This window comes from Bos mutus, chromosome 25 (genome assembly GCF_027580195.1).
Source record: "Bos mutus isolate GX-2022 chromosome 25, NWIPB_WYAK_1.1, whole genome shotgun sequence".
NCBI lineage: Eukaryota > Metazoa > Chordata > Mammalia > Artiodactyla > Bovidae > Bos > Bos mutus.
The window spans coordinates 40,352,001-40,460,916 of record NC_091641.1 but is presented as its reverse complement, the minus strand read 5'-3'; the positions used below and the strand labels follow the sequence as shown (position 1 = coordinate 40,460,916).

At 62.4% G+C, this 108,916-nt stretch overlaps 5 protein-coding genes across 18 annotated transcripts; 3 read left to right on the top strand and 2 right to left on the bottom strand.

Moving 5' to 3' along the window:
- The first annotated feature begins 3,501 nt into the window (after positions 1 to 3,501).
- Positions 3,502 to 9,174, top strand: NPW (neuropeptide W). The gene is made up of 3 exons (XM_070362589.1): positions 3,502 to 3,569; positions 8,120 to 8,767; positions 8,991 to 9,174. The coding sequence occupies exons 1-3, from the start codon at positions 3,502 to 3,504 to the stop codon at positions 9,073 to 9,075; spliced, it is 801 nt and encodes a 266-aa protein (XP_070218690.1). The 3' UTR covers positions 9,076 to 9,174.
- Positions 9,175 to 14,544: 5,370 nt separating this feature from the next.
- On the top strand, positions 14,545 to 26,760 carry NHERF2 (NHERF family PDZ scaffold protein 2). Of its 3 annotated transcripts, XM_070362616.1 has the most exons (7): positions 14,548 to 14,917; positions 17,208 to 17,408; positions 22,219 to 22,398; positions 24,863 to 25,016; positions 25,094 to 25,137; positions 25,492 to 25,554; positions 25,788 to 26,760. In XM_070362616.1, the coding sequence occupies exons 1-7, from the start codon at positions 14,705 to 14,707 to the stop codon at positions 25,944 to 25,946; spliced, it is 1,014 nt and encodes a 337-aa protein (XP_070218717.1). In that variant the 5' UTR covers positions 14,548 to 14,704; the 3' UTR covers positions 25,947 to 26,760. The 3 variants fall into 3 exon arrangements, with proteins under 3 accessions (XP_070218718.1, XP_070218717.1, XP_005886846.2); XM_070362617.1 differs by lacking the exon at positions 25,492 to 25,554 and having other exon boundaries at positions 14,545 to 14,917; XM_005886784.3 differs by lacking the exons at positions 14,548 to 14,917; positions 17,208 to 17,408 and adding an exon at positions 19,717 to 19,919.
- Positions 26,761 to 27,374: 614 nt separating this feature from the next.
- NTHL1 (nth like DNA glycosylase 1) lies at positions 27,375 to 33,105 on the bottom strand. Of its 2 annotated transcripts, XM_070362614.1 has the most exons (7): positions 32,947 to 33,105; positions 31,700 to 31,938; positions 31,015 to 31,185; positions 30,024 to 30,183; positions 28,118 to 28,266; positions 27,704 to 27,809; positions 27,375 to 27,616 (listed from the first exon to the last, which is right to left on the bottom strand). In XM_070362614.1, the coding sequence occupies exons 1-7, from the start codon at positions 33,062 to 33,064 to the stop codon at positions 27,390 to 27,392; spliced, it is 1,170 nt and encodes a 389-aa protein (XP_070218715.1). In that variant the 5' UTR covers positions 33,065 to 33,105; the 3' UTR covers positions 27,375 to 27,389. The 2 variants fall into 2 exon arrangements, with proteins under 2 accessions (XP_070218715.1, XP_070218716.1); XM_070362615.1 differs by lacking the exon at positions 28,118 to 28,266 and having other exon boundaries at positions 27,391 to 27,616.
- Positions 33,106 to 33,170: 65 nt separating this feature from the next.
- Positions 33,171 to 65,010, top strand: TSC2 (TSC complex subunit 2). Of its 10 annotated transcripts, none has more exons than XM_070362611.1 (42): positions 33,171 to 33,307; positions 33,839 to 34,005; positions 35,323 to 35,409; positions 37,187 to 37,297; positions 37,943 to 38,087; positions 38,775 to 38,892; positions 39,263 to 39,311; positions 39,731 to 39,856; positions 40,179 to 40,252; positions 41,257 to 41,383; positions 42,118 to 42,261; positions 43,045 to 43,182; positions 43,706 to 43,809; positions 44,185 to 44,266; positions 45,295 to 45,450; positions 45,903 to 46,019; positions 49,305 to 49,427; positions 50,076 to 50,182; positions 50,365 to 50,515; positions 51,273 to 51,395; positions 51,853 to 51,987; positions 53,194 to 53,383; positions 54,154 to 54,247; positions 54,449 to 54,551; positions 54,756 to 54,850; positions 55,933 to 56,061; positions 57,451 to 57,615; positions 57,758 to 57,910; positions 58,031 to 58,143; positions 58,578 to 58,793; positions 59,250 to 59,453; positions 60,045 to 60,113; positions 61,307 to 61,437; positions 61,836 to 62,335; positions 62,501 to 62,576; positions 62,785 to 62,871; positions 63,584 to 63,770; positions 63,850 to 63,989; positions 64,104 to 64,182; positions 64,256 to 64,347; positions 64,433 to 64,531; positions 64,645 to 65,010. In XM_070362611.1, exons 2-42 carry the CDS (start codon positions 33,868 to 33,870, stop codon positions 64,813 to 64,815), a joined length of 5,448 nt encoding a protein of 1,815 aa, XP_070218712.1. In that variant the 5' UTR covers positions 33,171 to 33,307; positions 33,839 to 33,867; the 3' UTR covers positions 64,816 to 65,010. The 10 variants fall into 10 exon arrangements, with proteins under 10 accessions (XP_070218712.1, XP_070218713.1, XP_070218705.1 ...); XM_070362604.1 differs by having other exon boundaries at positions 33,195 to 33,307; positions 57,454 to 57,615; XM_070362609.1 differs by lacking the exon at positions 55,933 to 56,061 and having other exon boundaries at positions 33,195 to 33,307; positions 57,454 to 57,615.
- A 7-nt stretch (positions 65,011 to 65,017) lies between these two features.
- On the bottom strand, positions 65,018 to 104,498 carry PKD1 (polycystin 1, transient receptor potential channel interacting). 2 transcript variants are annotated; one of them, XM_070362602.1, is made up of 46 exons: positions 104,063 to 104,495; positions 91,048 to 91,119; positions 90,861 to 90,932; positions 90,607 to 90,776; positions 89,764 to 90,435; positions 89,496 to 89,679; positions 88,360 to 88,580; positions 87,991 to 88,106; positions 87,285 to 87,411; positions 86,722 to 86,969; positions 85,560 to 86,315; positions 84,579 to 84,710; positions 84,149 to 84,324; positions 83,834 to 83,964; positions 79,688 to 83,301; positions 79,343 to 79,492; positions 78,315 to 78,458; positions 77,953 to 78,232; positions 77,673 to 77,886; positions 77,417 to 77,588; positions 77,160 to 77,312; positions 76,390 to 76,534; positions 75,671 to 76,291; positions 75,268 to 75,424; positions 74,915 to 75,167; positions 74,639 to 74,834; positions 72,911 to 73,081; positions 72,586 to 72,729; positions 72,295 to 72,505; positions 72,083 to 72,209; positions 71,262 to 71,378; positions 71,131 to 71,180; positions 70,578 to 70,762; positions 70,413 to 70,506; positions 70,047 to 70,165; positions 69,772 to 69,974; positions 69,503 to 69,697; positions 68,985 to 69,124; positions 68,494 to 68,606; positions 68,120 to 68,267; positions 67,900 to 68,025; positions 67,576 to 67,750; positions 67,166 to 67,456; positions 66,959 to 67,093; positions 66,579 to 66,884; positions 65,018 to 66,485 (listed from the first exon to the last, which is right to left on the bottom strand). In XM_070362602.1, the coding sequence occupies exons 1-46, from the start codon at positions 104,275 to 104,277 to the stop codon at positions 66,015 to 66,017; spliced, it is 12,912 nt and encodes a 4,303-aa protein (XP_070218703.1). In that variant the 5' UTR covers positions 104,278 to 104,495; the 3' UTR covers positions 65,018 to 66,014. The 2 variants fall into 2 exon arrangements, with proteins under 2 accessions (XP_070218703.1, XP_070218704.1); XM_070362603.1 differs by lacking the exons at positions 65,018 to 66,485; positions 66,579 to 66,884; positions 66,959 to 67,093; positions 67,166 to 67,456; positions 68,120 to 68,267 and having other exon boundaries at positions 67,582 to 67,750; positions 104,063 to 104,498.
- Between the last annotated feature and the right edge of the window lie 4,418 nt (positions 104,499 to 108,916).

Sequence of the window (108,916 nt, the reverse complement as noted above, 5' to 3'; positions counted from 1 at the left end):
AAGGACAATGCAGATAGTGAAGTGCAGTTTATTACACCGGAAGGCCCAAGGCAGAGTCTCCTCTTAGCCAAGGACCCGGACCAGCATTTGTGAAAATCTTTATATCCCATATGTTCTTGTCTGAACCCACCACTCCAAATTCCTTGAGACTTATATAAACAAAGGAAGGGTAAATATAATCCCAATAACCCCATCATTCACGTGTTATGTGCTCAAGCAGTTAAACAATTGGCCAATAATCAATAAGCCCAAGGTTACACTCCAATAGCTAAGGAAAAATTTATGGCCTGTCCAGAGGGGGTCTTATCCTTCTGTTGTCGTTTCCACAGGCACTAAACACAGAGTTCAGAGTCCATTGGAGAGGTGGCCGAGCATGATCAGCATGAACAGGCCTAAGATGGAGTCCAGGCCCTATGAATTCTCTCTTCAATACTTAATACTAAAATGCTATTCATGGTTCCTCTGAAATTCAAGTTTAACCGACAGCCCTATATTTTTCTTTGCTAAATACTGTGACCTTACTAGGAACCCAAATCTCTCTCCAACCCAGATCTTATGTTGTATTTGGGACAAACAGGGGCCTGGTCATCGGGCACACGTGTGCGCACACACAAACACAATCCCTATCGGAAAAGACAACATATGGTGACATCTGTCTCTGAGCCAGGGGTGGACATCCCCAGTCCCACTAGAAAAGGCAGGTAGAGAACGTGACCTCTTCATGGGCAAGTTGACCTCACCCAGCTGAGCCTGGGGGCTTGAGGCAGAGAAATAGCAGGACGGGTTTGCTGATTGAGGGTAGTGAATCCAGGGGCTTTGGGACTCTGCAGTATGTTTTGGGCCTCCTCAGGCACACTCGGGACCTCTCTTCTGCTGTTAAGGGAGGTTGGTTCAGATCTGAACCCTTCCAGAAAAGAGGCAGTGTGTTGTGGGAGGATGAGCTTGGACTGTAGAAGCAGAAATGGGCTGGAAACTCCAACTAAGTATTTGCTGGTGACCTTGGTCAACTTGTTGAGCCTTTAGCTTCCTTGTTTGCAAAACAAGGATCATCATACCAATTAAACCTGGTGGATTGGCCATGGGCAGGTGTCATCTCACCCTCAAAAAATCCCACTAAAAGGACAGCAAAGGAATAAAAGACTTTCCATGAGCACAAAGAAGAAGAAGGGACCAGCAATGAGTGAAAGACGCAAGCAAATTGTGAAATGACAGAGAGCAGGTGGAGGGTGACTGCTTTTCATTTTACAAAGCATCCTTAAGACCTTTGGGGGAACTCCACAGAGCAGTTCACTGCAGGTGGGGTTGAAAAAGGAGTGCATGGAAGTTGGTGCATTGACTGGGCACCTGGGGTCTTCCCTGTATCCATCCAGTCCTCCTCCCACTCACTGTTGGTGGGAAACTGGAGGATTGTTCACTGAGGAAATGCACCACCTCAGAAAGAAGATCTTTATACCCCATTAGAGACTGAAAGGCTCCTGGTGCCCAGCTGCCCTGCAATGAAGCTCACCTCTCAGCAAGCCACGCCCCTTTGAAAGGAGCCAGCTTGTCAGGATCTGACTGGCAGCCAGCGATCTGCAGACTCAGGAGGAAAGCCTGCGGTGTGAGATACAGGGACAAAAACAAGCAAACCCAGAAAGCAGAAGGAAACTTTGTGGGGAGGAATATGTATATATATATATATATATATATATATATAAACATTTAGAGTCCTTTGAACAGCAAGGAGATCAAACTAGTCAATTCTAAAGGAAATCAAACCTGAATGCTCATTGGAAAGATTAATGCTGAAGCTGAAGCACCAGTACTTTGGCCACCTGAAGCGTGGCCAATTTGAAAGTGTCAGTTCTTTGGTGCTCAGCCTTTTTTTTTTTTTTGGTTTCCTATTGCTGTTGTAAAAAATTACCACAAACATAGTGACTTCAAACAATGCATATTTATTATATTACAGTTCTGGAATTCAGGAATTCAAAATGAATCTCATTGGGATAAAACCAAGGTGCAGGCGGGCTGCATTCCTGTTTCCTTGACTGTTCCAGCATCCGGTGGGCTGCCTGCTTTCCATGCTCCTGGCCCTTCCTCCTTCCACAAATAGCATCATTCCAGCCTGTTTTCATTGTCACCTCTCCTTCTCTGACTGCCTCTCTCCTCCACACTGAGGAACCCTTGAGATTACATTGGACTCACCTGTATAATTCAGGATGCTTTGCTTCTATTGGGTTGGTCAAAAAGTTCGTTCAAGTTTTTCTGTAACATCTTATGGGGAAAACCCACAGAAACTTTTTTGCCAACCCAATATGAAGTTCAGTTGACTAGCATCCTCAATTTTATCTGCAACTTGAATTCTGCTTTACCATGTAAATAGTCACAGCCTCCAGGCATTAGGGCACAGACATCTTTGGGGAAGGGCTCTTTTGCTGCCTACACAGTCACAGATGCTGCTCCCCATCCTTCGGGGCCCAGGACAGCCTCACAAATGCCAACTATGCTGAGGTTGAGAAAATGCTGATGAATTCCGCTGGGGACTTCTGTCTAGGAGTAAAGGGAGCCCCCTGGTGGTGGTGGTTTAGTCACTCAGTTGTGGACTGTAGTCCCCATGGACTGTAGTCCACCAGGCTCCTTTGCCCGTGGGATTTCCCAGGCAAGAATACTAGTGTGGGTTGCCATCTCCTTCTCCAGGGGATCTTCCTGACCCAGGGATTGAACCCGGGTGTACTGCATTGCAGGCGAATTCTTTACCAACTGATTCATTAGGGAAGCCTGAAAGGAGCGCCCTAGGGCACTAAAATCCTTTCTACCTTGATCTGGTCTCTGGGCACATAGATGTAGGCATATGTAACAAATGCAGTTAAGATGTGCATACTTTACTCAAAGCATCAGATCAGATCAGTCGCTCAGTCGTGTCCGACTCTGCGACCCCATGAATTGCAGCATGCCAGGCCTCCCTGTCCAACACCAACTCCCGGAGTTCACTGAGACTCACATCCATCGAGTCAGTGATGCCATCCAGCCATCTCATCCTCTGTCGTGCCCTTCTCCTCCTGCCCCCAATCCCTCCCAGCATCAGAGTCTTTTCCAATGAGTCAGCTCTTCGCATGAGGTGGCCAAAGTACTGGAGTTTCAGCTTTAGCATCATTCCTTCCAAAGAAATCCCAGGGCTGATCTCCTTCAGAATGGACTGGTTGGATCTCCTTGCAGTCCAAGGGACTCTCAAGAGTCTTCTCCAACACCACAGTTCAAAAGCATCAATTCTTCGGCACTCAGCCTTCTTCACAGTCCAACTCTCACATCCATACATGACCACAGGAAAAACCATAGCCTTGACTAGACGGACCTTTGTTGGCAAAGTACCGTCTCTGCTTTTGAATATGCTACCTCCTTAAAAAGACCACCCTTTGGTCCGGAGTTAAGAATCTGCCTGCCAATGCAGGGTGTGGGGGACACAGCTTCGACCTTTGGCCTAGGAAGATTCCACATGCCCCGGGGCAACTAAGCCCAGATGCCATGACTACGAAGCCCATGCACCTAGAGCCTGTGCTCCACAACCAGAAGCCGGTGCACTGCAATGAAGAGTAGCCCCTAACTGCTGCAAGTGGAGAAAGCCATGAAGACCCAGCACAGCCAGAACAGAAAAGACCACCCAGGGACTGCCCTGGTGGTTCAGTGGTTAAGACTCCATGCTTCCACTGCATGGGATGTGGGTTCAATTCCTGGTGGGGGAACTAAGCTCCCATATGATATGTGGCATGGCCAAAAAAAAAGACCACTTGTTTTTAGAATAGCAATTGTTCGTGATTTCAAAATATGGAGGCAAATACTAGGAGAAATAGCTGAAAGAGTTGGAAGTCATTGCCCCTGGAGGGCAGGATGCTGATGTGACGGGGTGGAAGAGAGGCCACTTACTGTGCCCCTTATACTAGCATTTGACTTAAAATGTATGGTGGTGCTAGTGCTAAAGCGCCTGCCAATGCAGGTAGATGTAAGAGACCCGAGTTCAATCCCTGAGTGTGGAAGATCCCTTGGAGAAGGAAATGGCAACCCACTCGAGTATTCTTGCCTGGAGAAACCCATGGACAGAGAGGCCTGGCAGGCTGCAGTCCATAAGGTTGCACAGAGTCAGACACGACTGAAGAGACTTAGCACGCGTGCCCATGTACAATCTTAATAAAACATGCCTTTTCCTTCTCCAAGGGATCTTCCCGACCCAGGGATGGAACCCAGGTCTCCTGCATTACAAGCAGATGCTTTACCCTCTGAGCCACCAGGGAAGACTTAATAAAACATAATCATTTTAAATGATGAAATGGAGAGGTTTTCTTATTTGCTGTGTCATTTGGATGGGGTTCCTGTTGGGGGAGGAGGAAGGTGCTGTGCCTGGAAGGGGGAGTATGAAGCAGACATGATCCCAGCCCCCTGGAGGGCTTGGTCCAATGTCAGGGGAGGTGATGTGCAAATAGCATCCATGGTCATCCAGCTTCTAGAAGGGTCTGTGTGTGGATGGAAGGTGCAGTGAGCCCCAGAAAGACCAGGCAGCTCTCATGGATCATTAGGGCCACTACCTCCTCTGGCAACACACTTTTGGCTCCAGACTTCTGGGGGCTGGGGGTCTGGCGGAGCCCTTTGTCCCTGGGCCCCTGGGCTCAGTGCTGGGCAGGGCACAGAGACCTTCATCCTGAGCACCCCAAACTGGGAGCCCCCAGGGACCATGAAGCTATTCGGTGCTCTTCTTCCTCCCCCGCCCTGGGCTCCATCCCTGCCTGCCTTTCGCACACCTCCACCTGACAGGCAGCCACCGACTCTATCCCAACTGGCCCTCCACCTCTCACCTGCACGTGGACATTTTTCCTTCCCTCTAGTTCACAGTCATAAGCCAGCCGGAAGGATCGCTGGTATTTAAACTTCAGACACTGAACATTCCGTTGTGCACGGGTTTTTTTTTTTTTTGGTCAGGTCAATATGGCATTTTCAGATTTATCCACTCTGCTAACTGTAGCTGTCTTAAATTTTCTAACTGCGCAGAAACCTCCATTACCGCATCGACCACGATTGATCAGCTTTCACATCGATGACGTTCTGCCTGCAGACGCTTCCTGCCCACTGCCCGCAGTCCCCTGCCTCCTCTCAGCAGGGAGTGGGCGGCAGTGCCAGGGGACCCTTGCGTCGTGCTGCGCTGCCCGCCAACCGCACACTCCAGGCAGCTCTTGAGGCCAAGGGGCCCCAGGAGAGAGAGGCAGTGGTGGGTGGAAGGGGCAGCTTTCCACTCGGCCCACCAGTCCCTGTGCTCCTCCAGGCCCCTCCAGGCACGCAGGCGGCTCCCTCTGTACCCCCGCCCTGCCTGGTCCCTGCGCCATCACCCCTCCGTCAAAGCATCTTCTCTGACAGGTTCGGGGACTAGGCAGCTGCTGGCACAGCAACAGTAACAGATGTTAGCCTCACCATTTACCTTCCCTGGTGACTCAGACGGTAAAGTGTCTGCCTGCAATACAGGAGACCTGGGTTCGATCCCTGGGTCAGGAAGATCCCCTGGAGAGGAAAATGGCAACCCACTCCAGTACTCTTGCCTGGAAAATCCCATGGATGGAAGAGCCTGATAGGCTACAGTCCGTGGGGTCGCAAAGAGTCGGACACAACTGAGCGACTTTAGTGGTTACTGCATGCCAGATACCGTGTCGAGACCCAGCCTGGATTTTTAAAAAAAATTTTGGCCATGCCACATGGCATTCAGGATCTTACTTCGCAGACCAGGGATCAAACCCATGCCCCCTGCAGAGTCTCAATCACTGGACGGCCAGGGAAGTCCCATTGGCCTGGATGTTTAGTGCTCACAGCAAGCTGGTCAGGAGGCTACCATTACTGTTTACCAATGAGGAAACTGAGGCAGGAGTGCCTCCCCCCACACCCACCAGCGTCCAGCTTGGGGCACTGAGCTCCAGGGAACGTTTCTCAGCTGCTCCACAGGGCCTTTTTGGGGCGAGCCGACGGCTTCCAGATCCCAGGGGATCACCAGACCTTTCTGCCCCTCCTGCCTCAAAACCAGGGGCCTTCCTTGGCACCTCTGAGCCCCTCTGGGCCTCTCCCAACGTGCAGGTCTGAGAGGAAGGACAGATCCAGACTGTGCCCCCCTCCTGCCCCGGATTCGCCCCTCCTTCTTGCTGAAGAGACAGGCAGAGGGAGAGGGGAGGCTTCCATTAAGCACTGTAGCTGGGGTCCTCAAACTGGAACTCTCAGGCTGGGGGTCTAGGTTGGACCCCACTCTGTCCCCAGTGCTTACCCAGGTGACTGGAGCAAGTTAATTTCCCCCAGGCCTTAGTTTCCTCTTTGGTAGATGGAATCAATAATTGTCCCACCTTGTGGCATTGTTTGGGAATCTCCCAGGTGGTGTCAGTGGTAAAGAACCCTCCTGCCAATGCAGGAGATGTAAGAGATGCAGGTTCAATCCCTGGGTCAGGAAGATCCCCTGGAGGAGGGCACGGCAACCCACTCCAGTATTCTTTTCTGGAGAATCCCATGGACAGAGGAGCCTGGCAGGCTATAGTCCATAGGGTGGCAAAGAGTTGGACACGACTGAAGCAACTTACCACGCATACACGTGGCATTGTTTGGAGATCAGAATATGATAATTCAGGATCCCTGGTGTCTGGAACTTAGAAGGTACCCCGTGAGTGGTGTGGTTGCTGGTGGGGTGTGGGGGGATGAGGTCTGATTATTTTGACGGCTGAATCCTCCCTGGCTTAGGGCTCAGGCAAGAATGGGTCAGGCCCTGACATCTTGAAAGAGGCTATTAACCCCAGGCAGGCAGAGAGGGATACTCCAGTAGAGTATTCAGATAGGGACTATTTAAGCAGGATCCTGAAAGATGAGTAGGAGTTTGGTCATAGATTGAAAAGGCCAGGGTGTCCGTCCCAGGCACAGAAGCACAGAAATGGGCCAACTCGTGGGTTGTTGGGTAAAGCAAAAGAATTGAGACTGGTCTGGCCAGAAAACATGATTTTAGGGGATCACAGACAAAGAGGAGGGCTTCCCTAATAGCTCAGTTGGTAAAGAATTCACCTGCAATGCAAGAGACCCAGGTTCGATTTCTGGGTTGGGAAGATCCACTGGAGAAGGGATAGGCTACCCACTCCAGTATTGTCGGGCTTCCCTTGTGGCTGAGCTGGTAAAGAATTCGCCTGCAATATGGGAGACTTGGGTTGGATCCCTGGGTTGGGAAGATCCCCTGGAGAAGGAAAAGGCTACCCAGTCCAGTATTCTGGTCTGGAGAATTCCATGGACTATATAGTCCATGGGCTTGCAAAGAGTCAGACAGACTGAGTGACTCTCACGTTCAGTCAAAGAGGAGGCTGGAGGTCTGCAGAGCCTTATCTTGCCCAGGGCAGGGGCTGGGGGTAAGAGGGACTGACTCTTTATTCTGGGAGCCTAATCCTAACCACTGTCTCCTAACTAAACTTGTGGCTGCAAGCATCCACCACCTAGCAGCAGCTGGGAAGTAGGTTGGTGGGGAGAAGCTAGGGGTTAGGGAGCAGAGAAGAGGGTGTGGGCACAGACTTGAACTGTGTTAGGTGAGGGCTTCCTAGGTGGCTCTGGTAGTAAAAAGCCTGCCTGCCAATGCAGGAGACATAAGGGACACAGTTTCGATCCTTGGGTCAGGAAGTTCCCCTGGAAGACAGCATGGCAATCCACTCCAGTATTCTCGCCTGGAGAATCCCCATGGATGGAGGAGCCTGGTGGGCTATGGTGCATGGGGTCTCAAAGAGTTGCACACACCTGAGCACACACAGGTGAGGATAAGGAACAGCTGTCAGGGGAGGAGGCAGGCAGAGGGGTCTTGGTGGCGCAGAGGGCCCCCACCAGTCAGCTCTCCTGCTTTGCCCCCTGGGGCGCTGCTGGCCCCCCAGTCTGATCTGCGTGTGCCCCACCTTCCTGTCCCCATCCCTGCGCCTGGCAGCTCCTCTCCTTGGGGACAGAGGAAAAGGGGCGCGAGACAGGGGAGGAGGGGAGCCCCCAGACCGGGGAGGAGATGAATTCCAGGAAAAAACCCACTCAGCCAGGGTGCTTCAGGAGCCCACGTCCTGCGGCGCGGCCTGGGCTCCTCTTCTCCCTTCATCCCGCCCCCTCCCTTTAGGGAGCCAGGCAGGTACCGCGGGGGTGAGCAGGGGCGGGGCCGCCGAGCAGTTATAGCCAGACCCGCGGGGCCCAACTCCCCGCCTGCAGCTCCCGCACTCCGGCTTCTCCACGCGGCGCACGCAGACCCGACGGAGCCAGTGCCTGGTCCGCGCCTCCGGGCGGACGTCGACGTGAGCACCCTGGCGCGGGGCACAGGGGTGCGGGGCCCGGGGCGGGGGGCCACCGCCAGCCGCCGGCTGCTCGCCCTGCTGTGGCTGCTGCTGCTACCGCCGTCCGCCGGCGCCTGGTACAAGCACGTGGCGAGCCCCCGCTACCACACGGTGGGCCGCGCGGCCGGCCTGCTCATGGGGCTGCGCCGCTCGCCCTACATGTGGCGCCGCGCGGCCGGGCCCCTCACCTGGGACACCTTGGGCCTGGGCGCGCTGCCCCAGGGGCCCTCTGCCAGAAGCACCCTCTCTCCGGGGCCCGCGGCCCTCGATGCTCTGCTGCTTCCCTCCGGAGCTCAGAGACCGTGGGAGGCGCGACGCAGAAGCTCCGGGGCCGGGCTCCGGGTCAGTGCGCCTCGCAACCTGCGCGCCCCGGAGTCCGCGCGCCAACCCGAGTGGCGGCCGGGCGCCTACTCCTGGATCTTGGCGGAGCAGGCCAGGTACGCGGGGAGAGGAAGGGGACAGGACGCCAGCAGACGGGGGGGTCTCAGGAGATCTGAGCCGTGCTGTCTGCCTGCCCGTAGGGCACCCAACGACCTTTCTATCCCCGACTCCGGGGAAGGCTCTCCTGGAGCAGTGTCTACGCTTCCAGCCCGGGGAGTCGGGGGAGCGGTAGTGGAGAGCGCACGGCCCTCTCCCCACGGGCCTCTCTGTTCTTTCTAGAGCCTTCGGAGAGTCTCCGGCTCAGCCACGGTCTGCGCAGGGAACCGCCTTCGCCAGCCCCCGCCTCGCCCCTAAGCAGTCCTGATAGCCGCCCCTGCTAGCGCCCCCCGCGCCTGACCCAGACCGAGTGTCTTCGGCCAACAGGCCGGCGGTCTGTTCAATAAAACTCGCCTAGTTGCCGCGCCCCCGCGTGTGACCCCTTTCCTCCGAGTTGTGTACTTTGTCATCTGGCTCCGAGGCGCAAACTGCCGCGCCCACGCCCTGGCAAATGTCAGAGCCCTCCCGCCCGCCGGCCTGCCGGGGGACGCGTTCCCACCACCCCCCGACCCCGCGCCTCCTCCCGCCCCACCCCTGCTCCGCCCTCTCTGCTCCAATCCAGCCGAGATCTGCTTGTCCTTGCGGGGCAGAAGCGGGGCACAGAGGCAGAGACACTGCTGGGGGCTGGGTCCCCTTCTCCCTTTTCTGCCATTGCTGCCCCTCCTTGTAGGGGGTGGGGTCATCAAACCAGGGTCCCCAGGGAGGGGAGGGGTATCTCACGGTGGGGGTGGGGGTGTCCGGCTGCCACATCAACGTGTGCAGGAGAAGGAGAGCAGCAGCCCCCACCTCAGCCTCCCAGGAGCCCCACAGGGAGTCTCCTCACTGTGCCCGCTGGCCAGCCTGGGGAGAACGTCTTCCCCAAGGGAGCAGTACCTTAAGACCTGGCAGCCCATCCTCCACCTCCCAGCGTTCATTTGAAACCTGGATCTCTTTGGAACCCCTCCCTCCCCTCAGCCAAAGGCTGCCAGAGAGGAAGTGGGGACCCCTTGGCCCCCTTGCCACGGCCATGCTCTCTTCCTAGGAAGGAAGGACCTCCACCTGACACCCCCTTGCATCCTCAGAGGCCCCTCAACTGCTGACCCCCTTCTGCATTTCCAGTTATTGTCCCCAGTCCCCCGTATAAATGTGTTCTGCCATCTTGCAAGGGCCTCCCTCCATCTGGGTCCCTTGCCAGTGGTCCCCTCACTCCACCCTTCTGCTCCCCCTTCAACCCTCTTCAATATGAGCCTGGAGTCCCACAACTGTCCTCGACCTTGGAGTGCTTGGTCACTGTGCCAATGCTGTCTGGCTGCCCTTGGAATCCTTGCTTGGCTGTGTGGCAAGGCAGACCTTGGGGCACCCAGCAAGGACAGGAGGAAGGGTGGCCTCTGGTCTGTCTAGCTCTTGGCTTTGGAAGGCCCACGTGGAGCCAGCCCCCATGCTACCCCCTCTACCCTGGCCTTAGGAAGCACCTTCTGGGGTATCTCCCCAACTGGCAAAAGCCTCTCATCTCCTGGGTGCACCTTTCTCCCACATGGCCTGCTAGTGTAGTACTCTGTTTGATTCCACCCTTCCAATTCTTATGGCTCCCTGAGTCCGCTCAGTTTCTTTTTTTCCATCTAGGATCTGCACTGGGGGAAGTCGCAGACCACTCAGGTCAACCTACTCCCCCACCCCCCCAAAGTTCTTGTCCCTGCTCCTCACTGAACATGGGTGTCCTGAGCTTGTTACCTCCAGCGCAGTACACCTTAAGGGCTCCCACCACTCATGAAACGGAATTCCTACTCTGAGGCCGGGCCCTGTTCTCCTCTCATTCCTCTCCCCCCCACCCCCCCACACAGTCTGCAGGAACTCCTGGAAGATTTCAGAGCAGCCCTGTGGCCCCCTCTGCCTGAGCACTCCAGGGCCCCAGGCCAGGTTATATGCCTCTCCTGGGGGCTGCCCCAGCCCTGCACGTCCCCTCGCTAAGGTACACAAATCTGCTTCCCTGGGTCTCAGCGATGCCTCCCTGGTGCTCACCAGGGCCTGACGCCAAGTGGCCTGTGAATGTTTGGGTCACTCAGTGAGGGGCTAGATTTCATGTTGCCTGGAGAAGACGCCCAAGCAGAGCCCATGGGGAGCTCGGCAGAGGCCCGCCTTCTCTGTCTACCAGGGCGGCCATATGCTCCAGCAGTGCTCACAGAGCTAGGGCGCGGGCCTCACCCGAATCTCCCATCCGGCAAGGCTGGAGCCGTCAGAGCCAGAAGGGTGGGACCTTGGGCAGCTCCCTGGACGCTGCAATCCTACACAGGGCCGGCAGGAGGCGCTGTGCGGCTGCTCTCCTGGGCTGCAGGCGCGGTCCGAGCCTCCGGCGATGGGCGGGGCTGGGGCGGGGGATGGGCGGGGCTGGGGCGGATGGTGGGCGGGAAGAGAACCGGGTAGGCGAGGCAGGCCTCCGGGGCGTCCCCGCCGAGGGTTTTGGACGCCTCGGACCTCATCGGTCCTCCGACCTCTCGGTTCTCTCCTTCTCCGCCCCGGACCTCCTGTTCTCATCTCTTCCCGTTGCGCTGGTCCCTCCGGCTCCCCTCTGGGGCTCTGAAAAGAGGCCTGGCGAAGGCTGAAGGAAGGGGTTGTGAGCGAGGCCTGGTCATCCCGCGAGGCCCTTAATGCCCATTAGGGAGGCCGCGCCGGCCCGAGAAGCGCAGGCCCATTAGCCGGGCGTCAGACTAATGACGGCCCCCACCCCCCACATACCCCCAGCCCTCCCCTCTGGCAGTGACAAGGCCTCTGCCCACAGGCACGCCCCAGAGTCTCTGCCCCATCTCCGCAGGGAGGTAGGTTCAGAGGTCAGAGGGAACCCCTTCCCCCGAAACAGGAGCACAGGACAGTCCCAGCCCAGGTCGATCAGGGAGAGAGGGACTGGAAGGTCTGACGTACCTCCTGTCCCTCTGTCGCACCCCAGCGTGCCTAGATGGCACAAGTGGGTGAGTGCACCAGCGTGAGGGGGTGGGCATGACCCAGACCTCTGCTCAGCTGCACCTGACTGCCTGCCCGCCCCTCCGGCTCAGCACCCCAGCCCCAGCCCCAGCCCGGCCCCAGCGACACAGCTTCCAGCCCAAACACCTCAGGGCACGCTTCCAGGCCACCTCCCAGGCTTCTCCCTTTCCCTGGCGGCCTGGCCTCTCTCGTCTCACACTCCCGCAGAGAGAGGCTAAAGGAAGAGGCCTGGGAGAGTTCCAGAGAGCTGCTCAGAACCATTTTCACCTTCCCTGTCCCTCTCACTCCTTCCTGCTCCCCCTTCTGAGTTGGTCCCTGCAGGTAGTGTGTGTGTGTGTGTGTGTACGTACACACACACACACACACGCGCGTGCATGCTCAGTCATGTCCAGCTTTTGGCGAAACCAAGGAATGTAGCCTGTCAGGCTCTTCTGTCCATGGGATTTCCCAAGGAAGAATACTGGAGTGGGTTGCCATTTCCTTCCCCAGGGAATCTTCCCAACCCAGGGATCCAACATAAGTCTCTTGTGTCTCCTGCATTGGCAGGCGGATCCTTTACCACTAGAGCCACCCGGGAAGCCCCTGCAGGTAGTAGCTGCTGCATTTATTCTGAAGCTGCTACCCACTCACTTTGCTGCCAGTTCTGATGTCGGCTTTGTTACTCTGTTAACCTTTCTTGGTACTTCCTTGGCTTTTCTTTAGCTTTGGGGCCGGCTTTGTGATTCTGGGAGGCAGTGTTCCTGGCCCCTGGCTGTGAGCACATCCCCTGCTTATTCCACCCTCCAGGGGTGCTCTGTCCCCATCCATCTTCACTCACAGGCTGAGTCCTAGGCTGCAGGTTGATCAGAGAGCGTCTGCTCTATAGAAGAGGAAGAGGTCTCCAAGCATCCTGACCCAAGGGACCAGGAAGTCCTACCTTCCCTACCCCTTGGTCTGGGGGGTCTCCAATCCAGCCACCTCCCTCGACTATGGTATGGCCTCAGAGCATACCTGGCAGGTCCTGGGTTGCTATAGGGTGGGGTGGTATATCGTGGACCCCCACTGTCCATACTCATCCTCACAGACTCCAGGCACCGTGGTACCTACCAGGTTGGGTCCAGGGAGGCCAGTCAAAGGCCAGACAGGCAGACTGTGGACAAACAGATGGACAGATGGAGGTGGCTAGTCAGGCAGGAGCTTACAGCAGCATAAGCGAGGAACTCAGAGGTGGGGGTGGGGGAGCAGCCTTGCTGTTGCAGCCTAAGTGGCTTTTAGGGGCAGCAGCTCGGGTGTGGACACCCAAGGGGCTGTGGCCCAGGAGGCTGCCTAGCGGCGGGCCGTGCTTAGCCAAGGCGAGGAGCCCAGGCTGAAGGCACTGGTGAGGGAAGAAGGAGCGGCAAGGACTGGGCCTGAGCGAGCCTGCTTGTGCCCTCATGGGGAACTGTCTGGGTTGGTTGTGCCTGACACCTGGGGACCAGGTAGGTTCAGGGGGCCGAGCAGGGCTGGAAGGGGCAGGTTGAGGGTGAGCCTGCAGCTCAGCTGGCTTCCTGTATGGGTGACTGAGAAAACTGAAGACTGTGGGCTTGGAATTGCACCCCCCATCCCCGAACCCTGCATGGGTCTCTTCCTTCTCCAGACCTGTTTCCTGTAAAATGGCCTGAGCCCTCGAGGGTTGTTCCGGGTAGCATGTACTCAGAGAGACACATGAAGAATAAGCAGTTGTCCATAGGTTGGGAGAAGGGGGCATTCATTCTGGGGGAGGTGGAGGGAGGGGAGGGGAGGACGGGCTCGGGGACAGGAGGGTCTAGCTGGCACCCAAGCCATCAGCGCATTTCATCCCAGGTCTAGAGGAAGGGGGCAAAGACCCTTTCCTTCCAGCCAGACAAGTGCATGTCATTCCTTCACCCTTTGCAGTCACCCACCGGGCCTGGGGTGGGCAGGGACAGGAGTGAGGGTCCTGGTAGAGGGAGGGGCTGGTAGGGGGAATGTTTACTGGTCCAGCACAGCACAGATGGGCACGAACACTCCTGGGGAGGGCCAGGAAGTCACTCAGCCTGGCCTCCAGGATATAGGGAGGGGCCGCTGCCTGGTCAGTTTCAATCCCCTCTTTTTGCCTCCAGGACCATCCTGGCACTTGGTGATGGGTACGGGAGGGATCCTGATAGAGGAACGGGGCATGGGAGAAGGGAGGGGGCTTCCCGAGGAGGGTGGGCAGAGCCATGGCCCTTGTTCTTACCCTGTGGCCCCTGGGTGGGGGTCCTTCAGCCTAAGGACCGTTTATCTGGCCCTTCTCCCACCTCCAGGGCCTGCCTCCATTCTTGTGCTGTTCATTTAGTAGGTGCGTGGTACTAGTGGTAAAGAACCCACCCGCCAATGCAGCAGACATGAGATACGGGTTCGATCCCTGGGTCGGGAAGATCCCCTGGAGAAGGAAATGGCAATTCACTCCAGTATTCTTGCCTGGGGAATCCCATGGACAGAGAAGCCTGGAGGACTACAGTCCACGGGGTCGCAAAGAGTTGGACACGACTGAAGCAACTCAGCATTCGCCCAGTGTTACTGGCATAGGAAGCAAAGGCACTGGTGCTAAGGAGGCTGCCCAGAATGGGGGCTAGACATAGGGGTCGTGGTGATTCGGGGGGTGCCCTGGCCCTGCAGTCTCCCTCCCGGACTCCCTGGGCTGGCGGGGCCCGAGGCAGGGGAATGGCCAGGGTAGCTTGGACCCGGGGCGGGGGCGGCAGGGCGGAGGGGGCGGAGAAGGGGCGGGCGCGGGGGCGGTGCCGCAGCCAGAGCCCGAGCCCGAACCGGAGGCGACGGGAGCCGAGCCGAGCTGGAGCCTCCGAGGCCGCCACCGGGTCCTCAGCGACGCCGCCGCCTCTGCGCCGCCCCCGCGCCCCTGCCCGCCCTGCGACGGGCGTGAGCGCCGTGGCCAGCCCTTGGCCGGCCGGTGGGCAGCGGGCGCCATGGCCGCACCGGAGCCGCTGCGGCCGCGCTTGTGCCGCCTGGTGCGCGGCGAGCACGGCTACGGCTTCCACCTGCACGGGGAGAAGGGCCGCCGCGGGCAGTTCATCCGGCGCGTGGAGCCCGGTTCCCCGGCCGAGGCGGCCGCGCTGCGCGCCGGAGACCGGCTGGTCGAGGTCAACGGCGTCAACGTGGAGGGCGAGACGCACCACCAGGTGGGTGTCTGCGCTCCGCCACCGGCCCGCCGGCCCGCAGACCCGCCGCGCGCCCCCAACCCCGCAGCCCCAGCGCGCGTCCCTGCCCCGCGCGCCGGTGACCACCCGGCTCGGCGCTGCCTGCGCCCAGGCCTCCGTCCCTTCTTCGAGGCAGGAGGGGATCACACAAGGGCCTCTGTGGGCTCCCGTGGAGACGTGGGGGACATGGCCCCCGAGGCCGCGGCAGCCGGCGTCCTTCCGCGCCTCCTCCACCCGGGTCGGTCCTGCACCGAGGGGTGTGGATCCTGGCAAGGGAGGGGCCCGCACTGCGGCTCCTCCGGGTCTCAGCCCTCGCTCTTAGCTCTTGGTCTTGTTCCGGCGCAGGGCAGTGTGTGGAGGAGCTGGCACCTCGGGGGTCTCCGTGAGCCTGGGGACCCCGGTGCTTTTCTACCAGCGTGTATATATGTGCGTGTGTGAATGTGCAGGGCCCTCGAGTGCACCTGCCGTGGATTTCACCTCGAGGGCACACCTGTGTGTGTGTGCATCAGTTGAGTGAGTGTGTGTGCTGGACTGTGTACATGTGAGTATATAGGTTTGCACCCCTAGATGTGTGTGTGTGTGTGTGTACAGGTCTGCCTACCTGGAGGTGTGTGAACTGGGTTGTGTGTGTGGCCGCGTGTATGTGTGTCCCGGCTGTGTGTCTGCTGGCCGGGTTGTGTGTATCCTTCTGTGCGTGTCTGCAGCCTGGTGTACTAGTGTGTGTCCTGGCCCAGGGTGTCTGGATCCTGGTGGGAGTTGCCGCTGTGGGAGCTGTGGTAACACATTCCTGTCCTCAGAGGCTGCTGGGCGGCCTGGCTGGGATCACAGGTCGCAGCCCCCTGCCTCTTGCAGCGGAAGATAAAGGCCAGAAGGAGGTTCTCTGTAGGTTCTAACCCCCAGGGGGTGTCCATCTCCCACTGACCAGGGACTCACATGGCTCGAGACCAGTCTTCTACTGCTTCTACTTAGGGTCTTCTGTGTCCCTCACCCCACCTTTTGCAGGACCAGCCCTGGGCCTTGAGAGTCATAAACTGGCTCTTGGTTGGGCTGGGGGCTGCCCTTTGCTTATATCCTTGGAGGTTTTGTGTTTCCCCCTGTCAGCTGTCCTTCTGTGGTTTACTCAGAGTGTCAGCTGGATGGACTGTTTGCTCAAGGAGGGTGAGGGTCAGAGCCGAGAGCTTAGACGGACAGGCCATGGGGAGGGCCTGGCCTCTGTTTAATCGTTGTCGCCACCTTTGCCCCAAGAGCGTGTCCCAGGCCTCCCGGGGTGCTCGTCTCTAGGAGCCTCACACACTGGACCCTGTGAGACCTTCCTACTGTCTTGGCAGGGGGAAGGTACAGTTCTGGTTCCCATTTTACAGATGAGAAAACTGATGCTTGGAGATACTGGGTGACTTGTCTGTGTCCCACAGTCAGGAAACATCAGGGTCCAGGGTTCCTGTGACTCGGGGTGATGGGGAGAGAGGTGTAAAGGAGGGCTGGGGCAAAGACAGGCCCTGTTCAGACCCTCCTCTTTTGAGAGCATCTACTGGGCCCCACCGGTCCTTCCCAAGGCCTTGGGGAGGGGTTGGGTGTTGCCCTCCCTACACCAATGCCCAGTGGGCACTGCCCTCCTGCAGGCACACACTGGCAGGTATGGCCTTGTACATGCTCTAGACACGTCACAGACACCGTGTAACCACACCTACCCCTGCTCACATCTGCCTACAGCCTCTGAATCCCGCTTTCTGGGTTGTGGGTGTGCACCTGAGTAGGCGCCTTGCCACAGGACCCCAGGTGGTCTCCCTGCAGGTCTAGCAGGAACAGGTTCAAGGTCGGGGTCTGGAAGAGAACAGAAGGCCTAGAGGCGGAAGTTTAGACCGTGTTCCACTCCTGGGAAGACAGAGATAGGCAGAGACCCCGAGCCTGGGACCCAGGGAGTCACGTCTCCCCTTCAAACCCAGACCTAGAGACACCTAGAAGGCTGCAGGCCGCAGGCCATACACATGCACACACCCGTAGACTGAAAACCTGAGGCCCAGCTGAACACGGTCGTTGTCACTTCCCGGGCCCTTGCAGCCTGGGCCCTGGTGCCTGCAGCCCTGGGAGAAGAGGGAGGCAACTGCTGGAGCTGGGGGTGGGGGGTGGGGCCGGCGGGTCTCTCGGTCCAGCCGCCCACCGCTGCCTGGGCTCGTGGCCTGCCTGCCGCCCTGGGCCAGCCCGGGGTGGGGCCGCTGCCCTTGTGCTGCCTGCAGTGCCGGCCGTGACCCGGTCCCACACCCGCCTACCCCAGGTGGTGCAGAGGATCAAGGCCGTGGAGGGGCAGACGCGCCTGCTGGTGGTGGACAAGGAGACGGACGAGGAGCTCCGCCGGCGGCAGCTGACCTGCACCGAGGAGATGGCCCGGCGAGGGCTGCCACCGGCCCACGACCCCTGGGAGCCGAAGCCAGACTGGGCGCGAGCGGGCAGCCTCAGCTCCGAGGCCGCCCAGGAGGTACGGCGGGCTCTGCTCACAGCGACCACCCTGGCTGCATCCACACCACGATCTCGTCCTCCGCTGCCCTCTGGGCCCCTTCTCCGCCCCTGCTCACGACCCACTTGGCTACTTGGAGCCACCCTTTCTGCCCTCAGCCCGTGCTCTCAGCCGTTGCGGTCCCCGCCCCCGTTCAGGCCCTCTCCCCTGGGCTGCTCATCAGAGCTGCTGTCCCAAGAAGGACAGGTCACTTTGACGAGCCTCCCCGTCCCTGGCCTGGGGGCTGAGGGACCTGGGGACGGGCTGCTAGGGTGTCCCAGGACTGACCATGCTCAGCTCTGTGCCTGTGTTAGGTGTCTGTCTCTCTGTCCGTCCATATGAGGAGTCTGCTTGTGCTATGACGGCTGTGGAGGGGGCTGGCCCTCCTCTGTAGGGCTGAGAAGACTCTCCAGGCGGGGTCCTCAGCTCAGTGGTGGTCTGTGGGGGCTGGGCCACCTGCCCCTGCTCGCTGCCCCCTTCGAATTGGAAAAGTCAGCTGGGAAGGAGCTGGGGGGGAGGTGTGGGGGCAGCCCAGTTCTGCCTCTCGCTGGGTAGCCAGGCCTGGCGGGGGTGGCCCTGTTGGGGCAGCACATAGAGCTCTCCTTCATGTCCTGCTACCTCCTTTTGTTTTTAAAAGAAAAAAAAAAAAACTCTTAAAGGAGGATTTAAGCCAAAGGGTTCCCCAGACCCCACTTTGAGAACCACTGGCCTAGGGCAGTTTCTGGGTGTCCAGGGGGCCCTGACACCTGCCGTTGCCTGGCTGTCTCCCTGGCAAGCTTCTGGGCCTGTGACCTGGGTGCTGGGGGGCTTCGGGCTTCCCCTGGGGGGAAGGGCATTCCCAGTGAGGGGAAGGGGGGAGCCTGGGCACAGTCGTGGGCATGAGCCCCTGCCACCCTTTTTGTTCTCTGTGGCTCGAGGGCAGGCTGGGGGTTGGTTAGGGCCACAGTGCCAAGTCCTGGAATCTGGACTTTGCCCCGGAGCCACTGAAGGCCGCAGTAGGGGTTTAAGGGTTAGGTTTGTGGTTTCAGGGGAGCCCTGGGACAGCGTGCTGGCTGAGCTCCCCACCACCGGAGAGCTGGAGCCTCCCTCCTTCCCAGGGCACCTCACCCCCAGGAGGAAGCGCCCTGGGCGTTTGTCCATTGACTTAGACACAAATGGCTGAGTTCACCTTCCTGTGGAAAAAGCTGCCCTCGGGCCTTATCTGGAGGATGGGGAGGCACCTTGTCCTTGGGTGGGACCTTCCCCCTCCACTATTTCAGGCTCTGGGGGCTGCAGGAAGCCCTAGGAGGGGTCTTCCGCTGGGTGTATTTTTAGAGGAACAAAGTGGGGCCCGTCTGGTAGGTCCCTCCGTGGTGGGGGCTGGCCTGGGGATGGGGCTCCAGATCACGGGAGTCCCTGAGGACAGGGTCTCTCGGTTTCCACCCCCGCAACCAGCAAGCGGTGATGTAATTGGCTGAGTTCAGAGCACGGGAAGGAGGGGCGGGGGCTCTTCCACCTCCACAAACCAGGCTTAGCTTCTGCCCCCGTGGGCCGTCAGGGGGCCTGCCTGGATGATGCTCGTATACAGGGCTGTCCTGGTGGGGCCCCAATGGCAGTGGGATCGGAGAACTGGGGAGAGATGGATGGCGCGGCTTGCAGGACCAAGATGGTGGTTTGCCCTGTGGGAGGGAGGGAGGGCCCCTCTGGCTCTCGCAGCCTCAGTTTCCTCCCGTTCTGGGCAGGGGTGCAGGAGGTTTGGGAGGGGGGCGCTGGTGTGGCGGGCCCTCCCTGCGAGGGGCTGTCGGGGCTGTCAGTGGTGACTCAGCCCTGCTTCGGGCTGTGCTGGGGTGGCTGCAGCTGCAGTGCAGCTGATCCTGATGGCGGTGATGGGGGCCCACCACCATCAGAGATGGGGCAGCGGGCGGTGCCAGCCGTGGGGGTGTGACAGGCCCCAGGCGCACCTCCCCTCACACCCAGTTCTGGAAGCCTTTGGGGGAGTGAAGGGACAGGGTCCTGCAGCGCATGCAGGGCTTACAGGCAGGCTTTGGGGGGCCTCTGATTCCTGTTCCCTGCCCCCCACCCCAAGCTGCAGCAGGACTGCCTCTTGTTTGGCGGCCAGGGTACCCTCCTTGGCCTCCTGGCCTCCCCAACCCTGGGTCCTGGGAGCAGGGCAGGGCCTCCCAGCAGTTTCCTTCCTTCCTTTCTTGGGACGGAAACCTGGCTGGTAGGGGGCGCCGGGCTGGAGCCTGAGCAAGGGAGGGGGAGTCAGTCACCACCCTGTTCCCCAAAGTGACTCAGCCCCGTGTCCCCACCCGTCCCTGGGGAGCCTGGGCCACAGTGGGAGGTGGATAAATGGGGTGGCAGGCTGCGCTGGCCCGAGAGCTCAGGCCACTCCAGCTGGACGCCCTGCCCGACGCTTCTGTCCCGACTCCCATGGCCCGCTCTGGGAATGCCGTGCCATCCGCCCCGGCCCCAGGAGCCCCTCCACAGAGCCCATCTCGGGGGCTTGTGCAGGTCAGGCGGCTTGGGGGTGGGGTGGGCAGTGAGGTCACCAGCACCCAGCTTAAGTCTCTGGCACCCAGGCTTGGCAGAGGGGACCCTGGGCACCCTGGTGTGAGCAGGCTGGACCCTGAGCAACAATGGGGGCCTTTCTCTGCCTGGGCTGGTGAGTCACCATATGGGGGGGTGTAGAGCCTGGCTCCAAGAGTTACCCCCATGCCAGTCCTTGGACTGGTCACAGGCAGGGCTGGGAGTCGAGCGCTTGTCCAGCTCAGGGGCAGTCTGTTTGGGACTGGGACTTGGAAGCCCCTGGAAGCCCAAGGGCCCAGCTGGGAGGCGGCAGGAAGAGCTCTGAGCCAGGCTGGAGCGAGGAATGCGAGCAATGCGCTGGGCCAGCCTGCACCCCCTCCCAGCCTGCTGCGCTGGGCCTCCCTCGGGGCCTCCCTCTGGGTCCCCAGGCCACCGGCCTCATTCTTCGGCCACTGCAGCCCCCAGCCTGAGGGTCCAGTGCCGAGTCCTGATCCTAATGCGAGGGATGTGGGCCAGATATTAGTGGTGGGAGATGGCTGCCCTGGGTCTAGGCAGGGAGATGGCCGGTGTGGTCTCAAACCGGAAGTGACTGCATTCAGTCTGGTCTCATGGCCCCGGATGCCCCCTAGTCCTGCTTCCTGTTTGGGGGCCTTGAGAGACCTCGGCCTGGAACCAGTGTGGAGGGCGTGGGAAGAGCCCCCGGGGAGGGCTGTCTCTCACACCACGGGTCACCACAGGGGTCTGTGGAGCCTGTTTGCGCGCCTGTGTTTGGATGTCTGGTCTCTGTGACCGTGTGAGGTGCCTCAGCCATTTGGGCCCACGTCCACCTACCAGGTGTGGTCATGTTACACGTCCAGGGTCCCCGACAGCCCTGGCCAGCCTCGGAACCTGTGGTCTGACAGCCCTAACCTGAGAGTCGCCTCAGAGCCACACACCTGTGCTTGCAGCTGTGTTTGGAGAGGGCCCAGTCTGTGGGGTCCTGGAGAACCCGGGTGTCTGCCCGGCCGATCCCCTGGAGGACAGAGGAGCAGCAGCCCCAGCCCCTGGAATTTCTGGGGCAGATGGTGGCCTGCAGCAGGGGTTCCCGGGGGGCTTTGGGGATCAGGGACGCTTTGGGGATCAGGGATGGGCTCCTGGAGAAGGGGCCCAGGCTGGACCAGAAGGTGTTCCCCACCGGTAGGAAGGCCCAGATGCTGGGGCAAGGTACCATCCTGTAAGGAAGGGCACTCTTGGTTCCACAGCAGGGTGGCCACAGTCAGATTTGGGGGGTTTGAGGTGAGCTTGGAGGCCTGGAGGCTAGCTCTCCCAGGTATGGCCCCCCACCTGGCCTAGTGTCCCTGGCCACACACAGGGAGGTGGAAGGCCAGGCCCCGGTGAGCACCCCCGCCCCGCAGAGTCTCACCTGCATGCACACTTGAGCCCCAAGTGCTGGGGAAACCTGAGCTGCTGGCCGCCCGCTCCCTCCGGCCACCGCCATGTTAGACTGAGCGTCGCGGCCGCTGGCCACTCAGTGCTGGTCACTGCCTCAGGCCCCGGCGGGGTGGGGGTCTTGGGGTCTGGCCCCTGCCTGCACGGCCCCCTGCACCCCCTGGCCCAGAGCCCTACTGCAGGATGCCAGAGGTAAATGGAGGCAGGGCCCTGGGGTGTGGGTGGGCACCCTCGGCACCAGGAGCCCCCGGGGCCGGAGGGGCAGGTGGGAGGCAGGCCCCTCTGCTCGCCCACTGGGCTCCAGCCTGTTGGGGTGGGGGGCTGCTCCAGCTGCTCTGGTATGTGAAGGCAAACACAGCTGCAGCCGCCACCAGCCCCAGGGAGACCTGTGGGAGTGTAAACAAAGCTGGAGCCCTACACCAGCAGACCCACACTTGGGGTGCGGGTGTAAACAACAGGCGGGGCTGCCCTCCTGGAACAGAGACGTGGGGCAGCTCACCTCGCCTGCTCCCTACTTGGCTCAGGTCTGCGCCCAGCCCTAGCCTCGACCCAGTGAATTCTCCTAACCCCGCCGTAAGGCCTTTGATCCCATCACAGGTCGACTGGGGGTTTGGAAACTAAGCCTTTGTTCAGGATCCCAAAGTTGGATCATCGTAGGTGGCCTAAGCCCCACTCACGCCCCAGAACGGGTCTCTGAGATGCGGGGCTGTGGTCAGGTGGGGGTATGAGGCCGAGTGCTGCCTTGGCACCCAGTGGGGCATGGTGTGGGTGTGGGCTGGAGGCCTCGGGGGTCAGCATCTCTCAGGTGGGAGGAGGTCAGAGCTGGAACCTCACCAGGTGTTCCTGACGCCTGCAGGATACCAACGGGCCCCTGAGGGAGCTGCGCCCAAGGCTCTGCCACCTACGGAAGGGCCCCCAGGGCTACGGGTTTAACCTGCACAGCGACAAGTCCCGGCCCGGACAGTACATCCGCTCGGTGGACCCCGGCTCCCCTGCCGCCCACTCAGGCCTCCGTGCCCAGGACCGACTCATAGAGGTACCCACCACTGGGGCTGCGGGGAGCCGGCTGCCCCGTGTGTACACATCTGCAGCTGTGTCCTGCTGTGCGTGCCTCTGTGTGTCTGTGCCTGTGTACTTCTGTGTGTGTGTGTGTGTACGCCTACGTGTCTGTGTATCCGTGTCCGTGTGGGTATGTGTCTGTGCCTGCGTGCTGTGTGTCCATGTGTATCTATCTCTGTGTGTGTCTGCGCCTGCATGCCTGTAGGTGTGTCCGTGTCTGTGCGTGTGCGCCTGTATGTGTCCCTGTGTATCTGTCTGCAACTGCGTGCCTGTATGTGTGTCCGTGTGTATCTGTGTCTGCACCTGTGTGCCTGTAGGTGTGTCCATGTGTGTGCACGCACGCCTGTGTCCATGTGTATCTCTGTGTCTGCACCTCTGTGCCTGTAGGTGTGTCCGTGTGTATCTGTGTCTGTACCTGTGTGCCTGTAGGCGTGTCTGTGTGTATCTGTGTGTCTGCACCTGCGTGCCTGTAGGTGTGTCCGTGTCTGTGTGTGTGTGTGTGCGCACGTCTGTGCACCTGTATGAGTCCGTGTGTATCTGTCTGCAACTGCGTGCCTCTGTGTCCGTGTGTATCTGTGTCTGCACCTGTGTGCCTGTAGGTGTGTCCGTGTGTGTGCACACACGTCTGTGTCCATGTGTATCTGTGTGTCTGCACCTGCGTGCCTGTAGGTGTGTCTGTGTGTATCTGTGTGTGTGTCTGCACCTGTGTGCCTGTAGGTGTGTCCTTGTGTATCTATTTGTGTGTGTGCGCCTGCAGGCCTGTGTGTCCATGTGAACGTATCTGTGTGTGTGTCTGCACCTGCATGCCTGTAGGTGTGTCTGTGTCTGTGCGTGTGCGCCTGTATGTGTCCCTGTGTATCTGTCTGCAACTGCATGCCTGTATGTGTGTCCGTGTGTATCTGTGTCTGCACCTGTGTGCCTGTAGGCGTGTCCGTGTGTGTGCACGCACGCCTGTGTCCATGTGTATCTGTGTGTCTGCACCTGCGTGCCTGTAGGTGTGTCTGTGTGTATCTGTGTCTGCACCTGTGTGCCTGTAGGCGTGTCCGTGTGTGCACACACGCCTGTGTCCACGTGTATCTGTGTGTCTGCACCTGCGTGCCTGTAGGCGTGTCTGTGTGTATCTGTGTGTGTGTCTGCACCTGTGTGCCTGTAGGTGTGTCCTTGTGTATCTATTTGTGTGTGTGCACCTGCAGGCCTGTGTGTCCATGTGAATGTATCTGTGTGTCTGCACCTGCATGCCTGTAGGTGTGTCTGTGTCTGTGCGTGTGCGCCTGTATGTGTCCCTGTGTATCTGTCTGCAACTGCGTGCCTGTATGTGTGTCCATGTGTATCTGTGTCTGCACCTGTGTGCCTGTAGGTGTGTCCGTGTGTGTGCACGCACGCCTGTGTCCATGTGTATCTGTGTGTCTGCACCTGTGTGCCTGTAGGTGTGTCCGTGTGTATCTGTGTCTGCACCTGTGTGCCTGTAGGCATGTCTGTGTGTGCACACACGCCTGTGTCCATGTGTATCTGTGTGTCTGCACCTGCATGCCTGTAGGCGTGTCTGTGTGTATCTGTGTGTGTGTCTGCACCTGCGTGCCTTTAGGTGTGTCTGTGTGTATCTGTGTCTGCACCTGCGTGCCTGTAGGTGTGTCCGTGTCTGTGTGTGTGTGTGCACGTCTGTGCACCTGTATGTGTCCCTGTGTATCTGTCTGCAACTGTGTGCCTGTGTGTCCGTGTGTATCTGTGTCTGCACCTGTGTGCCTGTAGGCGTGTCTGTGTGTGCACACACGCCTGTGTCCATGTGTATCTGTGTGTCTGCACCTGTGTGCCTGTAGGCGTGTCTGTATCTGTGTGTGTGTCTGCACCTGCGTGCCTGTAGGTGTGTCCGTGTGTATCTGTGTCTGCACCTGCGTGCCTGTAGGTGTGTCCGTGTGTATCTGTGTGTGCGCGCCTGCAGGCCTGTGTGTCCATGTGTACGTATCTGTGTGTCTGCACCTGCATGCCTGTAGGTGTGTCCGTGTCTGTGCGTGTGCGCCTGTATGTGTCCACGTGTATCTGTGTCTGCACCTGCGTGCCTGTAGGTGTCTGTCTTCTCTGTGTGCATGCTCCTGTGTGCCTGTATGTGTCCATGTGTATCTGTGTGTGTCTGCACTTGCATGCCTGTAGGTGTGTCTGTATGTGTGTGCACGCGCCTGTGCGCCTGTATGTGTCCGCGTGTATCTATCTGTGTGTCTGCACCTGTGTGCCTGTAGGTGTGTCCATGTGTATCTATCCACGTCTGTGTGTCTGGGCACCAGGTCCTCTGCAGGAGGGAGATTCCGGGAACCTGAGCTGGTGCTCCTCTTGCTGCTGCGGCTGGTGATGACACTGATGAATATTTGATGCCACACCTGGCTGGGTGGCTTGGGGGGCTGGTGGGGACCTTCCCCCAGGCAGCACTGACTCTGTGCTGGCGGCAGGTGAACGGGCAGAATGTGGAGGGGTTGCGCCATGCGGAGGTGGTTGCCAGCATCAAGGCGCGGGAAGATGAGGCCCAGCTGCTGGTGGTGGACCCCGAGACGGATGAACACTTCAAGCGACTGCGGGTCACACCCACCGAGGAGCATGTGGAAGGTGGGCGGCTGCCCTGGGGCCCAGGGCTGGGGTGAAGCATCGGGGCTTGAGTGGTCAGTTACACACTGTCCCCACAGGTCCACTGCCATCGCCGGTCACCAACGGGACCAGCTCGGCCCAGGTGAGAGGGTGGGAGCAGACAGGGTGGGCTCGGGGACCACAGGGGCACCTCTGGGAGCCCCTCCTGAGACCTCGGTCCTGGTGTCACGTAGTTGTGACACTGAGCCCGGCCCTGTCACTCCCAGCTTTAAGGCCCCTTGGGTCCGGTCCGAGCCCAGCCGCACCCCACCCCACAGGGCACTTGGGCACTTCCAGGTTGCAGTAGAGGCTCAGTGCCATTGCCAGATGCAGGAGTAAATGCAGCTCTGGTGTGTGCACGTATGTGCGCACACGTGTGTGTCCATGTGTGCACGTATGTGTGCACAGAGTCTCCTGGGCGGGCCCCTGAAGCCACACCTTACCCTTGGTTTCCCAGCTCAATGGTGGCTCCGTGTGCTCATCCCGAAGTGACCTGCCCGGCTTAGACAAGGACACTGAGGTAGTGGGTGCCCCTCCACCTCCAGTACTGCTGCTCACATGCTGGGGGGCTTGAGGCCTTGGGGGCGGGCATCTGTGGAGCTGTCAGCCTGAGCCGTGAGGCCGCCACCTCTAGGAAGCCCTCCTGGACCTGCTGCCAGGTGGCCTCTGGCGCGAGCTCCCTGGGAAGGGCCACCTGCCTGGGGGCTGGGGTCCAGGGCTCACTGGCCACCCGCCCACCATGTCCACCCCTAGGATGGCAGCACGTGGAAGCGAGATCCTTTTCAGGAGAGCGGCCTTCACCTGAGCCCCACGGCAGCTGAGGCCAAGGAGAAGGCGAGAGCCACCAGGGTCAACAAGCGGGCACCACAGATGGACTGGAACCGGAAGCGCGAGATCTTCAGCAACTTCTGAGCCCCCTGCCTGCTCCCCGCTGGCTCCTCCCCACGGGCCTGGGCCTTGCCCTTCGGACTGCCCAGAGCTCCCCATGCCCCGGTGGACTGGAGGGGGCATCCTTCCCCCCTAAGCTGGGGTGGTCCCACCACCACCCATGGGGTGTTAGGGGAGTGTGGCCACAAGATGGGCAGAGGGAGCCCCTGAGATGTGAGAGACCCAGAGAGACAGTGAGGGGCAGGGGGAGAAAGAGGGGGAGGGCGAGGGCCAGGGGGGAGGGGCGGTGGTGACCCGCGGGCTGGCCGCCGTGCTGACTGCCTGGGCCTGCTGACTTACAGGAATTTGTTTTTGCTTTTTTCCAGAAAGATCTCTAGCTCCACATATGTTTCCACTTAATAGCAGAGCCCCGCCCCCACCCCCTCAGGACGTGCTCTCTAAATACTTGCAATAAAACAAACCTTTCTCTGCACACCATTTCCCCCCACCCCCTCAGCAGCAGCCATCCCAAGTGGGAGTCCCAGGGACAAGGCTGGGGGCTCGCAGGCTTCAGGGCAGGGGCCGTGGGAGCTGCCCTCTGCCCTTTCCTGGGGTGGGCGGTCTGAGGATGGAGGCCCCGTGCACCTGAGGAGGGCACCTCTGGACAGGCCCCTAGTGCCTGCAGGGCAGCCCCCAGGAAGGATCTCAGGCTCCGGGCTCGGCCCCTGCCAGGAGCCTCCCTGGAGGAAGCCCATTCTGCCTTCCCTCTGCCCAGATCCCGACCCACCGACTGACATCGCTGTCTGCCCTTCAAGCCATAGCGCATGCGCGCCCTCAGAATAAACAGGCCTTTCTTGGACTCTGTCTGTCTGTCCTTCCTGAGCCTGCGTGTCAGAGGCTGGGGGGGCCATGTTCCAGGTAGGGAGGCGGCAGCCCACAGTGTCCCAAGACCCAGCTGAGGCACACAGCCCCCTCCCTAAGCCTCCGCTCCCCAGATCCATCTGCCTGGCCCCTCCCAGCGCACTGGGGACCCTCGGAGCCCTACCCTCCTGTCCCCAGACTGGGCCCCGGCCCCCTGCAGGAGCATGCAGGTCAGGCCTCTGCCCTGTGTTGGCCTGCCTGGACCTGCTGGCATCCCAGGATGAGGCCAGGTGGCTGTGTAAATACTGGGGGCAGGGCCTTGAGGCGGGGGCCAGGCTCTTGGGGGGCACAAGTTCAGGAGGGGGCGTGTTCCCAGGTCCCCAGCCAGCTGCTGAGGGAGGCAGCCGGCGTCCCCTGCGGGCTTCCAGACAGCTGGCTGCAGCTGGCTCCCACGACCCTGGCCCCCGCCCCCGCCCCCGCACGCAGCCCAGATTGTCACGTCCCCATCCCAGCCTCCCAGGCCGCCCTGTTCCAGACACATGTAAGCATGGGTGTGCACACAGCTCACGCGTGTGCTTTCCAGCCTGCCCCTTGCCCCCGCCCCAGTACAACTCAGCCAGACCCTAACTACAAACAACCCCCAAGCTTTATTATAAACAGGCTACGGCTCCCCAGCAAAGGCACAGACAGACAGTGGCCAGAGTGGCGCCGGGCAGAGGGCCCCAGGCCCTCAGAGTCCCCGTGCAGCTGGGCACAGGGCCCGGTTGAGGCAGGCCTGGCAGCGTGGGCGGATGGGCAGGCAAGTCTGCTGGCCGAAGCCCACCAGCAGGCCGTTGATTTCGCTCCACAGTTCCCTGTGGGGGTGGGAGTCATCAGTGTGGAGGGAGGGAGGGAGCCCACCTGAGGGAGCCCACCCCAGCCCACCATGGGGGTGGGCACACCTGGGCAGCCACTCCTCCAGAGCCCTTCGGGTTTCCTCTGGGGACTTAGTTGCCTTCTTGGTCCACCTGAGTCGGTTGGCGATTCTGTGCACATGTGTGTCCACTGCTGCTTGGAAACGGGGCAGGGTGAGCACTCGGCAGGCTTACTGGGCCAGACTGCCTATCCCTGCCCCTGGCTCCCAATGTGGGTGGGTGGGGGGTCCCCGTGGCCCTTCCCCTGACCCCCCCAGCTTCTGAGGAGAGCCCAGAACTGCACAGGCCTGACAGAGGGTTGCCTGGGCCTGTGGCTGGGCAGGGGCTGGAGCCAGACCCAGAGGTCTTGGCCTTCTACACAGGGTGCAGGCAGCAGTGCCTCCTGGCACTGGCCGTGGGTGCCAGGCTGGATGGCAGCAACTCAGCCCGCAGAGACATCACCTGCCACTGCACCGTCAGGGATGGAGCGGCAAGCGCGGCCAGGACAGCTGCAGCTGTCGTCCACCTGGCCGCAGCCCCTGCTCCCCTGATCGGCCACCGGGGGCTGGGCCGGAACACCTGCTCGGTGAGGCCTCCTCCCCGTGTCGTGTCTGCCCAAGAGAAAGCAAGAAAGTGTGTTCCTGCAACAGCTCACATTTCTGCTGCTGCTGCTGCTAAGTCGCTTCAGTCGTGTCCAACTCTGTGTGACCCCAGAGACGGCAGCCCCCCAGGCTCCCCCGTCCCTGGGATTCTCCAGGCAAGAACACTGGAGTGGGTTGCCATTTCCTTCTCCAATGCATGAAAGTGAAAAGTGAAAGTGAAGTCGCTCAGTTGTGTCCGACTCCTAGGGACCCCATGGACTGCAGTCTACCAGGCTCCTCCATCCATGGGATTTGCCAGGCAAGAGTACTCTCTGCTGATAGCTGCCTGGAAAAAGGCTCAGCCCTCCCCCAACAGCTGTGACAGGCATCCCGGGGACTCAGGGAGAGCAGGTAAATGGAGAAGTTACACCCTGGGGTCACCAAGGCTCAGCTTCTTTCTCTGTAACATGGAGGTAACCACTCCCTTAAGTTACCCAGGGCTGCACCACACTGTGAGCCCCTGGGGGGGCTGGTCTGCACCTTTGGGCCGCTAACGGGAGCAAATGATTCCCCCGCTTTGTGGCCCAGTTCAGAGAGGCCAAGTGCCTCGCCCAGGGTCACCTGGCTAGGAGGGTGCACTGCCCCCGCCAGGGTCACCCTGCAGCTGGCCGGGTCCACAGACAACCGCGAAGCACACAGTTCTCACACTCTGCCGGTCCAGCTGAGGGCGGGCCCTCCCCCACAGACCCGCCCGCCCGCTCCTGGACACGGGCAGCCGAGGACAGCCGCCAGGAGAAGCTCGAGTGTCTGCTGAGTGGCTGCCAGCCGCGGGAGCCCAGTGGGGGTGGGGGGCTCTGCCCTGGCTGGGCTCCTGTACTCAGGGCTTCTGAGCTCCTGCCTGGGGCGGGGGTGGGGGGGTGGGGGTGGGCGTAGCCCTCTTCCTCCCATGGGCAGTGCAAGGAAGGGGTCCCCAGCCCAGGGGTGGGCTGCACCAGCCACAGGAGCCCTGGGGCATTCCTGATCACCTCCCTTGGCTCCTCTGCACAAGCCCGAGAAGCGCCAGGGTGGAGGCACACAACGGGTCATGGGTCAAGGCCTGGTTCCCAGGCTGACTAGGCCTGTGCCGTGAGGCCTCGGAAGCCCCAACCCACTGGGCAAAGATCTGAAGCGGCCAGCCCACCCCAACGCCGGGGTCTGTCTCCACTTGGAGCTCCTCCAGGGCCAGGATGCACCACAAGGACCCAGGAGAGGATTCCAGGAAGGGCCACCCCCACCCGCTGGGGTCCCATCTCCTGTCTGTCCATGTGCATCCCAGAGCCTCATGCTCTGGCCTCTCCCTGCCCCATGGCTCTGCAGACGCTGTTCCTTCTGCCCGGAGCGCACTTCCTCGTCTTGGCCTGGCCAGCCCACCTCACCACTCAGCTCTTGGGTGATTTATCACCTCCTTAGGAAGTCCTCCAGACGCCCCAGACCAGGCTGGCTCCAGAGGTGCCCTGCATGCCCCGTCAGCATTTCTACCCTCGAGTGAGGAGCTGTCTGATGTTTCTCTCACTCACACGGCACAGTCCCGAGTCGGCCACGGGCCTCTCCCGGGGCTCAGCCCACCACACGTGCTGGGCAAACAGGAGCTCCTCCAGTCAGTACCCGTCTCTGGGTGGGGCTGCCTCGCTCCTGACCCTTTGGGCTGAGTTGTGAACGAGGAGACCTGAGCTGGGGACTTGGGGAACCTCGACAGCAGCCAGCAAGCCTGGAACCGGCCACTCCCGCCTTGCGTGCGCTCCACTCACCAATGCCTGACACGGTGCCCCAAGCTACCGCCATGGCCAAGTGCGCCATCTTGGGCCCGACACCGGGCAGCGCCACCAGCTCTGCCACGGAGGCTGGGATGTCCCCATCGTAACGCTGCTGCAGGATTGCACTGGTCTGCTTGATGTACTTTACCTTGCTCTGAAAGATTGCAGGGGGTGAGCCCTGGAGATCAGGGGTATCTCCTGACTGGGGAGGACGAAGCACAGAGAAGACCCCCAGGTGCCCAGAGCTACCCATCACCGGTCCTGGACACACTCAGAGGCACTTGCTTGTCAAGGGCAGCAGGAAGGCCAAGGGAGGCCCAGTGCAGGCCTACCTCCCACCTGCCTGGGCCCCAGGACAAGTGTGTGGGGTCTGGTTTGAGTCCCCCTGCCCCATTACTCTCCACGGGAGACCAAGCAGGCTAAGAAAGGCCGGCCATGTCAGCAGCTGGGCTCCACAGCACCTGGGCCTTCAGGAAGGAAGGCTGGAGACTGGGACTCCCTCGCCTGCCTCCAGGCCAGCAGGGCAGTTCCCATCCTGGGTCTGAGTGGACAGGGCTATTTAAAACCCATCTGACAAACTGCAGCCCAAGCCAGTGCCAAGGGGAAACAGCCCCGCCCACCCGCCACCCTGCACTCCCTGCCACTGCTCCCGAGGGGAGGGGCCGTGCACTCCAGGGAGGCTCCAAGTCAACAAAGGGCTAAGTGGGTGGGCAGCCTTAGCGAGGAAGGGAAGGGCCAGGAGGCTGGGCAGGGAGGGGGAGGAAGGAAGGGGTGGGCTGCAAACAGGAAAGGCCAAGGAGCTCTGGGGTCTGGACTGAGGCCCGACTGCCCAGCCCCCTGTGGGCTGGTCAGAGAGGCAAGGGCAGGATGGGGCTCCAGGGGAAACTCACAGCCAGGGATGCCCGCCCCCCGCAGCTGCTCAGCCTCCTTGACATCTTTGCAAGCCAGTGGCGCCCCCAGGCCTGCTGGCCACGGGCTGGCTCACCCTCCAGAAGCCCACGGGATAGATGAGCGCGCCCAGCGTGCTGTCGTCCGTCTGCAGGATGCTGTCCACCGTCAGGCCCCGGGCCCGTAGGCGCTGCATGGCACCCGCTGTCACCTGGTCCTTGGTCTGGCTGGAGAGCATCAGGGACAGCAGCACCTGGTACCTCCGCACCTGCTTGCACAGGGACAGGCACCAGGGTGGTGGCGGGTCCTGGGTGCTCACCGTGGGCCAGGCCCCAGGGAAGCCCTTTACTCATCTCCACATGTCACCCCGGGCCTGGCCAAGGGGGCGTGTGTGGTGTCTGGCTTAGGTCTGTTTTTCCACTTAGAAAGAAACTAGCTGCACATGCTTTGTAAGATCACTGTGAGGCTTACAGAACTGCACCTGGCGCGACGCCAGTGCTCAACACTGCTCGGTTACGCTTGTTATTGTGATCGCTTCGCAAAGGATGCTGCGGTTCACTCCACAGACAAGCAAACTGAGGCCCTAGTCACCAGGCAGCAGACTTGGGACTGGAATCAGGTTGGTCTTAGGACCAGGCTCTGGGCCAGTGAAGTATAAGGAACTCCCTCTCTGAGCCAATGTTACCCAACACCCCTGCTGTGCCAGCTGTCCCTGCTAGAAGCCTGAGAGGAAGCGAGTGTCTTGTTCAGAAGAGGTCACCGGCAGATGGGTCCCTGCCTACCTTAGGGGATGCGCTGGGGTCAAAGCAGTGCTCAGCCCCCAGCTGGTCCACGGGTGCGTCCTTCCCACTCCTCATGGTCCGGATGTTGTCCAGCTGCTGCCGCCAGTCCTGAGGCTGCCAGGATGGTGCCTGGAGATGCTCGGCCCCCTCGCCTCCCTCACCTTCTGAGGCCTCGTAGGCCACGCTCAGCCTTTGTGCCTTCCGCCGACGCTTCACGGGGCTGTAGCTTTTCCTCTCTTCTGCAAAAAGTGCCACTAGGTGCCACTACCTGCCATCTCATCCCATGTCGTTTGTTCAACAATCACCCAACAAACACCTGTTATAGCTGGGGGTGCACTGGCCTCTATGGCACATGTTCCGGGCCAGGTCAGCCTTCCTTATGGCGCTGGCCCTCTGGCTACGCCCACTGCCGCACACGAGGACGCTAGTGACAGCCTCCACCATGGCAGCCCCCGCTCTACTCTCAACGCTGTCAGAGAGAGCTTTCTAAAAATCTGGATTAAGTCGTGTGACTTCCTGTTGGAAATCTTTCATTGGTTTTTCTCTTTGCTCGTGAAGAACTCCAAACTGCCCTGGCATCAAAGCTCCTGCCCACTGTGCCTGTGCCCCCGCCATGCTTCTTGCCCAGTGTCATCCTGTCCGTCTGGGCTTACCCCTGGGGGCTTTGGGTGTCTGTGAGAATCCTCCTCTGGCCAATCCTGCAGACATCCAGGCAGGACAAGGGGCAGGGGCCCTGCCATCCTCACTTACCACTGAGTCCCAAAGTAAGCCCTCAATTAGAAAACATGTAGGTCTCTAATACACATGTAAATGATAAGGAAAGTCAAACCGTTTCCCATTTTCTCTCAGAGGAACCCTCTAGCAGGGGCAGAAAACATCAGGCTGGGACCTCTGAGCTGGAAGCAGTTCTCAGGACAGGGCCAGTGCGCCTCGCAGTCAGCCTGGCACAAGTGGCGTACCCTAGGGCATGCTAGTGGGGCTGGGAGGACTTTCTTGAACAGGATGTAGGCGGAGGAGGTGGGAATGTACGAACTCAGCCCCTGTCTGCTGGGAACCGAGCTCAAGGCGGGAACTCACGGCCCGCCCCGCTGTCCCCCGACGTGCAGCCCAGGAGCTTGCTCGAGGCTGCTGGGTACCAGCCCTCGCGGCGCGGAGCCCTCACGTGCGACCGGGACCCCAGCCTCCAGTCCCTTGCAGGTTCCCTTCCCCGCCTCTCCTCCTGTGCCCCACCTCGGGCGCGGCGCTACCTGCAGCCGCCTCTCCGCTCCGGAGCGGCGCGGCCTTCTCCCCACGCCGCCTCAGGCTGGCCCCAGTCCCCCGGCTCCGGGCGCGGGTCACCACCATCCTCACTCCCGCCGCGTTCATGGCGGATTCCTGCGGACTACACCTCCCGGCTGCCTCTGTGCCCTTCCCACGTGACCAGACCCTCCCCCGGCCTTCCGGCCAGAGAGCGACCCAGGACTACGTCTCCCAGCAAGCGCTGCGGCGGCCCTCGGCGCCCTCCCACGGCCGGAAGTTCGGGTCGCGCTTCCGGCGGTGGCCTGGGGCCGGGGGTGTGCTGGGTTTTCCGCCCCGGGACAGCCCTACGCGCGGCGGGCGGGGCGAGTGGTGAGTGGCTCGCGGCGTCCGGGCCGCTGGCGCCGGCTCGGCCCGCAGGGTGGCCAGCCCCGACTGGGCTGCGGGGGACGCTTGCCCCTCCTGGCCTGCTCCGCGCTGAGGCGGCGGGGGCGGACCCCGCGGTGTCGCGCCCGGCCGTCGGGCGCGCCCACCTCAGGCTGACCCTGGAGCCCCAAGCATTCCTTGGCTTTAAGTCCAAGGCGGGTGCGGGGGGGTGGTTCCTGCTCCTGGCGTCCCCCCGACAGTCCTCCCCGACACGGGGCGAAGAGAGACGGCAGACGTCGGGGCTCCCTGGACCGCGCGGCGGCCGCCCCCGGGGCCCCTCCCTCACCGCACGCACTGAGTCAGGAGGCGCGGGTGGACGGCCGGGCCCTTCACGGGTTTATTTCTGGCCGGGACCGCCTGGCTGTGGTTGAGGTCTCCCCGGGGCTGTGGGAGGAAGAAAGGTCGTGCCCACCGGGAACCTAGGGTTCGCGGGCGGGCAGAGCCGTCCCTGAGGTCTCTGCCTGATTCTCGGCACAGAGGAGTCCTCTGGTGCGTCCTTGCCCAGCATGGCTAAGCCAGCAAGCAAAGATTCAGGCTTGAAGGAGAAGTTCAAGATTCTTTTGGGACTGGGGACTCCACGGCCAAATCCCAGGTCTGCAGAGGGCAAACAGACTGAGTTTATCATCACCGCGGAAATCCTGAGAGTGAGTGAGCTGCCTGGGTCTTCTCTACTGAATGGGAGGTGCAGGGAAGGCTGAGTTTGACCTGTCACCCCGTTCTGTGGGGCTGCTGTCCCCAGCACCATGGTGGTGATGGTTTTCCTCAGGAGATTCAGGAAGTCAGGATCTTGGGGACTTGGTCCAGCACACTGGAGTTAGTATTCAGATGTTGATGTTAAGAAAATCTATTTCACTAGATGTGACCAGAACACCACGGTCTCCTCAGGTGGTTAGGATTATGCCCAGGTGTAACTGATAATTTGAGAGTTCTTGGGAGAAGTAAGTCTTCACCCTTTTGCGTGTGTTGGAATCTCCCAGCACATGCCTACTCAGTGCTTTGCCCATAAATAATGTTGAATTTTTGTGCTTTTAAAGTTTCCTGTCCAGAAACATGGAGAAGGCAATGAATGGCACCCCCACCCGACTCCAGTACTCTTGCCTAGAAAATCCCATGGACGGAGGAGCCTGGTGGGCTGCGGTCCATGGGGTCGCTAAGAGTCAGACATGACTGAGCGACTTCACTTTCACTTTTCACTTTCATGCATTGCAGAAGGAAATGGCAACCCACTCCAGTGTTCTTGCCTGGAGAATCCCAGGGACGGGGGAGCTTGGTGGGCTGCCATCTATGGGGTCGCACAGAGTCGGACACGACTGAAGCAACTTAGCAGCAGTCCAGAAACAACCACATGCTTATCAGTTGGTGAAGGTGTCAGCAAAATATGATGGATACATCCATAAGATGGAGAGACTGTTATTTGCCAAAAAAAAAAAAAAAGGAATGAAGCACTGATAACATGCAAAAGCATGGATGAACTTTGAAAACATTCTAAGCGAAAGAAGCCAATCACAAAGGCTCACATTAATATATGATTCCGTATATATGAAGTGTCTAGAATAAGCAAACCCATAGAGACAGAGTAGATTAGCCTTTGCCAGGGCTTGGGGTGGGTGAGGAGGGGTTGGGGAGTGAAGCTTCCTTTTGAAGTAATGAAAATGTTCTGGAATTAGTGGACCTGATTGCACGTTCTGAATATACTAAAAGCTGAATTATACACTTTAAAGTCATTACAATGGTGAGTCTCATATGTGAGTTTTTTTAAGTGAAAAAAAGTGTAGCTATGAAAAAAAAAGTTTTCGCTCCCTTAAGGTAGGAGTGGTCAACTGGTGATTCCTGGTTTCAAGAGGTCTGCTGTAGGTTTCCAGTGTTGGTAAGACAGGGCAGTTCTTAGAGTGCCCTGTGATTCACAGGTAAGGAGACCTGGTGCCTGAGCCAGGACCCCCTTTCCTTCATTCTCTTTCCAGGAGCTGAGTGTTGAATGTGGCCTCAATAATCGCATCCGGGTGATAGGGCAGATCTGTGAGGTTGCCAGAACGAAGAAATTCGAAGAGGTAGGTGTGTCTCGGGTGGGTGACTGGACAGATTCATGTGAGCTGTTCTAGAGCCTGATTTGGCTTTTTCTAGGAGCAGGGCTGACAGCTGACGTCGCTAAGGAACTGTCGCACACCGTTTGAGAAATTTAGTCTTGTCTTAGTGATGGGGAGAGCTTCCCTGGTGGCTCAGCTGGTAAAAAATCCTCCTGCCATGCAGGACACCTGGGTTCAATCTCTGGGTTGGGAAGATCTGCTGGAGAAGGGAAAGGCTACCCACTCCAGTATTCTGGCCTGGAGAATTCCATGGACTGTATAGTCCATGGGGTCGCAAAGAGTTGGACACGACTGAGAGACTTCTTTCACTTAGTGATAGGGAAGCTTCTGGAAGTGTCCTGAGCACAACGTTGAGAGGCCAGTTACGTGTGGAGATGCGGAGCAAGAGGTGAGGCTCTTTTAGCAGATCCAGGAGAGGTTTTGAGGTGGCTTACAGAAATGCACACTCACTGTCCTCTCAAATTACAAACTTGCAGGAAAGGACAATAGAGGAATGTCTGTTTTGTTCAGTAGAGAGTATACCTTGATGTAGAACAAGTCCAGGCATGCCAGTCTCTGTCTTTTGGAGAGAGACGTTTGGGTGGTATTAGGCAGCCTCGCAGATGTAGGCATGTTTATTTCTGATAGACACTTCCAGGCTCTTTCCCGCGTCCTGTGGACAGAGGGGGGTGCTGCCGTTAGAGTTCCTCAAGGGCTGTGCCCTCACCTTGCCACCCCGCTTTTGCGCAAATGACATAGGACTAGATGTGGGTCTCATACCTGATGGGTTCAGATCTGCCTGGGGGAGAGTGACCCCTTTGTCCTCTGCAGATCATCTGAAACGTGCAGGCTGCACTTCACCAGGGATAAATGTGAGGACAGGCATCAGGGTTCTCAGAGCTGTTGGTGTGAGTGCAGAAAGGGGAGCCATGGCCAGGGTGCCATCTAGTGAATGCGCGGCTTGGCCTCAGAGGCCTGGGTAGTCTGGGGGCTCAGGTTGCATCGGGAGGAGTACAGGGAATGGGAGAGAGGAGGGGAGGTTCTGGGGTGTCTGGAGTCGGTTAGAGTGTTGGTCAGACTGCATCTAAAAGACATTTTAGCCCCCCACTTAAGACGAGTGAGCGCAGGAAAGGGTGAGTGGTCTGGGAACCTTGGCTGAAGTGGGGAAAGGAAAGTGATGTGAGAGGCTGATTCGAAGAGCTCTGGGGAAAGGGCTCAGTTCCCTCGTGGGCTGGGTGGACTTAGAAGGCAGATTCCAGAACCTGCACAGAGCACTTGGCAGAAGCAGAGTTGGGGTAGGGTGCTAAGTAGCCCGAAGCTGGCTTGTTCACACAAGGGGGAGCCAGAGCGCAGGGCTCCTGGGTCAGTCCACAGGCCTGGGGATCGCTCTGCCACTGCTGGTTCTGAGCATCTTCTGGTGACTGCCCAGAGACGCTGAGCAAGCTCTGGGAACTCCCTGCTGATCTCCGGGGGCCGCCAGGACAGCCCCCCTGGCCCACCTGCCCTCCTCCCTGACCTCAGCCTATGGCCTGGTGAGGGTTAAAGGACCAGCTAGGGTTTGAAGGAGCTTGGGAGCCGTTCCCCTGGTCAGGCTCATGCTCGCTGTGGGCTGTGACGTATAGATGAGGGCTTTAGAGAAGCGAATTTAAGTCAGAAGAGCACGTTGTTCTGCTCTGTCTTTTGCCCATGAGACTGTCCCCTGAGACTGACCCCTGAGCTGAGGGGCCAGCACGCCGATCGCCATCCCCTCTCTGCTGGGCAGCATGCGGTGGAAGCACTCTGGAAGGCCGTCTCGGACCTGCTGCAGCCAGAGCGGCCACCCGAGGCCCGGCATGCGGTGCTGGCTCTGCTGAAGGCCATCGTGCAGGGGCAGGTAAGGGTGGCCCGGTGGCACCCCGCACAGGTTGGCCGGTGCCCAGGGCCCTGGAGCTGCACCGCTCGTGTGGACACATGGTGTCACCCTCTCCTATCTCTGTGACCCGCACACGCCACCGCCACCTCTCCTGTCCGTTGAGGGTGCTTGTCCCTCCTTTTTCTGGGGTGTAGTGCCATGAGTGCGCCGTTGCTGTCTTGGTCCCACTGACCTCCCCACCCTTCTTACCCGGGTCCAGCCCTGCTGGAACACCCAGGCCATTCCTGCCTGGGAGGTTCCCTCTCCTCGTGGCTGGTTTCCTCCACACCTTCACAGCCCCCTGCTCTGAGAAGCCCCCACCTCAGCTTGGCTAGGCCGTTGCTGTCATTCCGTGAGCACCTCTTGAGGGTGGGGCTGAATCGACCCCTGCTGAGAGCCCGCCCCTGTGTCCAGACCTGGGTGCCTAGTAGGTGCTCCACACACAGGTCAGCTGATGGCCAGTGCGCCTGATCGCCTCCCCAGCTGGTCCCTCACAGCCGCTTCCTAGGGGAGGGAGACAGAGCCCCAGGGCTGGGAGTCTTGGGGCTGCAGCACTTCTAGGACTTATCACAGCTGCCCGGGAAAGCCAGGGGATCCTGACTGTTGACCCCATGGTTTTATCTTCAGGGGGACCGCCTGGGCGTTCTCAGGGCCCTCTTCTTCAAGGTCATCAAGGATTACCCCTCTAATGAAGACCTCCACGAGAGACTGGAAGTTTTCAAGGCCCTCACAGACAATGGGAGACACATCACCTACTTGGAAGAAGAGCTGGGTGGGTGCCAGGTTGGGTGTGAGGTTTCTCTGGCCTTGGTGATCAGATTTAATCTGGGATACCCAAGGCCTCGGGGTCCAGAGGGAGAGCTGCAGTTCACGAGGGTGGCCTGAAGAGGGCGCTGAAGCACCCAGTTCTGCTTACCTGTGTGCAGCCTTCTTCAGCTTCCCAGAGCTCCTGGGGAGCTTGTTAAAAATGCAGAGTTCTGGGCTTCGCTCCAGACCTGCTGGCTCTGAACCCCTGGGGACTAGGGCCTGGACATGTCTTTTGGGCGGGCAGGAGGTGGTCTGAGTTTTGTTGTTGGAGAGCATGCTGTCAACCCAGGCTTCAGGCTGGGTCTTGCCAAGAGTGGCTAGAAACTGAGTATTGCTTGTGTCTCTTGTGGGGGGAGGCCTTCCTAGACTCTTACCCCCCGTTTGCACCCCAAGCATCAGGGGTCAGGGCTGTGAGCATCAGATGCACAAAGGCTGTCCCTTCCCCAGCCCAGACCCTGCATGCACCTGGGTGCTGGTGAGCTCCTGTGACTTGCTGGCCTGCCGGGGCTCCAGCTCAGCCTCCATCAGCACCCTGGTGGCCTGCCTGTCATTCCATGGGGACCATTGATGTGGTTTCCAGCAGTGAATGGGAGGGGGACACAATTTCCCGGGAAGGGAGTGAGTTGTATGGACGTTGCTCTCTTCTCCGCAGCGGACTTTGTCCTGCAGTGGATGGACGTTGGCCTGTCCTCCGAATTCCTCCTGGTGCTCGTGAACTTAGTCAAATTCAACAGCTGTTACCTTGATGAGTACATCGCATCCATGGTCCAGTAAGAAAGCCTTTCAGTCACATTGGCCTGATCGCAGTCTCACTGTCTCATGTCCGCAGTTCAGCTCTGCAGGGTGAATAAAGCTGTTGAAACCATTAAATGAGATATTGGGAATGGCCAGAGCCATTTTCCGCATGCTGTTTGTGACGTGTGTGATGTCTGGTGACTGGTTCACCGTTACTTGCTGTGTTGAGAACACTGCAGCCTGCAGGCGGAGGCATGGTGCTGCACACCTGCTCCCGAGCAGTGGTTGGGTGGTGGGAGCCCTGAGGGAGGGCAAGCACCTTTTTAACTGACTTTGTTGAGGAAGTAGTGGAGCCACCCAGCTTCAGGGCAGTGTCCTTTCAGCTGTCTTGTGCTTCTTCCCCAGCATGGTCTGCCTGCTGTGTGTCCAGACCGTGTCCTCCGTGGACATAGAGGTCAGTAACCCCCCTAAGGCCCCCTCCCCCCAGGGACAGTCCCTTCCACCCTCCTGGGCAGGCCAGGTGGTGTTGCAACTGAGACCCTGGGCCCTGGGGTCAAGCCCTGTGCCGCCGCTCACCAGCTGGGTGGCCTCAGGCATGCTGCTTGGCCTCTATGAGCCTCAGGATTCTCCTCTAAGGAAGGGCGGTTGGGTGATATCTGTTCTGGGGTCATGATTTATGACGGAATGACCCGCTGTGACCAGGATGGAGCAGGGCCTCCCAGACGCACACTGACTCTGAGGGTCCCAGGAGGGCCACTATGGCAGAGGGAGGGCAATCATCACTGATCAAAGCGGCATCAGTGGGAACCGGTGGAGGTGTCCCATTCCTGCAGGCAGGAGGCAGGCCGGCCTGACCCTCTCTCCGCCCCCCAGGTGTCTCTGCAGGTGCTGGATGCTGTGGTCTGCTACAACTGTCTGCCAGCCGAGAGCCTCCCCCTATTCATCGTCACTCTCTGCCGCACCATCAACGTCAAGGAGCTCTGTGAACCTTGCTGGAAGGTAGGGTCTCCCCTGCCGTCCCACAGGGGCTTCCCAGGGGAGGTGATGAGTCAGCCTGAGGACAGGACAAGGACCCTCTGGTGTGCAGTGAATGGCCTCTGACTCCTGGAGCGCCCAGACAGTGGTGTGCTGAGGGAAGGCAGTGCACTTTCCCAGTGGCTGAGTGGAGGCCAGGGTTTGGTGGCATTTTGAGGGCAAACTTGGGTACCCATGTCTGGGAGGAGATGGTGGAGAGCAGCTGGGCGTGGAGGGCTGCAGGGCGTGGCCGTGTGAGGCCTGGGGCTCGTGTCTGCCTGTCCGACGGCAGCGTGTTCCTTCCCAGCTGATGCGCAACCTCCTGGGCACCCACCTGGGCCACAGCGCCATCTACCACATGTGCCGCATCATGGAAGACAGGCGAGTGCGGGCCGCCCGGGCCCTGTGGGCGAGGGTGCGGGCAGCTCGGCGGCCATGGGGCCCCAGGGGAGGCTCCCCGTGTGGGCTCTGGCCCAGCACAGGCTGACGGGAGCCTCCTGGGCTGGTGGGAGGGCTGCTCCATAAGGGGGCCCTGAGCAGGGGCACACATCTTCTGCTCCTGTCTTCCTCCTGCTGGTGAAGTCAGGACATTCAGCCTGAGCTTCCGACCTCCCTCCACATGCGGACCTCCTCCAGCGGGGCCGCGTCCCCAGGCCTTCCTCACCTCCCGCAGCTGGACCATTGCAGGGCCCGTCACTTCTGCCCCAAGCTGGCTCATCGGTCCACTCCCTGGCCCCCACCCCCCCCTACCCGCCCAGCTCTCACCCGCTCACTGCTTTCCTGCATCCACTCTTGGCCTCCCAAGTCCAGTCCTCCACACGCAGCCACACAGATCTGACAGTGTCCTTCTCTGCCCGAAGCCACAGTGGCTCCTAGTGCGCTCAGCCTGTGAGCCTCTCGTTCCTCCACCTTGCCTTTCTGCTCCCACCCTGGGCCTTGCGCTGCTGTTCGCCTTGCTGGAATGTCCTTCTGCCTGGGTTGAGTTTCTCTGAGTGTCCTCGACATCTCAGTGTTGTGCCTGGTTTCCCTGATGGCCCGAGCAGTCTGCTCTCCTGTCCCGCGGCTTCTCTTCAGCTGTAACCTGAGGGGGTCCCCAGCGTTAGTTTACGCGATGATTTGGTTCACACCTGTGTCTCCGAGGCTGTCAGCACCACGAGGGCCTTTGTGTCCTGGCAGCTCGCGTGGCTCCTCAGCCAGTCAGCGTGATGACTGTTGAGCACACGTGAGAACAGACCACGTGGTTGTGCTGCCCCGGGCCCCTTCACAGCCCCTTGCCGTGCTCGGCTGCCACCTCAGAAGCGTAGGGACCTCTGGAGAAGCTGCTGGAGCCTGGCAGACGCCGGGCTGCCCTCTGTTCACATCCTGTTTTCCCGGGATGCTTTCAGAGCCTACATGGAGGACGCACCACTGCTGAGAGGAGCCGTGTTCTTTGTTGGCATGGCTCTCTGGGGTGCCCACCGGCTCTATTCTCTCAAGAACTCCCCAACATCTGTGTTGCCATCGTTTTATGAGGTAACTTAGTTTCTGCACCATGGTAAGCTGGCGAGCGTGGCGGGGCTCCCCTTAGCTGGGCTGGGCCCATCAGACTGGAGTCTGCTGCAGGGACGGGGCTTTGCATGTAGGGATGAGATGTGGGACCTTTGAAGGGTTCATTCGCAAGCAGATGTTACAATTTATGAATTTCATCTTCTGCCAATTAGCATCAGGACTGCTCAAGATTCCCTTGGGGATAGCTGCATGCTTGCTTTTGACAGTTCCCTCGGTCCAGTGGCAGCTTCTCTCTCGTTCTAGAATGAGGCCAGAGATGGTAGCTCGTGTCTCCACAGTGCCTGGTGGAACCTGCAGCACTTCGTGTTTTCACATAGTTGTCACAGCATCCTGGTGGGCTGGGGTGATCGCACTCTTCTCAGCTTACCAGACGAATGGAGGCACTGGGTCTTGTCCAGGCTTGCACCGTGTCCTGATCAGGGTCGTCCTGGGTGGGGAGGGCATGCTCTCTGTGCAGGGTTTGCGTTTCATGAGGCCAGTGAGTTGGGGCCCAGAATTTGAAGTGAACGGCCTGGCTCCATCAGGCCCTTTGGAGCCAGCGTAGAACACATACTTCCGGGCTCCTGAGATGCTGTTTCTGTGGCCCGTGATACGTGTGGAAGCAAGGGTCTCAGGCTAGGTTCCGAGGGAGGGCTGCGTGCCCGGGCTTCCTTTGCGAGAGCTAGCAGGAGCTGACTGCCACGTGCCCTGTATTCCAGGCCATGACCTGTCCGAATGAGGTGGTGTCCTACGAGATTGTCCTCTCCATAACCAGACTCATCAAGAAGTACAGGAGGGAGCTCCAGGCCGTGACCTGGGACATCCTGCTGAACATCATCGAGCGCCTGCTCCAGCAGCTCCAGGTGAGGTGGGCAGGAAGGCTGGCACGGAGAGGACCAGGACTGTAGACTGGTTGGCCGGGAGGGCCCTCCCTCAGAGTGCGCTGTGCCGTGTCCCCTGATGGTTTTCAGGGCTGTCGGCTTGTGGTCCACTGAAGATGGCTGTTTTTCCCAAACTTGCTCCGTCAGGTGGAGCAGGACTGTGTTGTAGGTGAGCAGGGGGTGGGGGGCCATGTCAGTCAGGATGGACAGAGTAACCTGCCAGGTCACCTCCATGGCCGCAAGTGGACCGTGAAGACAGTTCCTGCCTGCCACTTTGGTGGAAGTTTGGAGTAAGGCATTGCCTGTAGCAGGAAGGAGGATGTGCTCGAGCAGGGGCTGTGAGGAGAGGCGGCCACACGCAGCGCAGGCTCGGGCCTGGACCACTGGGCAGGCAGCCAGACCCATGGGAGGAAGGACAGAACTCAGCAGGGCCCGGGCTCCCATCCCTCAGGGATGGGTACTGACTGTTCAGACAGTGCTTAATCTTGGAGAGATGGGCTGGAAGACCACACCATGGGGCCCCCAGAAGGTGCGAGAGCCTGGGGGCAGCCCACTGTGCAGGCAGCGCCAGCGCTCCGTGGCACCTGCCGTTCCCAGTTGGCAGGAGCGTCACAGGGCCTGGCACATCCAGCATGGGGCAGTCATGCCCCCCGCCCGGCTGGAGGGCTGGAGTCTGGACCCAGCTGCCTTGACCTGAGGACTCCAATACTGAGTCCTGGCAGGGAGCTGGGCTCCTTCCTGAGTGCCAGGGTCCTCGTGTTGCAGAGCCTGGACAGCCCAGAGCTGAGCGCCATCGTGCACGACCTGCTGAGCACAGTGGAGGAGCTGTGTGACCAGAACGAGTTTCACGGCTCCCAGGAGAGATACTTTGAACTCGTGGAGAGGTGTGCGGACCAGAGGCCTGTAAGACCACCTCTTTCCTCACCACGCTGGGGCTGGGGTTTAGGTCAGGTGGTTGGCGGGGGATCTGTGTGGGTCTGGGGGAGGTTCTCCATGAGTTTGAAGTAAAGGCCCGGGCAGGCTCCTGTTCCCTGGGGTTTGTGCCCCAGCAGTGATGTCTGTAGTAGGCTGGAGGCCTGCGGATGTCTCCAGTAGGCTGGAGGCGTGCGGGCTGGGCGCTCCGCACAGCCCGACTCCATCTCTGCTCACCTGCGCGGAGGGAGATGCCTGGCAGTTCTGCGCTTGGTGTGTCTGCTCCCCAAGCCGTAGGCCATCCTGGCACCAGAGAGGCTAGCCGGATGCAAGACTTTCATGTGGGTTTTCAGTGAGTCCTCACTGAGGCCAGCAGAGCCTCTATCGTATATGCTCCCTCCCTGTGTCCTGGAGTGGCCGTTCTCCCGGGCCAGCAGCATGGGGTTGGGTTTATGAGAAAATCTCGGGGAGGGCCGAGCGGCTCCTTAACCCCAGGTCTGTCTTCTCTCAACAGGAGTCATCCCTTTTAAACTTAATAACCTACAGGGCTCAGTCCATCCATCCAGCGAAGGACGGCTGGATCCACAACCTGCAGCTGCTGATGGAGAGGTTTTTCAGGTGGGCGCACAACCGGGACAGTTAGCGCCTTCCTCTCCGGATCTTGACTGTGACGGTTCTCACTGCGAGGGAGAGGATTTGTCTTCCAGTAGGACAGACAGACAGGCCCCTGAGGCTGCTGTGCTTGCTCTTCCCGCTGGGTGGTTGTCTGGAAAGAGGCTGTCTCTGAGGGCCAGGTGCTCTGCCTTTCGCCCATTCTGGGTCTGCATGTTGCTGCTCTGGGTCCATGTCGCAAGAATCTGGCCTCAGTCTTGCCTGCCGCGGAGGCGGGTGGGTGTGGGGTGCCCAGAGGGAAACCCTCGGACTTGAGGCTGGTGCAGGGGGAGGCGGCGGCTGGTGCAGCTGCCCAGCCCCAGCAGTGTGCCCCGCCCCCAGGAACGAGTCACGCAGCGCCGTGCGCATCAAGGTGCTGGACGTCCTGTCCTTCGTGCTGCTCATCAACAGGCAGTTCTATGAGGTGCGTGTCGGGGCCGCCGCGGGAGCCCTGGGGCGGCAGGGGCGGGGTGACCTCCGCGGGCCGTGCAGGGCACTGCTGGCCTCAGAAGCAGCCTGTGGCCCTTGCTGGGGCCCCTCAGTGGCAGGCTTTGTTTCCTCGTTGACCTCTCCCTCCCTTCGTCACTCCCAGGCCTGTGGCTAAGAGGCCAGGAGGGCACAGCCCCTGCCTTCAGGAAAACGGACTTGTGTGGGGACGTTTTCTTTTCATTTTGTGATCATGCTCGCCCTCTGGACTCTGGGTGGGTCACCAGCTGCCAGGGTGGGGCCAGGCCCTGTCTGCCTCTCTGCTGGTTCTCTCTGTTGCTTCCCTTCCTGTCTATCCTCTAGGTTTGGGGTCAGAACCTGCCCTTTTTTCCAGAACAGCCACAGCCCCGCCCGCCGGGCTGCCTTCTCCAGGAGAGGTGCTCAGGCGCTGGGTGTGTCCCTTCTTCCAGCACCTTCCGCACGGTGGCCTCGCTGCAGCGCATGCTGCTCCTGGGACCTGTCGGCCCCGCCTGCCCTCTCAGCCTCCCCTTTCTCTGCATCTCTGCTGGAATTCACTCTGCAGAGTCTGGCTTAGCACTGCCTCTTTCAGGAAGCCCTCTGGGCTCCCGGGTCCCTTGTGTTGGGGTCGCCTTGTCTTATTCTGCGCTCCTGTAGTGCCTTGTACCTGCTTCTAGCGCCTCCTATAGCCCCATGACAGTGGGCTCTGTGATATCAGTGCACACGCAGAGGGCCCTCCGCGTGGGGGCCTTCTGAATCGTGACACTGAGGGAGCGGAGACGTGGTCACTGCCGTGTTCACGTCTGAGCCTGCACCCGAGGGCTCTGCCCACGCTGGGCCACTGTGTACCTGCCATTGTCCTGAGCTGAGGGGCTGTGCTGAGCGCCCTGGTAGGGGCCCTCCGGCTCTTGCACACCGTTGCCATGGGTTGTCCCGAGTTTGGATGACGTGTTGGTGTGTCTTGGCCATGGCCAGAGGATCACCCGGCTGCTCCTGTGCTTGCTGCAGGAGGAGCTTATCAACTCAGTGGTCATCTCGCAGCTCTCCCACATCCCTGAGGATAGAGACCACCAGGTCCGGAAGCTGGCCACTCAGCTGCTGGTAGATCTGGCCGAAGGCTGCCACACCCACCACTTCAACAGCCTGCTGGACATTGTTGAGAAGGTGAGAGCCGTGCGAACCTGGGGGGCTCAGGCAGCCACTGGGACACTGCTCAGTGGTGGAGCCCAGCAGGCAGCAGCGTTCCCTAGACCCGCTGTCTGTTCTTTGCAGAGTGACTGCCTGAGTCTCCCCGAGACCGGTTCCCTCCTGGGGTTGGGAGGCCTGGCTGCGCTTGCTGCTGCCCTGCTGCCTGGGGTCCCGGGACGTGTCTCTGTGGCTTTAGGAAGGGCTGGCTGGGGCGGGCTTGGGTCCATTGCTCTTCTGCACAACCAGCACCGTTTTGTTTTAGTTTTAAAATGCATTGCAGATTCTGATCTGTGCCTTGGCGGGGTGGATGGCGCCTTTCTTTCTGAGAAATAGAGGAGAAAGTAGTCGCTGGTTGAGAACTTCGGAGGTGATGGTTGCTGCCTGAGGGAGCCCAGAGCTGGGGTTTAGCGGAGGTCTTCTCTCTGCAGGTGATCGCCCGTTCCCTCTCTCCGCCCCCCGAGCTGGAGGAGAGGGATGTGGCCGCGTACTCGGCCTCCTTGGAGGATGTGAAGACTGCGGTCCTGGGGCTCCTGGTCATCCTTCAGGTGGGCTCTGCCTCGAGGGTGCTGCTCTCTGGGGACCTGTGCACTCCCGGGGGTGGTCCTGCCTCCTCGGTGCCGTGGGGCCAGGTCAGAGTCCTCACGGCGGGGTGGACGAGACCCCGAGTCAGTGCAGAACTGCCTCAGCTGTCCCCGCGGCCAGGGAGACGGGGAGGGCTGCCGTCTGTCTGGCCCCGCGGTTGTGTGGCTTTCTTTAAAGGAGCTTTATCAAGAGGTAATGCATGTACCGTACAGCTCATCCATTAGAGTGTGTGGTTCAGTGGTTTTTGTTATGTTCATAGAGTTGTGCAGCTGTCGTTACAGTCACCCCAAAACAGCTCCACACCCATCAGCGGTCCCTCCTCATTCTCCCCTCAGCACCCCAGCCCTTAGCGGTCCCTGACACGCTTTCTTTCTCCGTGAATTTGCTTACTCTGGGCATCGCGTAGACACAGAATCACACAACATGCGACCTGTTCTGTCTGGCGTGTTTCACTGAGCATAATGTCTCTCACGTTTCTCCCGTGTCAGGGCGTGTGTCAGTACTTTGTCCTTTGTCTTGCTGAGTAACGGTCGTTGTGTGGGTATCTGTTCATCAGTTGGTGGTCGCTTGGGTCGTTTCCACTTTTGGCTACAGTGAACACTCATATGAGTTTTTGCGTGGATGCATGTTTCATTTCTCCTAGGAGTGGACTTGCTGAGTCAGCCAGTAACTCTGGGCAGGCAGTTGTCTGAGAAGCTGCCAGGCTGTTTTCTTTAGGGTCGGCTCCCATTTACGTTCAGAGCAGCAGTGGATGAGGGCTCCGTCTTTGCCACACCCTCACGCACACTCCTGATTTTCTGTTTGTTTTTGATTGTCACCGTTCTCATGGGTAGGAAGTGAAGTCTCATTGTGGTTTTGAGGTGCATTTTCTTAGTGACTAATGACACTGAGCACCTTTCCACATGCTGGTTGGTTGTGTGTGTGTCTTCTTTGGGGAAACGTCTGTTCAGGCCCTTTGCCCATTGTTAAGCTGGGTGGTCTTTCTTGAGTTGTCAAGGTCTTCACGTTCTCTGGGTACAGGTCCCCCGTCCATTAGCCCACTTGCGCACGTCCTCAGCCCTCAGCGGCTCTTGCCCGCTCTCCAGGGTAGTGGCTGTCCTCGTGTGTTGCAGGCATCCCTGGGGTAGCTGGTACCGTGGCCGTCCCTTCACACCCCAGCAGGGTAGTGATAGACGCTTCTGCTGGCCGCCACCCGTGCATCGCTGACCGGCAAAGCAGTGTGGTGCTACTTAAGGTCACTTGCCAGGATCTGTATTGTGTAAAATGAAATGTTTGAGTCAGTTGGTTCATCAACTACTTTGTAAAACGTTGATGGTAGAACAGTTCCTGTAAAGTTTACACGTGGTGGAATTTTATTATCTGGCGTGGAAGTTTAAAATTAAAATATATTTGATATAAATACTGAACGGCACTTCCAGGGCGTCTTGTCGGCAGGAGCCTCGTGCTCCCTGTGTCCTGACTTGAGGGGTCGTGGAGAGCCCTGTGGTCTGGATGGACCAGAACCCTACTGCGGGGAAGGAGGGAGAGACGGTCTTGCTCTCATTTGGAAAACCAGCCTGGAGACCTGGGGCTGTCAAGCGTGTGTGTGTGCGTGTGTGTGTGTGTGTGTGTGTGTGGAAGGAGGAGAGACGGAGGGAAATCCAGCCTGAGACCTGGGGCTGTCAAGCGTGTGTGTGTGTGTGTGTGTGTGTGTGTGTGTGTCTTGAGACGGTCTTGCTCTCATTTGGAAATCCAGCCTGGAGACCTGGGGCTGTCAAGTGTGTGTGTGTGTGTGTGTGTGTGTGTGTGTGTGTGTGTGGAAGGAGGGAGAGACGGTCTTGCTCTCATTTGAAATCCAGCCTGAGACCTGGGGCTCATTTAAGGAGGGGAAATCATTTGGAAATCCAGCCTGGAGACCTGGGGCTGTCAAGCGTGTGTGTGTGTGTGTGTGTGTGTGTGTGTGTGTGTGGAAGGAGGGAGAGACGGTCTTGCTCTCATTTGGAAATCCAGCCTGGAGACCTGGGGCTGTCAAGCGTGTGTGTGTGTGTGTGTGTGTGTGTGTGTGTGGAAGGAGGGAGAGACGGTCTTGCTCTCATTTGGAAATCCAGCCTGGAGACCTGGGGGCTGTCAGCGTGTGTGTGTGTGTGTGTGTGTGTGTGTGTGTGTCTTGCTCTCATTTGAAATCCAGCCTGGAGACCTGGGGCTGTGTGTGTGTGTGTGTGTGGAAGGAGGAGAGACGGTCTCAGCCTGGAGACCTGGGGCTGTCATTTGTGAAATCCAGAAGGAGACCTCATTTGGAAATCCAGCCTGGAGACCTGGGGCTGTCAAGCGTGTGTGTGTGTGTGTGTGTGTGTGTGTGTGTGTGTGTAAGGAGGGAGAGATGGTCTTGCTCTCATTTGGAAATCCAGCCTGGAGACCTGGGGCTGTCAAGCGTGTGTGTGTGTGTGTGTGTGTGTGTGTGTGTGTGTGTGTGTGGAAGGAGGGAGAGACGGTCTTGCTCTCATTTGGAAATCCAGCCTGGAGACCTGGGGCTGTCAAGCGTGTGTGTGTGTGTGTGTGTGTGTGTGTGTGTGTGTGTGTACAGTGATACATGTTTTAAGTCTCCTCCAAGGCTGTGTGTGTGTGTGTGTCTGTACAGTGATACATGTTTTAAGTCTCCTCCAAGGCTTAGAGTACCACAGAGGGGACTGCAGCCCCGCCCCGTAACCCCTGACCTCTTCCCCCAAACCAGGCTGCTGGCAGCCCTGAGCGCCATCTGCCTGCCCACCCCCCCAGGCCTCACCTTTCAGGGAGATTTCCTTGACCTTGTGGAGGGGGCGGGGATGACTGCCCCACCGCGAGGGGACAGCCCCCTTCATGGGCTCGCACGGGGCACACATACCTCCTGCCGTGTGGGGTGACCCCCCACCCCCAGTTTCTCCCGCTTTGCCTCATGGTGTTGAGAAGGTGCTGTCAGTGCATGTGGGTCCTCCCGCACGTGGCTGTGCCGTCAGGCAGTTTCGCCGATTTCTTATGTGATTCCCTCTGACAACACAGACACGTGACTGTCTGGTGTTTTGCCTTCACCAAGTGGGGCATGAGAGGCAGTACCTGTGGAAGGAAATCCCGGAGGGGCATTGGTGGCTCGCAGGGTTTGTCCGTTTTAAAGGGCGGTAGATGTGGCCAGTTACCTCAGTGCCTGCTGGGCTACTCCCCCGGACACCACGGTGCTGGCTCCCCGGTTGCATCTCAGCCTCCTGCCCTCGCCGTGACCGGCATTCTCTCTGCAGACCAAGCTGTATGCCCTGCCTGCCAGCCATGCCACACGCGTGTACGAGACGCTGGTCAGCCACATTCAGCTCCACTACAAGCACAGCTACACCCTGCCCATTGCCAGCAGCATCCGTCTGCAGGTGTGTGCCCTGGGGCGCCCAGCAGCTGCAGCCGGCTCGGCGAACACAGTGACCACTGGCTGGAGGGGTGGCGGGGCCCCGGGGGGTCTGCAGCAGACGGTCCCTCCTCTGCACCAGCCGAGGCTGCTGCTTCCTTGCCCTGTGGTCTGTGTGCCTCTCAGTCACATGGGGTTCTGAGATGGGGGTGGAGAGCGGGAATTGCCCTGACTTCCAGGGGGTCCTGGTGCCCCAGAGCCTGGCGGTGGAGGGCAGGGCGGGGCACCCTGGCTTGAGCTTCCGCCTAGGGAGCTGGCGGCAGCGTGAGCAGAGGTCGTTGGGATGGAAGCCCTGTCCCTCATGGAGCGTCTGCCTGAGGGGATGTCTCTCTGTGTTTGGGGGCGAGGGTGTCCTGAGCAGAGCTCTGCTGTCAGTACCCCAGGCCATGTGTTGTTGCCTGGCCAGGTGCCAGGCATCTGCTCCCTGCCCCACTGCCCCGGGTGAGAGACCGATGTTGCCCAGCTCTTGTGGGGATCACCAGCACCGTGGGGAGGCCACGGGTGCTGTGACATTGGGGCGGATTTGCCGTTGGGGTGGCCACCCCTGCTGAGAGCCTGCGTGGCTGGGCGGCCGTGTCCTGCTCTGTCGGACCGCGCCGCCCGCTCTCTGCAGGCCTTCGACTTCCTGCTGCAGCTGCGGGCCGACTCACTGCACCGCCTGGGCCTGCCCAGCAAAGACGGGCTTGTGAGGTTCAGCCCCTACTGCGTCTGTGACTGCCTGTACGTCCAGGGCCCGGGGTGGGGTGGCGGCTGGCTGCTCTCACCCTGGGGCGGCCCTGGGGCAGGGGACAGCTCCATAGGGCTCGGTGGGCAGCCCCGGTTGCAGCTCGGGGCCTGTGTCCATCCTTAGCCTGCTGGAGAGGGAGCTCTGGCCTCAGCGCATCTCCTGCTCGCTCCCACAGGGAGACAGAGAGGAGCTCCGAGAAGAAGGCCGGGGGCCCCCTGTCCCCGCCCGCCGGGCCCCCTGGCCCTGCGCCTGCGGGCCCTGCTGTGCGCCTCGGGTCCCTGCCCTACTCCCTGCTCTTCCGTGTTCTGCTGCAGTGTCTGAAGCAGGTGAGGGGCTGGGCTCCCAGCGGCACTGGGTCAGACCGAGCTTTCTGGGTGCCCCGGGCACTCAGCCCCTTCCCTGTGGTGACTGTGGGGGGTGCTCACGTCTGAGGGCCCTCAGTGGTTCCATAGTGGGGTGCTGAGCGCCTGCCATGGGCAGTGAGTGGAAGCTGGAAGCTGGTGTGGAGCCCAGGAGACCTTCTGCCTCTGGGAGTGGTGGTGGTACAAGAGTGAAGGGTGTGGACAAGCAGCTGGATTGTGGGGTGGGGCGTGCCTCCAGGGGGGCCCTGACTAGTGGGGCGTGCCTCCAGGGGGGCCCTGACTAGTGGGGCGTGCCTCCAGGGGGGCCCTGACTAGTGGGGCGTGCCTCCAGGGGGGCTCTGACTAGTGGGGCGTGCCTCCAGGGGGGCTCTGACTAGTGGGGTGTGCCTCCAGGGGGGCTCTGACTAGCCGGCGGTGCTGAGGGCTGGGGGCATTTTGTGTCGTGGGGTGTGAGGGGGCGGGTGAGGGCAGTCTTGGAAGGCGGGAGATTGCAGCAGCAGGAGGGAGCCGGCCTGGTGGTGGGGTGGGTAAGTTGCCTGCCCTGGAGGTGTAGCTGGGCCTCCCGCCCACCTGGCGTCTGGAGGCAGTGGCCACGGTCCAGGACTGACCCTCCAAGTGCGAGCTGCAGGGACAGAGGACCAGGTCATGCAGGAGAGCAGGTCCGAGCCCTGTTGCCGCCCAGATGGAGCTCAGCCCTGAGACCTGTCTCCCGTTGCTGCAGGAGACTGACTGGAAGGTGCTGAAGCTGGTGCTCAGCAAACTGCCCGAGTCGCTGCGCTATAAGGTCCTCATCTTCACCTCCCCATGCAGTGTCGACCAGCTGTCCGCCGCCCTCTGCTCCATGGTGCGCCTTCCACTTTGGCCCTCCTCCTGGCCCACTGAGCCTGGGAGGTGGGCGGGGCCACATGTAGCACAGACAAGTTTGCCTCAGACTCATCCCTGGCTGGAGCGCAGGAGGGGCCTCCAGGACCCCATAGTCCCATCCCTGCTCGCCGGTGGGGGATCAGGGGCCTCAGTGAAGGGCTGAGCTCGCAGGCCCGGACGGGGTCCTGACTCCTCCCCGCTCCTGCAAGGAGCTCTGTGATACGGGCATCCTGTCTCCTATCTCCCTAGCGGGTCCACAGGTGTCCTCCTGCTGCTCTGAGAAAGCAGACTGCTGGTTAGAAAGGGCAGTAGGAGGGTCCCAGGCCTTTGGCCCATCCTCCCGCTGGGCTTCCATTCTCAGGGGCCTGCCTGGGTCCCCGGCCACCTGGCCTGACCTCTCTGCCGACAGAGCTTCATATCTGGGCTGTGGCTATTAGCTTTCAGGTCCCAAGACCCTGGAGCGGCTCCGAGGCACTCCAGAAGGCTTCTCCAGAACCGACCTGCATCTCGCTGTGGTTCCCGTGCTGACAGCCCTGATCTCTTACCATAACTACTTGGACAAAACTAGACAGGTACCGGGCAGGAGAGGGACAGTTGGTCTCCAGGATGCTGACCTCAGCCAGAGTGGCCCAGTGTCTTCCTTATAAGCTGGTGCTGGGCCAGGGCGAGGGTAGCTGGCTTTGTTTCCCTCTGGGGCCACCGCAGGCATGGACTGACGCAGCCTAGAACCACGGATGTTTGGACTCCCTGGTGCTCCCGAGTTCTCTCCGGGTGTGGGCTTATGCAGTGCTTCAATGTGGCCTCCCAACGCAGCCCCGTTTTCTTTTTAAGGAGCATTGCCTGGCTTGCCCTTGCTCCAGCTTTAGGGTAGGTGCTCAGCCTCTTGACTAACCTGGGCGTGTGTGGAGAGGCAGGGTGGCCAGGCCAAGGGCCCCCACTTCTCTGCTTCCACGTCTGTCATCAAGAGCAACAAGCACGCATGGTAAAGCCTGTCTCCTCAGGTCCACACTGCTGGGTACAAGGCCTGCAAGGAGCCATTATCTCATGCTTTAAGCTCCCAACACTTGTCTTTGTCACCCTGCCCTTATTGAGTAGGGAGCAGAAGTGTTTGGATGGTCAGGGCAAGGGCAAGGCGAGCCGCTGGACGAGGACTGTGTGGGCCCTGAGCCCACGCTCCTGGTCAGCGCTGCTTGGGGCTCACTGCACACTCGCACTCCTGGGGAACGTGAGCCTCAGCTCCTCCTGTGTGGCCCAGCCTGGTTTTCATGGCTGCACTCCTGGGGTAGCTGGCCATACTGGGCTGAAGGTTCCCCAAGGATGCATGAGGCCCAGAGTGTTACTGCGGGTGGGGGCGCTGGCTGCAGGAGGTCTCAGAAGCACCCAGGGCCCAGGTGGTTTGCCCCGAGGCTGTGGCCTGAGCCAGCACTTGTCTCCCGGGGACTTGGCCAGGGTGGATGTGGGCCAGCCGCCTCGCTGTGTCAGACAGCTGGGGATTCGAGAGCCAGGGAGTTGAGCCCAGCGTGTCCTGGCTCTGGAGTGGGCTGGGGGCACGTGGGGAAGTGTCAGGGAGGCCTCGCTGTCCACTGGGCTTGGGGGGCTCAGCTGCTGGTGGTGCTGCCGCTTGGGGGTCCTGAGACCTGGGATAAGGCCCTTGGCTTTCCCCTCTGGGGTGGAGGCGGAGAGACCGGGCCCTGGCTCCCCAGAGGGGCTCTCTGGATGGGGCATGGGCGCGGGCCAGCCTGTGGTGGGCCTGGTGCGAGTCATCATGCTGTCCACAGCGGGAGATGGTGTACTGCCTGGAGCAAGGCCTCATCTACCGCTGTGCCAGCCAGTGTGTGGTGGCCCTGGCCGTGTGCAGCGTGGAGATGCCCGACGTCATCCTCAAGGCACTGCCCGTCCTGGTTGTGAAGCTCACACACATCTCGGCCACGGCCAGCATGGCCATCCCGCTCCTCGAGTTCCTGTCCAGTACGTGTCTGTGGCTGCGCCCGTGTGTGCTGGGATGGGTGTCAGTGGGGTGGGCTCTCGAGTCTGGGGCTGCGCCTTGCCTGAAATAACCTTTGCCGACTCTCACCTCCCCTTGCTGCAGGTAGGTGTGCTGTGCCCCATGGGCCCCTCTGCTGCTTCAGGGCCTTTGCGCCCCCCCACCCACCATGCTTGAGGGCTTTCCTTCCTGGCCTCTCAGGGTCAGTGGCCAGAAGCCGCCCGTTGGCTGGCCCTGGGCTCTGTGCTTGCCCAGCTCTCAGCCTTCCCTTTGTCCCCTCAGCACAGCCGCAGCTCGGAGGGCGTCTCACCTCTCAGGCTAGGGTGTCCAGGAGCTGGGGGTGCCTGGCTCGCCCCTTCCTTCCCAGTGTCCCTGGGTATCTGGCCCTCAGCAGGCCTTGGGCATGTGGACAACAGGAGCCAGGCAGGGCTTTGCTTCTGTAAAAGGCCACCTGGGGCCAGCGTGACTGCGTATTCGTTCTGTTTGCAACGGTTTGTAAAGATGGAAAGCATGTGTAGCTCACAGGTCATGAAGCGAGTCTGCACGGAGCCAGGGCACTGTCGTTTGCAGCCGTGGGAGCCAAGGCCCAAGGTCACGCTCGGGCGGCTGCCGCCTTCGCTCCTTTGCTGCCCTCGGGTCAGAGTAGCAAGGCTGGCTTTAGACACACAGCACAGGACGCTGGTTCCCAGCCCTGTCATGGCCGTGGGCACGTGTGCCCAGCCGTCGGGCCCCTCACTGGCTCTCCTTGTTGCAGCTCTGGCCAGACTGCCTCACCTCTACAGGAACTTCGCAGCAGAGCAGTATGCCAGTGTGTTTGCCATCTCCCTGCCGTATACCAACCCCTCCAAGTAAGTGCTGGCCATACGTCCCTGCAGGCCTCCTCCTCCTCGGTGTGGCCCAGGCCAGCTGGAGGCCTCTGCTCACCGGAGGCCAGGCCTCTGGGCAGAGAAGGCCTGCTTGGTCTTGGCGCCTCTGACCTGCTGCCCTCCCTCCTGGCACGTTTCCCTGGATCCCTCCCCGGGCCCAGCACCTCCGTTTCTTCTCGGCAGGTTCAATCAGTACATCGTGTGCCTGGCCCATCACGTCATAGCCATGTGGTTCATCAGGTGCCGCCTGCCCTTCCGGAAGGACTTTGTTCCTTACATCACCAAGGTGAGCCGGTGAGGCTGTTGGCCGTCTACGGCTGGAGCAGGGTGACCAGTGGGAGAGGAGGCGGGCATCTCTGGGGCACAACTCGTGGCTGCCCATGTCCTGGGCCTGTGGCTCACCCCAGGGTGCCTGGGTGGCTCAGGGGCAGCGGGAGAAAGCCTGTGGGTACCTCCTGGCATGTGGCTCAGCTCCGCTCCTTTCTGCCAGGGTCTGCGCTCCAACGTCCTCCTGTCTTTCGATGACACCCCCGAGAAGGACAGCTTCCGAGCGCGGAGCACCAGTCTCAACGAGAGGCCCAAGAGGTGTGGGGCCTGTGTGGGCGGGGCAGGCCTGCCGGCAGGGCCGCATCGTGAGGAGGCTGGGGCTGCCTGGCTGCCCCAGGCCAGGGAATGGAGACGGGCTGTGGCTGAGGGCGAGCCCCCTGTAGCCGTGCTGAGCGCCAGGTGTCCTGGGCTCAGGAGGCAGGCGGCCTTAGAAGGCTAGAGAGGCCTGCGCCCTCTGGGGCCTCAGTGTAGCTGAGACTGCATGCTGGATCCTGGCTGGTCCTGCCTGGATGGTGGGCGAGCACAGACTCTCCGAGCTGGAGGTTGGGGTGCCAGCTAGTTCTAGGGCATCTGGATTTGGGGCTGACTCCACTGAATGAGCCCAGGTTGACTCCTGAGAAGCCCACACTCGGCCTGGATGGGGGCCCAGGGCCACAGACGCCCAGCCTCAGACCGCCGTGGCCTGCTCCCCCAAGCTCTCTCCCAGCCCACTGCCAACCGGGGACACGCTCTTCACCTCAGCTGCTTTCGCCAAATCTGAGAAGAGCCGTGCTAGGCCTCGTGTTCTTGTTTTGCATTCCATTTGAATGGCTGCCCCCCGTCCCGCCCCCCTTCCCGTCCAGCTTTCCTGGCTCTCCCTGGTGGGAATACGGCATTTTCCAGAAGTCAGTGTGACCTGAGTCAGAGGCTGTTCTCTCAGGGTCCCAACGGCTGGGGCTGGGCCTGGAGTTAGAACTGGCCTTTTCTGGAGCTGTGCCCCTCAGGGCCCCAGCAGCTGGTCCCGAGCAGGGGGGCGGGACACCTGGTCAGCACAGCCTGGAATCTGCCGTGCGGTGCGATCCACACATGTTTAATTTGCACCAATGTTCTTTGTTTTAGTATCATGCGTGAAACCTTACTTTTTCGCCGTCATGTTTACACGATGTATTTTCATGCGTTTTTGTTTTCTGTTTCTCCCCCTGCTAACTGGCCTCTGGCATGGTTTTTTGTTCATCTCACCCGCGGGCTCTCCATCCTGACCCTGTGGCCTGTGACCTTTCCTCCTCATCCCTCCAATGGCTTGTCCTCCCTGCCGGGAGCTGGGCTCTCTGGGGCTTGGGCCTTCCTTCCTCACCTGGTAGTTTGAGGATAGCCAGACCCCCCAAACAAGGCTTGAATAACTCTCCACCCGTGAAAGAACTCAAGGAGAGCTCTGCAGCCGATGCCTTCCGGTGCCGCAGCATCAGTGTGTCTGAACATGTGGTCCGCAGGTAGTGGGCTCTGTCGGGCGGGGGGCTCGGACCCTGGAGCTGGGCCCGTGAGTGGCGCTGCCAGGCGGGAGCACCCGGGTGGTTGTGCATGGGGCTGCTTGCATGACCTCGTCACCTGCCCATGCCCTCCCCAGCCAGAGTTGAGGAGAGCCCGCCTGGCAGCCCTTGGGCCGTGTGGCCGGGGCTCTGCGGTGGGAAGCCTGGTGGAGAGGGCTGGAAAGGTTGCATTCTGTCGCCCGGCCTCGGACTAGCGTGGGCTAGCTGCACGGCATCCTCAGAGGCCGGCCTGGGGGCCCGAAGCGGGGTGACCCTTGTGAGGCAGCTGGTGTCCAGTGGCAGTGCCCACAGGCCTGTCCCGGAGGTCAGGGGGCTTTTGCAAACTAAAGCCACACCCATGCCGGTCACCTGAGGACACACTCTCCAGGGTTTGGCTTTTCTCTCACGTTCTCTTGAGTGGGCTTTCTTCTTGAGTTTTTCCTCTGGGAAAGGTCTGCTTTCTGTGGCAGGTGAGAGGGAACGGGGGCTTCTGTGTAGGACAGTGGGCCAGGGGCCAGCCTGCAAGGGGCTGGGCATGGAAGGCCTGACCTCCCCAGGGGTGCGGCCTCGTCACTTCCCCTGCTGTGTCTTGGAGCTCTTGAGGGGTGGGGTTCACCGCTTCATGCCCATGGGCCAGGCTACACCGTCTTCTCACGTGGAAGGCCCCTTAGGCCTCAGCATCCCACAGCTCAGGGACCCAGCCCCTCACTGATGCCTGGCTCAGGCCCCAGCCTGAGCCTGGCTTCCCTGAGTGGGGTTTGACCTGGATGGGAATCGGGGCTGGGTAGTCGTCAGGGAGGCTCCCCTCTCAGCTGTTTTCAATAACTTACTTACCATAAGCAAAACTCAGCCACGGGGGCGTGAAATTTGTATTGGAGTGAGACCTGCACACACCCCTCCTCCTGGTCACGGGGCGGGGTTCGGCGGCCAAGTGTGGGGGTGAATGCAGTGCCTTACACAGGACCCAGACCCTGCCCATCCTCCATGGGAGGGCCCGGGGGCAGAATGCAATCTGTCTGTGTCCTGTGGTCTCCACGTCTCTGCATGACTCCACTGTTCTGCCACAAAGGGGTCACCTAATTCTCCTGTGCTTCGGTGAGGGGCCAGCCTCTCTCCCCATCTCCGAGGACTCTGCTCTGACGAGCCGGCCTGGGTCTCTCCATGAGCCCCTGTCTGCCCGCCCCCCAGGGCGGTGTGTCCACTCTTTGCCAAGCTGTGGTTCTATGGGCCATGTGCCCTGCGGGGTCTTTCTGAGCGCGGCCCTCTCCGCACCTGCATGCCTTGAGCTTTGGCCCCGGTGGTAGACGGCTAGGCCCCTGCCGGCACCTGACCTTGCCATGGATCCTCTTCCAGCAGGATCCAGACCTCTCTCACGAGCGCCAGCTTGGGGTCTGCAGACGAGAACTCGATGGCCCAGGCCGACGACAACTTGAAAAACCTCCACCTGGAGCTCACAGAGACGTGTCTGGACATGATGGCCAGATATGTGTTCTCCAACTTCACGGCGGTCCCCAAGAGGTGCGAGTCGGCTCCGGGACAGGGCAGGGCTGTGCTCTTCTGTGACTGCATCCGGTCTGAGCAGCCGCAGGAGTGATATGGGGGCGCCTTGTCCGTCCAGGGCTCCCACCCAGTGAGGTGTTGACTGACTCTGTGCTTTCAGGTCCCCCGTGGGAGAGTTCCTCCTGGCTGGTGGCAGGACCAAAACCTGGCTGGTTGGGAACAAGCTTGTCACCGTGACGACAAGCGTGGGTACCGGGACCCGGTCACTGCTAGGCCTGGACTCTGGAGAGCTGCAGGGTGGCCCGGAGTTGAGGTGACCACTGCTTTCTGCCTCTCTGTGGTCTCTATCCTGAGCCCACACCTGCATGAGAGTGTCAGATCACCTGAGCCCATGAACTACCTCAGTCACACTCTGGGGACCCTCTGTCCTCAGCTCTGACCCCAGCATGCATGTGAGACAGACAAAGGAGGCACCCGCCAAGCTGGAGTCCCAAGCTGGGCAGCAGGTGTACCACGGAGCCCGGGACCGGGTCCGCTCCATGTCCGGTGAGCCCCCGCCCTGCCCCGCCTCCCCCCCCCCCAGGGCCTTTGCAAGGCCAAGAAAGGCCCGGGAGCTGCGGGGCAGGGCAGTCTGTTCAGACCTGGCCCGGGCTCTGAGGAACTTGTGCTGTCTGCAAGCCCTCCCCACCAGGCGAGGAGGGGGCGCTGCTTCTGCGCAGCTGTGAGCCATCAGCCCAGCCCACCCCTGGGGCTTTCTCTGCTGTCATTTAAATGAGCCATGGTCTGAGCCGCAGGTTCTGGGCCCCTGCCTGCTGCCCTGGGTCTACCAAGCCAACTCGACGCTGTCTGAGGGCCGTGCCTGGGGAGGGCTGTGCTGCCTTGGCCCCGGCTCGGAGTTTGGCAGCCTGGGCCCCCGCTGGAGCAGCCAGGCCTGTTGGGCCAAGCGGTGGTGGTAGCCAGCCCTCCCCTCTCCTCCTCAGGGGGCCATGGCCTTCGCGTGGGTGCCTTGGACGCTCCAGCCTGCTACTTCCCCAGCAGCCCCACGTCCCCGGGCTCCCAGACCGCTCCAGCCAGCCAGCCCGAGAAGGCCTCAGCTGGCAGCCCGCTCCCAGCACAGAAGGAGAAGACAAACCTGGCTGCTTACGTGCCCCTGCTGACCCAGGGCTGGGCAGAGATCCTGGTCCGCAGGCCCACAGGTACCCAGGGGTGGGCCCGTGCTCGGCCGGCCTGGGCTGCTGTCAGCACGTGGTGTGCACAGTGACACAAACGCTCCGGACGCTACGGAGCTGGTGGCGGCCAGTCGGGAGATCACCTTGAGCTGAGTCCCCAGGGGTGGACGTGAGGGCTGGGCGGCAGCTGGTCTGCTCAGGCTGCCACAGCAAAGCCCTGCCGGCCGGGCGGCTATAACCACAAGATCTCCTGCCTCCTGGCCCGCGAGCCCGGGAGCCGAGTGTCAGGATTGTGGACAGGGCTTGTTTCTCCTGTGGCTGTCTTCTTGCTGGCTCCTTACAAGGTCATCCCTCTGTGTCTTAGTCGTCCTTTGTTGTACGGACCCTGGTCAGAGCAGAGCAGGGTGCAGCCGGGGCTGCCCAGGGCGGGCGGAGGGCAGGGCTGCTGGGGGTGCTATGCTGAGCCCTGAGCCCGCCCCGCAGGGAACACCAGCTGGCTGATGAGCCTGGAGAACCCGCTCAGCCCCTTCTCCTCGGACATCAACAGCATGCCGCTGCAGGAGCTGTCCAATGCCCTCATGGCCGCCGAGCGCTTCAAGGAGCGCCGCGACACAGCCCTGTACAAGTCGCTGTCGGTGCCGGCGGCCGGCTCAGCCAAGCCATCCCCGCCCCCACGCTCCAACACAGGTGAGCGCTGGCTCCCACCCGCCTGTGTGCCCCGTCTGAGGGCGGATGGCCGCGTGGGGTCCTGGGCCGTCTTGGCTCTGCCAGCCTTGGGTGCTGAGGAGGCCGGCTGCACGCGGGGCACACTGGTCTGCAGACCTGGTGCTTGAGAGCGGGGCCTGCTCCTGGGGGACCCTCCTTTGGAGATGTGCCGTGAATCGGTGGCTCGAGGCCTCCTCAGCTGGCCCTGCTCGTGGGGTGGACACAGGCCTTGCTCTGCACCCTTCTCGGGTACCCGGCGCTCAGGGTCCTGGAGACGGCCGCGCTGCTGCTGGGGTGTGGGTGTGGACGTGCCAAGCTCGCCTGCGCCCGTCTGCGCCTGCGCCGCCCTCCTCCCTGCTTCCCTGCGGCCGGGTGACCGCTCGTGAAGAGAGGCGCGCTCCTGTCCCCGGCGTGCACCTGAGCAGCTGGGAGCGCTGGCGTGTGCGCCGGCTGCTGGCCGCCCCTCTCTCTCTCCAGGCTCGGGTCCTTGCAGGACCGGCGGTGCCTGTCCTCTCTGTTCGGCTGTGCGTGGCCTTCCTCCTGCTGACGGGCCGCTCACGGTTTCCCTTGCAGTGGCCTCTTTCTCCTCCCTGTGCCAGTCCAGGTGCCAAGGAAAGCTGCACAGGAGCATTTCCTGGGCAGGTATTCGTACGCTCTTTAAGGAAAGCGGTGTTTGCTGCAGAGCGCCGCTCTGCCTTGTAGATGCTGTGTCATCGTCCCTCCTCCGCTCACCCCTCCCTGACCCCGTCTGAGCCTCTCGTCGCCTCAGGGAGCCATCCCCTACTCGCACGAGGACGTCGGTGCAGGATGCCTGTGCTTTGTCAGCGGGAACCCCCACTGCCTTGTGCCCTCTGTGCCTGAGTTCTGTTCCCAAGCCTGTCGGGCTCTCCCAGCCCTGTCTTCAGCTTGAGGGGGTGACCTGGATGACTGCACCCCAGAGACCGGCAGAGGACAGAGCTGCACTGCCCTGGCTCTGGTGCTGACGGGCCTTGTGAGCCCACAAATGGGGTGTGTCTGCCGTACACACGGGCTGCCCGAGGGCCCCGCAGGCTGGCTTCCAGCCCGTTGCTCCCAGGCCCTGGCCGGAGGGTGTGGCTGGCCAGGTGCTCCAACTGCCCCAGTCCCCCACATGGGTAGGACTGGCTCGGGGCGGGCACGGCAGGGCTTCTCGAGGCGGCTGACGCACTGCGCAGTGCGGGGCTGCGCTGACTCAGTCGCTTCTCCTCAGCCCCTCGCCCTAGTGCTGGCACAGGAAACCTGGCTTTGGGGTCATGCTCCCTCCTTAGCTGCCCAGCTCTGGGTCGGTATGGACTCAGCAGGCGAGCCTCCACCCTTCAGGACACTTCAGAGCCCGTGTGCACATGGGGTCCCTCACTGGTCTCTCCCTCGGGCCTGGCAGGGAGGAGCTCAGAACTCTCCCGGCTCCTGAGGGCTGGTCGAGGCCCCTCCTCTGGGCCGGGGCCTGACTCAGGCAGGGGCTTCTGCACAGGCATCCTGTCTGCCCTTGCCCACCTGCCTTGCCGGGGGAGCTCCCCGGGGGGCTACTGGGGCAGCTTCTGTGGATGCTGGAATGCTCAGGTGGGCACTCCAAGGGGCCAGGTGCCCCCCATCTTGACCCCTGGGAGTCCATGAAGAGACAGACCCCTGTGTCAGGGCACTCAATGTCCCTCTCCAGCCGGCTCGATGGGAGGGGGTGGCTCAGAGCCCCCGGGAGGAGAGCCTTGGGCCAGGCCCTGCTGGGGAGCCGCTGTGCCCTCTCATGGGGAAACCCGGTGCCCAGAGGCCATGTGAGTCCTGGACGGGCCGCACCCAGCAGCACATCTGTGTCCTTCCAGATTCTGCGGTGGTCCTGGAGGAGGGAGGTCCAGGTGAGGCTGGTTTGTCTGCAGAGCCTCCCGAGTTGGAAGATTTTGAGGCGACACTGGGCTCCGACGGGCGCTGTGGGCGCAGCGACGCTTTCAGCAGGGTGAGTGCAGGCGGGGGAGCCACCTGAGGGGCCTGTGGGTGCTATCACCCCCTGCTGGGGGTACGGCGGGGCTGAGCCACCGTAGGCTGGTTTGCTTTGCACTTCCGCTGCTCTCCCATCCCTGTGCGTGTCCCTGTTGTGGGGCAGCCTGAGGTCCCCCGCAGTGGTCCGCCCGGGGTTTTAGCCCCTCCATGCCAGCATCCTGTAGCCTGGGGCCTTGGCTCCACTGCTGAGCGAAGGGCACGGGAAGTGCTTTCGGGAAAGGGGAACCGCTAGCTCCGTGCTGGCCGCTCTGAGGCCCTGGCTGGGGATGGGTGGGGCCTTATTTCTCCAGGTAAACCTGGGTGGGCTCTGCGGTGCCTCCTGGTGAGCGTTTCTTTTGGATCCATTCTTCCCAGTCATCTTCCACCTCCAGCCAGGAGGAGAAGTCATTCCATGCCGAGGAGTTGCCTCCTGGGGGCATCCCCATCGAGCGGGCGGTCTCCTCGGAGGGCTCCCGGGCCTCCGTGGACCTCGCCTTCCAGCCCTCTCAGCCCCTGAGCAAGTCCAGCTCGTCACCTGAACTGCAGACCCTGCAGGACATCCTGGGGGACCCCGGGGACAAGGCTGAGGTCGGCCGGCTGAGCCCCGAGGCCAAGGCCCGGTCGCAGTCAGGGATCCTGGACGGGGAAGGTGCCGCCTGGTCAGCCCCGGGTGAGGAACGCCGGGGTCGGGGCCCTGCCCAGCCAGAGGGCCCCTTGCCTTCCAGCTGTCCCCGCTCCCCCAGCGGGCTGCGGCCCCGAGGCTACACCATCTCGGATTCGGCCCCGTCACGCAGGGGCAAGAGGGTGGAGAGGGATGCCTTCAAGAACCGAGCAGGGACCTCCAACACCGAGAAGGTGCCAGGCATCAACCCCAGGTGAGCCCTGCCCTCCTGGTGCTCCTGTGGGGGCCTGGGGCCGGCGGGGCCTAGGCAGGGCAGGCTGGCCACAGAGACCAGGCTCCTCGGTGACCGCGCTCTGGGCCCCTCACCCTTGGGCTGTGATTGCTGGCCGAGACCTCACCTGTCTTCTCCCCACCGCAGCTTCGTGTTCCTGCAGCTCTACCACTCACCGTTCTTTGGTGACGAGTCCAACAAGCCAATCCTTTTGCCTAACGAGGTAGGTGGGTCCTCTCTCCCCCGCAGGGCCCCCTGGAGCCCGGCTGCAGGAGCACAGTGGGCTGAGCCCCCAGCTGGGCAGCGGGGGCTGCAGCCCAGCTCCCGGAGGCCGGCGAGAGGATAGGCCTCTCCCGGACAGCGACTGGCTGGGCAGGGCTGGAGGAGGGGACTTTTCTGCCCTGGGCTCAGACTGGGGTTTATGGCTACAGTCTTTCGAACGATCAGTGCAGCTCCTTGATCAGATCCCGTCGTACGACACGCACAAGATCGCGGTCCTGTACGTGGGAGAAGGCCAGGTGAGGCTTCCGGGCTGGCAGGGGCGGCCTGGGTGCTGGGCAGAGAGGGTGGCCACCCTGCTGGGGGTGGGATTCTTGTTCTCCGCAGAGCTGGGTTCTGGAGGAGCCGCTAATGTCAGGTGTTCATGGAGCTCCCTTCCCTCCGGGACTCAGGAGTGAGATTGACAAGCTGGGTGTGAGCACAGAGCGCTTGGGGGGTGGGTTGTCACTGACCCCAGGGAGGTGACTCTGAACGGAGATGTGGAGGAAGTGAGGACTCGCAGAGGAGTGCTGGGCAGGGGTGGCGAGGGGACAGGACGTGATGAGGGGCGTGGTGGCACCCCTCGAGGCGGGCAGTTCCCAGCGCAGGGTTTGCATCGACTCGACCTGAGTCTCAGAAGCGCCCTGGCTGCCGTGGGCCGAGGGCCAGCTCGAAGGGGGATGGGCAGCCAAGGACTCTGGGTTTTTCTGAGGACAGAGTTGGCCCAGGTCAGTGGCAGATTGGGAGCGGTGGGGCCGCGGGTTGAGGGGGAGGTGATACCCTGGGCAGTGGGTGTGAATCTGCATTGCCTCGGTCAGGTGAATGGCAGAATGGGGGTTGTGCCAAGGCACACTAGTCAGCCTGCCCCTGCCCCCCAGCAGCATCAGGCCCTCGGGGTCCTGTGGGCCTGAGACGGGGGGCGGCTGGGGGTGGCCTGGGAACTGGTGTTAGCGTGCCTTTATCTCCCTGCAGAGCAACAGCGAGCTCGCCATCCTGTCCAACGAGCATGGCTCCTACAGGTACACAGAGTTCCTCACGGGGCTGGGCAAGCTCATCGAGCTCAAGGACTGCCAGCCGGACAAGGTGTACCTGGGCGGCCTGGACGTGTGCGGCGAGGATGGCCAGTTCACCTACTGCTGGCACGACGACATCATGCAAGGTGCGCCCTCCCTGTCCACTGGCCCGTTCCTCGGGAGCCCCCACCTGGCCCGCCCTGCTCAGCTCTGCCCGCCCCACAGCTGTCTTCCACATCGCCACCCTGATGCCCACCAAGGACGTGGACAAGCACCGCTGTGACAAGAAGCGCCACCTGGGCAACGACTTCGTGTCCATCGTCTACAACGACTCTGGCGAGGACTTCAAGTTGGGCACCATCAAGGTGTGCCTGGGGGCCTCGGGGCGGCAGGTGCAGGTCTGGGCCCTGGGCTGAGCGTGGAGGGGGTCGCAGAAAGTGGCCCTCAGCACCACGGTGACCCTGCTCTCGTGTGAGCAGGGCCAATTCAACTTCGTCCACGTGATTATCACGCCCCTGGACTACGAGTGCAACCTGGTGTCTCTGCAGTGCAGGAAAGGTGAGGCGGGGCGGGGGCAGGGGGGCAGGGAGAGGCTCCAGGGCTGAGCCCCACATGAGCGCTGTCTCCCCAGACATGGAGGGCCTTGTGGATACCAGCATGGCCAAGATCGTGTCTGACCGAAACCTGCCCTTCGTGGCCCGCCAGATGGCCCTGCACGCCAATGTGAGCAGAGTTGGCCCCGGGAGGTGGGGGTCAGGCCCGCAGGTGCCCCCACGCAGGGCTCACCGTGCTGCCTGCCCCACCCCAGATGGCCTCGCAGGTGCATCATAGCCGCTCCAATCCCACCGACATTTATCCCTCCAAGTGGATTGCCAGGCTCCGCCACATCAAGCGGCTGCGCCAGCGGGTAGGAGGCTGGGCTGCGGGGGGTTGCTCCACAGAGATGGGGTGGCCAGTCTGAGGAGCGTGTGCCACCCCCTCTGGACTTGCTGCTGAAGCCTGCCCCACCCCCGCCCCCAGATCCGTGAGGAAGCCCACTACTCAAGCGCCAGCCTGCCCCTGATGCAGACACACCCTCCTGGTCATGCCAAGGCTCCGGCACAGGCCCCGGCTGAGTCCACGCCCACCTATGAGACGGGCCAGCGGAAACGGCTGGTCTCCTCTGTGGACGACTTCACTGAGTTCGTGTGAGGCTGTGCAGGGTGGGTACTCGGACCCATGGGGCTTCTCTGACTCGGACATATCCTGGGCTGTTCCAGCTGTTTGAACAGCTGTGCTGCCAGACCCTCCTTGCCCCCGTGGCGCTGGGTGATATTTATCTGTGCAAATAAAGCGCTGGTGTGGCCCAGGCCTGTGCACTCACAGACCCCAGAGTGGACACAGACACGGAGCAGTCAGTCAACTCGTTTATTTGACTTCGTCGGTTAGGGGGTGGGATCTAGGCTGTAGCTTCGGCCATGCCCAGTGGAGTGGGGAGGGGGCCTGCCAGGCTGCTGCTGGGGCCTTGCCCTTGAGACAGTCTCACATGTGTATGTGGTCATGCTCACCTCCCCCGGCCCGGGAGCCAGCCCCCGGGCAGAGATCTTACCCCTACCAGCTCTAGGGTCCCAGCCCTCACCCAGACCCGACACCAGCAGGCCTAGACAGGAGGCTAAGGCCATGGTGGTGGCAAGGCCGGCCTGGGGGGCTTTCCCCTCCAAAAGCCTTTTCTGCCCAGCACCTGCCAAGGCCAGACATGGATCTGAGAAGCAGCTGCTGCTCCTCCAGCTGGGTGGGCAGGTGTCTGGGGAGAAAAGGACAGCTCTGGCGGTCCCAGCTCCCCTTCAATGTGGGTGACAGTGGGCACAGGCTGCTTCAGCCACCAGATCCCTTGGCTGTATCGAAAAATAAAGCGACATACAAAAATATATACATTTTAACCCCACATAAATTACAACAGACACACGGCGGCAGCTGGAGGCGAGTGCACTGAGCAGGGACGGAGGAGGTAATAACTTAGGGGAGGACGACAGGAGTGCGGGCCCCTCCCCAGAGCCTGGGGCCTTGGCAGGGGAGACATCAGCCAGGAGGGGGCCGGGCACAGCCCGCTGTACCTGAGGACTCGGGAAATAAATAGCGTCTGAGGCCGGGCACTCATCCAGCACTGCTGTGTCCTCCCACAGGAGTGGGAGGGGACCCTGGGTCCGAGCTGGCCACGTGGCCTCTGTAAAGTGCTGAAGCCCACAGAGAGCCTGCCTGCTCTCTGGGGACCTGCGTGCAGCTATTCTGCCTGGCCCGCGACTGAGGGTGGCAGAAGGTGATAATACTGAGCGGTGTCTGCTCTGGCTCCGAGGGGCCAGAGGGGAGCCACGGGCGCGCCCTGGGGAGAGGGGAGCCCAGAGGCCCTGGCACTAAGAGCTGCTGGGGTGGATCTTGTTTTTGGCCCGCAGTGATGCTCTGCTGGGGCCTGTAGACAGGCCGATGCCTCGACTGGCCCGGGCAAGGCGGCTGGGCAGGATGGGCCGCAGGCCTGGGGAGGGGCTTGGGGGCTGGGAGGCCAAGGGCGCACTGCTCCTGCGGCCGTGCAGGCACTGCAGCCGCCGCTCCAGCTGATAGACGTCCTCTGTGGCCTGGTTGAGCCGATCAAACTGGGTGAGTAGGGCCTCAAACACAGCATGGAGGCGGGAGGGCTCCGGCTCCAGCTCTCGAGGCCCCGGCCGGCCCAGGCCCAAGCTCAGCCCCTCCAGCTGGCTGGAGGAGGTGGAGGGGCGGGAGGCATCAGAGCCCCCGCTGGGTGGGGGCACGTCTGTTGAAGCCTTGGAGCCCCGGGATGAGCGGGAGGGCAGCGGCTCCATCCCTTCAAAGCGGACTTTGTGGCGGAACTGGGGGCGGCACAGGGGCTCGGTCAGTCCGGCTGCGCCCTGGGCTCTGCTGGGCCCAGGGTGCGTCCCTCTCCCCCCCTGGGCCGTACCCACCTCCTTGACCTTGCTGAAGCCCATCCAGAGGCGCAGGCGGCGCAGGAACAGCTCCACCATCTCGTAGTCCTGCGGCTCCCAGGCAGGGCGGTACAGCTCCCCACGCAGAGTGTGGTACCGCCACCGCAGAAGAACAGACCCCAGCCTCAGAGCCCCCCACAGACGCAGAGCCCAGAGCCCCGTGCACAGCATGGGGGACAGGCGCCAGGACTCCGCAGGGCACAGGGCAGGAACCCCGGTCCCAGGGCACAGCACCAGGAGGGCCTGGGCAGCGCTCCGAAGCGAGTCCACACAGGAGGAAACCAACTGCGGGGGAGGGGAAACGAGTGAGGGGCGGGCCCGGGATCAGCCGCCTTCCCACGGCCCCCCACCGGACCTACCAGGATAGCAAGCTGCGCGTAGGCTGCGGCGAGTACCACCAGGCCTAAGGCTGCCCCCGCGAGCTCGGGCAGCGCCCGGCACAGTGTCTTCCCAAAAACCGACCACTGGCGCACAAAGCGCAGCTGCTGGGCGGCCTGCGAACACAGGGCGTCAGCCGACTAACCCTGCCAACGCTGTCCGCCCCACCCCACCGGTTCAGCCCTCACCTTGACCAAGAGCAGGAAGAGCAGCGAGGCGGTCAGGCCGCGAGCCACGGCGCTCAGTTGAGCCACCTGTTCGAAGCTGGTGAAGCGGCGCGGGCGGCGGCGCAGGAAGCGGGTCCACTGGCGGTCGGCGGCGCCCAGCTGGGCCAAACGCACCAGCGCCGCGGCTGCCGTCAGCACCACCAGCAGCCACCGCGCCCAGGTCCCAGCCCGTGTGGCGCGCGCGCGCCCCTCCCTGCGCCAGGCACGCACCTCGGCCACCGAGAAGTACACCGCGAACAGGAGCAGGCTCACCTGGTGGGGCGGGGTGGAGCCGAGGCGGGGTCAGGCCCGTGGAGGGCGGGGCCACGGCCCTGGGGCGGGCCCTGGAGGACGGGGTCAGGTCCATGGAAGGAGGGCGGGGCGGGGCCTACCGAGGTGAGCAGCGGCAGCGAGAGGCCAGCGCTGAGCCGCCGCAGCGCGAACGGGCGGACGCTAAGCGCTGCCACTGCGTGTCCGGCAGCCGGGAACTCCAGGCGCAGCGTGATGGCGGCGTGCAGCCCCACGGCTGGGCTGTAGCGCGTCAGCTCCACAAACACGGCGCGGCTTCTGCGCGGAGGGCACGGGCAGGGGCCAGGAGTCGGAGGGGGCAGCGCTGGGAGAGGCCGGTGCTCTCCAAAGGGGCTCGGGCAGCAGGTGTCGTGGGGACGGGGCGGCGCGTGCAGGGAGCGGGCGGAGGGGCCGAGCGCGGGGCCCACCTGTTGTCGATCCAGTTGTGCAGCTGCAGGAAGCCCAGCTGTGCACGGCTCTCCTCCAGGCTGGGACCCAGCTCCTGCACGTAGCCCCCGCTGTCGTACACGGCACAGGAGCCCCAGGACCACACGCTGCAGGGAGGGGCGACGTCAGCGCCCGTGCCCCAGCAAGCTCCTCTGAAGGGCTGTCCCTGCCCCCGGCACTCCGGCCGCCCTCCAGGCTCACCCCAGCAAGTCTGGCGCCGAGTAGGCCCAGATCTCAGAGCTGTTTAGAGCAGCACTCCCCCAGCCAACACCATAGTCACTGGTGCTGAAGCCACTCGAGGCAGCTGAGCACGCAGGGTTCCTGGAGCCAGGCGGGTGCGGGCAGAGCGCTGAAAGCAGAGGGTTCAGGGCCCTGCCTGTTCACCAGCCTCCGGGCCAAGCTCGGCAGGGCTCACTGAACCCGCCCAGCACCCCAGGAAGCAGGTGTCACTGTCTGCACATCAGGAGACCCAGGCAGGCCGTCACCCAGCTGGGGGTGTTGGATCCAGACTCCGGCAAAGGCTTCCCTTTGGAAACAAGTTAGGCTAAGTGCCAGGGCGCCCCTCAGCTACTCACCTTCCTGCAGCCGCACCTGCCGCAGCCGTGGGGGCCCCAGCTCCGGCCTGGACTGGTTCCCGTGGATGTAGGGGAGCAGAACGTGGGACATCCATGGCCAAAACTCGTCAGACCTGCCCACCCCAGACCCAGAGTCGGTCACATGGCCGTCCCTCACAGCCCGGCCCCCCCGGGGTGAGAGGCCCAGGGCGCACTGCTACCAGTCCTGGCCGGGTCAGTGGGAGGCGGCCAGTGCTGCCCACAGGAGGCGGCACGGCCTGGGCTTCCTGACACTCAGGGCTGGTGAAGCTGTGCTGGGCCTGTCCTGTGTCCTCTCCCCATGGCCAGCAGCACCCACTCCAGTTCTGATGACCAGAAATGGATCGAGACGCTTCCCAACACCCCCGAGGGGCTGCACTGCACCAAGGGCAGGGTTGAGGTGGACCCTGGCTGGCGTCAGCACCACCCTGGCCCGGAGGACAGACCTGTGCCTGCACACAGGGCGTCCGTACCGGGTGATGGCCAGGAAGGCCTGGCTGTCCAGCTCCTGCTTGATGGCGCTCTGCAGGCGGTAGGCATGGTTGTGGCACGAGGTATCCCCGTAGTTGGCCAGCAGTGTCACCAGCAGGAAGAACATGTAAACCAGGAGGCCCTGGGGGGCAGGGATGGCCCTAGGGTCAGCCAAACCCAGTCTGGCGCCCCATGGGTGCAGCCTGTGACAGAGCATGGCTTCCACACACTGGGCAGCAAAGTGCCCAAAGCCAGAGAGGCTGGTGCTGAGAGCCAGGCCTGTGGGCACACATGGTCTGCAAAGGCCAAGAAGCCACACCAGGGCCCCATGAGGCTGGGCAGGAGGAGGTCACAGGAGGGGCGGAGCCCGCAGAGCCCTAGACCACCCGCAGAAAGGCCTTCTGTGCTCAGGAGGAGGGCGCATTGAGGTTTTTGAGAAAGGTGGGCCCTTCTGGAAGGTGCTGCCTGTGCCAGGAGGCCGGGAAGGGAGGCCACGCGCCAGCACGGGGCCCGAGCTCACCCGCAGCATCCTGTGCAGCCTCTTGACCTTCCGGGCTTCCTCCTTCGCCAGGAAGAGCGCAAAGCCGTGGGGCGGCCGCACGCGGGGCACACGCTCGCTCACGGGTGTCACGGCCGGGCTCTCCACTAGGGTGTCATCTTCATCGGGGTGCAGCCGCTTGGCCACCAGGGCGAAGTACAGCGCCTCCAGCAGGACCTGGGCCAGGGCTGGCATCAGAGGGGCCCATGGCAGCCAGAGGCTGGCGGGGTGGCCCCCTGCACCCTTCTCACCTTGAGCGGCTCCCAGCAGAGGAACGAGGCCAGGAAGCTGGAGCCGCTTGAGAGGAGCCACATGACAGACACGCTGGGGGGGAAGCTGGCGCCGACCCACCCCGACACACCCATGGCCACGGCCACCAGGAGCAGGCTGAGCCCGTGGGCCAGGGGCGCACACCAGGCTGGCAGCAGCCGCTTCCGCAGACCCTCCACCAGCCCTAGGAAGGCAGACAGATGGGTCAGCAGCAGCTCAGAAGAGCGGGAGGCTGTCCTGGGACTTGGGCGCGCACCTGTCCTGGGGAGCCTGGCTGGCGGGGGCTGTTCCCACGTCAGGCCTGGGCTGGGCAGCCTCATGTCCCCCGGGCTCCGCAGCATCGCAGGCTGGGTCTTCTCGCCAGGGGCACTGCACCTGAGGCAAGATGGAGGTACTCGCCCGTCAGCGGCATACTGCTCAGGGGCACAACCAGCCCCCTCTGGCCTCTGTGGAAAGAGGACGCCACCCCAGGCCAGGCAGAGGGTGCCGGGCCTGCTGGCTGCTCGGGGGTGCTCGCCTCACAGTACTGGGACCAACACCCGTCCTTCCTGCCACCGTTCCAGCAGCTGTTGCCCCACAGCACTGCACCTCCCCACCACTGCCCCTGGAACCCGGCACTCACAGGCCAGCGAGCAGGTCCGTTTCTCCCTGCGTGTCCTGGGTGGGGGCCAGGCTGCCGGCCCCTTCAGCCAGGATCTGCCGGATCAGGTTCTCATCTGTAGGGGGCAGGACAGGTCAGCCCAGAGCCCTCCTGGGGGCCTGGGCAGTGCCTCCCTACCCCGCGCACCTGAAGCGGAGAAATACTTGGCGGGCGAGGAAGGGCTGACCAGGGAGAGACTGTCCTCCTCTGGGCCTGGCGTGAGGCCCATCCGGCCCCGAGCCAGCCGCTGCAGGGCACTGCCCATGACAGACGGGTCACTCAGCAAGTCTGGCCAGCTGAGGGTGCCTTCGCTGGATGGCCAGCACACCAGGCTGCAGGCAACAGTCAGCAAGGGGTGCCCGGGCACATGATTGCACACACACCCAACCCAAGTCCTGTCACAAGGCTCTAAGCAAACGCTCCCAGGACAGGCGTGTAACACACGGATGAGTACATGTGACCCACAGGACACACGGAGGAGAACATGTAACCCACAGGACACACGGAAGAGGACAAGTGACCCACACAACACGTGGAGGAGGACATGTGACGCCCACGACATGGACAAGGACACACGACACCCACGTCACGGACGAGGACACGCGACGCCCACGACATGGATGAGGACACACAACGCAACCCTCGCGAGGCACATCTGACCCACACAAGAAACAGCTCATGCTTTCTTTAGGGACCCCACCTTTTAGAATCCTCCAGAAATAAATCCTGTTTCATTTGTCCAGCAAACGCCTGTTGAGAAAGATATAGAGAGCCTGATCCCAGAGTGCCCAGGCCGCCGCCCCACCCGGGCAGGCCCCGGGGAGCCCGCACCTCGCCACCGAGTCCTGGGAAGGCGAGCATGGAGCTGTCCAGCATGGACGAGTCCAGGCAGCTGTCCACATCCAGTGCCTGCGGGCCTGCGGGGGTGGGGCTTGGGCCCCCTGCCACCTGCGGGAGAGGCAGGTGTAAGCGGGACACAACTTGGGGCCCCATTTGGGGAGGCGTGCCCGCCCCGGCAAGCAGAGTCTGCAGCAGTGCTGTCCTGAGAACCTTCTAGAACCACACGTGCGCTCTACACCTACAGACTCCATCATAGGAGCCGCTTGCCACGTGCCGCCGACATGGAGCGCCAGGAGTGACTCCTGTGACCCAGAAGCTGGAGTTGTATCTAACTTGAATCAGCGTAACCGTGGATGGCCACACAGAGACAAGGACGACCCTACCAGGCTGCTGGCCGAGGCGTGTAGCCTTTGCTGAGCGCTGCGTGAGGTCTCTGTCTGGCTCTGGCCTCAGGGAAGAGTCAGGAGGCGCCCGTCAGGTTTTATCGAGCCCATGTGGGACTGGTGCTGCTCTTTCCATGACCGCTCGGGAGACTCACCAGTGAGGCCACCTGGGCTGTTCTTGGAGGTTTTAAGTGACCTCCCACTGCCGCGCTGGCCCGGGGTCTGCTCAGACTTTGTCCTCGGGTTGGTTTTTCTCAGAACCTGCGGCCTGTCATCCAGGGAGCCCGTCCCTGCCTGCTCAGTGATCTGAGGCACGGGCATCGGCAGCTCACAGGGCCCGTTCATGCCTGACTTTGACGTGTTCTAGGTGCTGACCCCTTCTGGCCCTCCTGGACAGCCCGGCCATGCTCAGGAGCCCCACGCACCCACCTTGCTCCGGGACATGCGGAAGAGGAACAGGATGGCCAGGTAGACGGGGTAGACGACCAGGCTGGACACCAGGCCAACAGCGACGGTGTCCAGGCTCAGCGGGGCCAGGCTGGACACAGGGCCCTGGCTGCGGGAGAGGACACATGGGCTGGCTTGAGGGGGGGGGGTGGGGGGGGGTGCCAAGGCAGGCGGGTGGGCGCCACAGCACGCACCTGTGGGCGCTGTCCCCCACAGCCCCGTACCACACGGCATTAGCACCCAGGAAGAGGCCGACGAGGAGGACGCAGCACGTGGCGCGCTGCATGCGCGTGAAGCGGCTCCGAGGTGGCCGGTCCCACATGGAGAGCCAGACGTGCTTGTCGAAGAAGCCGCGCTGCAGCTCGGCCACCAGGAGGCGCTGGAACCGCCACAGCGCCGCATCGCCTGAGGGGGACAGGCGGGCTTCAGGAGACCCCAGGCCAGGCATTGGTTTGTTTTGCTGCGGCTGCCAGGAGGGGTCTTACTTGCAGCCAGCACCTCCTTCTCCACCAGGCCCCCGTTGGCCTCCATCTCCACCGACAGCCAGTCGTTGACCAGGAAGAAGGTGCTGCGGGCGCTCTGCAGGTCCCGGACGATGACGTGCTGCAGGAACCAGGCGGGGCTCAGCCCTGTGAGAGCAGGCAGGTGGTCAGGGCCGGTGGGCAGTCAGGGCCAGCGGGCGGTAGGCAGTCGGTCAGGGCCAGCGGGTGGTAGGCAGGTGGGGCAGACAGGGCAGGGCGGGCAGTGGGCAGTCAGGGCCGGCGGGCTGTGGGTGTGCAGGGCAGGCAATGGGCGGGCAGTGGGCCCCACCTTTGTTGTCGTGCCACACACGGATCTTCCACAGGCGGCCCAGGCTGTGCGGGGTGGCAATCTGGAAGACGTCCAGGCTGTTGCGCTGGAAGGCTCCATCCCCATCCAGGTGTCGGTGGCCGCTGCGGCCATCTGCCCCATACAGCATGATGCCCACGTGAGCCGTGGTCCCTGGAGCACAGGCGGACAGGGGCGCAACTCTGGGTTTCTGTCCACGGATGCTGACCCCGGCACGTCTGCCTGTTGATCTCCCTTCAACAGGCAAGGCCCGATCTCAGGCCCTCAAACTGTTCCATAAACGGCCCCGGTGGCGGTGGAGCATTAACTGCGAGTGACCACATGGGACAGAAGCATGGCTGCCAGCCCGCAGTCTGCTGCACGAATAAGAGACCCATATGCTGGTGCTGACTGGTGACACCACCCCTTCTAGAGCCTGCTGCTGACCAGTCCCTGCGCACCTGTCTCACACAAACCACCAGGCGCACGTGGTCTCGCCCCCGTGTCGGCCACGATAAACCCACACGACATTTTATGAATGTCACAGAAGGGAACAGAAACACACTTCAGAAATGAAAATTTCCCCGGACTTCCTTGGCGGTCCATTGGTAAAAATCTGCCTTGCAATGAAGGGGACACAAGTTCGATCCCTGGTCCTGGAAGATTCCACATGCGGTGGGACAACTCGGCCCGGGCGCCTCAGTGACGAAGCCCGGGCTCTAGAGCCCACGAGCTGCAGTGTTGAGTCAGTGCCAGGAGCCTGTGCTCTGCAGCCAGAGAGGAGCACCCGCACCACTAGAGAAAGCCCACACAGCAACCAAGACCTGGGGCAGCTTCAGGATAAACACATAAAAATTTAAGAAAATAAACACTTTCCTAACAAGAGAGGGGACCCGGTGATAAAGACGAAAGCACAGCAAAGAGATGAAAACTGGTACCAAAAAAATGCGCTTTAAATTAAAGGCAAACGCGTAACTGAAGACCTAGCCAACTGTGCAGCTCCTGCCGCCGCCCCAGGCCCTAAAAACGCCGCCAGTGGCAACGAGTGGCCGACATGAGCAAGGACACTGGTTGCAACAAAAAGGATGAAGACACCGCGGAGCAACCAATACGGCAAACGCTTCTTCACATGAGACGAGCTCTCAGAGGTGCTTCACAGCAGGAGCGTGGACAATGTGCGCAGTAAAGTGACCTCTGGCCGAAACACAAGGACGCCCCTAAGGCGGCGCTCACCGATGGGAACACCGCTCAGACTACTTGCTCAGTTTCCCACAAAGAAATAAGATGCCTGATCTCAGCGTCCAACGTGTATGTCGCGCAGTACTGACCCCATGCCAACCTGCTTCTCTGATGGCTATAACTGATGGTCAGAGAGTTAGAGACATTGTGAAATTCACAACATTTCACCCGGACGACCTGCTACCGTTTAGTAATCAATGGGCTTCCCTGCTGGCTCAGTCAGTAAAGAATACGCCTGCAATGTAGGAGACCCGGGTCGATCCCTGGGTCGGGAAGATCCCCAGGAGAAGGGAATGGCAACCCACTCCAGTATTCTCACCTGGAGAATCCCATGGACAGAGGAGCCTAGCAGGCTACAGTCCATGGGGCCACTTAGCGACTAAACCACCACACGGTCGATGGCCTGGCTGATCCTGCCCACCTGTGCATGCCAGTGGGACTGCATGCCCACAGGCCACTGTGTGTGAACCTGCCCCGCCGGAAGCCCCTCACCTGAGCCCCGGCCCCAGCCAGTCTTGACCAGGATCTCGTACTTGAAGCGGCCCCCCTTCCCGCAGAACGGGATGGCGCGGACCCGGCGGACGTCCAGCTGGTCCAGCTTACGCAGGATCACGGCCATGACTGCGTAGGTCAGCAGGCACACGGCGCAGGTCAGCAGGACGACGTGGTTGATGCCGGAGGCCGGCTCCTGGGGAGACAGGCCCGTCAGCCCCGAGGCCGCGCACCACGGCACTGGGCCCCCTTCCGTGCGGGCGCGGCGCCACTCACGGGGAAGGTGAACTCAATGCGGCTGGCGGGCACGAAGAGGCTGGCACCGAAGGCGGTGAGGTGGCGGGTGAGACAGACGGCCTCGCGGGGCGAGGTCTCCTCCAGGGGCACCAGCCCCTCCGAGCGCCATGCCATGTGCTCCTCGCTGAAGTACTGGCAGAGCGACGTGTACAGGCCCACGGACACCGCCAGCGCCGACCAGCGGAAGTGGCTGCTCAGGTTCAGGTGGTAGCTCGCGCCCAAGTCGCGGGACCTGGAGGGGGGCGTGTCACGGCCAGGCCCCGCCCCACCCAGCCCCGCCCCGCCGCTCCCACCACGGGGAGCCCACCCGCCGAGGCCGCTGCGCACCGCACCCCGGGGCGATGAAGAAGGTGTAGGGCCTGTGGTCGCCACCCGCCAGGGCCTCCAGGCTGATCTTCTTGCTGGCTGAGCAGTTGTACTCGTTAGGCCGGGGCTCTGAGTGCAGGTAGGCAGCCAGGAAGGGCTCGGGCTCGTCCGGCAGGTACTGTTCTGTGGGCAGGCGGCATGGGCAAGCTCAGACCCCTGCCCGGGCAGCCCACACGCCCTGGGAGCCCACCCCTGTGGCCCTCTGGCCAGGCCCCTAGAGCCCCATGAAGCAGGACACAAGCCTTAACACAGGCCACAAGTTGGGGGTGCCTGTGAGAAACACAGGTTTAGCTGGCCACCCTGCAGCCCCACATGAGTCGGGTGCAGAGAGGAGGAGGCCGCCCACCAAGGGCCCCGCTGGCCACGCACCGTCCAGCACTGTGAAGGTGAGCTGCAGGTGCAGCCCCGCCTCGGGGTTGCTGTTCTCAGGGGTGACCACAACGCTGACCGAGGCCCGGGGCTGGATGACGGTGGAGCCGGCAGGGACGCACTGGTCCTGGGCAGCCTGGTCCGAGTTGTTGGGCACCTTCACAGTGATGGCGCGCTCCGAGGCCAGCTGCCTGATAGGGATCTGGGCGCCGGCCTGCGTCTGGAAGGCCATGGAGGCCACCTTGGTGGAGACGGTGTAGTTGCTGATGTAGCCAAAGGGGAAGGGGTTGGAGTCCACAAGCAGGATGAGCTGCACCACGTCGCTGAGGTTGGGCAGGGCTGCGCTGAAGGCTTCGGGGATGGAGAAGTGGCAGCCGGGGCCCGGGACGTCACCCTGGCACAGCAGGCTCCGTGGGTCCGAGCGCTTGCCCTGCGCCAGGATCTCCTCGCCTGCCAGTGTCAGGGGCTCCTCGTTGAGCACGCGGGAGCGTGTGAGAATGCCCACGAGGGCAGACGACAGCTGGTAGGCCCTGGATGCCACCAGCAGGGAGGGCGGTTCCGCCCCCAGCTCCGAGGGCTGTGGGCCCTGCACGTCTGAGCTGGCCACATGGATGAGGTCGCCTGTGGGTGGCAGAGGAGGTGGGGGGAGGCAAGTGAGGGGAGGGATTGTGGGAGGGGTCAAGGGAGAGGAGGGGGCAGAGGTCGGCGGGGCGGCGCACCTGTGATGTTGAGGATGCTGTCTGCGATGGTGGTAGGCGTCCCCGCGCCCGTGGCGGTCTCCGCCTGCAGGATACGCATCATGTCTTCCAGCCTGTGCAGCGTCTTCTTCAGGCATGAGCGGCACACGAGCTCCCGGCTGGACACCTGCAGGGCACCCACACTGCGTCCAGCCAGCTGGCCAGGCCAGGTGGGGCTCGCCCCGCTCACCCTGCCCTTAGCGCAGCCTTTGCAGGGGGCTCCCTGCCTCCACTGGCCATTCCGAAGCACCCTTCCCGCTGTGTTCTGCAGGATCCACACTGAACACGCCTCCACCCCCAGTCTCTCTCCCAGAAGCCCCTCAGTGACCCTTCCCCACATGCAGGCCAAGTTCAAGGTTGCGTGGCCCCACTAGCCATCCTGGCCCCTCACACACCCGAGCCAGCTACAGAGCAGTTGGTGACCACGGCCAGTGCAGAGATCCCGCACTACCCTCCTGAGGCCTCAGCAACAGCCACCGGCCTCCCCTGACACCATGCCCCCATCAGAACAGAGCCCAGCCCAGCCTGGCCACTGACTCCTGGGCAACGGGGTGGGGACCACAGGCCCGGGGTGGAGCACAGAACAGCGTCTCCACTCCGCGCTGCCCACCCCCCCACCCGCCCTCCCCGGGTGCTTCTTGTGCCCAGAGCCCTGGGGGCCGCCCTGGGGGCATGCAGCCGTGCAGGCTTGGCTAGGAAGGGAGCTCTCGGGATGTGGGGGCCGGGCTGCTGTGGGGCTGGGTCTGCCCTACCGTGCACTGGGCCAGCGCGGCTGCCACCTGCTGGATGTCGTCCACCGTGTTGACCCGCAGGGACACCAGCGTCTCCGTGATGTTCTTGCGTATCTGGGCACGCAGCTCCTGCCTGGGGTCCGGCTCCGCCAGCACAGGCAAGGTCTGCTCGTACTGCGGGCACAGGGCCGTCAGCGGGCAGCGCCGGCCAGACACCGTCAAAAGGGGCTTCCCAGGACCTGGGTGGGGGTCGCCTGGCATGGGGGGGTCTTGCCCACCTCGTTGAGCACAGCGATGAGCGCCAGTGAGTACTCCATGACGTGCTGGGGGTCGGCCTGCCGCAGCAGCCCCGGCAGCGTGCTCCCCGCCAGGCTATGCAGCCAGCCCGTGAGGTCCAGGGGGCCGTCAGCAGGGTCCCCGGGGGGGTCTGGCAGGGTGATGGTCAGAGACCTAAGGGCAGAGGCGGGGCGTGAAAGGGGCTGGGCCCTCCCCTGACCCCTGGCCGGCGGGCTGGCTCTGTGGGCACGGGCTCACCTGTTGAGGGCGACCACGGCGGCCCCCAGCTGGTCCTGCACCAGCACAGCCAGGCCCACCACGAAGTGGGGCGCGAAGCCAGGCGGCAGCACGGCCCCATAGGAGGCGAGGCTGCCCTTGTAGACGCAGAACTCCTCGCAGTGGCCCTGGCGGCAGCGCCGCAGCTGCAGGGCGTACACCAGCGGCGCCCCCGCGTCCTCCGCGTCCTGCCAGCCTGTGGGCCCAGGGTGTCAGCGGGGTCCCCGCCCGGCCTGCCCACCCCACGGCCGGCCGTACTCACCCGTGCACTCGAAGTGCAGCTTGGTGGTGAGCGCACGCACGTCCTCCACGGGGAAGAGGCGGCAGGAGCCGCCTCGCGGCGGGCGGTTGGGCGCCAGGCGGATGGAGGCACAGCCCTGCTCCTGGCCTGAGCGGCCCAGCACGGTCAGCGTGAAGGTGTAGCCCTCGCCGTCGCGCAGCACGCCCCGCCGCACCACCAGCCGCATGCCCGTGCTGCCCGTGGATGTGGTCGTCGCGTCCAGCACCAGCGTCTCGTTGCTGAAGCTGCGCGCAGCCCACAGCTGAGGGGGGCACGGAGACCACGGTGCTTGGGGGAGGGTCTCCCCCAGGACCACCCAGCGCCCCCAGCCCCTTCCCACTCACCCCATGCTCCAAGCCCCCGTCGCAGTTGTCACAGCGGCCCTCCAGGTACACATAGGAGCTGCGGCTCACTGCGTACACCGCCTGCGCCTTGCAGGACACGCACTCCAGGGATACAATGGGCACCCGGCCGCTGCGGACCAGCACCTGGAAGCCGTCGGGGTGAGGGGCCTGCCACCTGCGTGGGCTCTGCTTGACATCAGACCCTCCCGTCTGCCCAGGCGGAGGGCAGCAGCAGACCCTGTTGTGCCCCAGCCCTCCTGTGCCTCCTCCCCTGCAGGCGCCACCTGCCAAGGCTCCTCTCAGGCCCAGCCCTCACCCAGGACTCTGTGTGGTTTTGTGACTCCCAAGCTGGGGGAGGGGATTTGAGGAGCACAGACCACGAGGACTTGGTTTCTGCAGCCCCCAGGGCCCCCGACAGGCGCCCAGACACAAGTGGATGGAGAAGCAGAGGCAGGAAGGCGTGAGCGAGTGCACACATCCGTGCAGGGACGACAGCGAGCCAGGTATGGCTCCGTCCAAGCGCCCCGCTGCTGTGCACTCTGGGGGGTCCCTGGCACACAGCCCCAGATGGCCCCTCTGGGCAGGACCCCCGCCGGGCGGAGGCCTGGCACCCCCCTGGCACAGGGGATGCACCCCATCCCAGGCACCAGCAGGGCCTGGTGCACTGGCTCCCATCACAGCCGGTGGGGTACAGTGCTCAGGGACAGAGACTGCGCCATGCACGTGAGGCCAGGCCTCCCCATTCCGGGAGGGGCCCCCATGTGCCAGGAGGGGACGGCCTAGGGCTGTGCCTTGAGGCTTCCTGCGCCTATACGGCCTTTCTGGAGAGAAGCCAAGCCGAGGGCAGTCTTATTAAACAGAAATGGCATCGAGAGGAGTGACAACTCAAGACCGATGACTTCCAAAGCCCCCAAAACGTAAAAAAACCACTTGGGAACGGGAGCTGGGCACTGCGTGGGCTCCGCCTTGCCAGCTGCACCCGTCTCAGGGCCGAGGGCTCTCCAAGGCTGGGCCGCAGTAGCACCCACCGTTTGGCTGGTGACCTCCTCCTTGCGGCCGGCCTTCCACACGGTCAGGTTGAAGGTGTACTCCACGCCAGCACGCAGGCGCTCCCGAGGGATGGTGACCACGCTGCTCCCGCGGGGCCCGAAGTTCAGCGCACACCCACCGGTCTCGCTCTGCAGCCCATAACGGGGGGTGGGGGTGAGACCCCAGAGCTGCTCTGGCCTGCAGCAGCAAGACCCCCTACCCCCAACTGTGGTCCAACTCTCCACCCCCCCGCCCTTCACCGGGCACTCGGAGCCCAGGCTTGCTGGGCTCATCACGCAGACGCCCCGCGCGGGGTGGGGAGGACGCGTGCCCCCGTGGCTGACCTGCGTTGCGGCCACGCAGGCCCAGTGGAAGCTGAGGGGTGTCTGGTCGCCATCCTCCAGGTTGGGGTCGTAGGACTTGCTCCCGTCCAGCACCAGGTCCTGAGAGTCTGACCACACGCGGGAGGAGCCGCCCTCCACGATGGGCACTAGACGCTCGGGGGCCACCGTCACGTTGGCCTGGATGCTCCGGGCCAGCGGGGTGTCCCCGAACGACACCACGAACACAAAGCAGTAGTGGCCCACGGGCAGCGCAAGCCGCGGCACCACCAGCTGGGGCCGGCTCACGTCCACACCGGGCAGGGCCACCCGGGCTGTGCGCCCAGGCCGCTGGCAGCTGGTGGCGCGGTACACCTCCCAGCGGTACTCGGTCTGGTAGGTGACGCAGTCCCGCAGGTCCACGTGGGCCTCCAGGTAGTTGCGCTGGGAGCGCCGCATGAGTACCTGCGGCGGCAGGGCCACGTCCACCGCGGGCTCCCTGCAGGCCAGCACGTGGACGGTGACCGTGGCCTGCGCCACGAAGAAGCTCACCAGGTTGGAGGCGTTCACCTGCACGGGGTAGTCCCCGGGCTGCAGGTAGGAGTGCACCGCCCAGGGCCCCTCTGTGTCCTCCACCGGGGCCCCATCCCCGAAGTCCCAGTGGTAGGACACGCGCCGGGGACTGGGGCTGGTGGCCGCCTCAAAGTGGGCGGAGCGGTTGGCAAAGCAGCGGGGGCCGCGCAGCGCCACGTGCTGGATGGCGTCCTGCACCTCCACCAGCAGCGTGCAGTTCACACCGCCCAGCTCATTGAAGGCGCGCACGTGGATCTCCAGCAGCCCCGCGGCCACAGGGGTGTAGGTGACGTCACGGCCTGACAGAATAACCAGCGAGTCCCCCTGCACCTTCTGCAGCGAGAAGTACCAGGCGTAGGCGACGCGGGAGCCCCGCTGCACGCGGGCGCTGAAGTTCCGCTCAGCGCCTGTGGCGATGGCCGGCCCGCAGCAGTCGGGCACCTGCAGCCCACCCACAGCCTCCAGCACCGAGATGCGCACCTGGGCCTGCGCCCGGCTTACACGGTTCTCGGCGTGCACGCTCACCGTGTAGTCCCCGACCCGGGGGAAGCTGCGGGAAAAGTGGGGCGTGGGCAGCACCTCGAGGCCGCCCCCGCCGACCTGCAGGAGGAAGCGGACGGCCGAGCCAGCGGCCAGCAAGATCTGAAAGTGCACCGGCTGCCCAGGCTCCACCACCTTCCTGCTGGCCCACAGCACCAGGCCCACGATGGGCTCCTGCACCGTGAGGTTGTGCGTGGCCGTGACCCAGCTGACCGCATTGGAAGCATTGAGCTGGATTGAGACCGGGCCGGCATCAGGGAGGACCACAGTGATGTGCTGGCCCTGCCTGCTGCCACCTGGCACAGCCCAGCGCCAGCTCACGTCAGTCCCCACGGCCAGCTGCCCCCAGAAAGGCACTGTGGAACCGGCCACCACGAAGCCGCCGTCCAATTCCCTGGCCTGGATGCTGAGGCCGCCAACGGGCACCTGCACAACCACCTCCACGGTGGCATTGGCCAAGCCCAGCTGGTTCTTGGCCACTACTGTGACCAGGCATAGGCCGGGGCTGGGGAAGATGAGGGTGGTGGAAGGCTCCCGGGTCTCCCAGCACAGCCCTTCCTCCAGGGACCAGCTGTAAGTGACGCTGCTGCCCCCAGCCAGCTCGGCCCAGAGGGTGACACTTGTGTTAACGGCAGCTGGGTTCGGGGAGGCAGTGACGGCCAGCCACCCCACCGGCTCCACAAAGTCCACCGTGCAGTTGGCTGAGGCGCTGCCCAGCATGTTGGTGGCCCGCAGCTGGACGTGGTAGGTGCCGGCCTCAAGCACGGTGAGCGAGAAGGCTTTGCCGCTGCCGGCCAGGGTGGGGCCACCGTCGCGCTGAGCGGCCCAGCTGTAGGAGATGTTGGTGCCATCGCGCACCACAGCCTGCAGCTGCAGCGTGCGGTTGGTGGGGAAGCAGCAGCCGCCGCCCACCACCTGCAGCCCCTCGATGTGCTGCAGGACATAGACGAAGATGCTGTCTTGGGCGGCGCCCACCTCGTTCTCGGCTGTGACGATGATGTTGAAGGTGCCCACAGAGCGGAAAGTGTAAGAGATGGTAGGGCCCCCGGGGATGGGTGTGCAGCGGTCGCAGAGGACCCAGGAGTAGTGCACATCGCTGCCGGCCTCCAGCACAGTGCTGAAGCTCACGCTGCCGTTGAGGGGCACCACTGTGCGGCTGGCGTTCAGGCTGAGCCCCCGCACGCGCCGCTGTACAGTCACATTCAGCCGGGCCTCCCCCCGGCTCACCTCGTTCCAGCCGGCCACCCTGACTTGGAAGCAGCCTGTGCTGCTGTAGGCATGAGTGACCGTGGGGCCCTGCAGCTGCCTGCCATCCCCCAGCTCCCACAGGTAGCTGGCAGGGTGCCCACGGCCCACAGCGGAGAACAGGTAGGGCTGCTGTAGCTCCAGAGCATGGGAGCTATTGACCCTGATGCCCGTGACCTCCATGGGCTCCTGTACCTCCACCAGCGCCGAGTCATTGGTGGCCGAGATGTTGTTGGCCGCGGTGACTGTCACAAGGTAGGAGCCCGCGAGCCGGTAGGTGAACGTGGCCTCGGGGCCCCCGACGTGGGTGGCGCCATCCTCGGCGCCGAAGTCCCAGGTGTAGCGGTAGGGGAAGGGGGGCCAGGCGTGGGCCACCAGGCGGGCCTCGTCCCCAAGCCGCACGAACTGCCTCTCGGGCTGCAGGGTGACGTTGCCCAGCTCAGGCTCCACGCAGACGCTGCTGAAGTAGTGTGCTCTGTTCACGCGGCTCGACAGCACCAGCGCCAGCGGGAACGTGCCGCTGTGCGTAAAGCTGTGCGTCACGGTCGGGTCCCCCTGGATGCTGACATTGGGTGAACCGTCCCCGAAAGTCCAGTCAAAGACGTAGTGGGCAGGGTCCCCGGTGACATGGGCCGTGAGGCGGGCGTGCGGCTGGGAGGCGATGCAGGCCACCGGCTCGATCCACAGCACCTCCAGGACGAAGACGTGCACAGGCAGGCTGCGGGCCAGGTGGCCGGCAGGGCTGGACGCGCTCACCGTCACCGTGCAGTTCTGCGCCCGCCGGTACACATGCTCCACCGTGGCCTCGGGGCCCGTGAGCACCGTGCCGTCCCCCATGTCGAAAGTCCATGTGACATTGTCACCGGAATCCAGGGCAGCGCTGACCACCGTGGGCACACCCTGCTCTACGGCGGGGCTCAGGCTCACCGTCAGGCCGCAGAGCTCCTCGAAGACGCGGACGCTGACGTCCGCCACCGTGTGGCTTACTGTGTTGTTGACCTCCAGGCGGACACGGTACGTGCCCCTCAAGGCGAATGTGTGGTTGACCTCTGGCTGGGGCTGGGTGACAGCTGGGGAGCCATCCCCGAAGTCCCACGTGTAGAGGACACCGCCCGGCGACGGAAGCGGGCGCGGGAAGAAGGCAACGGGCCGGCCAGCCACCAGGACCTGGCTGCCCACAGCCACAGCCACGGCAGGCAGGGCAGCACGCACGCTGACAGGCACCTGCTGCGTCAGGTTCTCGAAGGCGGTGGACACAAGCAGGGTCAGGCTGTACTCACCTGGTGGACAGGCCCCGAGTGGGGATGTGGCCAAGCCAGCGCTGCCACCCCACTCACAACCCGCCCACCCCAGCCCCTGGGCTGTTGGCGGGGCCACGGGGCAAACAGGGCCCCAGGCAGAGTGTGCTCTCCACACAGGGCGAGGCAGAAAGAGGTGAAGGGCAACTCAGGTGCAAATGCCCTTGGGTGACGGGCGGGTGCAGGGCCAGGATCACAGGCTGTTTACACTTCTGTGTGAGGCTTCTGGGACTTCAGAAGCGACTTAGAAGGATCTCCCCTTCTCCCCCAGAAAAGGCTCAGGGGAGGGGAACAGGAGGGACAGAAGGGGTCTGTTTCTGGCTGGCAGACTCGCATCACGGGTCTCTGAGGCCCAATCCCCCCTCACCTCCCTTCTTCACGCTAGCAGGGGCCCCAGGCCATCAGCCCGGCTGCATTCTGGAGGCAGGACCCAGGGACAACCCCCCAGGGAGGCGCTGTCCCAGGGCAGAGCGCGCCCAAGCTACAGGCCGTGAGGGCGGGAGGCAGCCCTTACCTGGGAAGGTGTAGGTGTGCGAGGTGTTGTGCTCCACCAGCACCTGGGCCACTGTGGGGTCTGGGACCTCGAACGAGTCGTACGGAGGCTTGAACTGGCCGACCGCCTGCTGCCCGTCCCCAAAAGTCCACCTGCCAGGGCAGGGAGCAGGCGGTGAGCAGCCTGGGGAGGGCCCACTGCACCCCTGCAGTGCCCGCTGGCCCGGCTGCAGCCCCCTTCCCGGGAACCACCGCCCTGATGCGGCCCCTCCGAAGGGCCCGTGTCCCCAGCACGTTCTGGCAGGGAGGTGGGGGCTGGGGGAGACGCTGCACTCACAGGAAAGCCACCTCCACAGCTGAGTCCACCAGCACGTGGGCGGCCAGCGCCAGCGTGCCGTTGGGGGCCAGCACGGGCGGCACTGCTGACACGCACAGGCCCCGCATCCGCTGCATCGGCTCCACGGTGACGTTGAAGTGCGCGCTGACGCTGCTCACATGGTTGGAAGCCGTCAGCTGTGGACACAGGCAGCAGTGAGCAGGCCGCCCGCCAGCCGCGAAGCAGTGTGGACAGAGCCCCCCAAGCCCCGCACTCACCCACCGCTGCCACGGGGTCCTCGGGAGCAGAGCGGAGCAGAAAGCACAGGTGAGCAGTGCCGCGCCCCGCCCCACGCCCCACCCCACGCCCTGGGTCCTGCCCCCGCCCCCCCCACGCCCCGCTCTCCCCACGCCCCGCCCCTCCCACCCCTGCGCCCGAGACCCCGACCCACCGAGAGCTTGAAGACTGCTGCGCTCTGGTAGATGACGTTGAAGACCACGTTGTGGAAGGTCAGGGACTGCTTGTCGTCGATGGTCCAGCGGAAGACCACGTCCGAGCCGGCCTCCACCGCGGGACTGTACCTCTGCAGAAGGGCGCCACGTGAGCGGGCCACGGCCTGTCCCAGGCCAAGGTCCCTGGGGGACGGACGCTGCCCCCAGCCCAGGTCCACCCGCCTCTGCAGAAGGGCGCCACGTGAGCGGGCCACGGCCTGTCCCAGGCCAAGGTCCCTGGGGGACGGACGCTGCCCCCAGCCCAGGTCCACCCGCCTGGACACGGCTGTCTGTGGGCTTCCCTTTCAGCCATGGAGGTCGTCATACCATACAGGGCTGAGCCCAGGCCTGGCCACACACCAACCTCTCTGTACCTCGGAGGCCCAGTGCCCAAGACCAGAGGCCAACCCACCACAGCCTGCACCCCCATCCCAGGCTCCCACTCGGGAGGCACGTGTGTCCCCACGGGCCTCGTGGTTCTGGACGCTCCCCTGCGTCACCCGACAGGTGTAAGCAAGGAAGACGGGACGCAACTGCACAATGGCCCGTGTGCAAGACGGGCACCCAGAGCACAGGCGCAGCCCGACAGCGGCCGGGCGGCAGTGGGCCCCAACCTTAGAAAGGGCTCAGTTCACCTGGTGAGACCCCAGTGGGGGTCTCAAAACACACCCAGGAACAGGGCGGTCGAAGGCAGGTGAAGAGCTCAAAAGCAGGCTCAGGAAACGTGGGAGAAAGAAGTGTTTTCAAAACAACTGTTCCGGAGGTGACTCTCCCGTCACTCGGGGATGGACGAGCCATTTTCTGCGCGCAGGGCCACCCGCAGGGGCCTGCCCAGGACCCAACACCAGGCCCAGTGTCCCAGCGGCTAGGCACGCTCCAGGATGGGGACGGGTGGCCCTCCACTGGGAGCCGCATCTCGGCGGGGCAGGGACCCCACTCACCACCAAGACGCCCTGCAGCACGCGGGCCTCGGGGCTGGGTGTGGCACGGAGCCCGCGGATGGGCTCTTCCGCCATCACCAGCAGGCTGAGGTTGGCCCGGCCGGCCCCGTTCTCCACCACCACCTCCACCTCGTGCTCGCCCTCGCGGAGCCTGGGCAGCGTCAGCATGGAAAACAGGCTGCCATTGGCCTCCTGGGCGCAGCCAGGCGCCAGGGTGGCCACAGCGGCTGGGCAGGCAGCCTCAAAGGGCGCGCTGGCATTGCCCCCGGGCCAGCGGGCCTCGGCGGTGGCATTGGTGCCCGAGTCCACCTGCAGTACCAGGGGCGACCCACTGGTGGGCACGTAGAGGCGGCCGTCCTGGGGGGCCGGGTAGATGGCCCGAAGCCCGGCCACTGGGGAGAGGACGTCGAAGATGCAAGTCAGGTTGTGCCTGGATACACTGTTGCCCACTGTGGCCCTGACCTCATAACGCCCCGGCCGCCGCAGCCCCGGGTTGGGGCCCAGGCCCAGCAGAGGGGTGAGCCGCTCTGTGGCGGCCAGCAACCGCAGGGCACAGGCGGGGCCAGCCGGGGCCGCCTCCAGCTGGGCAGGCAGGTGGGCGAGCCAGGCTGAGGCATTGGCAGAGAAATACGAAGCCTCGGAGCCTGGGAAGCTGAGCGCCGGGGGGCAGCGCAGGAGGGTGCCCGGCCCCGCGTCGTGCTGCAAGATGACGAGATCACCGGGGAGCAGGGTGATGTCCTGGCCATGGAATGGGACCTGCGGGAGAAGGCGGCAGGGCCGGGTTGCGTCCTCAATACGGGAAGGGGCACTGAGTCACTCCCCACAGGGGCCTCCACGTTCCTCGGTTCCTTGGAGCACCCGGCTTCCCAGGGGCCTCCAAGGCGATCAGGGCAGGGACGGATGGGGCACAGGACAGAGAGGACACAGGAGGGGTGGGCTGCCTGGACAGGGGCGGGGCCTCTGCCGGACGCTGACCAGCCATGCCCAGAGAGCAAGTGCAAAGGCCCTGGGGTGGGGGCAGGGGAGGAGGGCACTACTGAGGCAGCAGCAGGCCGCAGGGGACTGGATGGCTTGGCCGAAGGGACTGTATTTGGTCTGTGTGACGGGAAGCCGGGGCCTCGGGGGTGGAGGGAGGCAGGAAGCAGGGGCCAGAGATACGCACCGAGTACTGGGTGGCGGGGCCCGCAGGCACGGAGAAGAGGAACTCTTTCCACAGCACGTAGGAGACCCCAGGGAGGCCTGGCCCTGGCATGGATCCGTTGGCACAGGCCCCAGGGTGGCAGGGGGTGTCCAGAGGGAGGCAGACATTGGCTTGGGGGCACAGGGGCCCTTCTGGTGCACACACAGGGGCCAGCTCAGTCCTGTTTTCCAGGGACCTACCCTGGGGCTCGCTGCTGTTTTCTGGGGCCCCTACAAGGAAAGGAGGGATATTGGGGGCCCCAGTGTGCTTACAGACCACAGGGACACCCTGCTAGGAGACGGGGTCCTGCCAGCCAGTGTCCCCAGCCCCCAGCACCTCTCCTCTCCCCGTCTGACCCCAGCCCCAGCACGCTCCCCTCCAGAGCCACTGTCCTTGGCATGCCCTGCATGAACTGGCGTCTCCTGGCCCCACTATGTCCACCCTGAGGCTGGAGACCAGCCCAGTGGGCAACAAATCGACAAGATGCAACAGAGCAGAGAGGCCATTCACGCCCCCCGAGTCCCGCTGCCAGGACGGGGTCCCACCTGCTCTGCGCCCCGCCCGGTACACCTGCAGCCGCAGTTGGGCGGGCCGGCCCAGTTCCTGCGTCCCGAACTCGGCAGCGGTGAGGAAGGCTTCGCGGCTCGGGCTCAGGCCAGGAAACGCCATCACCTGGCAGGGAGGGGGCCATTCAGCTCCGAAGGCCCCGACCCTCAGCCTGGCCCCACCCCGACATCCTAACACCCGCCAGTCAGGGGAGGAGCCCCCTAGTGGCCTCGTCTCACACAGTAGGAGACCACGTGGCTCAGGAGAAAAACATCAGGTCAAAACCGTCTCTGAGCAATAGGAACCCCACCTTCATTTGTAAAAAATACCCTCAAATGGAGAGAGAAGGCTCGGGAGATTGGGGGTTCTCCCGGGTGCCAGCCAGGGTGCTCCTCTCCTCTGCCCTGCAGTGGGTTTTCTAAATTCTCCCCACTGGACACAGGATGTTAATAAGTCCCAGCAAAAGGCTTCTTGGGGTTTTTGTGGAGGGACTGTCTTGCTTTTCAAACTAACTTATTTGGCCACACTGTGTCTCTTCTGCGCACGTGGGATCAATCCTCCTTGCGGCCTGCAGGATCTAGTTCCCCTGCCAGGGATCAAACCTGGTCCCGTGCACTGGGAGCGTGCAGTGCCAGCCACTGGACCCCTAGGCCAATCCCAGTCTTCTTGCTTTCTAGAAGCAAGAAGTCCGAAGGGCCCGCCTACCTCGACGGGCTCCTGGGGAGCCAGGAGGGCCTCCTGCTGTTCCAGGGGGCTCAAAGGCCCCTGTAGGTCCCCATTGGGCGCTCCCACGAGGAAGTTCTCTGCGTCCCACACGGGGCCTGGGGTACAAGCGTGCAATGAAATGGTAGGCCCGGGCGGGAGGAGAGTGTTGGGGGCCCAGGGGTTGAGGGACCTGGGACTGAGCCGCCTAGCAGCAGGCCCTGGCTCGCCGTAGACAGGGGACGCTCAGCAGACGTGTGACGAGCACTGAACCGGTGCTAGGAGCAGCTGTGCTGGCCAGGTGGGGAGGACTCCAGGGTTCCTGGCCAGGGCAGCAGGCGCTCCCACCCACCCACCCCGGGTCCCGCGCACCTCCGGGCCGCAGCTCACAGACGTAGCTGTGCGGCGCTGAGCACAGGTCCGTGTTGCACTGCCCAGCAGGCCCCAGGCGCACGCAGCGCTCAGCCGTGGCGGGATGCGGCTCCCCGGGCAGCCAGTTCTGGCAGCTCTCCAGGCTGAAGGCGCCGCCCTGGGGCGCGGGACCTGCTGCCGCCCCCTCCACAGCTGAGAAACCGATCCACACGTCCAGGCTCCTGAGGCAGACAGCGAAGGGCCGGCGCTCAGGGGCTCCCCAGGGATGGGCACCCGCCTCGCAGCAGCCCGTCAGGGGCTCCGCCTCTATCCCCACTTCCAGACAGGCACACTGAGGCTCGGAGACTGGACCTGGCAAGCGGGGCCCAGGCCAGAACCTGCCCAGCCCCACCCCACGGGGCTGGGGTCCAGCTGAGACCTGCAGGGGGCTCTGCCTCACTCTGGGCCGGCCACCGGACCCACTTACGTCCAGGGGAGGAGCAGGCTTCCAGGGGAGGCCTGTGGGCACCAAGACACCCACACACCGGCCCCCAAATGGGCCAGCCCCACAGCTCTGCAGGCAGAGACCCTCCTGGAGGCAGGGCGTGGGGGTGGGCGGCAGGGTCAGAGCCAGGCACTGGGGCTGTGTTACTACCTGGGGACCCCAGGACCCGGGGCAAGGGCTGTGACCGCTCTGAGCCTCAATCTCCCCTCAGGACACAGGACGTTCAGCGGGGCCCACAGCCCGTCAGCCCCTTCCCACAGGGACCCAGGGGGGCAGGGGGCCAGCCTCCACCCCATCACTCAGCAGGCTCTGAGGGCCACCCCTGGTGACTGCTGCGGAGCGGAGTCCCCCACAGGCCTGGATGGCCAGAGTGCCCAAGAGGCTCCTGGGCTGTGGGCGGCACTGACCACGGACCGCCCAGCAAGGTCACACCAGACCTGCCCCGCCCTCTGCAGGAGGGGCCCAGCTCGGGCAGACAGGGAGGACACAGGGCCGGGTAGGGGCCAACTACCACAGCGGGCACCCCTGTGGCCATGGCTGCATCAGGAGAACCGACAGGAGCAGCCGCCCACGGGCACAACACAGCTGCTGCCCGGAGCCCGCCGGCCGGCCAGACGCAGCCCCTGCAGACGCCCCACACCCGGGCAGGCACCTGGTGACACGGGAGACCAGGAAGTGCTGCACGGCGGGGCTGTCCACCATGGCCAGGGCGGCCCCAGCCCAGGCCCGGCACTGCTCCTGCGCCTGCGCCCAGGACGCCTTCTCTGCCCGCAGGCTGTAGCAGTGCCCATTGCCGGGGAAGATCTCCGTGTCCGAGGGGCAGAGCGGGTGCACCACTGGGGGCAGAGGGCAGAGACGGGCGTCAGTGTGTGCCCGGCCCGGGCAGTCCGCCCACCTGACGCGGCCAGGGCGGGCCCCACCTTGGGCTGGCTCCTCTCCCAGGGCCACGATGCTGTAGGCGGCCTCCAGGCCCGAGCCGCCGCGGTTTCGGACGCCGAGCTGCAGGGTCTCCTCACTGTGCACCGAGGCCACACAGACGAGCTCCAGGGCAGCGGGGGCTGCCTCCACCCGCACCTCCACCCCCAGCCGGGCAGAGCCCACCCCCAGGGCCAGCACGGCCGTTACGGGGTAGCGGCCGGGCAGCACATAGCGGTGAGTGGCGTCCGGGCCCGTGACATCCACCTCCGGGGAGCCATCACCGAAGTCCCAGTGCGTGGAGCTGACCGGCAGCGAGGCAGTGACATGGAAGACTGCGGGCTGGCCAGAGGCCAGGGGTCCTTGGGGCCCCAGCAGAGTGGCCCCCGGGGAGGCAGGGAAGACGTGCTGGAGGAGGCTGGGCCCCCGGCAGGCAGGGGCAGGGGGCAGGGAGGGGCCGGAGCAGGAGGGCAGGCAGGCGGAAGAGGCGTTGGGGGGCCGAGCCGCCCCGCACAGGCACCGGCCCTGCTCCGAGAGGGCTGCGAGGGCCTGGCCAGCCGCGAAGCAGAGGGCGCTGCAGGCCTCAGGGGCCAGTGGGCCCTCGGGGGCAGCCAAGAAGGCCACCAGCGCCACGGCGCCCGAGCTGTCGTCAGGGACACAGGCAACATACTCCTCACCTGCAAGGGCGGGCAGGCCGGTCCCAAGGGTGCGCCCCTCACCCCACCCCATCCCAGACTGCATCACCTCCGAGCCCTCCCGACCCCTCCCCAGTCAGTAACTGCCCCCCACCCGAGAGGACCTGCAGGGGTCCCACCTGGCCACTCAGCCATGCCCCCTGGCACACTCACCACAGGCTCCATCCAGCAGCGCTCCGCCAAGCAGCGGCTGACCAGCCAGGGGGCCAGGCCCGGCGCACGTGGCCGCCTCGGGCCGCACCACGCGGACCCGTTGCCCCTCCACCCAGCGCGGCAGCCAGGCCAGACCGCAGTCACACTCGAGCGGATTCCCGCCCAGACTTCTGTAGGGGGTGGGGCAGGCTCAGCGGGCAGCGCGGGGCCCCCAGGCCCAGCCACCCACAGCCAGCAAAACCATCGACACTTACATTTCACTTAAATTAAATAAATTAGCAAATATTCCTTCTTCTAACGTAGAAATCTTGTTGTTGCTTATGTCCCTGTAAGAAAGGAGGGGTTCAACGTGGTTTGACATGAGCCCCCGAACCACCACGGGGACAGGCTGCCGCCCGCCTGCAGCGTGGAAGCCCGCAGCCGCCCCTGGGGGACACTCACAGCTCCATCAACGCCGAGAGGTTAGCCAGTAGCCCAATGTCCAGCGCCTGGAGCAGGTTGTGGGAGACATCCCTGCAGAGTGCGGCAGACAGAGGTCAGCATGGGGCGGCCCAGACGCCCTCTGCCCGTGGCCACCCACCCGGAGCTCCGTTTGCCCAGGTCAGTGCTGCTGCCCATCTGGGAAACCCAAGGCAGGAGGAGCTGGCCCTAGCACTGTGTCCATGCCCTCCCCTGCCCCTCCTGCCCAGCAGGGTTGGGTGCATCGTGGGGGGCAGGCTTCACCCCTCCACACGGGGTTCAGAACACAGGAGGCAGCCCAAGGGTCTCCAGGGCTGGGCACCCAGATGCTGCTGGGGCGGGGGGGTGGGGGGTGTCCTGAGACACAGTGGGGCACAGACCAGACCAAGGGAGAGGGACCCTGGTGGAGGACCCCGCAGCACAGCAACAGTGACAGCCTGTGTTAACCCTCCGGGGTCAGGGCACCACGTAGAGCTGGACTCCCATAAACCCAGGCACTCAAGGTCAATAGAACCGTGTCAAAGAACCAACCCCAGCACAAGCACAGGAGAGGAATCAGGTTCTCAAAGCAGAAACTATGAACAGAAGGAAAATCTCAAAAGCCAGAAGATACAACTGCATAAAAGCACGCAACATCCACACAATATATCGGAAAACAAACTACCAGCTGGGAAAAGCACCAGCAATGAAGACCACGGATTGTTGTTCAGTCACTCGGTCGTGTCTGACTGCGACCCCATGGACTGTGGCACGCCAGGCCTCCCTGTCCATCACCATCTCCTGGAACTTTCTCAAACCCATGTCCCTTCAGTCGGTGATGCCATAAAGGCTCATAATACTCTCTCCATATGTGCTGTTAACAAACCATAAAGCAAGCAAGCTACTCCAGGAAAGAAAATTTTAAAAAGGCCAGAGATGAGAATAGGATGAGAAATACAAAACGTCACAGATGTACAAGAACACGCCCAGTCTTGTACGCCCAGTCTTGTAACAACTGGAGAAATGCCAAGAAAACAGCACAACAGCCCCTCGACCTGCCGACAGCCGCAGCGCTGGCGACATGGTGACACAGTGACAGCATGACCCCAGCCCCTTGCGAGTCCTCCCAGGGACACTCTCCAGCCACCAATGCCACCTCACCTCCCGGCCTGGAGGTGGAGGCCGGTCGCCCCACGTGTCCAGATTCTAGGATGGGGACGCCGGACCAGCCTGACTCAGTGGGCACCATTCTCCACACTGGCGTGGCCTGGGCCTCCCGCCCTCTGAGCCTCTGTGCGTCCGGGTGTCACGCTGGCCCTCGGACATCCCAGAATACCGCTCGCCAGCCCGGCCCTCCCAGTGATGACCACAGGCCTCGGGCCACGAGACCACAGTGCCTCCGCCAGGCCTGTCTGTCTCCAGGTCCCACCAGCCCAGTGCCCCCAGCCACAGCCCAGTCCAGACCCCCACCGCAGGTGCCCCCCCAGCCCTGCTGTCCCAGCTCCCTCAGCAGCTAGGGGCTGTCCCAAGCCCAGCTCCATTGCCCCACCCAGCCCATGCACAGTGGAGCTTAGTAAGAACTGGCTGGTGTGGAGACAAGGCCCTCCTGGGAGTCGAGGCCGAGTGAAGCCTACACCCCAAGTGCACACCTCGGGCGGTGCTGGGGTACCTAGGGCCACCCCTCACCCCCTGCTCACGACATCCAGGAACGAGGCTCAGGAAGCGACCCCCACCCCGATCCCTGACCGCTGCTCCTCCTGGAGCCTGGCTGTCCACGCAGGGCCTGGCGGCCACCTCTGCCCAAAGACTGGCTGTGCACCAAGGGCTGGAGGCCGGGTCTCAGCCAGGCCACTCACGTGACCCTGGCTCCCAACATGGCCTGGAGGGCTTCTGACCTTCATGTCACCAGCGGGGCTGCAGGTGACCGACAAAGGGAGCTCGGGCCAAAGAAGGGAGCTCCCATCCCTCTTAGGCCCCACCAAGGGGGTGAGGGAAGGTAGACTGGATGCACTCTGCTAACCCCTGGGAGCCAGGTCTCCCCCTCGGCATCGTGGGCAGCTATTGGGAGACTGGGCACTGAGCGGACGGCACGTGGACATGATGTGCTCCACTGACGCTGGCTGCAGCCTGCCTGGGAGCATGGGCACAGGCCCCAGGGAGGGGGCCACAGCAGCAGATGGGCAGGACCTAAGTCTCCACTGAACCAGGGGTGTCAAGAGGGGCTGTGAGCAGAGAGCCTCAGGCACCGTCAAGAGGGCTGCATAACCAGGGGCTGGGTCCTCCAGGCAGCGGGACCCCTGAACCTGGAGGGGGGTCCCTGGGGTCAGGACTGGGGCTCCTGGTGGGATCGGACGGGGTGGAGGCGTCAGCCCGGAGGCCCAGCAGCCCCACCACGGCTCTGCCAGTGGCCTGACTGCACGGGCCAGGGGGACGCTGGACTTGACAAAGGTTCTGTCCTGGCGACAAGCTCAAATGACGGCATAGGCCACCCAGGAATGGCACACGGCCGCACACCTGCCTGGAGACGCGACGGGAGAGACACAGGGCGAGACGCTGCAACGCATGTGCAGCCCGGCTGCAGCCACCCAGGCCTGAAGGAGCCCCTGGCCTGCCCATCATCACGTTAAGCTGCTGAAGTTCACGCCAAGCCTCCAGCCTGCTGCTGAGGAGTGAGCTCGATGCCACTGCGTGGTCACTGAACCCTGGATTCTTAATGGCTGGTGAAGATTCCACAGGCAGAGTTTATCCTGTTGATCTGTCCCACAAAGCTACCGGGAAGAGTCCTAACAACCAGAGGATTGCCGGAGCACGCCGGGCTCTCACCAGATGGCCTGGGGAAGGCTCCCCAGCACCGCTGATGCTGCTGACAGAAGCAGTGTCCATTATAAACAGCTGCAGACAGTCACATCTACTTTAAAAAAACAGGGAAACACGGTGCCTCCCACACCACTGCACACTAGCCCACACTAGGCTGCTGGGGCTCCCAGGCCGTCCCCGGGGTGGGAAGGGACAGGCCGGGAGACCAGCGGACATGGCCAGTTTCTACCCGACGTCAAGTTCAGCGTCCCCGAGCTGGGGAGGGCAGGCCAAGAGAAACTTCAATTAGACCCACGCAGGGGCTGAAGAGGGCACAGCTGTGGAGCCCGAGACTCCGGGGTGGGGCTGCAGAAGCCTCAGCCCCAGGCTGTCGGAGGACCCAGAGGTGGGCCTGGGGGACACTGGGGCCCGAGGGGGCGTGCAGGCCTGAGGCCCCCGCCAGGGCCTCAAGCGGAAGAGAAAGGAGGACAAGCGCTGCAGTGTTTTCCACATCCCGGTTTCTGGAAAATCCATCATTAGTGGCAGCTCCTGGGAGCCATCTGTGGTTGGCTCCCGATCACCGTGGTGCCAGAAACCCAGGGCGGGAGGGGGGCAGGGTGACCCTGGCATCCCCGCCACTCGGCCAGCACCACCTCCAGGATGCCACCCTGGCCCCACTGACCCACGGCCCAGCTCAGTCCTCCACCCAGTCCTAGCCAGCTGCCCCCAGAAGACTTCCCCTACCCCTGCCTGAGGGGCGCGGCCACACGCTCCCCGCCCCAGAAGTCCCTCGCCCGGGACTCCCCTGGGCGTGCCCAGGGCCCAGGTGCAGAAAAAGACCCTGCAGCCTGAAGGCAGGTCCAGCACAGAGCCGGGCACACCACCACGGGCCAGAGCCTCCTGGGAGCGTGCGGAAGGGTAACGGGGCGAGCTGGGGGGCTGGGCAGAGGGGACCCTCAAGGCGGACTCTGCTGGAGTCTCTCAGCCCTGAACGGCCACCTCTCCACATCTCCATCTGCTTTTGTCGTCACCATTCTAGGAGAATGCCACGGCTGCCAAGGGCCAGCCCCATCCCGCTCCAGCCCCTCGGGTTTCCTCTGCACCCTGCCCCGACTCGGGTTCCCAGTCTTACCGAGTCTGGGATGGGGAACACGGCCAGCCTAGGGAGCCACCTGCAGAAGCCCAGCAGGGTGGCTGGCCAAGCGCCACAGTGGGCAGCCGTCCCCACAGGGAGGAGAGCTCACACCCAAGAGGGGCTATGCCACATGGTGTCAGCCCTCTGGGTCATCCGGACCTCCCAGGCTAGCCACTTCCGGGGACCCAAGGCGGGAGGGGAAAGGGGGACCTGTGGCCCACACCCCCGCACCAGCACGAGCCAGGCCAGCTCCCTGGGCACCAGGGACCAGGCCACAAGCCTGGCCCCCAAATGCCCACAGCCCTGGACTACGACGGGGGTGTCTTCACACACGGCCCCGCCCCTGCTGTTCTATTTACTTAGGTATTTATTCAGCAGCATCAGGCTCTTCGTGGTGGCGTGTGGGCTCAGCCGCCCCGCAGCACGTGGGATCTCAGCTCCCAACTGGGAATCGAACCTGCGTCCCCTGCACTGGAAGGAGGCTTCTTAACCACCACACTGTTCCCTCTCCTGACCCGGGACAGGCAGGGGTGTTGGGGAGGAAGACCCCTATTCAACCCCCAGGCCCCAGCCTTCCCCTCCTCCCTCCAGCGCCCAGCAGTCACTCCCCCCACCCTGCGGCAGGCCCAGCCCCACCACCCCCTCCCGCCCCCGTCAGACACCCAGCCTCCCAGGGGACTGTGTCGTGTCCTTCCCAGCCCAATCTCTCCTGCTGTAGCAGCAGCTGGGGCGGGGATCCCTGCTTCCACCAGCCAGGGGGGCCTGGGGGACAGCACTGAGCCCCCCACCCTGTGGACGCCAGCGGCTCCATCTCCCCCCACACGGGGCCCATCCCCTGCCTCCAGCACCAGGCCTTGCAGAGGGGAAGGGATGCCTCAGGACCCAGAGGAGAGATAGGGCAGGCCACAGGGCAATGCTGAGGGAAGAGGTGCCCGATGCGGAGCCCAAGGACAGGGTCCTTCTTGAGCCCGGGTGGCTCCCAGGGCGTCGCCTCCTGGAGCTGGGGACGTGGAGGGACCCGCGCTGCTGCCCTCAGCAGCCTCAGTTTCCCCCTCTGCCCAGGCGGGGGGTGGGGGTGGGTGCCCACTCCCCAGTCCAGATGCCCGGCGGGGTCTGGGGGCCAGCCAGAGCCCCCGAGGAAACATCTGCACATTCCAGACGCGTGTGGTCAGCAGTGGAGGCGGGCGCCAGGCCCCAGCCCACACCCCACCCCGTAGCGCTGGCCGCCACGCTGGAAACAGGGTTCCAGAGGGGCCGCCTGCACGCTACGTAACCGCACGGCGGGCCAGCGGCCGCCTCCCCCTGGCAGGACGGGATGGGACGGCCCTGCCCCCCATTCCTCTCCACAGTGGCCCCAGGGCTCCGGGTAAACAGGGACCCCCCACCACGTCCCCTTGGGGGCCAGGCCCAGGTGGAAGGGGCAAGAGGCCACAGGCTGGCCCCAGGCCCCTGGGACCCTGCAGGCCAGTCCAGACCCAGTGCCCCCACTTGACACAGCAGTAACGGCTCCCTTTGGCAGCGGGATGGGGTGGGTCAGTCTGAGTCTGCTAACCTCGCTCTGTCTTCATGAACTTCTATTTATGGTGAGCGAGGCTGGCTTCCAGGGCCGGAAATGATGTTTAAATTAATGAATTCAAGTTTTGGGGAGAGAGCTGATCTGAAGAAAAACACGCAGAGACGGTGAGAGGCAGGCGAGGGGCCCGGGAGGCCTGGCTGGAGCCGCCCACCCCCATCTGGCTCCTGACGAGGCCCGGGGACCAGTGAGAGGGGGGGTCTGGGCCTCTAACAGGGGAGAGGCCGCGGGAGCCCCGGGCGCCTGTCTCAAGCATCAGACAGGAGGGGCCTGTCTCCAGGGCGCGTGGAGAGGCTCCCTGCAGGGTGTGGCCAGCCCGCGGCTCAGCTGTCAGCAGGACGAGGCACAGGTGTCTGGTGCGGGGCTGCCCTGCCCGGGAAGCCCCTGGACCCATAGGCCGTGGCGGGGAAGGGAGCCCCGAGGAGGGGCCTTCCCAGGGCAGCCCACCCAGAGGTGGCCTCCAGGCGGCCTCCACTAACCAGGCCAGGATGGGGCGAGGGGCCAAGGAAAAGGAGCCTCCCCAGCTGGGGACTGAGGGCCATGCTTCAGTCCCCGGGGTCGCCCCCGCTTGGCGGGGGGCAGGCACGTGGCCTCCCGCGTTCCAGGGGCAGGCATGTCGGCCCAGGTGGCGGGCAGTCCTATTGCCCAGGGAGCTCCAGGTCTCAGCCTGTGGGCACGGGGTCTGCGAGCATGGCCTGGGGCACCGGCAAAGCTGGCCTCCACCGCAGGGCACGGTCCTTTCCAGGGCAGCCCCGCAGGACCCCAAGATGGGGTCCAGGGCCCGGGGGCTCAGAACTGGGGACACACTCCACCCGGCCTGGGCCCATGGGCACCTCAGGGGGTTCAGAAGGCCCCCAAACGCAGCCCCCCCACCCGGCCTGGGCACGGCTGGGCCCTTCGGCACAGGCGGCTGCCAAGCCATGAGGAACGAGGTGTTCCGGGAAGAAAGGACGTGCGTGAGCTGCATTTTCCAGCAAGATTGCCGGCACCCGGCCCGCTGGTCAGCCCAGAGCCGGGCCCAGGGCCGCCGCCTCCCCAGACGGCGCAGCAGGAGCGGGCTGTTTTCACCCCAGCGCTCGGCGGGCTGGGCCCGGCTGGGTTCCCGCTGCGGCGCTGGCACGGCAGAATGTTCCGGAAAGGAAAATGCACGTCTTGTCCAAAATGGCTTCCTCACTTGAAACCAAACCCCAGCCGGGGCCCCCCTCGGGAGCCAGGGTCCCCACACGCCCACCCACAGGCGGCACTGCCACTGGCCAGCTGTCATAAGATGCCTTATACCTTCACTGCGTTACATGTCCACACGGGAAGGCGTGGGACACGCAAACATGTAAAACTGAGATGAAGACACTAGAGAAGCGTGCCTGGCACACGTGCCTGCCTCCAGAGGCAGGAGGCCTCTGGACACGGGGCCTCCAGGACTGGGTGCTGAAGGGTGTGTAGGAGCCTGCCTGCCCGAGGTTCACTCATGTGTCTGGTCTGAGCAGCACAGTCACATGCGCACCACAAGGGCGCCTCTCCTCAGGCCTGTGTGCTCTGCAGCAGGACAGGTCCTAGGGGCCCAACCCCTGGCCAGCACTTGGGGACCAGTGGTAGACTCTGAGCTCATTCAGAAGGGTCTGGGGGTCCACTCTGGCAGCGGCTAGGATTATGTGGCCACCATCAACTGAGTGCGTGGGACACCGCACACCCTCACCTCTGAGGCCCACAACCACATCAGTCGCATCCACTCACGGTGCCCAAATGCAGGGCAGGCAACCGAAACTCAGAGAGGGTGAGTGACTTGGGCATGGTCACACAGGAAGCGGAGGGGCTGGGATGGGAACCAGGTCTGCCCATGCTCCTCCTGGGGGATTGCTGGGAAGGACCAGAGCAGGGACAGCCAAAGGAATTGGGAGAGAACTGGTGGGCGGGGCCAGGCAAGCGGCTGGGGCTGAGTCAGAGCCCACCTGGTCCCCTTTGAACACACCCTGCCCCACTCAGGGATACCCTCACCGCCACCGAACCCCAGGCCCCTCAGTGCAGCTCCAGGGAGAGGCCCTGAGCACGCCCAGACCATCTCTCTGCCACAGCCCACCAGCCAGGCAACCCCAGGAAGCGACTCAACCTCAGTTTCCTGGTCTGTAAAATGGAACCGACTGCAGTTCCCAGGCCACGGCACCACACCGCCGGACAGAGAGCTCAGCAGAGTCCTGCTCGCCGCAGCCAGGCAGGGAGGCCAGGAGGCAGCAGGAGGAGGTGTGTGTGCCCCCCTGGGTACTTTCTTCAGGGGTCTGTTTTTTAATCCGCCAACTATAAAGGTCACCCTTCCAGAACATACAGTTCAGTGGTTTTCCATATACTCCCAGGGCTGGGCAACCACCACCCCTAATTCCAAGACCATCTCACCCCCCAGGGGGAAAACCAGCATGCTTGGCCACCACCCCCAGCCCCAGCCCCACTCCAGCTGCAGACACTCGTCCACTTGCACCTCCATGGCCTTGCCCACTCTGGACGTTTCACATCAGCACAATCACACAACACGTGGTTTTCTGCATATGAGTTCTGTCACAGAACACGTTTCCAAGGCTCACCACGTTGCAGCAAGCCTCAGCACCGCATTCTTTCCCGTGGCCAAACAGTATCTTACAGACAGGCCACACTCTGTGCACATATCCATCTCCAATACATACTGGGGCTGTTTCCACCTCTTAGATCCTCTGAACAGAGCTGCTGTGGACATTTGCATTCAAGTTTTTGTGTGGACGTGGGTTTCGTTTCTTCCGGGCCTACACCGAGGGGCAGAACGGCCAGGCCCTCTGGTGACTCTACGTGTACTTTTCCAAGGAGCTGCCGGACTGTCTTCCAGGCGTGCCCCATCCCCGCCAGCCACGGACGAGGATTCTCACCAACACCCAACACCCAGTATCGTCTGTCTTTTGGGGACAGCCAGCCCAGTGGGTGTGAAATGGTATCTCCCTGGAGTTTCGATTTGCATTTCTCTGAAAGCTAGACACAGGGTCTTTTCACATGCTTATTAGTCACTGGTGTGTCTCCTTTGTAGATTGGCCTGTTCAGATGCTCTGCCTGCTTTTTAGCTTTGAGTCACTGAGTTTTTACATATTCTAGCTAGGAGTCCTTCATCAGACAGACGACATAACACGTGTTCCCCACCCTTCTCCAGGCTGGTGGCTGTCCTCACTGCTCCGGGGCCTGCCTGTCTCCTGAGGGTCTCCGGGCACTGGGAGCGCTCTCTTGTCCATCCCTTCAGGTCCCCGGGTCACAGCTGTAGCTGAAGTCTCCCCATTCACCTGCCCGCCCTGCCAGGGGCCACAGACAGGAGCGGTGTGCGCACAACCCTGCCGTCCGGCCCTTGCCAGGCAGCTCCTGGGACATGCACTCGCAGTCTGCTTCTCCCAGCGCAGGTGGCTCAGGGACCCTGAGGGGGGAGACCAGCTCGGCACACAAGGCGCCTCTGCACCCTAGCCCACGGTCTCTCTACAAGATGCCAATTATGACGCTTCTCTCCTGGGTCCTTCAATGCTGCCCCACTGCCCTCTCTCCAGAGGCCCCACCTGCCGCCCCCCATCACCTGGAACCTCTGAGCTAGGCCATCCACTCTACGTGGGATGCTCTCTCCTGGCGCGGGGTGACACCTGCACGAGCGCTGAGCACTGGCTTCAGTGTCACCTACGTTGGAGATCCCTCTGGGGCCCCTGCAAAGTGGCCTCCTCTCTATCACTGGGGTTACATGCATGCATGTGTAGGAAGCCACATGTATGGCTGTCTACATGGTGCGTGGCAGTACACACAGGCCAGGCGCACTCCGAGCCCAGGGGTTCCCTCCCCAACACCCACCTTCCCTCACCCGTGCAGCTCCCCCGGGGCTGCATCTCCCAGAGCCCCCAACACCCCCTAACAGTTAGGGGGACATGTGAGGAGGGGCAAGGCCCTGGGTGCCCCCAGCCAATGGCAGACCCCAAGGCCCCAATATCCTAGTCAGAGAAGCAAACCCCTACTGAGTCCCTGCTCCGAGCCTGGTCCTAGACCTGACATCCATGAGACAGTATGAGGCCCACTCAGAGCCCCTGGCCATCACCCAAGAAGCGGCCGGCTAAAATCAGCCACACTGGACATGATGGACAGATAGCACCCGGAGCAGTACCACCCCATCTAGAACTCTCTGTGCTGACCCGGCCAACACGGCAGCCGCTGGTCCTGTGGCTCGAGCACCTGAAATGTGGCTCCCCACCCAACACAGCTCTGGGCCTGACCAGCAGTGTCCGGGAAGGACGCCAAGGGCAGAGGGACACACAGAGACATGACCCCACACCAGGTGCCGTGGGAGCCAGTCTCTTCAGCAAATCACAAGAGAGGGAAGAGAGACGGAAGGAGAGCCTGCACACCCGCAGAGATTTAAAAGACATCAACTAGCTGCACTGCCACTGCGTGGACCTTATTTGGATCCTAATTTGATCCAGTGAAAACACTGAGACGACCACAAATTTGAACACACTGGACACGAAAGGGACCAGGGAACTGTGCACTGTTTCGGGTGTGATCAGGGGTCGCCATACATTTCCCAAGGCCAACAGGTCAAATGTAGGATGGCTGGAGCTTGCTTCCAAAAGGGGTGGGGGTGAGGGTGGAGCAGCGGGCTAGGCCACAGGGCAGTGGGGTCTGTGAGGTTCATCACGCTCTTCCGCCCACTTCTATGTAAGTTCAAACTCTCCAGGATAAAAGCTTTAAAAACAGGAGCGCAGCCACCTTTTCCCCACTCCAGTACTCTTGCCTGGAAAATCCCATGGATGGAGGAGCCTGGTAGGCTGCAGTCCATGGGGTCGCTAGGAGTCAGACAGGACTGAGTGACTTCACTTTCACTTTTCACTTTCATGCATTGCAGAAGGAAATGGCAACCCACTCCAGTGTTCTTGCCTGGAGAATCCCAGGGACAGAGGAGCCTGGTGGGCTGCCGTCTATGGGGTCGCACAGAGTCGGACACGACTGAAGCAACTTAGCAGCAGCAGCAGCAGCAACCACCCTTTACTGAGTGACGTCATCCTGTTCAGGTTGCCACCTCCCAGCAGCAAGCATTATTTAACCCAAGGAGGCTGGGGTCTCAAAACCCTGGGTCATCCTGCAAGCCCCGAATCCCCTACCAGCCAGCCCTTGTCCCCCACCAAGTCAGGACACAGCTGTCCTGCAGCACCTCAGGCTGGCCAAGGAGTCTCAAATGGAGGGGTGCCTGCCTGACACTGATGACAGAGACGCTGGGCCGGAGTCCCCTAGGCTCAGGCTAGGGTGACACCCAGGAGGCAGGGCCTGGACGCGTACACCCTCCTGCAGGGGGCTCCCTGGCATCTCGGACCTCATTCCTGCGCCCTAAGAGAAGGTTCACCTGCCTCCCTCTCTCTGAGGGGGGTGCGGTTTGCAGAGTGGACAGGCAAGGATGATGGCTGGGGCAGTCCACAGAGAACAGACGGTGGCGTGGGGGGGGTTGGGCGGGGGCAGGACAGGCAAGGATGATGGCTGGGGCAGTCCACAGAGAACAGACGGTGGCGTGGGGGGGTTGGGCGGGGGCAGGCCTTAGCATCTGCAGTCAAGGGTCCAGTTTCCTGTGGGCTCCTCGCACTGAGCCCTGCAGAAATCTCTGAGGCAGCTTCAGAGTGTCGACTGGAACGTGAAGTCTCCTTGGTTCCCCGAATCCCTCCTCCCAGGCTGCAGGGCCAGCAGCCCTGGAATCCTGCCGCCTCAGGCCAGGCCGCCAGCTCCTGAACGTCCAGAGGCTAAGTGGACACACGCAAGGCTCAGGCTCCACTGCTGTCCTGCTCCCTGCTGCAGGCCTCTGGCCGACCTACCAGTACCGTTTATTTCCTGGACAGCTCCTGGAGGCCCGCCTGCTGCCAGGTGACGAGGAAGCGGGAATAACCAGCAGGAGCTGGGGCCTGACCCCCAGCAGCTCTTGGCCCACCAGAGATGGAGGCAACCTCATTCACAACATCCAGAAACAAGGGCCAGGGGTGGATCCAAAACAATTACGTGGGCACTGGCCGCAGACAGGAAGCCCATCTCCGCAGAGACAGCCGTGACGGCAAACACCAGCTGTCAGGGAGCAAGACGACAGCGTGGTCCCAAGGCTCCCAGCCGCTGCCCCTGGAGAACCAGCTCCCTCACAACACCCAGCAGAGCTCCAAGGAGGAACCCTCCAGGAGAAGCACCCGCCCCTGCTCCGCCCTCAACATCCAAACTCGCCTGAACAGAGACCACGAGGGTCCCCCTAAAAAGAGGCAGCCACACACTGGAGTCGCCCAGAGATTGTTACAAAACCAAATCCAAGCTTTAATAAGCCTGGGGATGTTGAACACCCGCCCCAAAGGGATTCCAGCATGCAGCCAGGGAGCCATGGAGTCCTGGCTGAGGTGTCTGGAAACACCCAGACAGGGCCCTGAGGATGTGTATCACAGGCCAGGAGACTGCCCCCAGCTCTGGGGTCAACTGTCTGAAAACCTCAGTTCCCCGCACCCTTTACAATCCAACGCTGCTTCTGCCAGGCATCGGCTGTTACTGGTCACTTGTGCTTAGACAAAGCACATCATCGTCATCTCCAGCCTGTGTTCCCATCTGTACAATGGGCATCTCTGCTGCACCTCACCTCAGAGGGTCAGGCTGAGGTTTAAGCGTGACAATTCACAACCACACCTTGACGCAGGCCGAGGCTGGAGGTGAGCTCTCCATAAAGACTGCGTGTTATTATTTCCTCCAAAATGCAAACCTGAGGATGATTTTTCAGCGTTTTAAACCCCTCCACGGCAATCACAGTCACCCACTGTTCCCAGGATAACATCAGAGCGCTAAACAGGACAAATGAGGCCCGCGAGGACCCTAACCCACCTCCCATCCTGCCCTCACTTCCCCTACAGCTGTCACAATACACCCGAGCTCGACCAAGTCCAGCCCCTCGGTCTTCCCCTTCCACTTCAAGCATCAGGCCAATTCTAAGCATCCGGCCAATTCTAAGCATCCATCAAGAGCTCTACACTGCCCAGCCCAGCTTCCTCCTCCTGGGCTCCCAGGTGCTGGGTATCGCCCCAGGCCAAGCCGCATCCTATTAGTCTCTAATTAGCGTTGAAGTATGAGCGGGAGACCGCCCCGCCCCGCCCCGCCAGAGCCCACGGGCCCCGGTCCGCTGGCGTTCGCGGGGCCCTGCCGGGCGCGCGGTCTCCGCCTGCACAGAATCCGGGATTTTCCTATTTCCCTCTGGCTGAGGCCAGGCGGGCTGAGAGCCGGCCGCGGGCCCAGGTTTTCCTTATTTAGTCGGGCCGCCCTCACTACGCTGGAGCCTCGCCCTGGGAGAGGCCTGGCCCGCACCCCGTTTCCCCTTCTGGAGGCCGGGGACGCGCCCACGCCCTGCGAGGCCCGCCAGGCCGGCGGCCTGCCCGGCCGGCCTCTCCCCGGAGGGTGCAGGCGCCCCGCGCCCCTGCAGGCCGCCGGGCGCCATGGCAACCACCGGGCTCGCGCGGCGGGCGCGCGTTACTCACAGCGCGGTGGCGTCCGCGGGGATGCGCAGCGCGGGCCCGAGCGTCCGCAGCCCCTGGCCTGAGCAGTTGACGAGGCAGGCGGCGCCGGGCGCCGGGCCGCAGAGGCAGGGGGGCGCGCACGGCCCGCAACCGCGCCCGGGGACCCCCGCCAGCGCCCCGAGCCACAGGCCCAGGCCCAAGGCGAGCGCCAGGCGGGCGGGCGCGGCGGGCGGCATCCTCAGGGCAGCGCAAGCATGGCCCCGGCCCGCTCCCGAGGGCCCGAGCGCCCCCGGCCCCGGCGGCCGCGGCTCAGGCGGGGCCCCCACACGACATGGCTTGCAGCGGGGCTGTATCCGGCGGCGGCCGCGGCCTGTCTGCCTCCGCGACAGCCTCTCGGCGCTCGGGGCCGGCCGGGTCCTCCACCGCCCGCTCGCGCGCTGGCGCTGCAGTGCGGCCCGGCCGTCAGCTCCTCCTCCTCCCGGCGCGGCGCGGGGCGGGGACACCCTCAGGCCACGCCCCCGCGCCGCAGAGTCGGGAGCGGCGCGGGGAGGGTTCGGGGGCGGGGCTTCAGGAGGCTCCGCCCCTCGCGGGGTAGTGGGCGGTGGGCGGTGGGCAATGGGCGGTGCTAGGTGGGCCTGGCGTCTTGAGCTCCGCCCTTCGCTCCAGGCCGTAGGCCCGGCCCCCGGCTCTGCTCCCCAAGGAGCGCAGGCCGCTGCTCCCGACTCTCGGGTCGCCTCGCCGCGTGTCAGTGCCCGGGAGCAGTCACAGCAGCACTGAAAACACCAGCCGGCACCTCCAAGGCCCGGCTATGCGCGCTCATCCGCTCCCAGCGCCTCTGTCCTCCTCCACCACTGCGGTTTCCCGAGTGCTTGGCACACAGTAGGCACTCAATAAATGCGCATCGCTTTTCGGTGCTGTGACTCTGCCAAGGGAGCTTTTGTTCCTCTCTGTGCTCAGGACATAATTATGAAACAAACGCACGTGGTGGGATGAATCCAAACCGAACAACTTGGATGAATCCTGAAAATATGTTAGAAGTCAGACACAAAGGACAACATATTATACGATTCCATTTATTTTAAAATGTTCAAAATAGGCAAATCCATAAAGACAAGAAGTAGATTCATGGCTCCCTGGACTGGAGGGAGAGGAAATGGGGAGTGGCTGCTAATGACTATCGGGCTCCTTTTGGAGATAAGAGGTTCTGGAGTTAGATAGTGGTGATGGTTGCAGGGTCTTGCAAATACACTAAAATCACTGAACTGTGCTCTTAAAAGGGTGAATTTTATGGTATGTGAATCAACTTTTAAAATAAAGAAAAAATAAAATTGCTGGACCATTTGGTCATGAGTGGATACCTGACCCAAGCTGGTCAGTTAAGTCCCTCCACCACAGCCTGGATAGAGTAGACACAGGGAGGGGGTCCCCAGACTGCCCTGGGTTCAGGGCCTCTGTCCCACGTAAGCCCCTATCTCACTGTCCTGAGACTTGGGGTCAGGCTGTGTCTGGAGACTTCCCAGCTCCCTCCGTGTGCTCCGTCTTTAGCTAGCTGGCAGCCTCAACTGAGTCCACAGGCGCTAGGCCCAGGTCCCGAGGCCACTTTCTGGGGGAGTCCCGGTAAGACCACCGTGTGGGCACACTGAAACTCTGCTATTCCCTGGGAGGTAAAACAGCACAGGTACCTTCCTTTCTCAAGTGGGCCGTGGCGTAGCAAACCTGTTTTAGGACTGGGAGAGGGTCACATCCAGGAAAGACCCAAGGAAGAACAGGTTCCCAGCTCAGGCCCCAGCTGGAGATGAACAGGGCACAGCCTGCCAGCCTCACAGGCCAATGACCCAGGAGCAGGCAGAGGCTCTAGCGGGTAGGGGAAGCGGATGGTCCTGGTCCAGCAGCAGGGTCCATTCTCAAGACTCAGTTCTCACAACCTACTTTGTCCCCAAATCAGTACCTTAGAGCAGTTTGGGGGAGGGGCTTAAGTGAGACCCAAGGAGGAGCTTCCATCCTAACAGGGAAGGATCATGAAGCCAGCAGACCTCTTGGGCCTCGAGGACCTTTTGACATAGAGTCACAGAGGGAATACTTGGGGATCCTGCTTGGAAACACTGGCATGGAGGCTGAGCCACAGTGGGCTTAATGGGACGAAGCAAGGGGAGGGGAAGGAGGCCCAAGTGGGGAACAGTCTCAGGTCTGGCTGGGGGCGGGGGAGGAGGAGGAGGCTCAGATGGTGCCCTTCCTGGGGGCAAGTGTCAGAATGGGTGGAGAGACTGTTGTCTGAGGCCCGGTGTTGGGGCGGGCAGGGAGAAGAGATGTGGGGGGAAAGGTGAGGAGGGGCTTCTGGACAGATGGGGCTGAGGCCACTGGAGAAGGTGTCTGGAGCGCAGCTGGAGGTGGGGTGTGAAGCTGGAAAAGGGGTGGTGAGCACATCTGGGACAAGTGGGAGAATCCAGAGGCAGAGAACCCCAACCTGGAGTTGGGGAGTGGGGAAGCCTTGGGGGGAGTCTAAGTGAGAGAGCCAGAGAAGCAGAAGGAAACTGAGGCCCTGTGTGAGCAATCTGGGGGAAGAGCTCCTGGGGAGAAGCGAACAAGGGCTTGTGCTGCAGAAACAGAGCAGTGCTGCGTGGGTGCAGCTCAGTTTCTCCCTGTTCCCCCTGCACCTCCACGTGCGGCTTCCAGGACCCTCTGCAGCCTCCCGCCTCCTGGCCTTACCCCATGTTCTTCCCTTGGCTTGGAATGCTTTTCTGTCCCACCCCCTTGCAGACTCAGTGGAGGTGACTCCTCCTCCAGGAAGCCTCCCCAGCCCCCATCTTGTGCTCACTCACATCACACAGCCATCCAGGGGACACAAGCATTTGTTCTCCAGCTTATCCTGCAGGACAGACCTCCCCAGGGTCACCCGGTGCCTCCTCCACCCTGCTGTGTTGCTACAGGAAACTGAAGGTGCTGTGTCCACCGTGACCTTTGCTGAGGGCACTCTGAGTGGAGGGGACGGCAGGAAGGGAGATGCAGGATGTTAGCAAGTGAGCGGGTGTAGACACGGCTTGTTTCCCTGTTTCTAGAAGCTTAGATATGAAAGGAAAGGGAGGCAAGGAACAGGAGAAGGACACAGAGCGGGAGCCAAGGTTTTCTCTTAATACGGGAGAGACTTGAACCAATTTCCAGGCTAAGGGGAGAGTGCCAGCAGAGAGGGAGCAATAGACCGCAGAGAAAGAGAGTGTGTGCACAGGGAGTGGAAGGATTAGTGGCAAGAACTTCCTGAGAGACTGGAGGGAGGAAACCCACATCTTTCAACTCTCCACCCACTCACTGACGGCCTTATTCCATCCACTCTTCAGGACTCTAGGAGGTGGGTTCTATTACTATTCCTCTGATTAAAAGAGGTAACTAAGACACAGAGAGGTTAAGAAATTTGCCCAGTCACACAGCAGGTAAGTGGAAGGACTGAGATTACTTTTCAAACCCCAGTTTCTAAATTCCAGTCAAATGACCAACAGTTAAGATTCAAGGACTCAAGAATGGTGTCCTTCTTGAGTCCTTGAAGATACACTTCAGGGAAGATACACCCATAAGAAAGAGTGATGCAAAATAAGCAAAACAGATTAACCAAGTCTGCTGCTGCTGCTGCTAAGTTGCTTCAGTCGTGTCCGACTCTGTGCGACCCCATAGACGGCAGCCCACTAGGCTCCTTCGTCCCTGGGATTCTCCAGGCAAGAACACTGAGTCTAAAGGACTGCTTAAGTGTCATTGTGGAATACATGCAATTGATTAAAAAGGATTTCTGAAATAGAAAAAAATTATATATATATATATATACACACACACACACACATGTGTGCGTGTGAAAGTCTCTCAGTCGTGTCCGACTCTCTTTGCGACCATTTGGACTGTAGACTGCCAGGCTCCTCTGTCTATGGAATTCTCCAGGCAAGAAGTGGGTAGCTGTTCCCTTCTTCTGGGGATCTTCGCAACCCAGGTCTCCCGAATTACAGGCAGATTCTTTACCATCTGAGCCGCCAGGGAAGCCCATATATACATACATACATACATACATAGTCTGGTTGATTTTTTGTCACCGGGGCATGTGGCATTTTAGTTCCCTGACCAGGGATCGAACTTGAAACCCCTGCATTGGAAGCAGGGAGTCCTTATTTAAAATTTGTTTATTCAGGCTGGGCTGGGTCTTACTTGTGGCTTACAGGATCCTCACTGCAGCATGTGGACTTCTTAGTCGCCCCACACATGTGGGAGCTAGTGCCCTGACCAGAGATCAATCCTGGGCCCCCTGCATTGGAAAAGCAGAGTCTTAACTGCTAAATTACCAGGGAAGTTCCCTGAAAAGACATATGTATAAAGAAGAAAATTAATTATCTGGAGATGAAATTCTACACTATTTCAACAAACCATTTGGTGAGTCAGAGGAAATAAAATGTGCCAAAGATCCTCCCTGATTCAGCGAGGGGGACATTGGAGAAATGCTTCTTTTTAAAAAGTAATTAATTATGGTTGCACTGCGTCTTCTTTGCAGCAAGCAAACTTTCTCTAGTTGCTGCGAGCTGGGACTACTCTTTGTTGCGGTGCACCAGCTTATTGCGGTGGTTTCTCTTGTTGTGGAGCACAGGCTCCAGGTACTCAGGCTTCAGTAGTTGTGGCCCACGGGCTTAGTTGCTCCACGGCATGTGGAATATTCCCAGACCAGGGATCAAACCCATTAGCAGGCGAATTCTTACCCACTGTGCCACCAGAGAAGTCCAAGAAATGTCAAATTCTTGATAAAAGATAGATTTAAATGCTTTTTATTAATAGTTAATGATACCTATTAGTTTAAAGTAAAGGGGGAAACTAGAGGTGAGGGTAAAGAAACAAGAAGACCTGATTGGC

Bases quoted from the DNA above. Each gene is read 5' to 3' on its own strand.
- PKD1 (XM_070362602.1), bottom strand. From the start codon at position 104,277: ATGCCGCCCGCCGCGCCCGCCCGCCTGGCGCTCGCCTTGGGCCTGGGC. The intron at 83,302-83,833 runs GTAAGGGCTGCC...CCTGTCCACCAG, and splicing joins GCACACCTACACCTTCCCAG to GTGAGTACAGCCTGACCCTG. The intron at 66,486-66,578 runs GTGGGTACGGCC...TGCCGCCCCCAG, and splicing joins GCTTCAGCAAGGTCAAGGAG to TTCCGCCACAAAGTCCGCTT.
- NTHL1 (XM_070362614.1), bottom strand. From the start codon at position 33,064: ATGAACGCGGCGGGAGTGAGGATGGTGGTGACCCGCGCCCGGAGCCGG. The intron at 31,939-32,946 runs GTAGCGCCGCGC...CACTTTTTGCAG, and splicing joins GAGCGGAGAGGCGGCTGCAG to AAGAGAGGAAAAGCTACAGC. The intron at 28,267-30,023 runs GTGAGTGGAGCG...TCTCTTGGGCAG, and splicing joins GGGCACCGTGTCAGGCATTG to ACACGACACGGGGAGGAGGC.
- NHERF2 (XM_070362616.1), top strand. From the start codon at position 14,705: ATGGCCGCACCGGAGCCGCTGCGGCCGCGCTTGTGCCGCCTGGTGCGC. The intron at 17,409-22,218 runs GTACGGCGGGCT...TGACGCCTGCAG, and splicing joins GCTCCGAGGCCGCCCAGGAG to GATACCAACGGGCCCCTGAG. The intron at 25,138-25,491 runs GTGAGAGGGTGG...TTGGTTTCCCAG, and splicing joins ACGGGACCAGCTCGGCCCAG to CTCAATGGTGGCTCCGTGTG.
- TSC2 (XM_070362611.1), top strand. From the start codon at position 33,868: ATGGCTAAGCCAGCAAGCAAAGATTCAGGCTTGAAGGAGAAGTTCAAG. The intron at 39,857-40,178 runs GTAGGGTCTCCC...GTTCCTTCCCAG, and splicing joins TCTGTGAACCTTGCTGGAAG to CTGATGCGCAACCTCCTGGG. The intron at 49,428-50,075 runs GTGTGTGCCCTG...CGCTCTCTGCAG, and splicing joins CCAGCAGCATCCGTCTGCAG to GCCTTCGACTTCCTGCTGCA.
- NPW (XM_070362589.1), top strand. From the start codon at position 3,502: ATGACTACGAAGCCCATGCACCTAGAGCCTGTGCTCCACAACCAGAAG. The intron at 3,570-8,119 runs GTAGCCCCTAAC...CCCTCCCTTTAG, and splicing joins CCGGTGCACTGCAATGAAGA to GGAGCCAGGCAGGTACCGCG. The intron at 8,768-8,990 runs GTACGCGGGGAG...TGTTCTTTCTAG, and splicing joins ATCTTGGCGGAGCAGGCCAG to AGCCTTCGGAGAGTCTCCGG.